This window comes from Aythya marila (genome assembly GCF_965140915.1).
Source record: "Aythya marila genome assembly, chromosome: 7".
In the NCBI taxonomy this organism is placed as follows: Eukaryota; Metazoa; Chordata; class Aves; order Anseriformes; family Anatidae; genus Aythya; species Aythya marila.
The window spans coordinates 12,296,375-12,415,865 of NC_139048.1; the positions used below are offsets into that span (position 1 = coordinate 12,296,375).

Below are 119,491 nucleotides of genomic sequence, written 5' to 3' on the forward strand. Positions count from 1 at the left end.
CAGCATCACAGCGCACGAGCTCAGAGAGAGCACTTTTTGGTAGCGTAAATCCTCCTGCTTCCCAGGAAGCCAATGTATTTACAGCCCCAATTTGAACTGCTGCGAGCACCATCTCACCAGAAACGTATCTGTGTTATTACCAGTGCACCGCATGGGTAATTGCTATACAAATATTTGCCTTGCCCGCATTCATCACCAGGCTGCTGCTGCCTCAGGGTGAACTTGCTCAAAAATCTGATGTGCTCTCCCACCACTGGCAGTCTTAAAGGGAATGTGTCTGCTTCACACACTGAAAAGCTCTGCGCCCTGATCCAAACTCCCAGTGAATCTGCATGAAATCCAAAGCAAGAGGGACCCTTGGCTTCAGAAGGTGTGTGGGGCAAGAAGAAATACGGATTTCCTGGGCTCTTTTTGGACTAAGACGCAAACCTTCGTTTACCTTCCCTCTCATCAGCTTTTTGTGAATTGTTTAGATTTATCACTAGCCTTTTCTGCTCCACTCTCTTGCTCTTTTTTAATTAGACCATTGAGGCCTTGTTTTCAGATACTGCATGGATCCCTACTGAAGCTTTTAAGTCTCTGACATCACATGGCAAGCAGTTTACTATAGTTAATTATGGTAATTTTTGCTTAGTAGTAGCTTCCCTCTGAAGAATCAAGACTACTTAGAAAAAGCCCCAGCCTTGGGCATGAATTTCTAAGAATATTTTTTTTGCTATTTATTATTTTACAAAGCTAAGTAGCAGCAGAAACTTAAAACCCAGAAGGGAAAAAAAAGACAAAAAGAATAAGCTTTCAGGAGCTTCATGACACCACGTGGTACACGATCAGACCACGTTTGCCTTTCACAGACATCAGACACCAGCACAGTGTCTGGGTTGCAGTGTCTGGGTCTCCTGCCACACCATCCCACAGATTTAGAGACCAGCAGGATCACAGAACAACAGGATGCTACTCCCAAGCACTTCTCCAGGAAGAATGTAGAAATAGGGCTTTCAAAATGCCCCAAGCAAGCAGACCCTGCTTCTTCACATGAATTAAGCCATGGACGAGACTATGACACATGTTAAGAAAAGCCGGTCTGTGCCAACTTGCACATCTCCTCTTGGTTACTCCCTTACTGGTGAAACAAGAAAAAAATCCAGATAAATTTCCCCCACGGCCCATGCTTTTGACCTCAGCAGCACTCATACAAGCAGCCGTACTACCCAAAATTTCAACCCAAGCTGGTTTCCAAGCACGAACCAAACTGATTATTTCTGTGAGTACCCCCAGTTGTGTTCAGTTTCAAAGAGGATGGAGTTGATTTACGACAAGAGGCAAGCTTCTCGCACAAGAGGCACAAACATCCTCCAAAACCAGCAGGCCAGGCAGCGAGGAATTAAGACTTGCTTTCCCAATGGCTGAGCAAACCGCCACCCCGCTGCCTGCACCCCGAATGCTCAGCCTTGCCTGAGTTAAATAACTTGTCTTTTTCCACTCGCTTTTACTGCTCTAAATCAAGGTTATTAACCTCTGTTTCCCAGGCTTTCCCTCTAGGTTTCCAATGGGAAAAAAAAGTCCTTATTTGGAGAGAATAAGGAGAATTTTCTCCTGGAAATGAGAGAAAAATGAGGAAAATTGACAGTTTGCCTTTGATTTCTATAGCTATAAAGTCCTCACAGATAATCTGAGGGCTTTAATATATAGATTTTCTTTTACAAAGGTGAAAATTTGACACTTTTATCAATTACAGAAATATGTAATCTTCCAGTCTGCTTTGCTACTGTGGAGTTTGTTTCATCTTCAGGCTCTCCTTTTAGGCAATTTAGCGATTCATCTGGGAATCTAGAAAGCATTTGGAGCAGTTTAAGTCAAACTTTCAAATATTTATCGCAAGGTGGGTTTGAGGTAGGCACAAGAATGTAAAATACGAGTTCAAAGCCTCCTGCGTTCTGTATCTCAGAGCTAGAGGAAAGGGAGGAGAAAGAAAATCTGTATTAACTAATTTAATCAAAGGCAGGCATCTGCAGGCATCTAAGCAATCACCACGGGCCTTTCCAGAAGTTCTCATTCTCTGGATGTTGTAGCTATTTGCCAAGTGGTTTGAACAGCTTAATTGTTCTTTAGTGTAAAAGAAAGTAATTGATTTTTGAAGTTACACAGCATTGAGAAAAGTCACCCGCATTTTCCAGAACATGTTTTTAAATACCGTTTGCCTCTTTCAGCAAGGAAAAATCTGGGTCTGCCTGCTTTCAAACAATGAAATTCTGGATGTCAGCAAGCTTCTTCAGCTGCAGATGAGACTTGTTTTAAGTTCAGATATAGTTGGTGCGTTAGGTCAAACTGATCCTGCACAAGAGAACTTAAATGACCCCCAGGACCCTTCCCAGCCCTATTTCATATTATCCCAGGGTAAACACCTGGGTAAAGCCCCTCCAGGAAAACACAAGGACAATTCCTGCAACAATATCAGCAATAAAAGCAGAGGCAAAATACACATTTCTCCCCACCAAACTGCATAACCCTTTTCACTGCAAGGAGCAATAGCTAAGGATGAGGCAAAAAGGCTCACAGACGTGCCAGAGATAGCTCTGCTTTTCCCACGTCAAGTCTATCTCCTGTCAACCCCACAACTGAAGGTGTCTGGAGTTTTTTGGAGTTTTACCTGTCCCCCCACTCTCCCATCGCAAGGGTGAACAATGATCAACCCCCCGGGAAAACACTCCTCCACTGCATGGCTACTGCGGTGAATGGAGAAGGGATGGGAAAGCCTCTGAGAGCTTGGAGAAGCCAACAGGGCTCAGCAGTCCAGATCCGCTCTTCTCTGTGCATGTGGAGGCTAATCCCTGCAGCACTGCTTCTCTTGTCACAGTACAAATCTTCCTCTTCAGGACTAGATTAGAGAAGGTAAAAGCAGATCACAATAATACCTAGCTCTTAAATAGTGCTTTTTAACCACAGATCAATGCAACTTACACAGAATAGCTCAAAGAGTTATAACAAGGTCCAGGATTGTGCTAATAGTCAACGGACAAACCTCAAAGCCCTGTGTAGAGATGCTTATGCTACGGGGTCAGCATCCACACCAGGGGATTTCAGTTCCCTTTCCCAGTTTTCTTTTCCCAAATTTAGCCACGTGCACTCAGGAGCAGCTGGTGCGACATCAGATGGAAAGCCTCCTCGCAGTCCTCCCCACGACCACCTATGGCTTCAAGAACCAACGCACAAAAGATGACTGAGCTGGCACTTGCCTTCTGGGCTGGCATCAAAAAGCCCTGCTCTCTCATTAACTGGGCCTCTCCCCCATGCCACTGCCAAAGCAGGGCAAAAAATAGCACATGAAAGAGACGCAGAACTTTCTTCTCACAGATCAGCGCCGATTAAAAGCACTGCCTCATGTCCCATGTGGCTGAGACAACACGTAGGGAACTCCTGCCCTGGCTTTTCTGCATCTGTTCAGCAATGCCATTGCACTCTTGCTAGCCAAAACCTGCCCCTATGCACCACAGCAAAGACTTTCCATACATCCCATTTCAGGTTTGGTTGTTTTGCCCCAGAAACACAGAAAGATGCTGTAGGCCAGCAGCTGCCTTGGTGTCACACCACAGCCCTAACCCCAAGAGTGCTGCAAGAGCTGATCAACACCTGTCAGACAACTTGACCTCTCCACATCTCATTTAGCAATCTGCTAAATGAGGCTAATGCCATCTTGCTAGATTGCGGTGACCAGCAAGCAGGCAAGTCCCACAATATCTGTGGACAGAGCAGAGCCCCCACCTTACAGGCACATGGCCTTGGTTTGAGAGCACCCTGCCCCTTCCCAGCCAGGGACCATCCAGCCCCCAAACCACAAAGTCCTCCGTCAAGGCAGCGAGGTGATGCTCCTGCACAGAAGGAATTAAGCAGGAGTGTTGTGCAGCAGCACGTTCCCCTTGATGTGCCTATCAAAATAATTATAGCAGGTGTACGCAAAATGGGCTCTGGGTAAATGGGCTCCCTACTTTGTTTGGGTTTGGCCAGAATGATTGCCTATGAAGGAAATCAGAGAGCTTTAGGCGGTTATTATTGTTAAAGACAGTTTGCAGAGAGGAAAAAAGAAGTCTCATTTGAATAACAAAACAATTTTTGTTGATGCTGTTGTTGTTTATGAGCTACTTAAGCCCTGGGGTAGGTAAAAACGGGGAAAATAAGAGGAATTTGTTTGTCAACCATTTTAAAATGGATGCTATCCATGATAAAAATCTTATTTTGAGTTTGAGCAATGAGCAGCACATCACACACTTTCTAGGAAGGAAATTAAAATAAAAGGGATTTCATGAGCCATGAGAAGTGTTGTAAAAACCAGCGCATATATATTTTAAAATAAACACCAGTAATACTTCATCCCCCTTCAAGCACTCAAGCCTTTTAATTTACTCAGCCAAAAACTTACCACCATCACAGTTGGAACAGCTTGGAAAACAAGGAGCCATTTAGGCTTCTCCCCTTCAAGTCACAGGGAACGGCACTCCCAGTGCAGAGGATGAAGAACGAGGTGCTCCTGACCCCACACTCCTCATCCCCCCTCACCCACTGAGGTTGTGGAGTGGGGTTGTGCTGGAGACAGGGACCCCAGAGCCCACCAGCACCAGAAGAAGCTGTAACCTCCTGCTACAAGCTGGAGAGGGTCACAGAAAAAGGACACAGGATGGAGCAGCCACACCTACGCAGAACAGTTTTGACATCAGCACCATTTCCCTCTTTGGCTCCCTATAAAATATGCAGAATTTAATAGCCCAGCGTCCACTGCAGGGAACGAGATGGGCACCCAAAGGTCATGGGTGATGGACCCGAGCAGCTCCAGTATTAAACCCATTTCTCATAACCAAGCAAGGAAGGGACCAGAGCTGTCTGCATCACTTCTTCGTGCAACCACCCATGGAAGTCAACAGTAAAGAAGTAGAGGCAAAAAAAAAAAAATCCACAGATATTGTGGTATTTACATGGAAATGTGCACGTATGAGGCCTTCGGATTTCAGAAGTTTGGCACTTTTAGGAAAAAAAAACATCCCTCCTACACTCCAGGGAGTTAGCCCTGCTTGCTTTTGCTTTTTCTTTTTTAAGCCTAACAAAAAAGATAGACTTATTGCAGACTTCTCACAGGATATGTTCACAACATTTAAATTACAAAAACCAATCACTCTTGACAGGCATCATTGACATATTTTGATTTAAAAATTAAAAAGGTTCATTCTTTATATAGAAAGAGAAAAAAAAACATATTTCAGGTAATTGCTTTGCAAGTGGTGACTTGTTATAAATGGATCAGCATTTTCTTCCAAAGAAACACCCATAGATATTCTTCATTAGTTCTAAGCTCATTACTACAAAGCCACCTGCACTCCGTGGTGACACAAAGTCACCCTGCCAGCTAGTGCTGGAGCTTTGCAAAAGCCACAAATAGGAAGGAGAAGGAGAGGTTTCACCCTCTGCCTGCCAAGGGACCAGCTGCAGCCCCCACCTAAACCCAGGGAGCTCTCTGTCAGCCCCTCGCCCCGTAATCCCTCCAAACCAGCCCCATCCCAACATCCTCACCTTCCATGCTTCATTTGTGCCATTTATCCACTGCTGTTTCCTTGCCTTGGTTTGATCCATCATCAGCGTGGGAATTCCCAATTGCCTGGGATCACCAGAGCCTTTCTTTGAAGGATTTTCCAGCCTCGGTGAGCACAAGCTTTCCACAACAAGACACCGTCGTTGCTTCTCACACACGGGCATTCATCTCAGCTGGGAGGGGAAAAAAAAAAAAAAAAAAAGAAAAGAAAAATAAGGTATTTGGCATGGAATAGGCAGACTTTTTTTTCCCAAAAATGAACAGAAGACCCCAAAGAAGCAAACAAAAAATAAAATCATTTTGTTTCCCTTTTCAGAAGTTGAGATATTTCAGGATTCCCTTTAGTCTTTATCTCCTTTCCTTAAACCCTATCCCAATTTCTGTATCCCAGAAAAGAGGAAAGGAGGTGGAGAAAGAGGAGGGAAATGGACCTAAACTTAAGAATTCGGGATGTTGGAATTGTCACAGTTGCGACAATTTTGTCATTTAAATAGAAACAAACTGTCTGTTACTTCATTAAAAAAAGCAGCAGAAGAAATGGAAATGGTGGAAATGAGAGCTGCACCATGAAAGCTTCCCTTCTCTGCTTCTGGATGGGGTTTGGGATTTCTCCCTCATGCCTTTGGTCAGTTTTGACCTGCTGAATTTCAGGGGAGGCCCAAACCCCCGACTACTGCAGCCAGCACAGCCCCCGTCCTCCTCCCCACTCAGTCAGGAGGGAGCCAGGGGCAACCGAATGAATTTGGCACTCTTTGCCCCCAGAAGCATGCATGCCCTATGCCCAGGGACGCGTTTTGGGTCCAGGGATGAGCCCCCAGAGGCAGCAGGGACACGCAGTGCTGCCAGGGCAGGGAGCACAGCAGCAAGCTCTGCGCCCATGTGGTTTAAATGCCATAGAGAGTTGGGGCTCACACATCTTGCTGTTTTATATAAGGGATGCTGAGCTATTATTAAATCAGAGGGGAAGTAAGATGGGGGGGAATAAAATGGTTTCCAGGCTCCAGCTATCAGGTCAAACTTTCACATCATGAGTGTTTTCTTGCCAGAAAGGAAAAAAACAGGATAGCAGCTGGGGCATGGGCCTGAGAGCTGCGTTCCCATTTCTCCTGGCAACCTGCTGAGGTTGCTCTTAGGCTGTTAAGCTTTGTGAATGGGATCTGCACATCCACACTGGGCAGTCTGTCCCACTCCTTTCCTTGGATCCTCCATGACTTCTCAAACCTGACAGCCAATTCTAAACAAAACCGATGAAGGAAATGTGCTGTTTTTACCAGAGCCAGGCTGCGTTTGTAGGGTCTGACTCACAGCCGCAGATCCCAGCCCAAGGAACGAGGAACGTGCTAAATTCCTTTCCTTGGAGCCCTCCCCATCCCTTGAGCCCGTGTGCCCTTTGTCAGGCCACGCTGCTGCACACCACAGGCAGCTGCTGCCACCGTGGGAGCGCCACCACCAGAATTAAACAAACCCCATCTAGGAGCCGTGCCGTGCTCTCCACCTCATTACCCGAGAGGATTCTCAGCATCAAATCCTCTTGTTTTTACCAGCTCTGCGACTCGTGGAGGATTGGAAGCACAAAGCAATCAGGAAAAGCGAATGTTTTGCAGATCAGACGCTGCTCATCACAGCACATTACAGCTCCTAAATTATTAACAGTAAAAAATGAGGTGTCCCAGAGCTGCTTGCTTCTGGGTAGGGAGAGTAGGGGAGGGGGTAAGAAGAAAGGATTGTGCTATCACAGGTTATTTTTATCCAACATTTCTATGCTTCTGTCATTAACTAATTGATGACACAGCCTGTTTAATATTATGTCTGCTCGGGTATTTATAGCTCACCAATTACCATAGTATCTAGGTGCTACTAACAAGCTGCTCTCCGATGAATTTGGATGCTCACAGGCAAATCTTTTGGTGCAAGTAAGTGCGACTCCCTTGCAGGCAGCACTTATGGTGTTTTACACCAGCTGGGGATGTACTGGAAGCACTTCACACGTGGTGAGGCCGGGTCCCAGCTCACCCACCTGGGGATGCAGCAACACGAGGAACGAGGCACCAAAAGGCACCTCGCGGCAGCAGCCACCTCGGACAGCTCTGAAGTTTCTGCTGTTCTTGCTGTCGTATCTAAGATCTCTTTGTAGGTGAGTTCACAGCACCCAGCAGCTACAACTCAAGCTGGACGAGGTCTTGCCCCTTGACACAGACATTTAGGCGATGTTGCTCAAAGAGAGGAGCTGCAGCACCCCCAGGAGCTGTTAGGGACCCCAGGCAGCCCCTTGCTGGTGCCAGACGCCTGATCCCAGGAGCCTCCCAAGTGCACAAGCAGGAGCCTTTCCCCACATTAACAGGGCGATTTTCTGCTACTTACAAACAACATCGATGCGCGGGCATTTTGTTCCTGCCTTTACCGAGCAAACCTGAGAAGTAATGAAACCTGGGGAGAACATTTGAACCTTCATTGTGCAGGGTAAATGCTCTCTAACATTAACAAATCAAGAGGCATTGCTTCCCGAATAGCAAAATGCCAGGCCATTTAGATTAGCCATGCTCAGATTCCTGCTGAGATCAGTGTGTAATTGTCCACCAGCAAGGAATAATCTCTCAAAATTAGTGCTTGTCGCCAGGCTCCAGCCTGCCTGCAGCAGCACTTAACAGGGCTTAGAGCCCAATTGCATCGAAATCTGCTTTTGACCCCGAATCAAAGAGCCAGCTTTCTGGTGGCATTCTCCTTGTAGCTGCCCTCTGCCTCCTTTTTAATCCCTCCTTCGCAAGCTGATTTAGCTTGGCCTTAAGGAGCAGCTTTGTTTTATGAACTGGCACAAGGCCCACCCCTGCCTCCCTCCGTGAGACCCACCAGGGCTCCAAGAGCTGCTGCTCTCCCCGCTCGTGTTGTGTTAGGAGGGATGCTGTAGAGGAGACAAGTCATAAAACAAGGCTGAGGCTCCACCAGCCCCGCAGGAGACCTGCTGTGCCTCTCCCACCAGCAAGGCACCCAGATCAACAGTGGCTGGTGTGGCCAGAGCATCCCCCAGCACACAAGAACAGCCCAGCACCAGGGCTTCCCTGCCTGCCCCAGCCAGAAATTGTGCCTCCCATCCAAAAGTACTTCTCATTGGAAGTTTTATGGAAAGAAGCAGAGGTATTTGCAGAGCTTCAGGTTCAAGTTTTAGCATATTCTGCTACAGAACATCAACTGAGAAAGTCCCCAGCCAGCCATAAGACTTCATTCAAGGTTTGAACGCTCGTATTTGTTCATAAAGACTGCCTGGAAAAGTCTGTGCCTCCAAGATCACATTCTTCATTGGCAGAGGGGAAAAACAATAGCCTTAATTTTAAAGGGAAAGGCTGCAGAAACATCAATGGCAAAGATTAGGTGGGCTGGGGAGAAAAGCAGCACAATTAACCTCCGTCTGCACCCAAAGGCTTTCTGCAGGCTCTTCCAGCTCAACCAGCAACGAAGCAGCACAGTCGGGGAAGGAATACTCATCACTGAAGGTTTTGTCCTTCCCCAGACGCCAGCTCACCGTGCTGGGGCAGGACCTCCTCCCCCAGGGCTGCCCACACCCACGCTCCATTTTTGGTGGCTGCCGTTTCACTTCCAGCTTTCCTGGTCTCTGCAAGCACACAGGCATCTGGGGACCGTCCAGAAGCTGACAAGTCCCACACAGGACAAACACCTCTCCAGCAATTACAGGGAAGCTTTCTGCTTCCTTCAGTGCCTTGGGCAGCTGCAGAGGGAACAGACAAGTGGCTCTGCCTTCCCTCCACACTCCTAGCTCAGAAACATCAGGCACAAGAGACCAAAGCAGTGGTCCAAACAGCTGAATAACCTCTCCCAGACATACTTAGGTGGAAAAAAATCAGAGTAAAGAGCAAGGTCCTGTAGAAGTCACGAAATCATTCGCCTCAACATCAGTCATAATCTGTCAACACCTCCCCTACAATGCACACAGGAGAATAAAGTTTTTGGGCTAAGCATGGTGCAAACCAGCTCAGAGCACAGCTGCTTGGCTCAGCCATTGCTGATTGAAAAGGCAAAAGCAGCCCCTGCACAGGGCAGAGCAGTTATTTTTTCTTTCCCACCACATTGCCTTCTTCAGCTGCTCCTTTCTTGCGAGGCTCGCAGCACCCAGGCTCCCCAGGATGAGTCCTGTCCCACCTTCAACTTGGGCAGACCAACAGGGACATGGGACACGCTACCCACCCCTCGTGCCTTTAACTGCTTTGTTCCCTGCACTGAGTGTCCAGCTCTGCCCACAGCCCCCCTGCCCCACATCTCACAAAGTCTGAACAAGCCAACTCAGCAACCAGAGCCCAGCCCTGGAGGTCAGCCCCATCCCTGGGGGAGGCTGGGCATCTCCATGCAGCCTGCACAGCCTGGAGGTGAGAGCAGGGCCAGAGAGCACCCTGCTCCTCAGACGTTTCCAGACCAGAAGTGTTTGATGTAAGCTTCAAACACGCCATCAGCACACCCGCCACCCTGCCTGCATTTCATCCACCAGCAGGAAAAAAAAGTCTTGGCTTCAGAGAGGCCTCCAGCAGCCTCACAAGTAAGAGCTTCAGGCTCATCTCCTTCACCATCTCCCCAGCCAGACCACAAGGACTCCAGAAGGGGGGACTGAAGCCGGCCGTTCCTCCTGCACAGGCTGACAGCCACACTCTGCTCCTGAGCTGCCTCAGCACGTGAGAAAAGGAAGTGTTACTGCCTAAAAGCCATGCAGTGTTTGTTATTAGCACAAATGGGAACTGCTGCAGGCCCCACCGATCCCCCCACGTCAGGTAATGATGGTGCAGCAGCTCCAAGCATCCCCTGGGGCGGTGCCACTCGGACACCTGGCAGCAAGCGTGGCACAAGCCCAGGGCCTGTCCCTGTTCAGTGACCCCACATCCTCTGAGCATCACCCAGCAGCGTTTCTGTCCTTCAGAATAAGCACACACAACCAATGGTGCAGGAGAGGAGCCCAGCAAAAAGCTTCATCTCACCTCATACCCAAGCATCTCCCTTGACCAGCTCCTCCTGCATCCCCAGACCCAGCCAGGCTTCGACTTCTTTGAACCCGTGCCCTGGCTGGCAGCAAGAAGGGGCATAAAGCACCACACACGCAGGCTGCAGAGCACGACAAGCCTCACCAGCCTGTCTTTTAAAGACGTGCTGCGCATACTCTACCCATACGTCCATCACCAACGCGATGATTAGCTTCTAAGCATTTGCCATTTGCTGCAGCTCTCCAAAATAAATCAGGCTGCAGCATCAACATCAGATCATAAGGGAAGATCGTTTTATATAGTAAAGCAGTGCTTTAAAATTGCTTATGGCTGCTGTATTAACAAAATAATAAAAAAAATCTACCCACAGTTCCAAAACAGTAATGAGTTTGCCTTTAAAAATGAATTAGATATTAAATAAAAAATATAGCCCCAAAGGGGATAATGGCAAAAAAAAAAAAAAAAAAAAAAAAAGTAACAAATAAAATTAGGGATGGAGGGAAACATAACCACAGTTGTGTAAGCCAGAGCAGCTTCCCTACCCTGCACACGCAGCAGTGCTGAGGAGCAGTACAGCCACACAGCCCTGTGGTTTGCCTTGCAGCCTTCACACCACCTCTGGGTAAGCTGGAAGCAGTGACATTCAGAGCAAGGGCTGCACCCCAGCCCACACAGAGTCCTGCCAGGCCTAACACAGCATGGTCACAGACACCTCAAAGAGCAGGCTGGGCCCTGGGTGCCCTGAAGTGTCCCAGGGGCCACCGCATGAGGGAAGAGCCTGCCTGGGCAGCTCTCATTTGAGAGCATTTCAGACTTAGACCACCTTGCAACACTTCTTCCTCTAACTGTCCCAAATAACCTTACACACAGGGCCACTCCTGAATGAAACATGCACAGAGGACACCCTAGGAGGGTGTCGCAGCATTTGTGTATGAGTAACAAAGACAAGTGGTGCGAGAAGGCCAGCTTGCTCCTACCTGCAGTGTCCTTCAAGGAGGTGAATCCCTTTGTACCCCTGCCCCGCGATGGGGCCACAGACCCAGGAGGATGCTCCAGCACTCAAAGCCCAGCTGCCCACACAGCCCCTGCATGGCACCAGAGGCCTGCTGGCATAGAAACTGAGCCTGGATACAGCCACAAAAGGGCTGCATGGGATGAAGATATCTAACCCCCACTGAAATCCTGCGTGTCACAGTGAGAGAAGCACGTTGCTATTGCAGCATTTGAAGAAAGAGTTTGTGAAGTTCCCAGGAAGGAGACTTGAGAGATTTGAGCCAAAGGAAGATGTTAAGATTATGCAAATGTTCCTCCTGGGCCTCCCAGGAGTCCCTGGCTTTGCATCCCAAGTTCTTTCCACTCCTCATTAGTCCATCTCTATCCCCTGCTCACCAAGCAAACTAAAATGTCATCAGTGTTGAAAGCAAGTACATATCACACAGGAAACAAGCTTGCTCCCTTTTGCTCACTCTCTGTTCCAGGAAGACTGACAGCACCTGTCCTTCTCATTTGTTATTTTAATTTCCCTGATTGACACCAGCTGGATTTGGGGATTGGTTGCTCTCCATCATTGCTTTGCACATACTCCCTCCACCTGGAAATACATAGGGTTGTAAGAAGCCACTTACAGACCTCTCCCAGCTGGCACTCAAAATGGTGTGGAGGGACCTTAAATCCACTGTGGTGGCTCGTACCCAGCCCTCAGCTGGGCTTGCAGCCCTGTGAGCCAAGCAGCTGCTGATCACCACTGCTGAACTGGGCTCTGGGAGCAGTTCCACTACTTGTACTCCTGGGGTCACTGCATCTCTGACAATTAGGGTTCTTCCCTCCCTGCCTTTGTGATTTTTTTTGTTAATATAGAAATATACTGTTATCAAGTGCTAATATTTGCTTAGACTCCCAGCCCTTCACACTTTCCGTGCTCCTGAATGGGGTCTTTAGCCTGTCCTCCCTCAAAAGCTCAATAGGAGTTACAGAGCAGTCATACTCCATCTCTGGAAACAGTCTTTGTGCTCATATTATTTGCCAGTGACACTCCATCACCACAATTACCGCTGTTATTTTCTCTCTCTCTGCCCATGATGCTGACTAGGGAGCAGCAGACAGTGCTGGTGTTTAAGCTGAGCAAGTTACTTAAATACATTTATACCCCTGGACTGCAGTGTACAGCACAAATCCAACCATCTATCATGCACTGAGTAGATGCAAATACTCACCACGCTATCAGGCAAAGCAATCACAAGAAAACACAGAGTGATTTGAGCTGCAGCTGCCTGCAAGCCTTTGACAAGTGTATTAGATGAAAAGATTAAAAAAAAAAAAAAAAAAAAAAAAGGATGAAGCATCTCACCTAGATGTGGCCTTTGCTACGCTGAATCCACAGAGAAAGCAGACACATGAAAAACTTCTTGGTAGGTTTGCAGCTATGCTTGTAAGATCTGAATCGAGGCAGAGATGGCCTGAGGCTCTGCATTCAAACCGGGTTTGATTCGTGAGCAAGTCAAAAAGGAAAAGTGCCTGGGGCCAGGATGCTCCGTGCAGGACCCAGCTCAGGTGCTGGCTGTGAGGCACCTCTCAGCTCTGCACCCCAAGGCAGGGAGGCCTTTCCTCATGGCTGAAGGCCCAGAAGATTGTCAAAGAGGCACAGGGATCCCACACAGCTTGAACCTGTGTCTGAGTGACCCCACCACGGGCTGGGCAGAAGTCACCTCATGCTTCCTGAGGCGCGCTGCAGGTCCCTCTCCTGAGTAGGGTTACAGGGTCTGTGTGGTGGTGCTGGCCCCCTTCCTTGTCTGGATTTAGAAGGTTCCAGAGCCTTACAGGCCTCCATGGCTGGCGCCACATGTGCTCCCTAACACCCAAAGGATCACTCAGCCAAAGGACAGTGGGTGCACAGGTTTCCCCAGGCACCCTGAAGGGCAGATAAAGCTCAGGTTTTGAAGATGCACCAGGCCAGATGGGACACTAGGAAAGTCCCTGACCCGTGACTGAACACATCACCCTACAGGGCTGCTCAAGTGCTTGGCCATAGCCTGGTGGACAATTTGGTGGCACTGGGATGCTGTGGTCGTAGACAAAAGCCATCTTCTGAGCTGGCAGCGAGGAGCTGGGGGAGAGGAGAGGGGCAACCCCATGTCAGCAGCCCAGGCATGGGACATGGGGTGGCAATGGGGAAACGGAGCTGCCAGAGCAATGAAATAAGTGGGTAAAGAAAGCAAGGCCTCAGCTTCAAAACTTGGTCAAAGTCCAGCAGAAATCCACAAGCTGCCAGCAAAGGAAACAGGCAGGGAGATGTCCCGGGCAGCATGTGGCTTCAGGAGTGTGCTGCTAGCTTGCAATAAAGCAGATAGGGGGAAAAAAAAATCCCTCAGCCTGAAGTAAATTATAAGACACAACCCCCGGGAGCACAAGGTGAAGCTCTTGATCAGACAAGTGATGCTGGCATGTAATTTCCCGTGATAGCGCCTGATCTGAATTTTAGTGCTTGTGAAGGGTGCGTGACTGACAGCTCTGAAACCGCAGGCAGCTGGAGCACAGCGCCTGGCCCTGGGCACGAGCATCCCAAACCAACATCCCACTGTGGGGAGAGGCTGCAGGGCTGGGTGGGAGCACAGTGCTCAGCCCCTGCTGCCCCCAGGCCTCACACCAGAGCCAGGCACACGGGGGCAGCTGGTGCCTTATGGGGACAGCCACCTGCCCCCTTGGAGAGGGGCAGAAGTCAGGTCTGCCACCAGAAATATGAGGTCTCCCCAGGGGTTACAGAATACAGCATCTTGCCCACAGACCCTGGCATTTTAACCAACTGCCCTGTATCACAAGGGTGGAATAGGAGCTGTGGAGATGAAGGGGAATAAGTGTTCAAACACTGCCTCACTAGCAACAAAATAATCACTCGCACAACCATCCTCCCTCAGTGCCTGAACAGGATCCTCCAGGGGTCTCCACAGCTAGGCCAGCCAGAAACCCCACCACAAGAGCCTCCAGACTCCCATAAGACAGAAATGCCTCATTTCTGAGGACAACCCCAATGTATCCATCCAGAGCATCAGGCTGCTCGTCCTGTATGACTGACCAGAGGACAGCAATTGGCATGGGAATGGTTTGTTTGCCATCAAGGTTCAATATTAACACTAAAGATTCAAGAAAAGAAAAAAAAAAAATTAAAAATCAGACTTAGATCCAGTGAGTACACATCAGATTAAAAGCAAAGGAGGAATTGCACCTGATTAGATGCAAATGGAAATACGCTAAATCCTCAGCTAATGTACTCAAGCAGAGATCTGTTGACTTGTGTAACTGAAGTTCACTTAATTGCTCACTCCTTGCAGTTAATACGCATGGCTCTGACACGTCTGCTGCTCTGCATACCAATCGAGACACCCAGTTCTGCAACAAGAACAACAGGATCCACTCCAAAACCAAACTAAAACAGAGGCTGCTTTAAGGAATTTGGAGGAGAACTTTGGCAAGAAAAACTTACTGTTGAAGCCATTCCAAATTTGTGACTGGTGCAAGCACCGGGACTTAGCAAATAGCTCACAACTAAGCAAATAAAGCATCGCAGGGCTAACAAAGAAGGCTGGTCTGAGACATTTCATGTCTTCCTGTCTTTTTCCTCTACAGCTTCTGAATCAGCAAGGGACCTGGTAATTTCTAGAAGACTTTTTGTACACTCTGTTAAAATAAAACTCCAGTGATGAGTTTTCCTAACCTGCCAGGAGGGAATACATCCGAACGATAACACAGAAATCACAAGGGATGAGGCAGCTCAAACAGAGACTCGGAAATGAGAAAGCATATTGCCTGGCCAGCCCCAGCTAGGGCTGCTCACCCTTTGTGTAAGGGGCTGCGAGGGGGCACAGGTTTGCAGTGCAAAAAAAAGCAGTTCTGGGGATGCTCGCAGAGTTGCGAGTTACCACCCTTCAGGATAAATGTGGGAATTGAATGCGTGTTTGCTCCTGGCGTGCCCTGATTGCAAGGCAGAGCAGGTCTGTTTAAACTGCTGCTTCGGGCACCTTTTCATTTATTGTGACAAAGGTGGTTTAAGCAAACATGTTTTACCCTGCAATTGGGGCCAGCGAGGAACGTGCCTGTGGTCAGTTCCTGCTGCTCAGCTGCCACAGGAGAACTTCTGGCATCACTGCTTTTGATGACACAGATGTCAGAGTGGTCCCAGAAAGTTGTGGTTCCCCATGGCAGCTGGGCACAGCACTTGGAAATAAATATAAATTTTTAAAAAAGTTAAATAAACCATGCATTTTTCCTCCAGAAATGCTCTGTACTGGAGATAAAGTTTCAGGGTGTTCCTGAGGAGGCAAGATAGCAGATGCTGACCACTTTTTTCTTTTAAGGTGAGAAATTAGATGTAGGTTAATTGCCTACATTTCAGCACCAATACCGAATACATCTCTCCCCTACTATTTTTGTAGCTATCACCCTGCAGCCCACAGATCTGAGGGAGGCTGAGCTATCCCAATGTTTTGCCACTACACAAACATGCCCTGTTTCTACAGGCACACTCGGAAAATTAAGAGGGAGCAACAAAAGTTGCAAACACATACTTAACTTGAAGTGCATTCAAACCCCATGTAGAGATTCTCATTTCAGATTAAAATGGCTTTAAATTACTGCTACTTAGTCTTCTGCCAAGAAAAAGCCCTGAAAAATGGTGCTTGCTGTGAAGAATTGGAAAGTTTAAATAGTCAGGGCTGACTGAAAGCACAATTGTTGCATCCACCTCACACCTGGGCAGATTAAAGTGCTCACCAAAAGAAAAGGAGGCTCCTCCAGGGTGGCCAGGTGAGCACAGATCCGCCAAGATCCAGCTTGCAAAACTAAGAGTCTTTAAAACCACTCTCCACCTTCTTTTCTCTCTGGATGTCAGGCAAGCTGATGATCTCACAAATACCATATTTGTGAAATCCCATTAGCCCAGCACCTCTCTCAGCTCCCAACACCCCAACACCTCTAATCCCATAGACAGGAGATCACCGCAGGCATGTCCCCAGCCTCAGCCACATACAGCACAGCCTGCAGATCCTGCCCTGAGCCTTCACACCCACACATGCCATGGGCACAGCTTCACCTTTTTGGGAAGAGAAGCTCCTCAAGCAAGCCTATGGGACTGTACCGGGACAGCATTCTGCATGCTGAACAGCAGGAGGAGCCAGGCTGGTCTGCATGGGGCTGCTTAAAAACTAGGCGAGTGGAGAAGAGAAAGAGCATCAGGATCAAAGCTACTGCTTTTAGAAACAAACTAAAAATACACTCTGCTAGTGGGGATAGCACAACAGCTGAACCACCTGCTAGGGAAATAATACTCAACCGCTCAAGTGCCTAAATGCAAACACACATGATTTAGAGACTCTAATTTGGATAAAGATAGTTGGGATGAGCCAGCTTCCAAGAAACACCCGTAATGTTTCCAAAAAAAAGTGGCGGATACTGGTTTTGCTGCCCAACTGGTTTTGCTTTTTAACTCCCCTACAAACTTCATCCTCTCATAACTTTATCTAGGGGATAAGGAGTAAATCCAGGACCTATTTCTCTCTCCTCTTTCCTGCAGCTTACTTGAGGCACAACAGCATCACTTTAACACAAAGATACAATACAGCAGCCTGAGATGAAGGCACGAAGGACTCACACAGTTACTGCCAACCCACCTGCAGACAGACAGGGCTCTGGGACACGCAGCCAAGCAGCTCTGTGGTGGCTCCTCACACACAGGGCAGGCAGCAGGGTTCCCAGCACCTGGAGCCCCCCTTATCGCACAGCCCACCCCTCTCCATCCTGCAGCAGTAGCTCACACTTGTAATCTACTTATAAAGATAGCACTAAAGCTGTTTTTCTGTCCTGCTGCTGGGTGCTCCAGGAGAGCGGCAGGGCTGGGCTCGTTAAATGGAGCCCCTGGGCCCTGGTGAGGCTGGTCAGGGCCATTAAGGCCAATTAGTGCCCCAGGACCTGCTGCTCCACTCAGGGCAATCCCTCTGCCCTGCCGTGTTAGTAAAAGCTCCTGCCTGCAGGTGCCAAGTCCTTACTTTCTCCCAGCCTGCTTTAGACCTGGAGTTTGTGGCTCTCAACACAACGAAGCTGAGCTGTGACCTGTTCTTCACCGCTGTTCACTCAAGGGCTTCCCCAGTTTATAGCAGCAGGGCGTGCTAGTGGGTGTGTGGCGCGTGCTCACGCTGCTCTCAGTCCACAACCTGAGGGTAAAGGAAGGCTTCGTGTGCTGTCAGGCCTAACAGGTGATCCCAGAAGGGTTGTGCGAGCCTTTGAATGGATGGCTCAGTGTACAGCTTATTGGTTTTGTCACGTTTAAATAATATGCTGAAAACACACCTGCTAGAGAAGATCAGTAACATGGGAAGTTACTTAAAATATTGTCTACATATTGCAAATGAACACATAACTTTGCTTACTGAAAAAGGTGCCAGGATAGATTTACTGTGCAAACTACTACAGCTTCAATCCAAACCAATTAAAGTCAAGAAAGATTTCTTTTAACTTAACTGCTACGGATCATAGCCCTTCGTCTTCATCTTTTCACATATCTTTGCAGGAACCTGAAGTTAAAGATACCCTTGCTACTTCTAGACTTCCATCTTGCATGGATGGGAATTCAATTAATATCAATCTGCAACACAACTTTGAGAAGCACTTCAGAGCTGCTGCTCACAATGCAGAAGTGACTGAACAAATGATACTCTCATTAACACTCTGCCTTTCCCTGCTGTGCAAGCCACATCCTTGAACACTAAAAGCGCCGCTGCATCAGCTGGGTTCACAGGCATCCAGAGAGATTTTTCAGGCTCCTGACTTTTATAGACCAGGGGGGTGGATTTGGTGTGCTTTAATCCCTTCTATTACGTGAACTCAGAAATATTTTTTGACTCTCTGGCACTATAAATCAAGCTGGCTGCAGTTATTCTATTCCTGATTATGCTGAAAGTTACTGGCAACAATTTGATGTCTTTATGTTCTTGTCTTTTTCCCCAAACTAACATGTGAATTTAGTTTCCCTGTAGTAAGTAAACAGTACAATAAAAGTGGAGGTAGTAGCCAATGCATTCAAATCTGGATGCCCAGAACTGTGGATGTCCACAAGAAAAGCTCCCCTACTTTGCAGGTGGTATTTCTTGCACTCGCTTCTTAGCTCTCCAGGCAGGAAGACCACGCTGCATAAGAAAAGTATATTTCTTTTCAATCCTTTTTGGTTGTTTTTTGTTTGTTTGTTTGTTTGTTTTATTTTTATTTTTATTTTGGTTTTGTTTGTTTGTTTTTCACCTAGAAGATTAAGCACTTTTTCTTATGAAAAATTATTAGTGTTAATTCTTACAAATTAACTTAAATCTATACGTTAATATACCTTACAAGTTAATTCACCTTTGCAAATCAGTAGGCAGACACTATTCCTCCCATTTTAGAGACTGGACAACTCAGATCAAGACCCAGCTGGGGATGGAGTGTCTGTCTTACTGTAAAAACAGATCACCCAATGTAACACAAGTTACTATTAAATACATCTAAAGATGGAAAAGAACCTGTTTTGTTAGTGTACTCACAAAAATTAGCGAACGTATTCCATCTGCTTGGCTCCCCTTCCTTTGTTCTGACCTCTGCTAGCCACCGTGACGGCTCGTCTTCTAAACCCTGACACCAAACAGAGGGAAAGATGTGCACAGCTGTGTTACCTCTGGCTGAGTTAGGGGCACGCTGCACGTCTCAGTGTGACAAACCAGTTGCTTCTCTGCAGTGTGATGGTGTTCTCGGAGAAAAACTGTCCCTCTCTTATTCATGTGAATTAATTAATGTGAATTTACTGATTTATTGCAGTACAAATTACTTCCCAGTGTCAGTAAGCATAGCAGAGTCCAGCTGTAGGCTGAATACCCAGGACCTTAACAAATACTGACTTTTAAAAGCATCAGTAAAACCTCCTTGGGATCCCATCAAACTCAAGCACCCATCAGTTATTCTCAATTATCCTAACTTTATAGTTAGGACATGTCAGATACACAAAAGACACGATTCAGACAGCATGACTGCCCTAAAATGATAACTTTGGAATAATGCACTTGACAGAGAAAAAGCAATAATAGTTATTTTGGGAACAAAAGAAAAATACAATGGATCTGATGACTAAGTGTTCTGGTCCCCTGTGCAAAAGGAAAGTAGATCCCTGTCGTATTTAACTTGATTCCTTTGAATTAAACACTTCCATTAAAAGTTTCCCACAGTAGCTTTAATATTTAATTATGTATTCCACCAAAGGAAAGAACAAAATCTTTGCAAAGGGTTTTTTGTGCATGTGAAATATTTATCAGCATATCTCTTTGGACAAGTATTTTTATCCCCCAGGCTGAGAAAGAGCTTCCATGTACAAATCAGTTTCAAAACATTTTATTTTACAGCTTGAAAGTTTTCTATACTTCAGCACCTCATGCCGTGACTTTGTTATTTCACTTGTTAATGAATGGTAATTAAATCTCTTTTGGCTGAAAAGGTTGGAGGGCTCCCGCTGTATTACAAAAACAATTTCTGAAAGTTACAAAAATGCCCAAGTGTCTAGAAATTAAAGAGTAAAGTTTGCCATGTTTTGAGTCCAAGTTTAACTCACTAGGAAGGATTTATGTGGGAGAACAGCGTGTCCCAGTCAGTGTGCATAGCCTCCCCAGCCGAACAGACATAATTATGTCACTGCGTCTATCAGAGTAAACAGAATCTCAGTCTTAATAATGCACATTGCAGCCACGAGCTTCCTTGATCTTACAAAAAACTGTAGCAAACACTGAATAAACCAAATTATATACTACCTGCACAAAGAACTGGTACATGTGTACATCTAAGTAAAGAGTTGTTAATTTTGCATTTGCTCAGTAGGGCTTGGAACATCAGCTTATTAATTTTTCTTTTCTGTTTTCTCATTTCTTTCAGGTGCTTTTTACTTAGAGGATAAATGAAGTGAGTGCTTACAACAGAGGTAGATAAAGGGGAAACAGCTCAACATATTAAGGCATTTTGTGGTGTTACTGTGCTTAATAAAGAGAGACAGTGCTGAGAAAAAAAATCAGCATGGTCTCCACTATTCACTTCCACCAGGACAGGATTCAGATGGCACCACATAGGCAGATTTGGTCCACTGTTTCTAAACCAAAAGTAGGTTAATTCTAACATAAAATGCCGTTTTCTGAAAGCAATAGAGTGATTTCAGAATGAAAGTTGATTCTGAATTTCTTTCTCAGTTCTAGTTTGTCAAACAGCCTGGCACAGAGTTTAGCAAGAAACCGGAGAAGGAAATGGGGTGAGTCCATTGCTAAGCTGTGACTCGGGGAAGGGGTCTGCTGAGAGCAAAGCCCCCTCCAGTGAAGCGAGGAACATCAGGCTTGCGGTGTGGAAACTCAGATTCCATTTCAGCCAAGGATCGCTCCTTCTCCCTTGAAACAGAAACAAAGAAAAAGAGAATACATTTTTCATTCTGTTGCCCAGCGATGTTTACAAACGAAGGAAATCTGTGTCCTCCAAAGTTTCTTTGATGCAATCGTGTATCAAGAGATCATTAAAAATTCGTTGATTAAAGCCTGTTAGGCTACACCGACACGACTAGGTGTCTGTTTGGATCTAATTACAAGACTACTGATGATTTTTGGAATTATTTAAAATCAGAAATAAATGAGCTTAGTGCCACTCCCCAAAATGGTCAGAGCACCTCATTAGAGCAAGTTTGTACATGAGCTCTGTGACTTCAGATTTCTAATTATCAACCCATTCTAGCAAGTATACATTTGTTTTCAAACAAACAGCTGCATTCATCAAAGGCTCAACGTGGAGATACTTTTTCTTTCTTGAATTTTAATGAATAAATAGCATTATCTGTCTTTCTGTTTTAACAAAGTTCTAGTGATAATTACCCTGCCTGTGACATTTGCAGAAAAATTAACACTATGCTGTGGGTGCCCCGATGGCCCCAGGAAGTTGCTCTTTCTGAGGATCCAGGAAGGCTTGAATTTGTTGGCCTTAAGAGGAGGGAACAAGGGTTAGCTGGTGCCTCTCTAATGAGGTTTGTGAGGCAAGCACAGCAGAACATATACAAAGGGCAGTATTTCAGGCTCACTGTGATACACCTGGAGGTTTCAGAAACAGGCCCAAAGATATTTAAAATTAACAAAGTGGAGCTTTGCGATGTAGTAGTTTATCACAACAGTAGACGTCTCAAGGCTTTACACAGAAGGCCAGTACCATTACTTTTATTTTACAGTCACCGAGACTGAGACAAAAATGTGAGTGCAACCAGGCTCTCACAAACTCTATCCTTGTCACATTAGCACCCTTACTCAGTCCCCAGTGAGGGAGGAAAAAACACCCCCTGGAATTAATAGTTTGTCTCTAAAAATTACTGTCTGTGCAGGGAGAGGAGGAAGTTCAGAGAAACCCTGTAGGAGGACTAGTTATGCCTCTTTTTCCAAATTTAACTCATATGGAGGTGGGAGAATAGGCAGAAGATGGCTCAGATGAACATAGCCATGAAAACCATTTGTACGTGTTTTTAATTACATCAGTACAGCACTAATGGGCATGCCAGCTGACAGCACTACGAGCTAACATGCTACATTTAGATGGCTCGTCCTATCCCACTGTTGGGCTTCCAACTTTGGTGAGAGAAAATGATCCAGAGTCCATGCTCATTCTGATCTCATTGCTCCCATGGAGACACCCAACAGATGTGCTCATCAATATGGAAAATTCTGTACAGCAGAACACTGTGATATATTATGTAGAATTAATGTGCAAGTAGCCATGTGATAAGCTCCCAGCTACTACTGACATTCTTCAGAGCAGTTATTTACATAGGTAGGATTTCAGGATGAGGTCTCTGATGTGGATTTAAGCTTTGTCTTTTCTCACCAGTCCTTACAAAGATCAAACTGGAACCCTAGTGCTAGAAGCAATTAGAAAAATTAACGAAGCAGAAAGGGTACAAGACGCAGAAGGAGAAAATGGAAAAAATGGAAAGGGTGAGGAAAAGAAAGCCTAAGACATCTAGAAAAGATAATATTTGGAATCCAAAAGAAGAAAAAGATTTTAAATTCACACCCAAAGTCTGAAACAAGGCATTTTCAGCCTGAACACAAAACAAGGCTAAATTCCTGTTGTCACTCATTATATTCCTTTAGCATCCCATGGCAAGCTGCATTAATTCAATATCAAGACTTTAAATCAAAAACCAGAACTGTCTTGTGCAAATCAATAAAAGCTTTAGATGATGCCTTTGAGTGAGGTTATCTGAGAGCATTAATTCTCTTTCATACCAGTGTAGTCAATAATTCTGCTAATGCGATCGTCCCGACAGGATCCTCTTTTTATTAGCAAAAGTAGACACATTTATTTCAGACATGATGTTAACATTAGCCAGCGTGATGGAGATCAAGTCAGTGGTTTTGTCTCAGCTGGGATTCAGAGCAACCTGAGATTGTAAGAATCAACTGCCCCTGACTCTTTAAATAGCATCTGCACGCCCAGCTGTGCCTGGACTGCTCAGTCTGAGGCGGGGATGATGCGGCATGGCTGCGTGTCAGGGGCAAAGCACTCCTTGGGGACGGGTCTGGCTGCAGAACAAGCTCTTTATTGCAGAAAGCAAAAGACATGTCATGCACGATTGGCAGTTTGGCGAAGGAAGGCAGCACAACAAGGTTGTTTCCTTTGTACTGCTGTTGGGCAATGCGAAGAGGAGTCTCGAGGTTACAGAACCACGGCTGGTATGCCCATTTTTGCCTTGGGGAGCACACTGTCTTTCAAAGGAGGTTGTGGCCCAACAGTTTTCTTCTGGGGAACAAAACCGGGAGGGCAGAGGAGAGCACAGACCCAGCACCTAGCGACCTCTCAGCTGCCACAGGCACAAAGAAAAGTGCAAGTCAAGCCTGGCAGCACAGCGCTGGTAGCTTCTGAGCCTCAGGTGGGAGCACTGAGATGTAGTTGCCCTGCAGAAGCACCAACAGCAGCACATGAATGTACTTCCTAAACACAGATATTAGAGAGACACCGTGCTCATAGGACTACAGCCACGTCCACAAGAAAAACAACCTGATGAACTGCACTAACGACAGATATCACTATCCTGAACCTACAAACACTGCAATGAGCATGGCATTAATGGACCTGCATCACAACTTCCCATTCACTGTGTACAATTAACAGGCCGAGGTTCAGTCGCCACCACCTCGCACAATGTTTTTGTTTGCCTGAGAACAGTTATGGCCCTAACAAGTTGTTTTTCAATCGTTACGACAGGAATTAATTCCAGGTGCGATGTAACAACAAAACATGGGTGAATTTCTTCTCGTCTGGTGAACAGAAAGAAACATGATGTCAGGGTCCAAAATGGAAACATTAAAACTATTGTGAAGAGGATACTTAGCTGCTGGAAATGGATTATCAGGCATTATGGCAGCCTCACATATTGATCCTAAAGCTCCAGGAAGGCCATTAGCACTGCACAATTGTTGCTAATTCCAAACATGAAGGTAACATTATGCAATTTGCAGGGGGACAAAAGTCACTGTTTATCACTGGCTATTTCGCTAATTCAGTCATTGAAACTGTTTGCTGCCTGAAATATGACTAAGAAAGAAATAGATACTGTCAGCTTTGAATATATTCAGCAACACAGAGAATTGTTGGCTTTGGTGTGCCAGGAAGGGAGAGGATGGGGAAAGAAAGGGATGGAAAGACAAAAGGCATACACAGAAAAACTCGGTAAAACATCATATCATCTGATTGCACAAATCTAAGCAACTTCCTTTTAAGAGGAAAAGTCCCATAACTCCATTTTCATAAGTGACTAATAGTTTTGGTGTCCCAGACTGGAGATTCATTATCAGAATAGCCTCATCTCCCAGCCTCTGCAAATTAAGTCACTTTAATAGGCCACAAAATAGGCAACTAAGATCCGAGTCATTTTCTTTTCATCAAGAGGAGCAGCTGAATGCTCAGTTGCAGACTGAGGCTGGCAGGGAGGTACCACCAAGAGAGAGACAACTACCTACGAGGAAACTCTCCCCTGAAAAGGGTAAGACATCTGACAAACCCAGATTCAGCATTGCTCACTTTCCTCCATCAGCATGTAGGAAGGAAACAAAGTGGATGGGGAATGTTCTCTACAACCATTGGCAATGATATCTGCTGCCAGAAGGAGATAGTCATCAGGCAAAACTGCCACATTTTGGAAACAACAATGACATTGTTTTTAGTAATCTGTGTCTTCTGGGCACCTCCTCATTGGCATGAATAATTTAACTGGACTGGAGAATACCTCAGCAGTATCACTGCTGGATGTTCTTTACCTGACCACAGATCATGGTAAATCTAGACCAGACTGAAGTAATATAAATATAAACACCAGGAAAGTTAGGCAACAAAACTATACATCACCTCAGTCAAATTTGGATGTGTTCTGATCAAAAGGGTAAACCAGGTTTTTTTTAAAAAAGTCGGTTTATGCAGAAAGTTGTATAGACAAAACTGTTATTCTCCCATACTTGGCCTGTTGTTCCTTGCGTTTCTGAGCCAGATATTTCTTTTTCACATTCAGAAGCTCGTTGGCAAGCCTTTCAATTTCATATTTGTATTCTTGGCTCTGTGACTCATACATATTCAGTTCTGAGGACAAAACCTAACAAACAAAAGACAAAAAAAGCAGAAAAAGGAGATGTCAGTTTTGCTTCAACATAAATTAGTACTTTTATAAGCACTTTTGTCTTTCACATTTGACCACGTATGACATCACCATTTTCTACCACATTTCCATTTTCCATCGCGTTTCACTCAAACACCTCCACCCACTAAGGACAGTTTACAAATTTAAGGCTATGCAATTTAACTACAGTAAAAAATGTCAAATATGCCCCAGGCATTATGGGAATTATATTAATACATACATTAGCTCTTAATGTTCTGGGACACAGATCTAGGTGAAAACCCAAAATGAAGGGCTTAAAAATAATAATAATAATAATAATACAGGACTTTATTTAGTAATAATGGTCTTTATTCATAGGGATCCACTTTGTTACATGAAGTAATTAAATCCACAAGAGCAAAGTAGCACCAGGCAATGCAAATATGAATAAAATGCCACTTCCATTTGAATCAGTAAACTTTAAAGAAAGTAGGAGTACACATAGTATGTTTTCTTTCTTTAAGATGGAGAAAAACTTCACCTGGCACCACAAAATGACAAGCACACCAGTACACTACAGCGTACTATGCCTGAAATAAACAGTAGCAATTGAATGCATGATGGACAAACGGTAACCGTATGGAAAACTTCAAATCACATCCAGTTTAGCTAAACTTTGGCTTCTATTTTACATCTTATACATTGTTTTTCTTCTCCATGGAAAGCTAAGATTTGCATAACAGCCTCTTTGTTTCCTCAGGGCCCATCTGCTCCTGCATTTTTTTCCTCATGGTTAGTATAGACATGATTATGATGCAGTGAACAGGAGATGATGACTGCAACAGAGAAAGGAGCTGCAGAAGCAGATGAACTCCTGGGGAGACTGATCATTCATGCAGGCAAGAACAAGGGAAGATCAACTCGTGCTATCAAAGACTCAATTTTTAATATCATGCTCTCAAAGTTTTCTTCAAGATTCCTTCTGAATCAAGAAATTTTCACTTTTAGTGACAAGGGGTTAGGACAGGTTACTCTGGCCATCACCATAAAGTTTGCAAGTCTAATGTATATGTATGCATTCCAAGAGAAATAACAGTAATTTAAGACTGGATTCTCAATATATTCCCACTATCTTGTTAAAAAGAAAATGAAATGGTTTTGCTTATTAAAGATCTCAACAGTTTAAGGAAAGGGATGGAGAATAGCTTAATGGAAAACTGATGGTGTCACAGAATGTCTGTGCACAAGAAACATTTACAGCTTTGTGCTGTGCACACATTCTAATAAGACTTTTCTTCTGTTTTAATAAAATAAACAAATGTAATGTGGTAAAAAGATATTCTAATGCTATTGCTTCTCCCTTGGGGAGATGCAGAATTAGCTTTCTTTTCCTAATCTAATATACTAAGGCATGCACACTGATCATTGAAAATCTTCCTGAAACCTAGGTCTCCAGAATCACAAGTGAAGTTGTTCTGCAAACCTGGCAGCCCCTCAGCTAAAGAAAGGACATTTCTTACTTTCAGCTGTTTAGTCTTCTCTCGAAGAGTGTGCCGGTAGAGCTGCAACTGTTCTGCGGCTTCAGGTCCAGGCTGACGGGCCAAGACATGCTTCAATTCCACATATAGTTTTTCCTTTTCCTACAAAACAGACAGTTGTATAAGAACTTTCCCTTCTACTATAGCAGCAGCACAACCTGCAATGAAATTAACCGCACTGAAAAATGCAACTCAATCAAGAAGATATTTGCAGAAACAAATCTGCCTGTGTGTCAGTCTTTCCTTGCTAGCCATAAGGTATTTAAAGTTGTTGTGATAGCAGTGGGAGAGCTCATTAAGGGAAACATCCAGCTAGTTCGAACAACAAATGAAATACTCTTAAACACTGTCATCAGTGAGCACGCTTTACCACAGAGAACATAAAACAGGCCCTGGAAAAGTATCCAGGGGTGGGGAATTAATTACTAGTAACTGTGTTTATTCCAATTTTTCTTCTTATGAGCCACATCGCCTTACATTAAGGGTCATAGCTTCACCCAACAGGAAGTGTTTAGCTATAAAAACGTCAGGTAAGGAAGGTACAAAAGAAATAACAACTTCTTCTACACAAAATCCTGCAAAGCACATATACATATACACAATACATATATTCATATATATATAAATCTTAACTGAGGGGAACCTCGGATAGGGAAGGAAAAGATGGATAGGAATAACTACGACTAGCACAACTACCACCAAGTAATTTTTCTTTGTCTTGTGTCTTCTTCATGTTGGATAAGAGAACTTGTTGGAGTGGGATATAACTGTGGCTGAATGGAAACCACACCGTGGATACACTTGCAGCTTTCTGTACTGAAAGGCTGCTTTGAACTGGGTTTTGAGGATGTACTTTTTTCCAGACTGAGGAATAAAGCACTGAAAAAGCCACCCACGTAGCTTTGCAGATTTCAATATTTTTAGTATCTACCGTGTCAGACTAAGATTGTTATTATTTAACATTATTTAGCAAGATCCGATCATTGTCTGGTACCTGGAGAGCTGAAGTGAAAAGGAGGGGTATTTGACTGGAAGTTGGTCTAGCAGACAAAAGATTTAACAGAAGATGACAAAAATGCCATGTTGGAGGTCGGCTATGTGATTATTTATACTGGCTTTGACAAAACCCCTTTTTGCTGGCATTTTATAAGTGCTGACTGCAACTCTTGCCCCAAATTTCTTCTGTTGGCGGGGGGAATTAAGCCATATAATATAGAATTTGACTTTGCTCAGTGAATATGTAAAATTCTGGGTATCCAGCATTCAGGCGCATAAGGTGTCCAGAGTTTTAGACCTTTGCAATTTCTGAAAACCATGCACTAACAGACCTGAAAATGAAAGCACTTCAAATCATAATTTACTTTTGCAAACCTCACCCTTACATTCTGCATGTGACTGAGGAAGAGCTCCTTATAAATTAAGTTGTTCACAGCTCGTCTCTGGAAAAATCAAAACCTCCTGAGACTCAGACTGTAGTTTGCATAGTGGCAAAAATTAAATTGAGAATTCACTCTCAGTGGAGAGTTATTGTGTCACTGCAAGTGGCTGCCACTACCACCTCTTCTTCCTCTAGATGCAAGATTTTACTGCAAGTTAAAAGCAGCAGCAAAAGAAAAATCTGCCTTGTCAAATCTGGCCAGTCAGTATTAACATTCCACCCCTGAATGTATCACAGATTTGTATTTTGGAACACTGTAACGGTAATTTGGATAAATATGGAGCAGTTGATGGATTGAAGGTCTTATGTGCAATTGTTTTCCAATTTATTTCTCTCCTAACCCTCTACAAGGGCCAACCAAGCTCTTCAAACATTGTGCAATGGTGTGTATAATAACCCCATTTAGAGACAAAGTGTGCAATTCTATTATAAGGAGAATCTATCTTATGCAGCAGAGACTCGTTAGCTTTCCGATGTATATTGTCTCCATAATCCAACAGAGGCAGAACCAGCTGTCTTATAATGCAGATCCTGTCCTTCCTTGCTAAGAACTGTCCATCTCTTTTACATCTAGTCAATTAATTCGCTACTGTGTTAAAAGCACCATATGTCAGCAAACATTGACAAAAAATCCTGGGTGCTTCCTTTCCTCATCAGCAAAAGTTTGTATGCACGGGTTGGTATTTCTATACTTTGTCATTTTATCCTAGGATGCAGACAAAAATCAATTAATTTCAATTAATTTTAAAACGGTAACCACCAGAGTATGTTAGTACATAAACTATTAGTTACAAAGTATTTGTGATGCTACCACCAAAAATGTATTCCTCAAAGCAGGTACTTTTATCTCAACCTACAAGAAATCAGAATGCCCAAAGAAAAGAAAAAGCACAAAATAATTTAAAATGTTGGCTTCAATAATACTCTAGCTCTATTGGAATGACAGACAATCTGTGCAATTTGTGTTACATGCAGATAGCTTAAAAATACCCAGATATCAGACATACCACAGGTATAGTAGAAAGACCTGCAGGGTTGTCCAGAGTAAGTGGGATGTATTCAAAAAAGCTTTCAGTTATAGTGTGTGAATTAATACCCCCAGAAGATAGATCTACGTTGCTTTTTGGAATCAAATAAAATGCACGTGTGTTCCTTAACATCTCGGAGAGAGCCCAATGGTTCTCTCCAAGAAAACTGTAAGTCAGCAGTGATGAGTGGGGTGGCAGTAATTCAGTAATTCAAAAGCAATATCGTATTTTGTCCAAAGTAGAAGTCAGTAAATTCCATTTATTTCTGTTGGTGGCTGTGCGAATGAAGCTGGAGCAAAAGCTACCTGAAATCCTGCACTCATTGTGCAGGAATAAATCAATGTGTTAAAGTCTGTGTAAGATACACTTCTTTGGATTGTCCCAGACTGCCTCCCCTCACGTTCTCATCCGTCCTCATCACAGGCTGCAACAACAACGTACATCAGGCCAGAGTTACATGATCCTGAGATGAAAAGTACTTAAGTACAAACACACTTTGAGGTGAAGGAAGATCCACCAGATCTTTCCACAACTCCAGATTGATGCTGTTCATCCTTCATTGGAAAGAGCAAATTTTGTTAAATGAGGTTTAGGCCAGTACCCAAGCTCTTTATGTGATCCTTCCTGTGGCAAAATTCCCACTGAACTCAGCAGGTGCTTGGCTGTTGGACTGAGCCCTTAATTTCAACCAGCTTCATTGCTTTATGACACAAGTGACACCAAGCCTATGGTGGAGAGATGAGGGCACATTCATTTTGTGTACGTAGGGCACACTGGGAGTCTCAGATTAAGGGTTACAGTCAAATTTCAGGCATTCCAAAGAGAATTTCAGCACCTCTGTGAATACCAGCTGAATCAGTTGTGTAAATAAAACTCCACATTATTTTTAGAACAGCCTTTTCTGTCTCAGATTTGTTTTCCAGGGGAGCTCTGAGGAGCCCCCAGATCTGCCTTTAGGCTAGGCCATGACAATATGTTTCTGCTTCTCTAAGTCTCCAGTACAGTAATTCTTGGGGGGGGAGGCAGAGCCGCTGCTTTCCCCTAAATTTAACTAGTTGCTGTGTCAGCCAGAACACACAGTTCTCCCGGCCTGCTTTCTCTACAGAGTCTTGAGAAAAAGCAGTATTCTTCTGCAGAGGACTGGCTGGTGTTTGGCAAATTTCAATTGATTCTTCGGGACTCTGTGGCCACAAATTGGGTCAGTCTGCAGCAAGAAGAATCACTTTTGCAAGCACAATCCTGCTTCAAAAGCAGCTCTTTCTGCCGACCAGCACAGCCCGGTGCTGTTCCATGCCACAGGGACCGTCAGCCCCATCAGACATTCCCGAAGTGACACTGAGGCACTGCACTGCTTCAACAAGGAGTAGGAAGCAGTCAGCAATGCTGGGACAGAACAATGCACCAGGTATTAGCTCTAAAAAAAAAAAAAATGAGCCTCCATTTTATGTCATTTTCTCCCTCAGCAAGACACTAGGAAACTCCTGAAATGACCCTTCTTGTTAGTTAGCCCAGGGTATCACTCTGAGCCAGACACGATGGATGACCCTATGTTTAATGAAGATGTATTCACAGCAGAAATAGGCCACGAAGCCCCAGCTTTCTCATTTTCAACAGCTTGTCTTCCCAAGCAGATAATTCAACAAATTCACCCGGCATGCTGCACACCGACAGCCTTCTCCACCAGGCCCATAAAAATCATATTATTCATCAAAAGCTTTCTATCACACAAATTATTTAAAAAAAAATAAATAAACAAAACCACAAAAGTCCCAAATCCTTTGCATCACAGTAAATTCCATTTGTGTTAGCTCCCGTCTCCAGTAACTGAAGCTTGGCAGCCTTCAGATAAAGAAGAAAATAAATAAAGGAGCAAGATAAAGATGCAGAAAAAAAATGTGCAGTTTTGTGTATGGTGGCAACCTACCTAAAAATCTTTCTTTTAATTAGTAAGGTGGAGGAAGCAACACGGTAACTGTGTAAGCACATCACAGCTCTTCATGGCTTTGCTGAGGAAAACAAGGCAGTCATCGCTGGGGGGGGTTTATTGGCAGTATAACCACAACAGCAGAGCTGTGCTCAGCTCAGGACATCACAAAGCAGCAGAGGACCCTTAAGGGGCTGTGATCCCTATCCCAAAGTCTTAACCAGGACACCGGACTCTGGATTAAATACACCGATAAATACATATCCGATCATAGTTATTTTATCTTTATAAGCTGCATGCTTATTTGGGTGTGTGCATGTAGCTAATACAGTAGCTGTTGGCTGAGGACATCTATGATGAAGAGTTTTATGAGGCATAGAACAAATTAGCATACGGTAACCTTCACGAATTTTGTAACAATAGGAGAAAGTTGCCTCCAGCGCTGTGAGAAATGTGCAGTAAAAACTTTCTCAATAAACACCTTTCAAAAGCTCCTGCTCTTTCTTGTCTATTCCACATCCATCAGCAAACACCTCTGCACGCAAGCAGTTCCCCAGAACAGCATGTGTTTTCATCATCTACACTCTCCTTTAAGTATCCACTGTGAGGGTTTTATTGAGCAAATTAATTTGGGTTTGGGACAGGACAATGAAGTCCTTTCACTGAGCGGCAACGCAAATACTGCATGAGGTGCTTGGGGTTTTCTCGTTGAAGTGCTGCCACCAAAGGAAAGGCTGGGATCATTTCCCCTCCTTTGATGAAATTTGCGCCGCACCAGATGGAGTTAAATTAAACCTGTCTGAGATGACTTATCCCTCCAGTTGATAATAATGCTTCTCCAGAGCAAATCTGTTTCCTTTGGCACAGACTGCACCAAACTGACTGGCATTTTCAAAACAACTTAATGAGAGAGAAAAAATACCTTGGAGCATCTTTTTAGGTCTTCACCCCTGACTCTTTTTTCTTTTTTATAACAATAAGAGCTGAATGCTACATTATTACCATTTTCCAGGAACAACTACGTGCAAACATTTCCAGCCAAAGTGCAATTGCAACTTATTATTTTTTTTATTGTTATTGCTAGGTACTGGTACTATTGCATCTCTCCTCGGAAGTGTGTGGGAAAGCAGGTTTGTTTGTTTTTGTTTTTTTTTCTTCCAGTGGACAAACAAATATGTTATATATCCTCCTCTCCTTTCAAGACTTCTGAACTCTGACACACAAAGATAATAAGCTTTCAGAAGGAGAAAATGGTATGGATGCCTCTTGCAGAAATAATAGCAGCAATTCCCTTTTTACTATCAGCCTTACAGCAGAGTTTATAAAATCATTAATCAGAGTAGCTCGTTTAAACTCAGGGTCTATCCTTTACACTGCAGAAGATGATCAATTAATAATCCGTTTTTCTTCCGTATGTGTGCATAGGAACACACGTGGACTTGTATACACACAAAAGGAGAGGGACGTGGTGAGCTGCTCCTCCAGGCCGAGAATTACTGGTGACGCAGCATGGATTGATGTGAATTTTCCAGCAACATCCCCAGTGCCTGCAGCTTGACAGTTGGGCTGAAGAGAGCACTAAACAAACCTTGGCTTCCCATTCTAGTAGAGGTTTTGTCTTAGAGTGTCCTGAGGGAGACTCAGAGGTTGATATAAATCTTATCAACAAGGAATCTAAATATTCTAAGTGAATATGTCTGCAAGGAAAACGGGGGAAAATATTTTACTGGCCAATAATTATTACATACAGAGCCAAAAGAACCTCTTCTGCCAATGTATACCATCTGACTTAAAAACTCTATTTTAATGTCAGTGTAACAACATGTATTTTAACAACTCAATAGCCAATTTGATTTTAAAAATAACAGGCTTATCAAAAAAGAATTACCAAGGCCGTGCTGCTACTGATTAGCTGCTCCTGCAGGTGGGGTTGGGAACGGGATTCCCAGCAGACCCAGCTCCTGCTCTCTCTTCGGGCTGATCTGACAAATGACCTCAAAGGGTGATCAGAGAAACTGTCGATCTGCTTCTGCAAATACCTATCTGTAAGTTAGGCACCTACATCTCTTTAATCACCCGCTTGACTTAGATCCTTAGACTTCCCTGAAAGATGAGAGCATTTAGCTTCAAGTCCTTTGGTGTTCTAGAACCGCTACCTCTGAGCAGCTGCCTCAAAGTCAAGCCACCACTTAAACCTACAAATACCCTCCTAACAAGGCAGCAAAGCCTACATACATCTTTCTGACAGGATAGCAGTGGCTCCCTACATATGCCAAGGACCGCCGGGAAGAAAGATTGGTCTCCTGTTACACTTTGGAATCTATTAAGAGATAACAGCACATCTAAGAAATACACATGGCAATTCTGAAATCATGAATGCTTTAATATATGGTTTCCCTCAGTCTCACTGTAATTAGAGCTGACCACTTCTATACTTTGAAGAGATCTTTTTCAGCTCCCCATCTGTTTTTAAAATTCAGAGGAACAGGACTAATGGAGGGTGAAAGACAGAGAGAATCCTAATGTTCATGTAAAGACAACTGCTGTGATAATGTGTGCCATCCCCTGCTTAAGATTATAGCTAAGACAGGCATAGGAAGACTTGAGCTCGGAGTCCAGAGGATGTGGATCAGCTGGCCAAGTGAAGAAGCCCAGCTGACAGAGAGTCTCCCTGTGCATGGGTCGTGAATGGAGAAACAGAGTTCTTTCTATACCCATGTCCCCATTTCTCCCCTGCTAATCTACTTTAAAAATATATATATTTTATATCTATATTATTTTTAAAGTGACTCTGTCTGCCTGCTGCTAATTGCCCCCAAACCACCTTAGTGCTGCTGCACCATCCTGCACGTTTTCCCAACACTACTATTCACACTTCAGTAAGAATGAAAATAAATGATCTGAAATAAATTAGTAAAACCTTGTCTGTCCCTGTTTAGTGTATTTTTGGTGTGCGTTTCTGTGTGAATATCACACATGAATGTTGAATGTCTTTCTTGTGTGCGCGTGTGTGTGAATATCATACAAAATAATAATCCACCACTGCATGGGATGCTGCATATTGTCCATATCCTGCTGCCGAGGGAGGAGCAGAACACACTTGCCTCAATGGAAGAACACCTGCCAAAGGGCACATCTGAAAAATACAGATTTGCAGCTGGCTCTGGGCCACAATATATAATATGGGCTTGTGAACGTATTGCTGCACTGCTGTTGCACTCTTCTAGTGTTTTTTCTTGTTTGGCAGCTTCTGGATGGCTAACAGTATCGGCTTGCTAACAGCACTGCTAACTCTGTGCGTAGCAATGTATGCAGTCAGCACAGCGAGTCATTTACTTTCCCTTAACAAGATAACTGTTTGATTAATACACTTTACCCTGAGGTGCACAGCAGATTTATTTCCTTCCCAGATACATGCTGAATACAGGAATGTGGAGTAAACAAGTTTGTTTTCAGTTATTTGTCATTTACTGGAACAATTCCTGAACTTTTTACTCAAGATTTACTCTAGTGAACAATCATTGAAGCTAATGGCAATTCTGTCTGAGTCAGAACTTCAGGAATAGCTCATTTTACAAAATATTTTTAGTTTAATGACACAGGATGTCCACACTTTGGACTTCTAAGTGCAAACCAAATGCAAGGTATTTGAAGAAAATAATTTTGTGATCGCTGTTTTTGCTCTTCCGATGCAGATTACAGATAATAGCGATGTTCTCTACCTTATGGTGTTTGCATGCCCTCCTCATTTCATTGTCTGAATGCTGTTCAACATTTAATGTGCTTGTGCTGTAGCACTGCATCCAGATAGGGCAGTGATCCTCTTATTCTACAAAAGGGTCTGGACACAAAGAGTGGCTACACGAATTGCCAAAGCTCACTAAAACTCCTGGAAGATACACGGAAATGAAACTCAGTCTCCCATGATCCCAAAATTGCCATGCCAGGTAAGCCAATACATCTGCTCTTTGCTGGTCAGAAACAACAGGTCTGGATTACAGCAGCAGCTTAGAAGTGTGGGGGGAAAAAAATCAGAACCACAAACCACTGCATACTTCCAGCCAACAATCTCACCCATGTATGCTAAAATTCATGGGCTGGCAGTACTTGTATTAAAATGCAGGAAACAAATCTATACTTGACATTCATCTATCAAGGATGGTATTTGTGCAATTAAATCAATCTTGTGTGGTGTGGAGGGATGGCATTTGATGACCCACTAAAGCTCTCTTTTTGAACTCAAATTCAAGCAAATATATCAATTCTCCTAAAATCCTTTAAAAAGATATTACATATTCATATCCATTCCCTGCCCATAAACCCTAAGAGATTTTTACTCCACCTGCAACATCCTCATCTTTGTAAATAGCATCTGAAATATTTACTGGTAAAACACCATGAGAGCAGCTAAAATGGCACAGATACCCAGTAGTTATTATTTTGACCTGTTTTCTTCTAATTTCTCAATCAAATTTGCACCTTGTTTCTGTCCAAAACACTTCATCATGGGAAATCTGTTCTGTTTGTGAGGGCAATGCCGTGCCACACAGATTCAATAAGAGTTAAACTCTTCCACTAAGGTAATTCTTCACCAAAATTGTCTTGAGTGCTAAGAAATCTGCTTTGATTCCCATTTCCAGTGCCAGATACATTTGCACTAGCAGATTCATTGGAAAAATACTTTCTTACTGTACAGAGCAGCTGATTATCTTCGCCTGATGCTGTTAAACTGACCATCACCTTTCCTCCCTCGTTTTTTAAAGTCCTCTTTAAACAACAGCCCCTAAACAACAACAATAAAAAATTTCCCTGGGAAAACTTTATTCTCTTCCATTTGAATTGCAGCGTCTGTAGGAGGAGGGAAAGAATGTAAATGTCAGTATGTTTTGAAGAGCAGTTTGTCATGCTGTAAGTTTCTATAGCATTGAACATCTTCTAATTCTAGATGGACTGAGATTAGAAGGGCTAAAATAAACTAATGTGCCAAGGACTATATTCAAAATATTCAGAAATAGAAATCGACTGCCTTCTGAGGAGAGCTAGCACAAGAACTGAATAGCCCTCACATCCCTATTTCATTCTTAAGGCTTACACAAAACTGTCAGGTAGATATGCAGACCCTGAAGAGACTTTCACACAGGTGACCCTGTTATCTGTCCTGTTTACAAAACGTGATTATTTTGTTACATCAGTACAGGATTGCATATGAACTCATGTATGTTGCACAGAGAATTAACACAGTGATCCTACAGTTTGCTCAGTGTGAATGGTTCACAGAACCCTGCTGGATACACAATCAGCATTTAGGGCAAATGAGAAAGCAAATAAATGAATAAATGGAAAAAGAGTATCGGTGACAAAGTAAAAGGCACTAAACAAATTCTATATAGAATTAATATTAGAATATATTCTGTATAGAAAAATCCCCATCAGAATCACTGAAAGACACGTAATCCTCCAAGATAACACCAATACTAAAATACAAAACATTTCCCCTTACAGGCAAAGTTAAAATCCTCAATCAAAACTCTAGCTCATCAATGAACGTTTCAAGTACAACAAAAGGCATATAAAAGAATGGCACAAGGAAAGAACATGAAAATGTAGTCCTGAAGAGTGACTCGACACACAAAGTACCTCCACGTGTCATCTCACACTACCTTGGTCACTCCACTTCAAACCAGATTCAAGGCACTGGACTGAGGTTAATTTGAAGGCACTAACACAGGAGACTGTTGTGCTCAAAATGTTGTACTAATAATTAGACGTTTGTTACTGGTCACTCATTAGAACAGGGTTATAGCCAGAGTTCATGAGAATACTTTATTTTTCATTTGAAAAAAGAACAGATTCTCTTCAGAGTCCAGTTTCTAAATCAAGGCCTTTGACACCCCAGTGCCTAATTCCTACTTGTCCGTGCACAGCACTGCATAAATAATTTATTTTTTTCTCTTTGACTCATACTCAGCTGAAAGCCAAAAAGTAAATCTTGGGCTAGAATCCATGCTGTATTTCTCACTTCTACATTCTAGCATAAATCCCTTGAAATTCTGGTCACCAACTGAAAATTGAATTGTAAAGTTAAAAGCTACACTCAACAAGGTGCTATGCTCTCCTCCTCCTTAAGATACATAACGTCCCTTAGATTATTTATATATATATATATAATGAAAGGACAACTTTTAAGTGTTAGGAACTATCTGATCAATGGTTAAAAGTTTTGCCAGCTTAGTTTTCTCAGTTAGCAGTGTGATTTCTTTGTGCTGACGTGGCTATGCCAGCTGCTAGCTATGCAATTAGATGCAACTGCACTAGCAGGGAAGTCTTCAGTGATTTGAGAGTTGGTACAAGCTAAATCAGAAACGTTAACTTTTTTTTTTTTTGACAGTAGGAATGGTATTTCTAAGCATAGAAAGGGTCTAAAGCTCAATATACTCAACACTTTAATTGAGGGCTGAGAGAACTGCTAGCTTCAGCCTCAAGATAGGGTGTTAATCCTGTGCTTCCAGAGGAATTCAAATCCTCCAGGAAATAGCAAAGAGCCAAGTCCTAGTAAAATACAAAAAGACAAAAAGAAAATTTCCCTTGTCATTTTTACATTGAAAAATCCCTTCAAAAGGCTGACTATATATATGAATGATAAAGGAGTAGTAAAGAAAGGATTGTATTTTGGCAGTGGATTTTGCAGTTCACCTGTAAGTTCCAGTGCATACAAAGCTCTCTCCCAAACTACCTCCACTAAAATCTCTCTGAAGGCACAATGACAGAGAAATAATAACGGGCAGGTCAAAATCCTCTGTAGAATCCTCTTTGGGATTCTACAGTCATTAGTTTCCTGAAGTGGACTGCAGTTATTTTTAAGAAAATAGACAATTCTGCCCAAAAAATCCTCAACTCAGACAATCTACCCCACATGTAACATCCAAGTAAGTTTTGCTCTCAAATTCCAAGCAGAATCTCTACTCAGCACCAGAAGTATATAAATGCCAGTTTTGAGAGGGTAAAGTAAATCTTAGCCATTTGGAAGATGTACAGATAATACCTCAAATAAAACTAAACTGGGCTTTCAGAACACCAAAATAAAGGCAGGTAATAGGAGCATATTCTCCCATTTTCCCTAGCAGGCTGTCTGATGAGAAAATCTCTTACTCAGCATTTGAGCACACTTTGCTGCATTCCATGCTGTATACAGAAAGCTACACGAAGCACTAGGAGACCAATGAAGAACCTAGCAGAAGCACGCTTTATGAAACTGCCAAGCTAGGGAAAGAAATGATTTTCAAGAGGACTTTTTTTTTTTTTCAAGAGGTTTTTATGAGCTGGGCTGAGAAAAAAAAAAAGATCTAAGATTGAAAAAACATTATCTTATATAATAAATGGGCAGAAAAGTTTCTTATGACAAATACATGGAAGCAAATCCTAGAGCTCCTCCTTTAGCTGGAAGAAAACTTCTTTGACTCCAGCAGGTGCCAGCCTGCATAAACTTACATGGCCCCACACTGTTTAACACATATTTCTTTATGACACCACGCTACCAGCTCTGAGAAAAGATGGTTATGTATCTGTTCAGACGCTATAGCAACAAGCACCTCAAATTGGATACAACAGGTCTACTACCAAGTTAGCACAAAAGAAATAAAACATCTGCCTATTTGGAGTGTTTAGCTAGCTATTGTTACTACCGAGTTGAGTCATGTCTTTAATATATTCATTCACACACCGCTACAAGCATAGAAATTATTTTATTCCCGTTTTATTTTACCTGAGGTGAGGCATGGAAAAGCTCGGTAACCTGCCCAAGGTCACAGAGAACATCTCCTCCCTGTATGTTACAGTACCTGAAATGAAACTGCTGATTTATACTGGAGACAGCAGTGCCCCCTCTTCACTTCCCACTCTGTGTCAATGGAACCATCAGTTCTTTGGAGGGTTTGGAGCTTGGCTAAAATTTTGGCTCAGTACAAGGGCACGTGGGTGTTATCTGGGTGCAATCTGAGTCAGATACATGAGCTAATCATGCCTTTTGCCCTCGCACTCTTTGAAACTATGATCTCAAGATGCTAATGGCCTGGAAGCATCACATCCTAACTATTCATTCCTGATCCTTGATTGTTGACAACTTAAGACAACTTAAAATGACAATGATTAACATATATATAAGAACAATACTCTCAGTACTACAGGCTTTAATGAAACACAGGTGGCTGGATTTTATACGTATCACTGGAGTATGTACAGCCGCCTTCTTTCCCTCCTTGCCTTTGTCTCCCTCCCCCCTCCACAGATAATATTGGTTGCACATGTCTCTTTTACATTTATGACCAATCTTCTGAGATGACTGACAACTGAGGTAGCTGACATATAATGCGAATCTTCCCACAGTTATCCATTCTGAGACATGCAGCTGAATAAAATTCCACTCAGTCAGACATAAAATCAAATTAGAGGAGTTCACTCTGAAGAGAAAGAACTAAATTTGAAACAAATAAAGCAATGCATAATTCACTTGCAATGGGATCATTTTGTAAAACTACATTAATCATAATCATAGCAAGGTAATATGGATACACTGTGTACATTGTGTGCTTACCACATATCACTGTTCATTATGCAGCTGTGCTTCAGTCACATAGGGGACTTACCCACATATAACGTGGGTGAGTATCTTTTTTGTTTGTTTGTGTGTGAGTGTGTGTGTGTGTGTGTGTGTGTGTTCAGGATTTGTCAACAGAGCCCTTCTGCTTATTAATAATTAAACCTTATGGCAATACAGCACATTTTGCTCACACCACATGCATTCACAAAGACCTTCACCCATCACTGAAATCCCTGGGTTAACACGCAACATATTTCTCCACGAAGCACTGCAGTATTATTCATTGGTTTAGAAAAGAATCAAAAAATGCTGTACCTTTTAACTGCACAAATTCAGGTAGAAGGCAATGACTCAAATATGGAAGCTGGCTAACCCTGAAGTAGCGTTTTTGATGTTTGGCAAAAATGCTGTCGGGTATTTATTGACCATAAGTATTTAAGACCTCAGTTTGGGATCTGATTTTTAAGACAGCATTTTTCATCTGCACAGCAGCTCACAGCTGTGATAATACCTCAAGTTAAAGGAGAAAGTACAAGCGACTGCTTTGCATCTACTCTGCAAAGTCTCAGGATGTCCCCCCTTATTTGATGTATAAGAGCTGATAGGTTAAAAGCTAATTAATTGAATAATTTCTAAAACATGAGAAATATTTCTACACTTCTATTAAAGTGTTCGACTTGGAAAAGTCATTCTAAAATAAACATTCATCATGCTGCATATTCAATCTCTCTCAGTAAATGTCTGATGAAAGGTTAAGAAAGATATTTTTTATGGGATTTTAGAGTCAAGCTGGCTTCTTCCTGGACTAGAGTACTGTCAGCAATCAGAATTTCCTGACTTAAATGCGGCGAATCATTCTTTTAATCACATAGTATGGATCGTAGCATGATTTTACAGCTACATCATTTTTAAAAGAACTAGCAGGTGAGAAATACTGAAAAAGCTAACTAAAAAGGATATGATCAAACACGTATCAGGAGCAGGTAAGATAAGTAGATTTTTTTTTATATGATTCCATATACTGTGATCCTTCGTTAACAAAAATTTCCATTCTTATTTCCAGCTCATCCTAAAAGATTGTTCCCTGTATAAACCTGCTTTTATTTATGAAAAAAAAAAAAAAGGATCAGTCAGAAGACAGAGGTATAGTGCATACAATACAAATGGAATTATTTTTTCTTACACAAACATTATGGCTTTGCATGAGGATGCAGCAAGGTGAATACCCTACAAATCAAACTGCAGGTTGCTGACACTGGGCTCAGCCATTTGCAGACGTGGGTTATTTCTAGATTCCAAAGGTGTCTTTAACATTCAATATCCGATCCACATAGCTTTTTCCACACCACTTTATTACTACACTTTGATGTAAGGGAATTTAAGTTTCATAATATGCACATGCAGAAATCAAAGACAGAGAAGCTCACAAGCTTCACTTACAGCAAGTATCCTATTTGCCAGCATGATGGCTGCACACACCTCAAAACTATTACAGATAGCAAACAGGAGATTGAGATCATTTTAAAGCAGATACACATAATGGCTATGCCCTTGTACAGGGCAAAATGTGGATGAGGATGACTGGGAGAGAGGAGGTATGACTTATGGAAGCAAAGAGAGCCTCCTAAGTTTGTATCCCTAAGCTCCTACAGTCTCTGACTCTGAATACAGGGAAGAGTATGCTAACTAGGAACAGGTCAAGCCTTCAACAATTTCTCCACCGCTGCACGTAAGAAGAGACTGAACTGAACTGAGCTGACTACCTGGAAAGACTTATAATAGAAATTCTATTCCATTTTGATGCAGAGATTTGGCCCACAACCATTACAGTTCCAGTGCTGTGGTCATTAGATTATGTCACTTGTATATAGGAAAAGCAGTTCAGAGGACAATAAAATGACTTGTCTGAGGTTATCCAGCCACTTAGCAGAAGAAGCTCAGGCAGTACACTCAACTTCAGAGCCCTCCACTACAGACCTGTTAAGCAGGACATGCAGCCCTCTGAGGAAATCTGCTGGGGAATGTCCTCCATCTCTGGTTACCTCTCCTTGCTATGAAAGATCTCTATTTCAGTCTTAGTGTTCGATTCAAAAACACTGTGGCAAACCAGAAAAGAACTAAGAAATGTTTATGGTGAACACCCAATCATAACTCGGAGCATGGCATTTTTGGCCTTTTCTTTGCCATCAGTCTCATGGAAGAAGACCATTTCAGCATTCCTGCACAGGAAATTGATGCCTGAATTAAGGATACAAAGAATCCCATTAACAATTCTAGATATGACACTTAAATATCAGATAGACAAACTCTGACTTAAATCTAGGAAAACAATAAAAAGCAGAGTTTCTGTAGAAGGGACTGCTGCATAGATGGAAAGATTGTGCCAATGGCTGCTATAGTAACATAGGCTCAAATGCCTATTACTTCAAACATTTTCTTGGGCAGACAACTTAGTAACTCTATAACTCAGTTTTTTTACTTTTAACTAGGGATAATAGCTAAATGGGAGCACACTAAGGATAAGGCAGCATAAGCAACAGAGTACATAAAAATCTCACAGAGAGATTTGAGTTTGTGTATGGGTACAGCACAGCAAATTTGAAGCTATTTTACTCCATTTTTTTAAGCTAACAAACTATCTTACTGACACCATTTCAGCACTAGGTAATAAAGATCACATTTTTCAAGCAAAGGCATAACACTATACTTTACCTTAAAATGAAATTGCAGATCTAGTTTTTCTACAAAACAAAGGAGAAAGAGGGAGGCCAAACCCTGTCTTGATAACATCTGCTGAGCTTCTTCTTGAGACAGAAGGACCTTCAGGTTACATTCTACTAGCCAGTGAGTGATGCCCAATATCGGCATCAAGAATGTTAGGTTATTTAAAACCAAGATGTTCAAATCGTATGTACAGATAGCAATATATAGCTATGCCTAAAGCTGCCAGACAGGAGACAAATTTCTCAGTCTGACATCTACAGTCGAAGCCCAAAGACAGTCTTTTTTATTGTATTTGATTGTTTTGACAAGTTCAACACAAAGTCAAACATGGCCCAGAGAAGAACATACCTAAACATGTTCTCTTCCAGAGAAGAGCAATGAAGCTGGAAAAGGGACTAGAAAACAAGGCGTATGAGGAGTGGCTGATGCAACTGGGGTTGTTTAGTCTGCAGAAGAGGAGGCTAAGGGGAGACCTTACTGCTCTCTACAACTTCCTGAAAGAAGGTTGCAGTGAGGTTGGTGTCGGTCTCTTTTCTCAGGTGACAAGTGATGGAATGTGAGGAAATGGCCTCAGGTTGTATCAGGAGATGTTTAGGTTGTTAGAGTTGCCACCCCTGGAGAGACTTAAGGGACGTGTGGATGTGGTGCTTAGGGACGTGTTTTCGTGATGTTATTCAGTAGTTGGACTTGATAATCTTATTGGTCTTTTTCCAACCTAAATGATTCTGTGACTCTAAACCACACAAACTCTGCAGGATTCCTTCTGCTAAACAACAAACTAAGCACAAATGAAATTAAAACAGGAATTTTTCTTCACAAGTCCTGGTCATAACAGACATGGTTAAAAGGACAAAAAAAGCCTTTCAGAAAAGTATAACACTGACTTGAAGACTAATGTACAACATGAATAAACTAAAACAAACCTTTAATTTTATTTTTCAGCATTATCCAGGTATCAGTAACCAGAACATAAAAATTAACTAATCAGATGCTATTTCTTCTCTTTCAGTGAGTCAGTGCTGCCATCTAAAGATATTTAAGGGGCATGCAAAAGAAATTCAAAGCCGTGCATACAAGTAACATTCTGGAAACGTATCTGAGCAGGCAGATAATGCAGGCTAAGTAAATATGTTAATGAGATACAACTACCTATGTATGTTGCAGTACCTGCAGGAGCAATTCTTTCTCTATCACTTCGCCTGTCTTGCTGATAAGCTGCTTCTGTAGCCTCTGTATTTTTTGGATCAGCTCATAGGTACTTGGGTCACTGGCCTAGATGAGAGCAAAGCAGTATCAAAAATTATACATTATAACAAGTTAGTGTTTCTCTCTTGCAAATTAAAACCACAATATTTAAGTGTCCAAAAGTGACAAATACAAAATGAGATGCAGAGGGGAATAAGGGACTGAATTGTTTGTTTTTAAGGACATGTGTTCAAGGAGTCCTGAACCTGGAGTCTCTGCCTCTTGAAAACCTCACGTTTAATAGCATTAACCTTATGAATCCTTCTAAAACATCCAACATACATTGGAGTCCTTCAAAACTTAACACCCAAGACAATGGATTGGCAGAACCATGCAGCAGGGAAGAAAGAGGAGGCTAGTTTAGGTTTTAAGCAGAAGCTGAAACTGACCCCTAAAATAAATAGAGCAGTGCAAATACTTCCCTCTGTTTTAAAAACTTCAAACTGGGATTTTAGGAGCAGAAGACTTTTCTCTTGAGCAAAAGAAAAAATAACTGCAATATAGTCTTTTGAAACAGGTTGAAAAGTTAAAAATAAATTAGGGGGGTATATTGACAAACTACTATGAGGCTTTAAGGTGACTACATTTGTGGCATCTCATTCTTCAATGGAATTAAGCGCTTAAAAAGATGACAGATCGTTGCCAGTACACTGCTGTTTTCTGTCTACATAGCCTGTAAAGACAAGGAGCAAGCATACGTCTCTCTACCCTTCTTCCATTTTCATTCTTTTGTCACAGATTGCATCTGGAAGAATCTCTAAGGAGAAAACAATTCTGTGGGGAGCAGCTAGCCAAGCTTACTTTTCCATTTCTCTGTATCTTATTGGATCCTTTACTGTCTATTGAAGATTAAATTCTGACTGAAGCTTTTCCCCAATTGGGAGATTCACAACACATCTCTCCCACATGGTCCTTCCTTTCTCATGTGGTTTTTCTGGTGGACCATAATGATTAAACACACTGTAGTAAAGGTTCCAATAATTATTCACTCTCTGCATCTTTGCTTGTATTTATAAGGACCTTGATATCTCATGACTCTTTATCCTCTAACAGACTTTTTCTAAATTTACTAATCAATTCAAGTGTAACTGGGACACACTGACACAGATATGCATGCAGCACTCACAACCCCACAACATTTCCTGAGAAACCTGGCTAAAAAGCAGTTTAGTCCCCATGGCCCACTCAGTCCTTGATTCTTCTATAGCGCTGCCCAAACATGGTGCTAATTTGTGACAATTGTAGTGATGCGAGGGTGTTTGTTCATTAGGAACTGAACCAAAACCCCATCAGAATTATTTCATATGGACTTTGCCATCTGGTGGCCTTTCTGTGTTCCAAATACAAACCAGTGACCTAGAATGGAAAGACATCATTTCCCATTATCGGTTTCTTCATAAATTCTTTCCTCCACCACCAGATGTTTCCACTGGCCTGACTTCCCTTTGTTATGTGGAGCTACTAGAGATTGTACCTAGATGTCTTTAACATCCTGCATTTTATCTCCCTTCTATGTGAAAAGCTAATCACACTGTTCAGTTTTAAGCTCTGCATGGAAAGAACAGAAATTAACTATTACACTAGTAAGCACAGCCAAAATATTCAGCTCTGTTTCTGTAGGGACTAGCATGTAACCACTCGTTATTAGAGCAGCTAAGCAACCCAAGGCTGGCATCAGATCAGAGATCCATGCAACAGAGAAATCTCAGCTGGCTCTGACTTACTCTGAAAAAATGAAGTAATGCCAACTGATGTTCATATATTTGGTCTATGCTTGACAGATTTATTATTTTTCCCCTTCATTTGGCAGGTTCAAATAGTGTGAAAATTTAGATTTGCTGTTTACATAACAGCTGACCTGACGCTACCCAGAATGGCTATCTTTGAAACCCCACCACTGTTTATGTGGAGGCCTTTTCCTTTTTTCACAGATGTGATTTACCTTCTGACTTCATGTCTGTCTGTTCCCAGTCCACCTGTTCTATGATCCTTTCTAATCCTGCCTTTCTTTCCACATAAATCTACCTAACTGGTGAGAGTAGGATTATACCTTTCCCCTATCATCCTCTTTCACTTCATCCATGTTAAGGAATCACCTCCTTGTAAATTCACCTTATGCATTCTTATTCCCTTTAGCATTTTACTGGCTCTTTACAAATCCCTCTGCAATTTTTTATTGAGAAAACGACACAAAAATAACACTGATTGCATTGTGCGAGGGAATCATTCAGCAGTTAACTGTTCCATTGGTACTATGGAAATTTCAGCCTGCCTGCCCTTCCACATAATTTGCATAACAGTAAAGTAAATAGGCTTTGTGCTGTGTCACTGATTTGGAAATGCGGGCTTTGGGAACTTGATGCTGAGACATCACCTCTAATTTTCTCCATCTGTGAACATTCAAGGGATTCTCCAGTTCTTCTTCCAGAACTTTGCACCGAGTTTGTTCTCTTAATAGCTCCTTCCGCATGTGATGAACCTCCTGTCTTAAGATGAGAATAAAACAAACAAACAAAAAATCACACCAAGACCCAAACAATATGCCCAAGGTATTAATATGAACATTAACAAACCATTCTTCCACGCACTACAGCCCTGGCAAAGTGTCTCTTGTGAGTAACACCAATAACATCATACAGGTGGTCCCATAAGATAACACAGGTAGAACACTTCATTCATTTTAGTAAGAATGACTCAAAAAAGGGACTTTTCATCAGTTCCTGGGAAATCTAGTTCACAGCCTTATGGATATCATCGCCCAATTTTTTCCGTGTACATTAAGGCTAGAATGGCAGTTAATTCATAATTCATCTGGAGTAACCTACAAATCACAGTTATGGTGTCATACCCAGTTACCTCTGTACTGAATCTGACAGCTGGTATTTGAACGAAGGTTTTAAAACTACATGGCTCACACAATCCAGTAAATAAAGCATAATGTATGGCCTAACTATGATGGACACTGTTCTTTAGAGAACCCAAGTTTGATTTCTCTTTCTACCTCTCGTCAAGGGACTCCAGAGGTGATTTGCTGCTGAATATAAAATTAATTGAGCACTCCAAAGAAGCTTTGACAACTAAGGTCCCCATGCTGGGGTCAGGGAGTGAAGGAGCAGGAAAACCAAGGCACATTCTGCAAGGGTCCAACCCTTATGACTTTGGTGGGTGTATCCTGTGATTTCCTCAAGGGGAAGGGGAATGGAGGATCACCATGTACCTACTCCCTCACTGAGTATTTCTCTGCCAACATCAGTGCTGAATGTAGCTCACTAGACAGAAAAAGACCTGTTTTTTTAAACTGTGGGGTTGGACAAGGTTATTGAAAAGGAAAAAAAAAAATCTCCAATTGGCAAATCAAGGAAGCTAATTAGCAGCACAAGTGATAAATGGACTCTTTCAACAGACAGCTTTCATGATAATTTTGGACTTCATTAAAATATGTGATTGATCCACCTCTCCATCCAAGAACTGATCCAACCATCACAGCATGCATTGCTCTATACTTCAATACCTTTACGGAGTTTCAATACAGTAATAGGCTTTCAGCTGAATGCATTTGGGCAGCAAATTCAAATCCTATCCCTGTCTGCAGAAAGTCAATGAAAACTGCAGTTGTTAGTGTTTTGCGCCCACTTCTTTTTTATCTTACACCAAATCAAACTGGCATAATTAAACTGGAGTCAATGGGACTAACCACAGACTGAAGTTAATTTGCTCCAGTAAAAGCCATGGAGTTATACTGATAAAGGTAAGCTAAAGATCTCACCCAAAACTGTGATAGCTACAGAGAATAGTATAATGGTTATCTGCTGTCTCTCATAGCTGTCTCTCCTTACAAACCATGACAAGTTCTACAGAAAAATCACAATCATTTCCTGTCAGCAAAGAATACACCTCAGGTTTGGGAGGGTTAAAAAAAGAAGGGAAGAATTAAGCCAGAGTAGGGGGAGATAAATCAGACTGGGGCTATTAAACTTCTGTTTTAAAGAAACACAACCTTCAATGAAAATTTAACTAAATCTTTCTCTCAGAGCAAGTCTACATATAAATCTGGAAGGAAAGAGCTCTGAAAATGTGTAGGGGTTTGTTATAAATATGTCAAGTGTTCCCCATCCACTGTGGATTGCCTAATAAAAAGCAGTTCCACTAATTTGGGCCCAAGGTACCACTAAGTAGCTCACTGAACTATGAACACCTTTTCTGCTGCTGTCTGTCAAGTTTATTCTGTAGGTAGTAATTCACAATACAAGGTGAAATGTGGAAGCTATTTCAGCTTTGGCAAAGATGTCTTTTTTCCTCCTTTCCTCCATCTTATACTTTAATTTTCTTCATCACTGATTAGTTGCTTTGTGAATTTAATCCACTGTGTTTGAGGTCAAACCAAATAATCCCGTTCTCCAAGGTATAATGTTTGTTGAAACAAATCTCTACCACACATAAAAGAAATTTTCTGTCTCAAACACAGAATCATGAATGCAGTCGCTATGGAAATGTATTCAACCAGTTTTTCTACCTGAGCTCCTCCACATTAGCCACACTTTTGCCAAGTATTCCTTTCTCACGCCGAATTTTTTTGATCTCCAGCTTGAGAAGCCGGATGTCTTCCGTTCTCTGTCGGTACTGGGCCTCACCCTTGTTTAAGATGGACTGCTGGATTTTGATCTTCTCATAGAGCAGAGCCACCTCATCATTGCGCCGAACAAGCTGGGACCCTAGGATATCTCTCTCATTGATAACCTAAGGACGCAGAGCAAAGCAATAATCTCAATTAAAGTTCCTCAGTACAATCCTAAAGCATTGTGACTACATTTTCATCAGCGAAAATCACTTGCATTAAGAGGTTTCACTATTATTAGTGAAAAAAACAATAGCAAAGCCTAGTAACTTCTGCTATAAGGGTTCAGACTCCTGAAAAATGTAAACTACAATGTAATAATGTAGTATAATGTAAACTACACTCATTTCAGTATCTTAACATTTTTATTTCAATGACACTACGATGCTTTAGTAGTACCACTTTTACCATAGCTGCGAATCATGATCTTAAAAATGCATTGGACAACTAAGGGAACAGAACAAAGTGTGTTTGAAAAGCCAAATGTGAGATTCCTACCTGCTCATACTCCTTCTTCTGCCTCAGCCTCTCAGCATCAGCCTCAGCAATAATTTTTAGGAGTTTTCTCTCTTCTGCCTCCTGATTTTCTATAAAGCGCTTGGTCTCCAGAGCCTGTTTTTTCATCTTAAGAAGTTCAGCCTGGTGGAGTCAAAGAATATAGGTAAACTGTGCTTGGTAACAACTTTCCATTATATACCTGAGATTAAGAGTTAGTATTTGAACAGAATCTCATACATTCACTTCATTTCCTGAGAGGTACGTATTTTGTTAGTTTTTGAGAATAAATCACCAAGACAAGCAAGCATGAAGACTGTAAAGAAAAGTTGTAAACAGCATTTGAATATTGTTACAGACAACAGATATTTAGAAGGATTTTTATCTATAATAATGGCTCAAGTTGTAATTCAGAGCAATTTCACTTTTTTTTTTTTAATAGGTAATATTTGGAGGTGTTTTGTTTTTGTTTTTTTTTTCAATTGAATTGTTATTCTGCTATGAAAATCTAGCAGACCTAAGTTCAAAGTAAGGCTGGGATATAAGAAAGGATAGCTCACCCTGCTAGAAAGGGCAACTATTTACATTACCTAATACAAATCAGCATCTACCTGGGACAGGCTTCAGACTGGAATAACAGAACTGGTGGAGAAGATGGCAATCAGGCATGGAAAAGCAAAATTAAAGAGCCTTAGCATTTTTTAGTGGAAGTGTAGATGAGAAATACTGGGAAGAAGAAGGATTCCCCTAAGCAAAAGAGAAGTAATGCATTGTTACAGTGGCTGCATACCACTAACATAAATACTGAAAATTAACCAATATCCTACTGTCATGAACTCTGTAATTCGAGACATGTACGTAGAGAAAGAGTAATAAGGTCTTCTTGGATTATTAGAAATTTCTAGGATTACTAGGCAATTACATATAGGAAAGTTGGAATCAGCTGACTACAGTCCCTTTTCACAAATATGAAAACTTTCAAGCCTTGACTAAAAGACTTTGCCACAGCTCTGACCCTCATAATGATGACGTTCAAGCTGCCTTTTCAGAAAGAACATCATTGAACGCTGAAAGAATGAGGCTGTGATGAAGGCTGCACCTGCAAAAACATTGATTTAAGACAGAAACAACAGTTCCATCGTCATAATAAAATAGCTTGTTCAATTCTTATTTTCTTTAATAAAATACTCATTTTCCCATATGTGCAACACTCACATCTCTCTTACTTAGTGTTGGATGTTCATCAGAATCCATCAACCGAACAAAAATGCATGCCACTTCATATTGAAATGCAATCAAGAGTGTGCAAAAGCTGTCTACGAATGTAAAACTGCTCATGCATTGCACATTGCTAGATAATATTTTTTTAATATATCAAATTTCTGTGTTCTCCTTATGTCACAAAATATATGAGTTGTAAACAAGGAGTGGCAGTAGATGTTAGCAGCAAACAATTCATAGGAACAAATCTCCTCACTGGAATGCACAAAGCTAAAATAAATCTGAACTACCTTGCACAGTAAAGAACATAAATACTTTAAGTCACAAACAGGCCCCACAAACTAATAGGACTTTCACTGAGATTAAATATGCTGAAGACTACAGAATCAGGGTCTGTGCACATTAGTTAAAAGAAAAAGAAATGAATAAACACAGTACAAGCAGAAAAAGTGGCAGGTCTGAAACTGCTGTAAATGAGCACAGCTCATTTGAGGTTGGTTCGGAGAGTCTGCAAAAACTAAAGAACAGTCAGCAAGAAAGATGAATTTATATGGGACCTGTGCCAACATCTCAAACAAAATTCAAACTAAATCCCTGTTTAGGTTCTGAAACACTACAGTAAGTGAACAGGTTTTTGTATTTGTTCTAGAGGTGGGAGGAAAATACAGATTTTAGAAAAGGTGTAACTGGGGCTGGAGAAAGAATGCTGAAAATAATAATAATAATAATAACTGTGAGCAGAAAGTTTCACGTTCAGATTTCGAGAAAATGCTTAAAAAAAAAGACAAGCGTGATCATGTAAAAAGCATACATAAGCCTCCACCAGCTCAAATCTGGAGGGCCATACTTATTATAGCTTTCAGATACATATTTGTCAACACTTGGATGTTTTGCCAAAACTGTCTGATCTGCAAGCCTGTAGGAATGCCAACTGAAACCAAAGGATGGCGTTGTACTGGCTTTAAGGGAGCTTGGATCAGGTGCCCCGTGTTTCATTTACCATGATTACACATTTTTAAGACCTTTATGACAGCTGAGCTAAGCATAAGTCCAATGTCTGTATAATTTTGTTCCTGTGAATCTCACTACTCCATGCTTTAGTGCATTCTTTAAACTGATTTCTGGGGAACAGCTTGCTTCCTTCACATCAGTACAAACAGGACAAATTGAAGCTGGCTTGCTACACAAATAATTGGGTTCTTTTGTGCCTCTGTCAGTCAGAGCCCTCTTTGAATTCTCCTATGCATCAGTATTCAGCAGAGACAGGCAGGTAGACGACCACAATGCCCTGAAGCTATTCACTAATGTGATGTCAGTCCATAGCCTTGCTAGTGAATAATTGAGGGGGTAAAGCATGTAGCAATTGTGTTTGTCGAATGGACAGCAGACAATTCTGAGGTGATGAGGCAGAATTGGTGACTAGTTAAGGCAGAAAGCTGAACATAGAAAATGAGATACTATTTGACTTCTCCATCACTGATAGACCAACTCTGAGACAGATCGGGTACAAGAACATAAATTCATCATTTTTTACAAAGTTCTATTGGCATCTTGTCATAAATATAATGTGCTGAGAAGGGCTGAAAACCTAAGGAATCATTGTTGCACAGCAATAAACTGCCAAAAGAAAACATTGTGGAAAGTGGTGGAGGACTGCTGAGTTTTGGGGGGTGTTGTTTGTTTGCAGTTTTTGTTTTATTACTGCTTAGTGAAGAGAAATATAAGTTACTGTGGACACTAGCTCCTTAAATCTTTTGAGAGAGCAGCAAATTGTGTTGCGATATCACCACAAATTTAATGGCATATCTAAGAATGGGCTGCAGCCAGGGCTGAGCAGTGTCAGAGCTTCAAGCTCAGAATATAATATAATATAATATAATATAATATAATATAATATAATATAATATAATATAATATAATATAATATAATATAATATAATATAATGGGGCTCACACTTAAAAACAGCAGGGAGAAAGTAGTTTAAAGAAAGAAAAACTTGAATTATAAGGGTCCACATTTAAAAAGTTTACTGCAATCAGGCTATCCCCAAAATCCACATTTCTGAAACAAAAAGTGAATGTTTTAGTAAAAAACTTTAGTCACCAAGTGATGTAAGGGTTCCAACTGGCATTCCAGGATCTTTCTAACTATAGTTACAGGCAGAAATGAAATTTGTCAGTTACGTGGAATATTTGTATAACTAATACCTCTAAATAGTGCCGAGATCTTGTGCTTCAATTGCAGAAGATTTTTTTAAGATACAGCAAGACAACTGCCACAGACCAGGAACATGATGCAGTCTCTGAAACCATGGGAGCCATCCTTTGTAATAAGGTTTATGTGTAGGGGGTCTTACCTTCAATGCATCTTTCTCCCTCTCTGTTTGCTGATGTTCTTGATGAGCTTTCGCAAGGGCTGCTTCTTTGTCTGTGATCTCCTCTGTCAGCTGTTCTGCCTGTTGTGTCACAGCTTTTAGTCTCTTCTTCATTTCTGCTATCTCATCCTATAAGTACAGAAAGTGTGATCCCAAAAAGGGATCAAAAAATAGTAAGTTTCTGCTTGGGTGTTCAGCCTAGTTCAGTTTTGAGAAACGCGTTGTACATACCACTAGACTTTACTTTTTAATGTGATAGAAGTTTCATTATATGACAATTTTTTTAGTTTATGCTACTGTGACATTGCTGTAAAAAGGTCTTTAAAAGTCACATTGGTAACAACAATAATCACTAACGACTCTAATAAGCCATTTCATTTGAAGTGCTGGACACACAATAAGAACTAGCACTCAATCCAAATTCATAACAAGATTCTGATTCTATCCATCTTTTTTCATGCTTCTAGTAGTGCTTTTCAATAAGGTTGGGTATAGTTGTGTATAAATGTTTGGGAAAAAGATGGTTTTATGCAAAGGAATATAGCCATGAGTAGGATACCTGTATGTCTTTAAGGGAGTGTAGCAAATGCTTAGCTCCATTTTGCTTTTTTGCTAGCTTATACAAAGGTGCATGGGGAAAACAGTGTGATCAGAAATAGGGAAACCACTGGTATGGGAATATTTAGCATATATTTTAGGCTCAAGACACAGAGCAATAAGCCTGGAAGCACTGCAGAGAGGTCAGGGCACTAGAACTATTTCTACTCCCAACACAAAGGTGACTGCCTGTGCAACACAAAGAAACTGTTCCACTGACTGCAGTGATGGCACATGCTGTGACACAAATGGAAGCTAGTAAATTCAATCCATGGACAGACATGCTCTTCTGGATCCAGCAAAAACAGCTTTAAAAGCTGTTAGTCCTCTGCTGGAGACTACCAGCTCACAGAGAAGGCATGTGAGTACATTCTATTTCAGTATAAAATCATTTTAAGCTTAGGTTGTCTTTCAGCACCATCCACCATCAGTGTGGATTTGCTTGCTAAATGAGAAACTTTTTCTTTCCTGAAATGCTTAGTGCAGTTAAGGAAGGTCTTGAGTGAAGGCAGTCTTCAAAAACAGTACTGAGAAAGTGCCAATTGCTAGTCTGACAGACCTCAAAAACAAAATCCATGGACTTTAGTTTTATCTAAAATTTTTTTTGTGTGCAAATTTTTTTTACTTCTCAAAAGGAATAACTTAGCATATTTTTTAATACCATCACGAGCCTTTTTCCTTTCATGGCTAGATGGCCTGTTGCTGAACTACAAATGGCTGTTTTTTCACTGCCACACATAATACTGCCTTGACCAAAAGAGCTTTTGGGCTCAGCCATCTTCTCACACAGGACTTGCTAAAAAAGTGTTATGATGAGCTAAGTAATGTATTAAAGTCTAAATAACAGCCTCTAACAACTGGAACCATGAACAGCATTATGTATGCCACCATATAAACATTCAAACCCTGATGAAATTGATGAGTTCACTGCTTCATTTTGTAACCAAGCATATAGTTGCCAGTTCTTTCTAAGTAAGAGAATCGATGCTGTATATTAAAATAATAATAATAAAAATAATTAAAGAATAATAATAGCACTGCATTTTTTCACTCTTATTTCTCCTGAGCAATTGTTTGGGAGCAGCAAGAACCCCAGCACCACTACCACTGACAAGAAGCAGACAGAGGACAAGCAAAGTGTTCTACCTATTTGACAAAACAGCTCATTCCTAAGCAAATCAAGCATACAGTAGGATAGGAACTTGGACAGTTAATTCCCACCTGCTTCTCAAGCAAAACATCTACCTATGCAAAGCAGAGCATAAATTTGTGATCTACTATACTCGTTTATGGTATAGAATCCTGAAATAACCCAATGCCGTAAATCACAGCTATCCAAGGTCCCAGTTTCTGCCAACTGCAATAGGATTTGTGTAGTATTTTAAATCTTTATATCAGAATAACAGGGTATTCTTGAGTGATCTGTTCTCTTCCTCTAGCATCTTAGTGAGATCCCCAAGGCAAAGATAGGAATGGAGAAAATCATTGTCTGAGGAAAATGACACTCCCTGAAAGGAACAAGTGAGGTGGAAGCATTTAGTTCTGTCAGAAAATTCCCCTTCAGGTGAGAAAGTGTTCCCTCTGCTTTCAAAATCACAATATACATTAATGTGCATCTGCATACAGGGTTAAGGAGGCAATCTTATTCCCATTATACCCTATTTTTCATACACACAGACAACTCCTAAAGGGATAGAACCAAGTGCAGCCAAGAGGGAAAGGAAAATGTTTCTTCTCTGATAGAGTTGTATGAATCCATAGCTCCTTTACACTGTGGTTTTATGCATGGCTTTAAACTGGGGTATTGCCACATAATGACTATGAATTCCTATTGCCAGTCCAAATACATACGGTCCATATAAACTCTCAGGAACCAAAAACATTGATTTACCCAAAACACAGAAGAATTCAGAAACCACTTATGCAAGTGACCACTTAAAGAAGTGAACTTTCCTTTGAACAAATTAAAATTAGATCAGAGAATAAAACAAAGAAGGAAACACAAAGAAAAAAAGTACTCTTCTACCTTAGCTTCAACCAGATTTTTACTGTATAGGTTCCTCTCTGTTCTCACAACTTCACAGAGGTTTTGTTGCTGTTTTAGTTTAATCTCAGACTCCTGTATTTTCTTCTCATAGTCACAGATCTGAATTTCCCGTAATTCAATATCCTTCAGGTTCTGGAGGACCTGGAGCAGAAAGAAGGAAATGAACAGTTTAAGCCATTATCACAAGATTATGAGGACGGGGTTTGTCATTTTTATCTAAGATGACAACTTAAAAAAACTGTGATAAGAAGTTGTAGTTACAGATAAAATCACTTCAGTCCATGTCCAAGTTTAACCTTTCTGGATTGCTTATGTGGAAGAACATTTTATTTCAGTCTGATACCTAATAGTTGTTTGTTTGTTTGTTTCTTTTTCCAAGACAAAAACTTACAGATATGCACATCTGTTAATCTACTGAAAATGTTGCCACCAAGCTGGTTCAATAAAATCAACATAAGCAGCTTTCACTGAGAACAGGCTTAGGTTGTTTATAAAGCAAGGCTAGATTATGTACATGGTTTTAGATGTAATCTGTACCATAAAATGGTTAAAAAAGTAATTCTCCAAGAAGGTCTGCATATACTCCACCGGTGTGAAATCCAGTTAGCTTCTAATAATTCAGCTTTTTTTAAAATGAACACCTGATCACAAACTATTGCTCACAAACTTGACCTAAGTCTTCTTTTTATCTTCTTTTCATGAATGGGGAGACACAATTATTCCCTAAAGAGAATGGAGTGGTGTAGACTATAAACTGTAGAGAGAAGATGATCACATACAGCATCAATAAATGAAAATGCAAAATTTTATAGACACCTTCATTAAACAGTTACCACCATAACAATATATAAGAATTACTACATTAAAGAAGCAAAAATACAGTTTCTAATCATTATGATGGGCTTCCCAAAATAAATACACTTTTTTTTTTTTTTCCAGAGTAAGAATCTTCCTTCTGCTGTACAAAGTTGAAAGCCAAGGAGCACAAACAAGTATCATTCAAATGGAATCCAACACTTGTAGCGTTGGATAAAAAGGAAACAAAAGAAATAAAAAGGAAACTGAGGAGTGAACGTCAGGAACAACATTTTTCAAGTTCATTGCCTGAGGGAGAGAAGAATGCCACACTTAAATCCAGGAAAAAGATCAAAAGATTAAACAAAAAGCTGAGGAATCACATGGACAAAATCCAGGAGAGAAGTCCATTACAACTTCATTTCATAGCCAGTTCTCCAGATGCTGTTTTTGAAAGTAGCAATTTGAGCTATGATTTACGTTCATATGTCAAAGCGGAAGAATATAAAAATGTTTACATCAGATAGTCAGTAACTGCAAAGTTTGCAGTCGGCAAAGTTGTCCCTTGCTTAGCAGTAAAGCCTTGTGAGGTCCAACTATGGGGCAGGAGCTTAATTAATTGATTATTCTATCAGGTCCCTCCAAACAACTCTGGAGATAGGGGATAGCTAAATATAGAAAATTTTATTACAGCTGCAGAAATACAATTCTAGCACATTTGAAGCTGACTGCAGAGGATCCCAGGAACTGCTTACAGTGCAATACAAAAACACAGTCCCAGTTTATAACCTACTCCTGCCTTTTCCTTTTCTGCTAAAACAACCTGCCAATAGTAATCGCAGGGAGAAGAAATCAATAAGTGCAGTTTGCACTATGGTGATCACAGGCTGGAGCAAGGCTCAAAAGTAGGTCACTGTATTTGTAAATCTTTTACTTGGTTTTGATGCAATGTAAGTGCAATAAGCTCGTGGACTAAGTTTTTCAGCTTCGTGCTCATAGACTAGATGCTGACTCTGCTTTTTCAGGAATGATTAAACTCAAATAATTCTCCCTTATAAATACAGAAAAGATACATGTTTCCCAACAGAGCAGCCCTGTGAGAGGCCGAGCATCCTCAATTATGATTGAGCTGTTAGCACACTACACCTCTCACATTTGGTAAAGAGGGTTCAAAGCTAGGCAGAAAATCTTAGATATTCACAGTTTTCTTCTGGACCCTCTCACTTTTTCACCTGTATACTTCACTACCAGTTGCTGTTGGTTACCTGCTTAGCTCAATGAACCTACTCAAGAACGCAGTAGTGGTGCCATCCTTACTTGTTTGCCTTGTTCTTAACTCACAGCTATACTGTTAGAAATTCACTACAAGGAAAAGATGCAAACTGGGACTTTGCAACAAAGACAAACCTCACTTCTGCAAAGTATTATTCCTAGGAAATGACAAATGGCAATCCAGACAAGGGAACATGTATCATGCAAAACACTATTTAAAAGTCCCTGGTCACATTTAGATGTAAAGGATAATTTTAAGGTGAGAAGATAGCAAATAACTTGTGAGTTGAAACAGCTTGAAAGTTAATCCCAGTAAATCAATGAGCTTCTTCAAGGGCCCTTCAATGTGATCTTCAGCAATTAATGGAACATGTTACAACCATGTTCCTGAATATACCTTCAGAAACAAAGCCATACATAATAATGGGCACCAGACAGCACAACTTTTATGCAGTGTTTCTCTGCAGCTATTCCTCCAAAATTTCTGTTTTGTAGATGAGATTGAACATCTTCTGATGTTTTACTCATACTGGGACTAATCCTCCAAAACACTGAGTCTTTTACAAAGATGTCAAGCGCTGTCAGCTCTCACTGGCCTCAACAGAATTTGAGGACACCAGTGGCAGGCAAAATAAGGTCCTTTGCAGATAAAATAGAACAACTGAAGAGTAATTTCCAACTGCATACAAGAACTGCAATTGTGGGACTCAGGTGTAAGTCAGAGGCTGGGGTTTAAACTCCTGCCTTGTTTTCATTTCCCAGATGACTGATGAACAAGAGCAATACCCAGCTAAACCCCAAGTTTCTCACTGAATAAACAGCCATGGCTGAGGTTCCCTCAGAGAGACCTGAAACACAATAGCAGGCAATACGCACTGACAATAAGAAATCTTTGTAAGCTGCCTGAAGACTATTGATCTGTTTCCTCCCAATGGCATGTAAAGAAATGTATATATAATCTTTACAGTTTCAAGAGCAAGAGAGCAAAGAACCACTTGCACAAAAAGCTGTTCCTACCTTCTGTTTGAGCTCATTGGCTTCATTGATGAGATTCTCTCTGTCCTTCTCCAACTGGTAAATAATCTTCCTTTGTTTCTGGGCTTCATTCTTATAATTCTGGATTTCTCCTTCTAAATTTTTCCTGGACTGTTCATGGAGCTTCACCAAATTTATCTGCTTCTGAGTGGCATTTGTAGCCTTCATCACTTTCTGAGGGGGGAAACAAAATGACTCTTAAGCTGTAAAAGGCAACACTGCCATCACTATGGCAAAAATATGCCATTACCTAAGTGGTTTATGGACTTCCTGATGTTATTATCCCTTATCTAATTTGCTCAGTAGAAATACTTGAGCCACATATCTAATTTAAAAATAAAAAATAAAAAATTCTAACAGAGCTGCCAAATAGCACTTTTTCTGATTTGAAGTTAAAACACTAATGTCTGCACTAAAAAAAAAATAAAAAAAAAAATGGATAGGATTGTTTACAAGTTGTATAATTAACAACTGGAAAAACCGTACCAGCTTCAAGGCATTTAGATTGTAAAGCATGTCAGTAGCATTTAAAATAACTAATAAACACAAATACCCTTATTTCTCATTTTCTGAACAGCAAGTTCAAACTGAATTAACCAAGCTTAGTTTCAAATTATGCATAGGGATTAAACAGAAAACATCAAGATCTCATCTTTACAAAATCAGCCTTGTAGTCGCCCTTTGAAATTTCTTTCCCTGCTTCAAAACAAATATTTGGAATCTGCAAAATCTGTGCCTCTTGAGTCAAGACACAGAACAGTGAATCCATACCAAGAAAAGCACCTGAGCTAAAGTCATCTTTTAGCATTGAATTTACTAGATTACACTTCAGGAATGCCCATAAACACGAGATGCTGGCTTGTAGTACAAGAACCATGGGCTGATGGAAAATGATCAGCAAGAGAAATGGACTGAAAAACCAAGGAGTTGTATTAACACAGTCTTCCAAGCTGCTACATGGTGTGTCAAAATTTTGGTTTGTTCTTCTACTATCACAGACTTCATTTGTCTATATTAATATTAAACTTCATATGCCAGAGTCTAAAAGCACAGATGTAATCAACTCTTCAGATATCAAATAACACGGGGTTGCAAGGTGAAAGCATATAGCATTTTTTTTAACTCCATGACAGTTTATATTTTAAAGCTTAGAAATATTTAATGTGTTTATGGGTACTAGCACTATTTCAACACACAGAAAAGAAGCGGCATAAGCATCTGCTTAAGGAAAACTGAATGTTTGACTCAACATTATTTATTCTACAACATTTCTGTTTCTCTGTGAGGGTTTAAACTACAGACATTTCAATCTCAAGCCATGAGGTTTGTTTATCAGTATTACCAATGCAAGCTCACCTTACTTAGCATATCCCTTTCCCTCATAAGCTCATTTATAGCTCTCTTGTCAATCTCTGCCTGTTTTTTGGCAGCCTCCAACTCTAGAGAAAAGGAGGAAAGAGTATAAATTCTGGATTCAAACTGAACAGATGTTAAAAATGCAGAAACAACTTAGTGGACTTACTAAACATTACATGAAGAGTTCAATTAGCTGTGACCATGTTTTGCAACCTCAGGTATCAGCTAAGGATGTTAATACTTATTTCAGTACTTAGAAGAACTCAGGCACAGTAATTAACGGTATAAGGACTTGTGTGCTCAAACCAAAATATCACAAAGCAGTTGAACTTTCAGAAATCATGGAGCACAGTGAAAATCAAATGCTTTTAGGGAGCTTCAAAGTGAGCAAATTGAAGCACTTTCAAATACCAGGGCATTCAGTCTCATTCTAATCCCTTTATGTGAAATCCAGTTCTCCTTTAAAGCAGTGAGATCCTATTGACTTCAGTGGAGTTAAAACTACTTGCCATGGGTCAAGATTAATATTGTGCATATACTATTAAAAAGTTAATAACCATTCCATATTTGTTTGCATTTTATTTTAAAAAGTATTATATACAGTTACGCTAAAACTGCAGCTAAGGAAATGAAGTACATTGGAGTGCTAAAATGTGTCCAGTACTGCAAGAAGACATATTATTAGCAGCCATTCTAAGTCATTCCAGTATGGATCTGATTTATTTTTTTTCAAGGTCCCCTCTCTTCTCCAGTACAAAGCATGGCCTCAAGCAGTACAAGCAAAACGTTTGTGGGAAAGCTCTTCCACCCTTGCAGAGACACATGGAAAACAGACATGATTTTCTATAAATACAGCCACACAGAGGAATTCCTATCTTATATATTCAATCTCTTCAGGACATAAGGTAGAAACAAGGGAGAGTAGGAAGCGACCTTTATGGCAGTATGTATCAACTTGAACTAGATGAGGTGTCTAGTAAAGGTTTTTTTTGCCAAAAAAAAAAAAAGGTGAGATCTCATTGCCTCAAATGTTTTTATTTTACATTTCTTTACTTTATTACTTTGCAATATTACTTTTTTTTACTTAATTCACTTATTTAATTATTATTTACAATATTATTTAATCTACAATATTACCTTACCCAAAAAATCTTCACAAAACTTTTTTTTGTGAAAATCACTTTGAAAATATGTCGATTTTTATTTTAATATACATTTTACTTTGCAATTGATTGCATTTAAAAAAAAATGTTACTATACCCAAGAAATTTTCTTCCAAAATGTCCATTTCACAAAAATGTTGAAAGTTCTTTCTTAAAATATTCCAGATCTGCTAGCAAGCTGATATCAATACCTGTACAGCTTTAGTATACCCACTGAACAACTGAATCCATAAAGTACCAGAAGTAAGTTTATCAGCTTACTTGCATACACTCATTTTCATGATGAATGGTTTGGCAGAATCAAAGCAATTAGGAAAAAAGTGTCCTAGCCATGTCTGGTTTCAGTAAGGTCTGAGATCGTTTCTCTCACAGGTTAGAGCAGGAGCAATACATGTACATTGGAGACAACACTCTGTGTGACATGGCACAAACTTGCACACCACGATTTCAGTTATGTCCTTTTTATTTTCACCCCACCTATTCTACACTGTGAGAAATCTGTGACCCTAAGAGGTTTTAGAAAAGGCTGCCATACATTCCAACTGTCATTTATACAGTACCATAACAAGCACTAAAGAGAGTGATCCTGAAAGGAAGATGTACCCTGAATGAACAAACCGTGGATAAGAAGACAGATCCATTCATTAGTTAGCCACCTACCTTTCTCTAGTCCAGATATTTCAATTTTTAGGCTCTCTCTCTCATGTCCTGCATCAACTTTTTGTTCCTCTGCAACACGCAGCTTACCCTGTAGAACATCTCTTAATTTGTTCAGCTTTGAAATTTCGAGGCGCATTTGATGCACTTCCTCCTCTTTGGCCTATAAAACAGCAACAAGGAAGGGGAAGAGAAAGTGCCCATGGAAAGAAAATAGCTCTGTATTTAGTATATAATTACTCTATGAAATTCAGTGCCCTGGTAAGCAAAGGTGTTGTGGATCACCTAGCAGCAGATGATTAGCTCATTGAACCATATGAAAAAAAAAAAAATAAACAAAGGTAGGGCAATGACAATTATCAAACCTTATGCTTTAGGGCTGAAGATGTTCAATAAAGAATCCCCAGCTGCACACCTCATAGAGCACTACACAATTAGTCCTGCAGATTAAACATGGGCAGCTGTGATCTCCTTTGAAGTATTAGGGACAGTGACTGTGATGAGAATGATATCTGTAGCGTGGTTCAATGGCATGTCCCTAACAGCAGGGATCTGTTATCCCCATCTCTTTCATAACCCATGGCTTTAAAGGAAAAACACAAGGTAGAGTTCATCTTATTTTCTGTACAATCAGAAGAGGAAATAATCAATCAAAACACTGCATGGAAATTAAGGAACCAGTTACCTGGAACAGCAACCCATTATCACAACCGAAAATTGTTTCTTTACTTTTAAGAAGTAAATATTACTTCCCCCTATAAGTACTGTTAGCTTTTACAGCCATCACAGACTACAGCGTTCCATTTAGAGCATCAAATATTGGTTCTGTAAGATGATGAATCTTGGTAGGTGAGTATCCCCTGGGAGGATATGAATCTCCTCAGTTCTTCCTGACATCAATCTTCAAAAGTTTACGAATACTTTCACAGTTCAGGTTGCCTAACACCATGCTAGAGGCACTCAGTACACTGCAGGATTAAACTGCTAGCACAGTGCCTACAAAAAGGGCATCTTAGATGACAACTGGGGTTCTTAGAAGCTTTAACAACTAGCTTAATTACTAACTGTGCAGGATGCAGGATCTTCCTTCCCCCAGAAGCTTGTGTGCATGAGTTTACAAGTTCCATCAACTTTTCCAGAAGTTAGAATTAGATGATGGAATCAAAGTCCTCTTTTTGATGCTGTAGAGCCACAAACATAAGTCACATTTGAACATTTTGTAAAGTCTTACACAATGATGGCATTGCTAGAAGTAACGATACAACCAAATAACCTGGGAGACACGGTACTTTGTTTCTTAAATGGGTAAGAAAAATGTCCTCCCATCTGCCTTGCAAAGTACAACAGAAAACAAGCTCCTACCACACAAATCAGGAAGTTCTGCGTTAGATTAGTTATGAACTGAGCTTTTAATCTGTCACAAGTTAGCTTTTATCAGTCTGACTAACAGTTCTCAATTAAAAAAAAAATAATAATTCCCTATTGGAAAACATTGTTGTTAGGTGAATTGGCTAGCCATGACTAAGCCTTGATAAGATAATGATTTTCAACCTGAATATTCTAATATGTTCAGTGTTTTAACCTCAAAAAGGATACAAAAAGCAAGATGTGGTAAACAAAGGAATAACATCTAAAACTTATGCATAAAACTTACACCCTTTATCACAAACGCTCTCAACACAGCCCAAAAATCATATGCAGGAATCATCTCATCCTTCCCCTACTGAAACCCACTGAAACCAGCCTCTGCGTGGTATAAAACAACTGTTTAACAATGCAAAGTCAGGCAAGAAAACAATTTAGATCAGAAAGAAAACACTGCCTTGGTTACTTATATTTCACTTTCCCAATGATTTCCAGTGACTCTGGAGGGCAAGGGGGGGGGTGGATTTTAGTGTAGCAAGCAGCTCCCTTCAGTGGAGCTCTCCAGGACACCGTAGTTATAATTTATTACCATTTATTAATGGGTTTTGACAACATTCAGATTATGTCAATCACTGTAAGAAAGTAAGTCACTGCTTTCTCGTGAAGATCTCACAATTTAAAGAATACCTTATGTTTGTGAGATGTACCAAGCGTCCTTCATGAACCCACTGAGTTGAACATTTTGGTTTGTGCGTTGCATGGAAATGGGGCTCCTCCAGCCAGCTACGTGTTACGCTTGCAGCTGATACAGTTGCAGACTACTTCATCAGCCACCACGGAAAAAATGGCATCAAGCAACAGATTCTATTCCTAGGCATTCCTCAGATTTCCCCCAAAACTACCCATAGGGAACCATCAGTACAGGTACTGAGATCATACAGTCAGAGGGACATGTCTGGTTGGATGGATACACCTTCTGGTACTTACTTTCAGTTCTGTTGTCTTCTGATAGACATCCTTCATCACATTTTCAAACATCGTATTATGCTGCGTACTCTCTTGAACGAGCTGACTATATTTAACCTGAATTTGCTCAAGTTCCTTACCAGCTTTTTCACTCAAGATCTGTTAGATTAAGAAACAATCCTATTAGTTCCTTTTTAATCTGATTACATCTGCAAATCCATGAAGACAGAACCTTCCATCTCCCCGGGAGATAAAAGCTGCTGCAGATTGTTCTCTGCTTAAAACCCACTTTTCATTGCTGATGAAATTACTAATGTGGAATATGACAAATGTTCATATTGACTAGGGGAAATGATAATTTCTAATGAATAACACAGCCGGTGTCTTTTTTTTTTTTTTCCCGTGAGCTTAGCAGGTCTCTCTCACAAGTGGTAGATAAATATTTTAATTCTTATTAGGCATTTGGCAAGCATCATGTAACACAACCACTTGCTACATATAATTACTGAAAATCAGTATGAGATTCAAATGACTTTAATCAGCAGAGGGCAGGGGAACTCTGTTTCTTAGCGAGCTAATCCTACATTAATATGCCAATAACACTCCTCTGGGTACATGGCTTGCTGAGACCAGGACACAACCATTTTCTTCTCTAATTTGTCTTCAGTCATAAGCACAGAACAGCAGTTTCACAGACTGCGTGGGGAACATGCGCTTCAATATTGGAACTGCTGGTGGTTTCTTCTGCTTGATGAGACTTCCTCTAACAACCATTACTCCATAAGTGAGCAAAGAACGATCACCGTATTTTTCACTTCAAGCAGTAATGTGCAATAAACTGATGAAATCAATATGCACTATGCTGTTAGAAAAATTAAAGTAAGAGAAGCAGAATCGCCTTCTTCCAACTGCACGCTGAAGCAAAGAATGTAAAAACAAGGAATATTGCTTCTTTCTTGTGTTGTGAATGCCAGGATTACACTGTGGTTCTGGGTATTCTTTATTGCAACTTCAGCACGGGTAGGATGAAGCCTACAGTTGCTGTAACAAATCAACTTCACTGTTGTGCAAGCAATAACAGATTAGAAATTTGAGTGGAGTAAGAGCAGGCATCACAGGCAACTACAATTCAGTTGATTAACAGTAACCTCATCGCATTGCAACAGCGGAGTCACCTTCCCTTGCAGATCTCTAACTCCTGGACAGTTGAATAGCCTATGTTTTGGACAGACATTTTGTGAAAGACAATGCAATGCCTTCACAGACAACTCAAAGCTACCACAGGCAATGAAACAGGGCAGTAGCCTGGTTAATTACCCCTGGCACTGTACATTATGTAAACTACTGATTTCCAGGATAATTTGGACAACTGAATGCCTCCAAAATAGACACTTAGAAAACTTGAAAGGGACTACTTGAAAGTAGAGGAGGAAGAATACAAGAGAACTAGGAATTGCAGATATACTATTTAAAAATAATGTGATTGTCTTGGCAGATCATGGAGCTGCCCTCAAAAGCTACCTCACATTCAGTGACATTCATAAAATCACTTAGGTTGGAAAAGACCCTTAAGATCATCAAGTCCAACCATCTTCCTGCCCTAGCAAGTCCACCACTAAAACATGTCCTTTAGTGCTACCTAATTAGGTGCTACCTAATTCCATAATTAGGAAATTATTCCTAATATCCAATCTAAACCTCCCCTGGCACGTCTTCAGAATGTTTCCTTGCATCCTATCACTTGTCCCTTGACAAAAGAGACAGACACCCTCCTTGTTGCAGCCTTCTTTATGGTAGTCACAGAAAGCAATAACATCCCCCCTCAGCCTCCTTTTCTCCAGACTAAATAACCCCAGTTTCCTCAGCTGTTCCTCATTACATTTGTTTTCAACTTCCTTCATCAGCTTTGTTGCTCTTCTCTGCACACACTTGAGCATCTCAATATACTCCTTGTAGGGAGGAGAAGTTCAGAAAAATAATTAAGTATTCTCTTTATCTATTTATGTGAAGTATTTTACTAAGAGTCTATGTTGGGAAAAAAAAAAAAAAAAAGTTCACAAATCTCCACCCTCACCAATTCAGGGACCCAAAAGGAAGATAAAGCCATAAAAGTCATAAATTTACAAGATACACACAGCTCCCAAGGAAGTTTCCCTTGAGGTAGGGCTGTTTTACAGTGATGAGATCTCTCCTGCCATTTACTGAAATTGCTTCTCTGAGAGTTTCTCAAAGTCAGGGGAAATGGACTGAAAACCTGAAAATTCAAACACTTGCAGAACACTATGTTAGGACATTTCCAGATAAAGTTTTTGGAAAAAGAATGGGTAAAATCAATCAAAAAGGTTTATGAAGACAGTTCTCTGCCCTTTGACAGAAACACTTTCACAAGCTTGAGAGGTAGCTAAAAATTATTGTGACAGAGAAGGAAAAAGGGATCAGACATAAAATCATTTTACCAATGCCACTATAGTGAATCTGGCAATATATGAAAGAAGTCCAAGTTGGCAAACGCTTGGTTCATCCTTGCTCTTCACAGACTTTGTCTCATTTGCTGTCATCTTCTCAGGATGATCTCTAAGTATATCATTGCAATCCACTACTAATTGCTGTGAGGAATTTTATCTGAAATCTGTCAGATGGCTTTCAATGGTTACTTATTAGTATATATATATGCATATATATTTAAATCTTTAAAAATACTGACTTAAAATAATCTCCCTCCCTCTCCATGAAATTTCATCAATTTTCATATTTTGGAATGTGACCCTAATATTATACATGATGAAAAGTGTGCCATGTATCCTACCTTCTGCTCTTTTAGATGCCGTTCCATTTTTACTTGTTCCTCTTTGTTCTTGTGCATAACTTGCTGTAAATTCTTGATCTCAGATTGCTTGTTGTCCATTTCAGCTTGAAGATTTTTCAGCTCCTTCTCAATTTTTTCCTTCTTTCGAGCTTCTCGTGATGCCTCATTCTGACGCATCTGGATTTCTTGCTGAAGCTGTAACAATTGAGAAGATGAAAGTTTAAGTTCTGCTGCCTTTTATTTAGGAAAGTGAGGCCTTTCACCTCTTATTCTACTATGTTTGATTTTGAAAACAATGACTTCTATACTACTGTACCCATTACTACACAGAATCTTCTCAGAAGTATTTTATCTAGTGGCTGAACTAAAAATCTGGTATGAGGGAACCTACTTATTGATGACAAGGATTTGTTAAACACCAGTCAGTTCATTCAAGCAGAAGGGTCTGATAGAATTCAGACACAAAGCATTCCTCTGGAGACACAGCAGCAAATGTATTTTCTGATGTAAGTTATTTGTGAAGTGGTACTTTCTGAATGCAGGGTTAAAACTAATTTGGACTTGATGTTATATTGCAAGGATTTTTATTTTTATTTTTCTATCTCACCAGCAGAAGCATGTATTACATTGATAATAAAGGAAAGAGGGAGATATCAGAGCAATGTTCATTTTCACAAGTGCTCTCAATCTTTCTGCTCTCAAAGTTCCTCTGCAAGAGCTTTGAAAGAAGAACTTTCCTTCATATTTGATAGAATTTTCTGTGACTTGTGCTCTCTCCCTCCCCAGAAATGTGATGGAGCAGAATCAGCAGAGAAAATCCACAGGGGGCTGATCCACAAGGAAATATCCAGTTCAGACAGGGACCAGCAATTTAAAGATGCTTTTCATTTACAGATTCCTCTCCCTCTCAGCCTGATGAAAAGTTGCCAGAACCGCCAGGGTCTTCAACAGGATCTTCAAAAAACATTGTCATTTAAGCAGTCTGAAGTGCAGAATTTCATACTGAGAGAATGGGAGGTGGTTCCATGAGCTGTAACAATCCTGTAAATCTAAAGGCTGGTGAAGTAGGTATCAGAAGATTGAGGTTGGCAAGATTCAGTAAGTATTGATGGGACTTTCACTCCTCTCTTTTTTCTCCCACGCCCACAATGCTGTCAGAAGAGCCAAGATTTACATTCTCTTGTACTACACTCCCAGCTAAGCCCTTTAGAAACAGAAATTAGTACTGTGTATGGAGCATGGGCTGATCAACCCTTTCCTATTTGGGATTAATAAAAAAACCTGCAAGCTAACTGCTGCTTCCATGTCATCTCTTTTTCTTTGTTTAAGTGTTCTTTTCTGCATTTCCCCTCTCTTGATGTCTTGGTCCAGCCCCTATTTATGTTCTTCTATATATTTTTCTATTCTTCATTATTGCGTTTTTGTATTTTGATGTATCAGAGTTTTGTATCCCATTTTCCATCCTTCTCTGCTTTCTCTCCCTTCAGCGGGTATCCTATTGATCCTCAGTCTTCTGTACCTCCAGCTGCTATATGCATTTAAAGGAAGCTATGCATATTGCTCAGTAAAGAGACATGTCTCCTCAGAATGTCGGAAAAACAGAGAGCCTAACTTAGAGAGAAAACAATTAGGGCAAAGCAAGGGTGGAATATGACTGCTCTGTACAGAAACTGGTGAAGTGAAACATCATTTAAGCTCAAAAACAGTAGGTAGAAATCAGTCTAACAAATAGGAGGTCTCTAAACATTAGAAAAGTGGGATTCTGAAAATCACAGAATTGAAGGGGTTGGAAGGAACCTCAAAAGATCATCGGATCCAACCGCCCTGCCAAAGCAGGTTCCTTAGAGCAGGCCACCCAAGTAGGCGTCCAGACAGGCCTTGAATATCTCCAGAGGAGACTCCACAACCTCCCTGGGCAGCCTGTTCCAGTGCTCCGTCACCCTCACCGTGAAGAAGTTCTTTCTCATGTTGATGCAGAAAAAGCTTCCTAGAAGCAGTGTGGGAGAAAATAGCCTAATTAGCTTAAAGTCAGAATTTTATACATTCTTAAAAATGATCATACGGCATGATATGACAACCACTGTCAACAGCAAGGGATGTAGGTCCTCCACTCAAGCTCTAAGTGGTCCTTTGGAGGCATGCAGATTTACAATGCAGGAAAGAAACAAAGAAAAAAAAAGCATCTCCAGTATGAAAGACAACTGTGACTGAGGCAGAGGCACTCTGGCCTCATTCAGGGTATTAGAAAGCTGTAGAAGCAGCTGGTACATGACAATACGCTTTACAAAGGATGTAGCCAAGAAATAGAGAAAAACCATAAAAATAATTCACAACAGACTTTTTTCTGAGCACTCCTGGAAAGGTATGAGTTGTGGAAGCACAGGTAGTAGCATACTAGTCAATTGTAGAAGGGGGGAATGGTTTGGTACAAAGCCTAAAATCACCACCCTGTGAGCTGTACAGACCTGCATTACAGCTTGTTCTGCCTCGTTTTTTGCCCTCTCTGTATCCTGCTGCTGCTCTGTGGCTTGAGTTAGACTTTGGCGTAACGTCACGACCTCTGACAAGAGTTGGTCTCGCTCCTTTGTTATCTCTTCTTTAAGTTTTAGCAAATCTCTGATACTGGAAGCAAGGAAACAATAGTCAAACAGTGTCACAAGCCCTTTCTGTTCTTCCTCCTATGCCAGAGCAGGATCCTTCATGTGAAACCAGAGTTTAAAAGTCATTTTGTTTCATTTTAAACTCCTCTTGGATTAAGGGTCTTTTGGTCAATCAAATTATATGCTTTACCTACTGTGATCGTTAAGAGTCCCTGTCAATAAACCACTCTTTCTTCTTATATCCCAATCCTCAGGGGACTGAAGAAACTCTCAGTTGCTCAAAAAGGTAATGGAACAAAATTTCTTCTTCCCTGCCCACTGCGAAACCATGTAGGGACCAAACCTCTGTTGCATTATCACAACAAGTCTCTGCAGGTTACCTGACTGGTCACCTAACCAGGTTATGTCTTGCAGTCACCTAATGTAAGAATAAAACAGATTGCCTCTTTGGACACATTTACAATCTGAAAGAAAGTCCAAACATTGCAATGTGGGTTCAAGCTCAACCTTAAAAAACAACCTGATTGCTCTAAAAGAGCTGAAAACACCCTACAGGGCTGGAAACCTGCAGAGGAGTTGCCTGTATGGCCCTGTCACTGGACAGGGCAGCATGGAACTGGAGATCAATACAAAAGGAACTTTAAGAAGAAATCACGGAGTGCCTGAGCAGCTGGAAACTGCAGGACTGAGGTCTTGGCAAAGTCACAGCTCCCAGCCCTTTCAGGAAAATGCAAAAAGCAGCCACAGAGTTGTCTTTAGAGAGACGTATTTTAGTGGAAGGCTGGATGACAAAGCTTTCAAATGAAAGGAAATCTCTTACCCAGGAACAGAATACTTTAGGGCCAAAATGTGAAGGAGTGGATTTCTAATGCATCCAGTTGCTTTAAGTGCTGGCACATTTCCTGGAAGGGAATATCTGAATATACTAAAGGCCTTGCTCAGAGACCAGATCAGGCTTTCCCCCTTTCTCTGGAAAACTTACTTGTATTCCTGACCCAAGGACAGACCAGATTCCCGCTCCGTCATGTTAGTCAGGCGCGCAACTTCCTCTTGCAGTGAATGAATTGTTTCCTTTGCTTTCTGTTCCTTCTCATAGGCTGCATCCACCATTTTCCAGGCCTTTTCAATCTCCTAGGAACAAAATGGAAAAGACTTACAGAAATTAAATTGGGTTGAAAATGAACAACAAATTAAAAATTAATTGCCTTGCATTTTTGTTAATTAAGCAAGTCGATTTTCATGTCTTTTCATGCTCAGATTCACAGCAGTTTTCTTTGCCAGTTGTCTTTCCATTTGAATGAGGGCATAACAAGTATTTTGAGCCATTCAGACAATGTCAATTCACACTCAAAAACTCTCACTTATTTTCTCTAACAGATAGACCTAAATATTATCAAATCTCACTCTATGAGATTTTGGTCATGTAAATCCCGCTAACATCTACTGAAGCTGCAGTGCCTACAGACGTCCCATATACTCAAACAGTTCACTTGTTTCTAAGAATCTTGTTAGCTGTTACAACAAAGAACATCCAAATTACTATTTTTCAGAGAAGGAAAAAAAGATGTTACTCTGTCCTTTGCTCCCTCTTTGTATATTTGCATCTGTGAGGACCTAGTGCACTTTGGTTTTAACTACCTATTTAGAGAAGCTACAAAAAAAAAATAAAAATCAAAAATACGTCCACAATGAACAATATCAGATAACTTAATAATTAATGATTAAATTTAATAATTTATAATTTAATTTATATAAAATTGTTTACAGCAGTTCTTTATTTGAATTAACATCTCTGGATCTAAAAATAAATATATTTAATATTAAATTCAAAATGATGACAAGCTATGTTATGGTATATGGTTAATATATTTATTGGGCTCTTTTAAATCAAATAAATGTAGCGCTAAGCTGTTTACTGCCTAAATTAAAAGCTCAGAGTCATTGAGCTAACAGAAGCAATAGGCTACCAGAACGTACTGAAAAGCTAACAGAATATAACGTTTGTGGCCTCTTCAAGCTGGAGGGGGAATACATTTTCATTTTATTTGTTCAATTAGTTCAGCAGACACAAATTTGAAAAACCAGAGCAACCAGCCAGAGCTCAAAGATCAGGAATGCTTGTTCTCCCTCCCCCACCCCCACCTCCAGCATATTAATAAAAAGTGGGCTTGACTTGTTCTGAAATTCTTATAGAGGTTATAAGCAACTACTACAAAGAACCAGGTACAATTCTCTACCTGGAAACAGTATTTTCATTACTTAATAAATTACTTAGTTCAAAATTCAGTTTGAAAAACATGCTTTTCACTTATGTGTCGAGAACATTTAAAACAGCTCTAAATACTGTAGTGAATTTTTGTTTTATACATTTTGGGTTCTAATTTCCATTCAAATGCAGCAATGATCATACAAAGTATTAAATATCATACAGTAAATAAAACTTTTTCATTCATTATTCTCTTACATAAAAATGTTGTAATATGAAATTTAAATAAATGCATGCTATGCTGAAATAATGGTATAAAGACATAGTGTATCATCTCGGTTGCTAAAAAAAGCATAAAATATAGCTGTAAATACACATTTCAGATTTGCTAACCTGTGTAGGCAACCAATCTTTCTCTAGGAGAAATGCAAATTGAAAATAAGATTAAAGCTGATTATTTAAATCAAAGCTTCCTAATGGCTGATTAGAGTGTGATTAAAATTGGTGAATTAAATCATTACGATTGGGGCTTGGGGTGAATAATATCAGTGTGTCCTGTGAGGGGTCTTACCGGCTTCAGTGAGTCCTCAGGCCCAAAACTGTACTTGGGTGAGTACTCACAAAACTGATCCCCTGAAGTCCATGAGGTCACTCAGGTAAGCAGTGACTGCAGGTAACCAGAAGCTGAGCTTCTTGAACTACATCTCGCTTTTGATGTGTGTCAAAACAATTTTTATCAATAGGGTTAGCATTTATGGATGATGGCCTCATTAACAGGCAACATCTAAATAAAAAACAATGCGTCAGACTCCAGCATCAGCAGAAATGGGCTTCATTGTGATGGCTTTCTTGGTTGTTTTTTATACTTTGAGTAAAGATTCAATAAATTGCTTCCTTTAAATTCAAAAGTAAAGAGGAGGAAATTTCTGAAGGTGGATGCCTTAATTGAAAAAATAATCACATAATTACTCAGGGGAGAAAGGACTGAAAGAACGCAGAATGTGTTGTGTACCCAGGAAGTAGGAACATGCGTTGCAGTTTGTTGTATAATTAACAATGGAACTATACTGGGTGTTTGCATTTAAAACAATTCAAAAAAAATTTGGAGAAGTACTCTGGAAAATGTGAAGCAGAATTCATAAAATGTGACTGCTTTACTTTTTTTTTTTTTTTTTTTTTTTTTTCATTAAATAGCCCTGAAGATCACATTGGTTTTGCTGCAAAGAGACTGAGAATTAATGAATTGCTTTATTAGCATACTGGATTGATTCTCCTGGAAATTGAAAACTTGGTAACTATAAATTCCTGTTCTAGGGTTCTTCCAGTGCAGCTGTATGGATCAGTTTCCCTATCAATGAAAAAGAGAGTTGTATTCTATTCCCCTAGGGGTCAGCTTGGCCCTTAGTTCCCCTGACATGACTGTGAACAGCAGACTATTACGTCCAGTTCATTAAAACCTCAAAACAGAGCACTGAAGTGCCATCAGACAGTAACAGCCATTGATTATTATTGACTTGGGTCCTACCAGCAATTGATTTGCACAGTTAACCCCTGCCCCTATACAAATCCTACCGATTACAACCAGGCTTCACAAGGAGAAAAATATTGCCTCTGCAGCTCAGTTGAAACTTTATTTGTATATGAACCAATGACCCAGAAAAGGAAGGCTGTAAACCTGTTACCCAGATGACCTATCAAGCCACCAGGATTTAGGACCTTAATTTGAAGCAAATATACTGTTTTTCTAGGAACAGCCCACTGGGATTCTTCTAATACTTGTAAATAATGAAACACTAGAGCATTATTTGTCTAATTTAGTGTTGTAGAACATCATATTTGCTATTTGAGCACTTGAACCTTCCTCAACGTTTGCCTTAGGCACCTGTGAAATACCTTTTTTGAATGTTAGTAAAACTGCAGTCTTCAGAAAGGAGAATAACATGAAATATGAAGGGTGTATCTATCAAACCCCCAACACATGACGTGATCATAAATAACATCCAACTAATTCTTGAACATTTAATGGAAAGACTAATTCTCCCAGCCAAAATGAAAAGTATCAGTGCTGTTTACTTGTCCCACATCACACAACTGGAATTTAAATGTCACAGGGTGTGTATTGCACATTGCTTCTAATGGGATCGTATTGTCAAGCAGCTTTTTCACTACAAAATCTCTTAGTTGCTTCAACAGTAGCTGATATTGTTAAGCCATCCCTCACCTTAGCTTCAATTCAGCTGTTGATGTTGGAAAGGCTCTTATTTTTCCTTGCACTCAGTTTTATGACATTACTAAGATGATGTTGCCTCAGCTTGGGAACATCCTGAAGTATTGCCTCTGCTACTGTTCACACTCAGAGTATAGACATGTAATAGCAGAAAGAAAATGGCAAGGATCATCGTGGCTCCTGACAGCCCCCTACTAGGGTTTTGGATTAGTGGCAGAGAAAATCAACAAGATTTTATATGTGGTTTTCCACCTTCCTGAGGATGCTTTGAGCAGTACCATGGGCTGGCAAGCTGCAGCCATAGGGTGACAGCACTGCTAGTTATATTTATTCTGAGTTTATTTTCTTTGGAATTCTATGGACAAGAAACTTCATGTTAAAGAACATCTCTTTCTGCAGTGCTCATATTGTTACACTGAATTTATTTTACTGGAACAAAGTAAGTCTATAGCATAAAAAATGTAAATCACTATTTTGAAGCATTTAAGAACATTGTAGCCTCTTCTACCCTCAGAAATTAACACTTTATTGCAAGGCACGTAGGTTTCTCAACTAAATGCTAAATTAAAGTCTAGCTGGGTAGTACAACCTAAGCGTTTAAACCATGAAGAGGAAAAAAGTTCAAAGTACCATCTTCTGATGATTTTTCAGGTTTAGGTTCATGGTGGTAAAACCTCAGTATGGGGCTAAAAACATTGATTATTCTTTAGCAAGTCAAGCACTTTGACAGAATTCAAATCAATAATGACAAAGAACACACCAGAGTAAATTGATGAAGTAACACTGAAATGCTATATAGGATTCCTTCTCAAAAACACCATAAAACATTTATTTAAGTGAGCTGATGACACTTCCCTGGTCTACAATCCATATTTCAGCATGTAAGTAGATTTTTCATAGTCTGGCAATAATTAACATCCAAGCAGCAATTCAAAAATATTAATGAATGCAGTCTCAAAAACTGTGCAAGCTGGAAATGCAGATATGCTATTTTATAGATATGGGAAAGCTTAAATATAAACTATCATTTAGTACTTGACAACTGATGGAATTGGCTTAGTTTTATCCCTGTGCAAATAAATACACAATTTGATTGGGAGGAGTGACAATATCAGGCTAAGGAAACAAAGCAGTCGGTAGCAAAGCAGAGGTTAAGGAACTGGGGATACCAGCTCTATGCTTAGTTCTCCAGATAGGTCTCTACATAAAATAAAGTGTTCTTGCAGATAGCTTTCTTATTACCATGTTTTTCATTAACTATATCCTATCATATTTAATTCTATTCAAAACTTTACCGCCTTCATTGATGATATAGTTTCCCGATCATCCTTAGTGAGCTTCGTAAGTGCAGCTACTTTAGATGAATTCACCACAAGCTCAGCGTTCAGCTCCCTGCATTTTTCCATGAGACGCTTCTCATTTTCATGGGACTTCTTCAAAACAGCATGGAGCTTTTCATATTCTATTTGGAATTTTTCCAGAGTTTTATCTCCCTTAAGTAGATTGATGACTTCTTGGAAGTCTTTTTCCAGTGCTTCAAATGCACTTTCTTCTAAATACAGTTTGGCAGACTGTTCCTGAATGAAATTAGATAGATAATCAATTAACAGGAGGAATTGAACATCTCACTTATGACCCCCAAGTATAAAAAAAGCAATACACTGAGTACCTAACAGCTCCTAAGACACCATGACAAAAAAATCTGTAATAGCCGTGGTCTTGCTATGGTATAATATGCACATTTCAGGCTATTCTTCAAATTGATTTCTCCTGATTTTACTGAAATAACTTGTGCTTTAACAGTCAGAGCTCCTGCAATTGAGTACCACAACTATTTTAATGATAGGTCTAGAAAATATTGTGGCAGTGTTTAAATAATACATCAGCTATTGAGGTAGGCCAGTATTTTAGCTTTAATTCTTCTCAGTTCTCTACACTGTAAAGTCTGATTAGTTTACTCTTTGCATGCAAATAGTGCCAGCAAATCACTTCCAGATAAGCACATGTGAAAGCATCAGTAATGGCAATGCAAGCAAACCCATTCCCTGCAGAAAGTGCTTCTGTTAAACCTTTCATGGTGGGAATATCCAATTTAGCTCAGTTCTGAAGCCAAATTTTGCCCGCTTAGTTTATGGACACCAAATTCCACTAATGTTTTCCACAACTGCTTAAAATAATTTCCATTATAACCTTCAATGGCATGCAAACACACCAAAGGGAGGTGTACAGCCACTTCTCAACAGTTTGAACTGCTAAGAAGCAAGATAAATCAGCCCACAGGATGCTTCATTCGGTCACAGATGCTTCACTTCCATTACTGAAGTCCATTCACAGCTACCTGGAGCATCTCTGTGCTGCCATCTGAAGCCTAGGTGTTTCCTTAAAATTGCATCTTGGACGGAGGCTGATGTGGATGTGCACAGATCTCCTGCCAGCAGCTCCAGGCAGTGAGACGCGGCTCCCCGAGGCACAGCACCCTCACAGACCTGCCCTCAAAACCAAAGGATTCAAAAATTGTTCGGGTCCCTGCTTGAACACAAACAGCTTTGACAGAAAGGCAAGAATCTTTAAAAATAAAAATCTGACAGCAAAGACTTGTTTCAGTTGGTTTTAAGAGTATGCACATTTAAACCACCAGGAAAAGATGGAATTAAAAGCATAAAACTAGCCTCTTACGGCATGAACACAAGCTCAGGCTATGTAATATACTGAGAACAGGGGCACCAGCCCCAAATCCTCCTTGCCAAGTCTCCAATTTCATTATTTTTTTATATCTGTGTATCAGAAACTTCAATGAAAAAACAACAAAGGGGAGTGAAATGTTAAAAACTGCATTGTCATTAGTGCAGAAGGGCATTCAGTGTGGAAAAGGGAAAGCCTTGGTGCTTCAGTTTTGATCTCGTTACGTTTGTGATCATACAGAGAGCGAAAAAAGCAATAACAACATATGAAATATATACACAGCAGGTATTCCTACAGTCTGTGTTACTACACCCTGCATGTAAATAACCTCTCGACAACCGAGCCAACTGCACTCTGTTCTCAACAGCGCCTCGACCCTTCAACAGGTGTAGGGGCGCAGGCAGAGCTGGAGGGGTCGCCATTACGCCACAGCGGGCGAGTAATGGCGGGGGCTCACCTCAGCCATGGTGCCGGCGGGGCGGGAGGCGCCGGGACAGGGATCGGGGCCGGGATCGGGATCAGGGCCGGGATCGGGGCCGGTGCCGGCCCTGGTGGTGCCGAGGAGGCCGTGCCGTCTCCTAGGAACGGCGGCGGGCGGGTCTGCGCTGTGCAGCCATGGAGATGGCGGGTCTGGAAGGAGGGATTCGTCCCTTAACCGCGTGCCCTGCACAAATCAGAGAATATCCCAAGTTGGAAGGGACCCGCAAGGATCATCGAGTCCAGCTCCTAATAGATCTAATAAAGGACATCAGCTAGCCCGACAGAGCCTGACTGTATTCAAAGACCTTAACAGCTATAACAGACTAGCAGTTTTATTTCAGGGGTATCCAAACAATCAACAGGGCCAACTTGCTGCAGGGAAAGGGAACCTCGAAGAAAATACCTATAACCCTGTTCAGTCACAGCAGCTCCTTCTTCACAGACACAGCTCAGAGACCACAGGCTCCTCAGGAAAGCCTGCAGAGGGGCTGCACCACAGCCTCTAAGCAAAAAGGCTGATCCTTAGCCCACAGCACAGCTCACAGCATCATTGAATCATTTAGGTTGGGAAAGACCTCTAAGATCAGCAAGCCCAGCTGTTAGCCTAGCACTACGTGGGTCAACAAGATGCAGCTGCTCAGCAGAACAAGTCAAATCAAAGCACAGAGGAAGGCAGGGTCCTGTGAAAGGAATTAAGTGGGATTTGGGGGTGCTCAGCCCTGCTGGGGTGCTTTGCTCAGGTCACACTGCTCTCCTGCGTGGCATCTGCCCAGGGGTTGAGGCCTTGTCGCTACCAGGAAAGCTGGCAGGCAGGCACACAGCAGCAGAGATTTGGATCATGGGCACAGGGTGGTCCCCTGGAAATAGAGGGGTGGCTCACCAAGCCCCAGGTGTGGGCACACCTGACACCATAGAGGGGCAATCCCATCCACAGAAAGCTCTCCACATTCAGAGGGACAGCCTGACTTCGGTCTTTTCATTACTTCTGACTAATCACACTGCTTAGTCTGCTTGTGTGCTTTAATGATTTTGTACAAAAGCAGGGTATAGAAGGAGGGAACCCCGGACAACAGCTCTGCACTGTAAGAGCTGCACTGAATTATCAGCTACTGCTGGTCGCTCCGCTACTAGCTAACCCTTGAAATAGTATGTTTACCTTAGTGGGGTCACAAATTGATTCATCTGATAGGTTTTTTGGGCAGAGAATGTAATGTTCCATGTGTACGCTCCCCAGCAGAACGGACATGGTGTATGACCTTAAAGTTCCACTTGAAACTAATAACGACAATGGAAAATTTTCCCAGGTTTAATGAAGCCTGAATTGTAGCACTTCATTTTACTGATTATGTGGCAAAATAGGTAATTTCAAAGGGATGCTTTGAAATGGTCTAATTTGACTATTAAAGCTGGAGAATAAGACACATTTTGTAATATATTCTGTATAAGTATGACTTAATTAAAAAATATCCTGCATGCTGAAACCTAGTTTCAGTCATTTCAAAGCACGCTTCTAATAAATATTTTTTTAAAAAGTACCTTTTCTAGGTTTTACACTTTTTTTTTTCTTCATTTTCCTTTGTACTGATGCTTCCTAATAGAAGTACCAGAAAAATGATAATGGAATTATCAGCAGAATTCCTTGATTCTAGGATTTCAGATTGTCAAGAAATTTCTTAGACCTTTAATCAACAAAACAGCTGCATCTGTAAAGAAATAGCAGAAGATGAGATTTTTACTTTGTCAGCAAAATCCTGCTGAAGGGAGAGATTAAAAAGGGGCAATTACACAATAGAACAAAACAAACAAACAAAAAGCCTTCACGTTTATATCTTAAATATATAATGTAGATGTTTATGACACCCTTTATTATGGCTACAAAAAAAAAAAAAAAAGGAACGGAAACATAAAGTGAGTTATTCATCTTTAGTGTGAATACACCTTTATTACTGTGTACCCACAATGTTTGTGCTTGAGGGTAACAGCAGTAATGTGTCCAAAAATGATATCCATATATTAAGGCATCCCCGTGGTCTTCTGTTTTTCAAACTCACAGTGATTTTTGCCCTGTGAGACCTTCCAGTGGTAACTATATAGGCTTCAGTACAAGTTTGTGACCATTGAAGGAACATCCTATAACTTGGGACCATGTGCTTAAAATTCCCTGTGCTTTATATTCCAATGAATATGAAGTGGAGATAATCACAGCTGCCATCCTGCAATGTGCTGTGACTGTCTTGGCTATAAATGATGTAGTCATGTTGTGAAGTGAACTTCTAGACAAGGTGGAGATCTTGAAGTGGGTTGACTTTAACTCTCCCTTTTAAGCCAAGCCTATGTGAGAACCTTTCTGCTATAGTGAGAGCAAAAAACTCAGCCACAGAAGAAAAAAATCATTTCTAAATATAGTTTCATTAACAGCAGGGACAAGCTGGATCCAGGAAGTTTCAATTCATTGAAAAGATTGTTACTTAGTTCCCTAAATATCTGACTTTGTTCAGGAGACATCAGTATTTTATGGTTTATAAGCAGAATCACCTGTTTCACCAGCTGCATAAAAGAGCGGTTCGCATCAGCGGCATGTATGTGTGGGTGCAGAAAGGGTTACTAGAAAAGATATAGTGATTTATTTGAGGTCAGGCCCCTAGGACAGTTAATTTAATACATGTTTTAAACCACAGTGGCATGAAAACGATAAGCAATCACTTGCTGAGTGTAAGGATTGATGGGTTACTGCAGAGATATAAATAAATAGAGCAAAATATCATCATAACATCACCCAGGAGAATGCACGCAATTTGGGGCAGGGACCATGGCAGCACACGTCTTCTGGGAAGTATAAAATGAATCTTTTGGACACTGGAAGGTAACGATAAGAAGTAGTAATAAGGGAAAACCTGACGGTGAGGGGTTGAAATGTTTCTTTTTACACCATGCTGTAGTAAGGCAGAACATCAGCAGGTGGCACTGCACTACCACGGTGCTTTGATGAGCTGCCCCCTAACAACAGCTCTTTTCTGCTCTGGAAACGTGTTACAAATGTTAATTAATACATGGAGACATAACGGTGGGGTGAACATGTAGTCATGGATGAGGTCCAATATTTGCATGCAGTTTGGTTCTTTTTACTCAGATGATGGGAATCAGTGGGAAATCACCACTAAGGAAAGCAAAATTTGTCTAACCATTTGCTAAAATAAAATATCGCTTTTACATATGTTAGAAATATTAAAAATGTTATATAAATATTAGTTCTCCACATGAAAGTGTTGTAAGTCTCCCTCAGCAATGTGGAAATCCATCGCATTCTCATGGTCTCCAACACTGCAGACGCTATCAGTGGGCTGACGGCCTGGATGTGCCCTAAAATCCATTTTGCCTTCTGAGTTAAATCAGTTTTGCAGTATTAAAAGGAACAAGAATGTACTAAATCATACTGTGACTTCTCCAGTCACAAGGAATTGCTATAAAGTCCTTAATCCAGCTGATACTTTTACTATATTCTTTTTGAAAGCACTTTCCTTCTGTTATTTTAAAGCTAAATGATATTGCTATAATGAGAACACTTGTTCCGAAAAATTGGATTGAGGCTTCCTATGTTGTCCATAAAGATCATACAACAGATCCTAAATAGCAGCAACCTTTGATCATGTTTGGCACTGGAGTTGAGCCAAGCATCTCAAGAGGAAGAAACACACCATGTCTCATTACCATTTTCATGAAAAGTCAAATCATGGAAATGTTTTGATTAATAGAAACACCCTAATAAAGAGCTTGGTTAGCTCTGAGACACAAGTTAAAGCTGACAAGCTGTCTTTGTATAATGTACAATTACATGCTCTACATAAAAAATAAAATGGATGAAAATTATGGGAAGTAATTGAAATTAGGTCGATAATCCTAGAACCAAGCTGAATTTGCCATTCCACAGCACGGTTTGAAACCACAAAACAGTTTCATGTCAAAGCTTTTGTTCACAGTTCTTCAACAAGGATTACAATGGCCTGTGACACTTGTTTGAAGTTTTCTGCCTCTCTCTGAGCCAAGCGCAGGGATCCTCCCAGCACCCTGGAGGAAAGCAATGCTCTGCTGATGCCATCACCTTCGCTGCCCACTGTGGGCTCGTAGCACCACCAGGGTTATGGTTTATGCTACCAATCTGAGCTACAGCTTTAGAGTGACATGGGGAGGATGCTTCCTCCTACATATTCGGAAGAACAGTCTAGTAGAAGTGACCCTCTCCCACTGCCCAGCATCATTAATCCTTAGTGAGGCTATGAAGGAAAGCCTACAAATACATAAGCACACTCGGCCCTACGCATGGCTCAGGTTTCTTCAGTGGATGATTTCCATTACCAACTTGCCAGTCCTGATCCATGACTGTCATCCCAACCATGAACATTTGCTTGTGTTTAAAACTGAGTTTCAAATGTATCTAGGTTCATAATGTGCTCATTAGCAGAAACAACTTCCCCCCGTACCTTCCAACAGCCTTTCTGTTCCACCAGCAGAATCCATTCCCTAATCTCTGATTCCTTTCCCTCATTCATATTTTATTATTAAGCCCTTTAATTTTCAACCACCAAATCTTTTTCTAGCTTTAAATTTGTCTGGCATCTTTCACTGCTTGACACTCGTGTCCATTGGGAGGAAAAGGCTATTGAAAAAAATATCCCTCCCCTCATAATACCTAAGGAAGGCTATGGAAGTCACAGAGATTAAAGATGTTTATAAGGTCAGGTGTAGGGGAGTAGGTGAGGACACCTGTGAGCAAGTGACCCTGTCTGCCTGGACTTTTCCTTGAATCCGTCCGTGTGCTCCTGGTTGGCAGCCCGTTGTCCTCTGTTCCTGCGAAGGTGAAGCTGGACTGTACTAAAACCCATTTCACTGCTGCCTACTCATGGCCTATCATATCCCTATTCACTCTTTTCAGATCTTGTAAGATTTTATTTTTAATTTACTGCTTGCAATAGTCTAAGGAAATATTGTTAGTTTTGTAAGAAATAAGAAGCACTACTGGAAAGAACAAAATAATCCCTCAGTCTTCTAACATATCTGAAAGCAACTGAGGAAGTTACCTGTAACTTAACTCTCTGCCCAAATCTTGCTCTTGTTCTACTCCTGCGGATAGGATGTTAGAGTCCACTTTAGAAATAATATTATTATGCCTAATTTCTGCTGCAGCAGCATCCATGTGACAGAGCCACAGGCTATGTCCCAGTGTGCTGCGGTACTGTTACTCCACTGCTCACAGCTTCGGGTCCTGCCCAACGTCTGAGTAATGTTAGCAAAGTTTGGCTCATTATCAAATAAATTACTACCTTTAGCAAGATAATGATCTTAAGTCTTCTGCAGTGCAGCAATATTCAAACAATGAATCACGTACCGGAGTTGTCAGGATATGTGTTTCTAGCTTTCTCTCCTCTTTCAAACTGCTGAGCTGCATCGGAAGATATAGAAATATAAATCAAACGAACGTGTCTTGGTTTGACTTTTCCATTTATATGTATTGTGTTGGTATCATAACTTCATACCATCTTGGGGGCACAAAAAGTGGATCCTGAATGGTGCTGTGGATATGTAATATCATCTGTTGGGATGTGAGCCTTCCTTTCGAAAAAATTGTTCTGACTTTTCCCCTGTTGCATTGCTCATTTACCTGTATCCCAGGAAGATTTAACAGGTGAATGGGAGTCACAGGCTCTCAAACCTATAGCAATTTGTATTGTTCAATGGATACGTATATACACATACGGCCAGAATCAGTAATGACTGCCTTGTCAGGCTTTCTGCAGGTGATATTTAATAGATATTTTCCTTTGGTTTAGGTGACGGACCTCTGTGATCTTGGAGAAGGATCGTTTTCACTCCTGCCGGTGCTGCAAAGCTCCCAGGGGAAGCTCCGAGACAGGCCGAGTCCTGCAGCGCGGCGCGGGGAGATTCCAGCGCTGCTGTGCTTGAGATGCTTTCCTTAGGTTGTGGCATAATGGGAAAGGAATGCACTAACACCCAGGCTGCCGGTAAACCTGAATAAACTCGATTCAGACACTTAGGAAATCATACCCATACCACACTTTTAAAAACTCAGCCCTTTAAATAACATCAAAACTGTTACTTGGTGAGCACTTGAGGAAATTCGAAGAGCGGGCTGCCATGCCAGCCCCACTTGGCACCTCCAAGCAGTTGTGCAGAGCTGTGCCCCCACGTTTGCCCGGTGATATTTTGGTATTTTGGATCCTGAGGAGCCTCAGCAGTGCGGGTCCTGCCATGTAGAGCACATCTACCACCCGAACCTGGGGAAGCCAAGCGGTGAAGTGCACAACGCGCGACTCGCCAAGGCGGTGTTGGCGGAGAGCTGCGATGCTGAGGAGGGAGGAGGAAGGCTGCAGCGAAGGGCTGGGGCCCCAAATCAGGCAGATGTCCCCGTGCTGCTGCTCCGAGCTGGTTCCTTGAGCATTTCGGTGGAAGTGCTGGCTGTGGAGCCAACTTTCCCCGGCCCGATCCGTAAGGAGCCATTTCACCACGCCGGAGCCCCCCTTCCCGTGCCCCCGGCGGGGTTTAGCGGGGGGCTGGCGGGCCCCTGACCCCACAGCTCCCCGGCTGGAGACCCCCGGGAGGTCAGCAGGCATCCGAGAGGCAAAATGGGCGCTTTCCCTCTGCGTCCCCGCTGCAAAACCAGCCGGGAAGCTCATGGGGGAGCCGGCGGCGAGCTGGGGCTGCGAACCGCGGCGTGCCGGCCCCTGGGGCTGGCGGGGGTGGTTTAAAGGAGGGGAAGGAGAAAAAAAAAAAAAAAAAAAAAAAAGCAAAAGCAAGCAAAACTCCGCTCCGGACAGGCTGGGCGGGCCCTCCTGCAGCTCACCGAGCCTCACCGAGCCGCCTGCGGGACGCGCCGGGGTCGGCCCGGAGCCCGGTGAGTGCCGGGGGTCGGGAAGGGAAAGGACGGGCTGCTGGGGGGGAAGGGGTTCCTGGCAGGGTGTTGCCGGGGTTTTTTGGGGAGAAAAGGTGCGGGAGGAGGTGGGAGGCTTGGTCCCGGGGACGGTGAGGGCTGGGTGCCCCCAGCTCGCTGCCTCCGTCCTGGGGTAGCGTGGTTTGGGCGCAGTTGGTTGCAAAGCTCTTGGCTTTCTTCTCTGCTCCGCGTCCCGCTCAGGAGCACAAAGAGAGGGAGCTGGGCTCGGGGCCGAGCTGCTGGGCTCGGCTGTGTGTGCCTGGTTTGGAAGGTGGTGGTGGTACAGGGCTGCGATGCTGCAAGTCCTGGGCTGTACGACTGCCACAGAGCCGGGGTTTCGGTGGCCTTTCCATCGTCAGATCAGAGCGAAGTCAGGGAGCAGCCTCCCGCTGAAGCAGCTCTGTTGGGAGCTGCCGTGCTCAAGTCCTCCAGGAGGACTGGAGGTGTTGCTATCGGGGGCTGCTACGTGGCCAGGCAAGGTGAGCACCAGCAGTGTCCCTAAGAGAACATAACTAACAGGGAATGCTACGACTGGTGCACTTTTACCGAGTGCCAGCAGCCTAAACCATGCCCAGGGCACTGCTGTGGGCTGCCAAGCAAGGCCCCGAGGTGCCGGGCAGGCAGCGCTGGGGTTGGTTTGCTGAGGATCCCAATGCTCTTTGCAGCTCTGACTGCTGCTTCCCTTCACAGACATCTTTTTTTAAACCCTACTGCTCCCAGTTTGCCTTAATGTACTTCAAAGGGGTTCTTCAGTCCTTAAGGAAAAGCAGAGCCTGGAAATTAGGAATGGAAACTTAAAGCCTTCTCTTCTGCCTTGTTTTCAGCACAATAGATGCTTCTTGCTGCTTGTATGGGAAATACACACATTAAGTGTGACGGCCACTGGAGTGGAAAGAGGTGAATCAATTTGCCAAAGGTCAGAGAGCCCATGTCAGTACTGGTGAAGCCCCAAGGGCTTCTTGGCTCCCTGCTGGTAGATGACATTTTATTTTTGCATGAGCAGGGTGCACAGAAACCAGCGATCGGTGTGTGCAAGGGAGAGCCGGGTACTTGCACACACCCAGGGAGCTGTACCTGTTTGTCAGGAGCTCGCTGGCCCCTCCCCACCTAACTGTCTTCCTCTCTTTGTTGCTTGGGCACTGCGGTATTTCAAGCCCAGCCTTTTATCCCCAGTCCCTACAAGTCAGACTGAAGAGCCCAGCTCAGGGGCTGGAGGAGTTTGCTCTCTGTGAGTGATGGTTGCAGGCCAGGTGATGGCTGGGGCCACCAGAGCTGTGCCTCACGCTCCCATTTCACATTTTGTTGGTTCCCTCCCTGATGAGAAGGGCTCCTGCGTGCCTCTGAGGTCTGCCTGTGCTTGCAGCCCTCCTTACATGGCAGTGAGCAATAGAGAGAGGAAACCTGACCCACAGAAATGCGACGCTCTGGGGTTCAGTGTGCTGATCTAACTCATTTCTGAGTTTGTTTTTCATGCAAAAACCGCATGGCTTTCCTAAAGACAATCTTAGTCTGGCTTTAGCAACGGGTTACTTGTTGACTGTTGATTCAGTATCTTGGGGCTTCCCTGCAAATAAATTCATGCAAATGAAGTGATATCAGAAAGCACACTTACTGGGTTATGCTGTGGCTTTTTTTCTTCCCCCTTTTTTTTTTTCTTTAAAACTCAGTTCCCTGAGTGCAATGAGTGCACCAGCGAAAGGGGTGGTTTATTTTTTGGTTTACACGTCTGTATCTCACCTAAAGCAAATTTACTCATTGCAAAATTCAAGCTAAATTCAGCCTCTGTCAACAAGGTGAGTGTTAAGAAGCAGCTCTTCTGGGACACACTGATAAACTGCGTGAACTCCATAAGGAGTCTGCCCAAGTCTCCCTGCAGTTCTGTGCTGTCCTACCCTGCACTCCCTGCTCTGTGGAATTGCAATTACAATCCAGAGCAATGGTTCAGTGGAGAAAGGAGCTGGAAAAAAAAAAAAAAAAAACATTTCCTGGCTTGTTCCCTCAGCCCCCCTTTAAAATAGGCTGTTGGGTGGGCCAGCTCTTTCTCTCCCAAGTGTTCTTATAATCCACTTACCCTGATAAAAAGCAGCTCTGCTGCCAGGCAGTGTACTTTCCATCCCGACATATAATTGCCGGGTGGTGGAGGGAAGGAGAGACTCTGGCTGTCAGGCTGGAGGGAGGGAGGGAGCCAGGCCAGGGCGCGTGCTGGGCAGCATCATCGCGTGCCCAGCCATGGAGCCCAGGATTCAGGCTCAGCTGAAAACCTTCTCCCTGCTCACCCTCAGCACGGGGAGCTGGAAGAGAGGAAGGTAGCCAAGATCTGAGTGAGCGGAGGGATGGAGAGAGCCAGCCCAGGGGTGCAGCTGCGGCAGGGCTCTTTTTTTAGCTTGTTTTGGTTTCCACACGTGTGGGCCGTGCCAAGGTGGCTGAGCCGCCTTGGTTCTCTGCTGAACGCGAGCCTGCCTCAGGGCTGGGCTCTTCTGGCCAGGGATTCAGCAAAACAAACAGGATTTACCGCCGTGTCCTGAAGGCCGGATGAGCTGCTGAGCTTCGCTGGAGCAGGGGCGTTTGGGATCTCTGATGTGGAGAGGAAGCTCTGGTGTAGGGCTGCCCCAGAGCAAACACCATGGAGGGAGCCAGAGGAGGTCTGTGCCAGCGCGAGAGGATGCAGAGCCACTACTGACAGGGACCTGCTTGTGACCTACACCTCAGCCAGGGTTTCTCCAACATCTGTAAACGTATAGCAGAGGGAGATCCTGACTGCAGGTTTATGACTTAATATTTTTTTAAGAAGTGAGAACGTGCAGGTCCCTTAGCAGCAGCTCCCTGCTCCTCTCCCCGCCTGGCAGCACAGCGCTCCTCGCTCCTCTCCTCCAGCACAACCTCCTGCTGTACCTTGCTGGCCTCCAGCCACCACGGGAGCAGACTTTGCAGGCCCTGAGGGCTAGCAAACATCCACTAGGATATTAGATCCTGCCCTTGTGGGGTTGGAGAGCCTGGCTGCCGTGCTGGCACAGCGTGCTGCTGGTGGTGCAGAGGTATCAGGACGTCGGGGCTCCATCTGGTTGTTCAGTTTGGGCTCCGAGTTGCAGAGGGAAGCAGAGAAGTGAAACTACACGCGGTCTGCTCAGAGCAGGTAGGTGGGAGGAGGGAGGGTTGATCAACCCCATCCCCAGCAGCTGCCGACGTGAAGCAATTCAGGAGAGCAAAGGCACATCGGCTTCACACCGGGCCCTCAAAGGACCTGGCTCCAAAGCTCATCTCAGCCCGGGGAGGGGCTGCTCCAGCTTGCGTCAGGCGTTGGATCAAGGCACGCACAGGGTTTGAAGTGGCTGGGAGGGAGGCGGCTGCTGGGTGACCCCATCTGCTCATCGCACCACTCGACTGCTTCTGCTCAGAGGGCTTCGCTCCGTTTCCTGTTTCATCTGAAATTTCATAAGCTCTCCTTCTAAAGTACAGTAGTTTATCTTGTGGTTCTGCGTTTCACGTCTTCCTGCCTGCTCTCAGACTTGTTTCCTGCCTCTTCTCCTGCGCTTTCTGTTTCTCACATCAGCTCTCCTAGCAAGTCTTCCTACCTCGCAAGCTGCTTACAGCAGCTAGTGCCTTTTCTGAGACAAACCAATCCCAGGCAAAACCATCCCAGCCTTTACGCAGCTGCTAATTTGACCCTAATCCATTTGAAAAAGAAAGGGCTGGTGGGTTAGGATGGAGTCGAGGAGGGAGGTCCTGGCTTGCTGGTACTTAAGAAGGACCCAGGGCACGATTCACACACTTCCTCGTGGGAGCAGCCGAGGTTTAACTCTTCCCTGATCACTTCAAAGCTGATTATTTCAGGTCTCTTGAGCTTCCGCGATCAGTGTGCTAGGTAAGGAGGAGGGGGGGGAGTTAATCTCTATTTTAATCAATGCCTGATTTAGATAACTGTGTTACGGACCCATCTCCTGCCTGAACTTCCTCATTCATTCTCGCTGCGCTTTGCAGACTTCCTGGCTGGGCGTCAGTGGTGGGTGACTGCGCGGAGCCTGCTCAGCAGTGCAGCGATGGGAGGAATGTGAAGCTTAATGAGCACCTGCAAAGCTGCACAGCGGGTAAGTGCTCCAGGGGTCATTCTTCCTTCTAGTTTTGGCGTGATTTGATCTCGATCGGCTCTCGCTAGGAGATCTTGAGCCTTGCAGAAGTGCTGGAAGGGAAGTGGTGTGGCTCATGTTTTAGGAACCGGTGTTGTTTCCCGCAGCGAGGGGCTGACAGCATTGCAAAGATCTAGCAATACTGAGAAGATTTAACTGGGAAATGTCTTCAGTTTGGAGGTTCAGTGTTAAAAGCCTCTTGCTTCCATCATTCAGTCTAGAATTGCCCTCATCTGGCTGCTTGGTACCTTGGGCTCTAGTCAGAAGGCAGATGGGAACCAAAAGGTCCAAGCTTTGCTGACAGCAGCTACTGCCGCATTTGCTGCCACACAGGAGAAGTGGCTGGAGTTCCCTTTCCCAGATCCACGGAGCGCTACATCCCCCCTCTTCCAGCTCTCAGAGGAGAGGCCAAGGCCTGAAAGTGCCTGGACAGCCTCCTGATGAGCAGAGCTGACGGTAGAGGTGGTTGGATCAAAGTGAAGCAGCGGCTTTTACAAACCAGCAGCGTGCAGAGTTTTAATTGCCCAGATGATGTTTGTCTGAGGATCCCTGAGAAACCTGGGGAAACTCTGAACGTGTGGCTGCAGACAGTGGTGGGAAGGGAAGAAATGTGGCTGGTGGCAGAGGCAGCTGCCAGAGCAGCAATCCTGGCTGCCGCCGTGTCCTGCTGCAGCTCCCAGTACCTGCTCTTTCACGTAGTCCATGTGATTTTGCTTTTTTCCTTATTTTTTCTGGATCCGTGTCTGCGTCGGGTGGTGTCTGTCCCCCTTTTTCCCATCCCAGTTCGTTCAGACGGCCGCTCTGCTCCACCAGAGCTCAGCTCGCTGCATTCCCTGGCATGTTCCTCCACCAGCCTGGATCAAAGCTGTGAGAGCTGGCCCGCTGCCATCGCCCGTGTGTAAATGAGGATCTCTCTCTTCTTCCTTTCCCCCCACCACCTCTCATTAGTATTCCTCTTCCAGAGGCAGGTTTTTCTGGCTGATCCGGCACATTATTTATATCAGTGATGTTTGCCTCAAGGCAGAGATGCTTTTTCAGCATTTGCAGGGCAAACATCTGATGCACCCCACTGCCATGCATGCGGCTTGGAAAAACCGAGTGTGGTATTGGCAAGGACGAGGGCTGCTGAGGCCAACTGTTGCAGAATTTAAGTGCTGTTAGGCACAGCCTGATTCATACGGTTACTTCAGCTGCCTGGCGAGAGAAAATGTCCTGTTCCTTCGCTTTCAGAACCAGGGGGAAGAGCACGCAGAGAAGGTTGTTGCACCTGAGCAGAGAAGTGATGCGTTTAGCTCCGAGGTGTCAGCTGAGCCACCTCGGTGTGGCCTTCTCTGGGTTCCCCAAGGGATGGTGGGTGCTGTCAGTTGAACAGATGCAGTCTGTAGCCAAAAAAAATCGAATGAAAATGATGAAACTCAGCTCAAATGCCTTGTTTTCAGTTCTGAATTGCAGAGGATTTGGTGATGCCGGAGAGCACCTGATGGGGAGTGGGAGCAAAAGGTTCCCACGCTGCCTGCAGGGGGGGAGGTATCTCTCATCTGTGTGAGCCAGAACCCCACTGGGGCTTACACCTTCCTTTGCAGAAAGTACACACAGCGATGAGGGGAAATTCCTACAGGTCATGGTAGTTAGGCACTAGTCTAGACTGTCTTGTGATGCAGAGATGGAGATTTGCTGGAAGCTTTTCAGAGCAAAGCAGGGATTTGCCAGAAACCATCCAGGCAGCTTAGGCTCTGCGTGTAGGCAGGAGAAAACATATTGCTCTGTCAGGGCAATGCAAGATATGCCTATTTTTAAGCTCTGGGAGAATGTTAATGTATACAAGAGGTGGAGCTTAAGAGATGTTCTCAAGCCTAAACTGTGACACTTCATGCTCACAGTACAGGCTTGTGGTTGTGTGTATCTGGATCCAAGATGCTTATCCCCTAAATCATTTACCCCTGAATGTTCAGGCACCTGACTGCCACTGGTTTCAGAGAAGTCTGATTTCTAGATTTCTTGATTTTTCGGTCGTATGGCTGCTTCTAGGCTGCTTCTAAGCTGCTGATGGCAATCCACTGGTGATAAACAGAGAAAACCTTTTTCTCCCACGGTAGGAGGGGCAAGGATGAGATAGGGCTCTGTATTCTGGGAGGCTGGAATTACTCAGCTGGCTCTCCCCTGCTGTAACACACGGTGACAGGAGTTACCTTGACTCTTCAGGTGACTTTTGACACAGAGCTGTGCTGCAGTCTGACCTCGAGAGCTAGCCATGCCCCATCTAATTATCAAGGCCACGCTCCTCTGCAACCAAAGACAAAAGGTGGTCAGGAGGTGCTTGGCTGACATCCATCCCAGCTCCTCATTGAGCTGAGGCTGCTTCGTGCTGTTGGAACGGGTGTTGGTTGTGATCCCAGGACCTTAAAGAGTTACAGGAGGAAATGCCAACCGAGAGGGACGTGCCTGCGCTGTAGGTCACCCACAGCACGTGTTTTAGCTCAGCCTTGCAGTCGTTGCTGGTCCTGGATGCTTTCGGTCTTCCACGCAGAGCTGGGAGCTCTTTGCTTCCAAGCTAAGCTCCTTGACTGCTGCTGCAGAGGGGATTTCTGTGCCCATGAGCAGGGGCCCCACAACCATGACTCACAGTTCCCATTACATCCTAGGGCAGCCTGTAAGCGTGCAGAGCCTGCCCCTTGGCTCTCAAACAAAGCCTTCCTTTGTGGTGCTTATGTTATAAAGGAAGCAAGCGTTTGGGTTCACCCCACACATCCCAAATAAGAACCACGTGTCCTCACAGCCCTCACATGCGCGTCTGGGTCTTTTGCTGCAGTGCTGTGAGTTGCATCACTCTTACCCCATTAAACACTTCCAGAGTTTTGCTTCCCAGCAATCAGTTTACAAACAGTTCGGGGAAAGGAAGAGCGTGAAGATCTTTTCCTGTGTTGGTGAGCAGAGGGGGCTGAACGAAGAGCACATGGAAATGATTATGTCCGGGTGCGTGCAGCAATCGGCTGCTCTGAGTCACTCGTTTGGGTGAAAATGGCCCCGAGCTGGTGACCACTGAAGGATGAGCTTCGTGGAAATACCACACAGAAGGGGGACGGTTTGTTTTCCTGTATGGCTTTGCTTCTCTCCTCTGGTTTTTATTCATCCGAACTAGTTTTGAGAAGCGGGGAGAGCCAGCAGTGCTCTGCAGCCAAGATATTTGTGTGCGTGCGTGTCTCTTGGCAGTCCATGGGTTTATGAGGAGTGAGCCAAGAACGGGCTTACTGCTTCTCAGAGCGTTTGTGTTGTTTCCCCTGCTCACTTCTAGAGCCACTACGCGATGAAGGAAGAGGGCCTGACGCTTCCTGCCCGTGCTGGTGTGCTGCGAGCAGGGAGTGTCCTAGTGAAAGCAGAGGAAAGGCTGTGCGAGCAGTGAGTTTGCTTGTGAGAACAGAGGAAGTGTTGCAGCGAAATCGCTCTTTGTTGCTCTCTTCTCCTTCCACGCCCTCCGCCCAGCCCTTCAGGGGTTCCACGGTCTGGTGTTTTTGCTTTATTTAAGGAACTATATTTGTATTTTATAAAAAAGCCGGGGTTTTAGGCAATGGAATAAAGCGTTGCTTTTCATTTCTGTGGTGACGTTTTTGCTACCACAGCCAGCTTTTTAATACTGTTCCTCCCCAACTGTTTGAATACAAGCAGCTGCAACCAGTTATCAAAACAATGCTCCAATATCACACAGACCACCAGGCTCACCCAGTGCTTCTGAGCCCTGTTAAAGCAGACGCTTGGGGGCCTGCAGGGCTCCTGACACAGCTGCATTGCTTTGCCACTGAGTCAGGACTGGGATGGAGTGGGAGAGCTCAGACCAAGCAAATTTCTAGCCCACAATGACAATTTTTTTGCTGCTTTTGCTTCTCAATGTGGAAGCATCTGGCAATTCGAGGCATGTGCTGTCTACTGTCTGTAGCGTATAAAAGCTCCTCGTTACTTGACTGCCATGGGACCTCGTTGTCACACGTAAACCACAATCATTCTGCAAGTCACGTCTGAGCCGTGCCAGTATCTACGTGTGCTCTTCTTGGATGAGCTGGGATGGTGTATCCCTGCTGGGAAATCAGCTTTTTAGTAATGTTTCCTCCAGCCCCGATCATACTGAAGCACCCGGATCAATGTACGTACAACACGCGGTGAAGTTGGGTGCTGAGGGATGCAGGGAATATGCTGAAGGGTGAAGAGAGTCGGAGTACCTGCTGGCTGATTTAACACTGCTTTCATTTTCTTCACCTTGCTGAGAATTAACCGGGAAAAGGAGGGCAGGTGTGAACAAAGATCTTGGCAATTTATCCCTTTTTGTGTTCACACACCCTTCCACGAGGTGACTGTCCCGTCCTGACTGATGAGCCGCCGTGTGTCTGAGGGGGTGACGGCCAGAGCCCCTGGGATGACCCCATTGGGGTCCCATCGTGAGGCAGCCAGCACATGTGCAGTGGCATCGCTCCTTACGTTGTCGCTGACATTACAGCCCTTCAGTGAGGCAGAGGGGGGTTGTTGTTTTATTTTTGGCCATCTGTGCTGATGAAAGATTGTGCAAGGGAAAAGTACCTGGCTCCCATCGCGCTTGGTTTGAGGGGGAGGGAGCTGCCGAGGTTGGTAAGCCAACTTTTCTTTTCTTTTTCAGTCCTGGCGTGTGTTTTTTCTTTTCCTAAAACCATAAAAGTTCGGTCTACTCCAATTGTTCTCCTCTCAATTAACAGATAAAATTTATTCAGCTTAAAAAGCCAAGCTGTTCCTGGCCGGGATCCTACCACAACAGCCCAGTACGTGGGTGGGAGCCACAGACACACTTCCTACCTTTCCCCTCCTGCATCCCTCACAGCCAGCAGCCTGTTACAATTTGTAATAAACCCTTCCTGGCCATAGAGGGGGGAACCCGAGGCACTGCACAGGCTGCCACGTGCTGCTTGCTGGCAAGAGCTGAGCTGGCTTGCACAGTTGAAAAGCAGAGAGACATTCAGGCAACAGGCAGGATGCTGAGAAACATCCTCCTCACACTGGTTTATCTCCTGGTCTCTGTGGGTATCACCTCTTGTGTCCAGCCTTACAGACAGCGAGTGCTTTGAGGGCATGGCGTGGCTCTGGGTTTATTTAGCAGCTTTTACAGGTGTCCTTTATGGTGGCTGACTGCTCCTGGTGGCAGGAGGAGAGGGCCAGAGTTACATTCTTTCTGTGCACACAGATATGGCATGCCACTAATGAAATGGTGACTCAGAAATACCCAGAAAAATCCCCCACGCGCTGATGAAACTGCAAATCTAACAAGTCCTGTATCTCTGTAGGTTTTGGAAAAGAGCGCTAGATGGTAAATAACTCTGTATGTGCCAGAAAGGGAGCTCTTTGTACTGTCCAGGTTTTGGGGACGGAGGAAGAGGAGCCATGGGATATTATGGCAACATCTCACAAATACATCCGTGTACAGAGAAAGATGAAGCAGGAGGGGAGAGAAGAGCCTCTAAATATTTTTAAGTCCTGCAAAATGAAAAGAAACAGCCTGTCCTGCTTTTACTCACAACGGTCACTGGAAAGTTAGGGGCTCAAACTGCATCAAGAGTTAATGAAGTGTGAGGAAAGGCTTCCTGATGGCAAAGACAGTGAATGAGTGGACATGAGATATGAGAAGATATGAGAACGAATCCTCGTCCTCCCTAGAGCAAGCTGGGCACTCCCCTACTTGCAGTGGTGCTGGCACGATCGGTGCTCACCCGGAGCTTCGTGTGGAGCCCACGATGTGCAGGTCCTGTGGGAGCTGGGCTGCCCCCAGAGTGATGCCTCTCAGGTGCTTGTCCAGCCGAGTCCACCGGCCGGTGGGAAGGGAGGGCTCCCCGGCCCCGTACACAGGATGAGCATCAGCATTTCCTTGGAAATAGCTGACCTGCTGTCCCAGGAGGAAGGTACGGCTTCCGAGAGCCCACTGCTGGGCAGGATGTCCGACTGGGGCTGGGCGACCGACCCCGCTGGCACGGGATATTCACGGGTGGTGCGAAGGGCTGACGTGTTCTCGGACAGCAAAACAAAGGCCAGCGGGCACATGGCCTGAGTAGGAAGTGCAGGATACTCTGAGCACATCTGGGGACGTTTTCTCATTGCAACAGTGGGGTCTGGGCGGTGGAAACCAGCTGAGGATCCTCATCTGAGCCCCTGGGCTCTTGCTGTCTGTGCCAGGAGACATCCCCGGGTGGAAACCAGACGTGGTCATACATGCTAACACGTATGCTGCAGGTGGGAAGAGCAGACTGGTGCAATAAACCCTCTGTCACCCTGGGGCTTGTCCCAGTACGTGGGCTGTGTGTGTTTGCCCCAGCCACAAGGGCCCTGCAGCCTCCCCCAGGGTCCAGCGCCTCGGCAGCCCCACCTGGCTGACTCCTGTGAACCTGGAAACTCCTGTCTGGAGACGCGGTGCAGTTTCTCCTCTTGGGTGCAGTTTCTCCTCTGCTGGCAGCATCCGTCCTGCCGCGACACCGGGTAACCCACAGCCTCCCAGTTCTGGCCCTGGGAGGAAACCTCATTCGATCCTGGGCTTAAATTCTTCACCAAAAATAGTACTCGGATCCTGCCCACCCCAGAAAGTGCTTCTTTAGTAAAAAATAGTCTCAAGAACCAGACAGGTTTGACTGATGTCTTGCCAATGCCAATTCCTCGATTCCTGTGGAAGCCCAGGTCCAAACAGGCGAGCAGAGTATTGACCTGGAGGCAGCCAAGTGATGAGGGCAGCAGCTTCAGGGGCTGGGAAGGAGACCAAAACTTCAATTACTGCCAGCCCCTCCTGAATTCGGAGGAGAGCCTTCAACAGAAGTTCTTGTCATCCCAAGTAAGTGATCAGACCACAAGGGTAGAGATGTGTGCTCTGTTGTTGAGTGTGTGCATGTAAAATTAAAATCTTTTTTCTTGTTCTTAGTGTAAAACAGGCAAAATTTGAGCAAACGTCCAGCAGCTAATGGCAGAGACCCCACTGATACTTTTACCAGTGTGTTGCCCCCTCTAGTAGTACCCTTGTCTTTTTTCCATGAGCATCTATCCAGCACATCCATTTCTGAAGCTTTATACATAAACTCAAAGGAAAACCGCCCTCACTCTCCACCCTGAGCCAGCAAAGGCCTTTTGATTGCTCTGTGAGCAGTGATGAGGAGATCATAGAAAACCAGCAGTGTCAGTGGTGTGAGGTTGACTAATTAAGTGCACTAATTAAGTTTGGGATTTGCGTCTTCCCAGCAAAAAAGCCCAAGTGCAGGTCAGTGGCTGCTCTGGACGATCCATCTCTCTAGTACAACAGGCTGCAGAGTCCTTTACAGACCTCAGGGACCTTCTCAAACATTATATTTGTTCCCCTGAAAGCTCTGCTTTTGAAAACTTGGCAGCTTTCAATGAAAAACGCTCCCAACCAGCTGCAGTTACTATCATCTCTTCAAATCCCTGCTTTTCTTGCAGCCTACCGAAGTGAAGCACACTGTGGCAGTCACCTATGCGCTGCCTTTTGTGTCAGCCGAATCGCAGGAAGTAATCAAGCGTGTCCTTAATGACGTCTCGGTGTATTTCAGTGTACGACTGGACCACAGTCAGTCCCTTCACTTGGGTTTTTCTAATTTAAGAATCAGAGCTTCAGCTCGCTCCTGCCTGGGCTACTGCTGAACACCAGCCAGAGCGGGCTTTGCTTCCCATGGCTCAGAATAGAAGAGGCGGGGGGGAAGGGGGAGAAATTGAGCGGTATGAGAATCTCCTGGGGAGGGAGAAGGGCGATTAATGAAAGGAAAATATTCTCCTGTGTCCTCGGAGAAGATGGAGGGTTATCGGGCTCAGGGCACATGGAGGCTGCAGTTTCAGGAGAGGCTACTTCAGGCTTGAAAGGATGGGTGTAATTTGCCTGGGAACCAAGCACGGAGGGCTGCAGGTGCTCCTGGGGAAGCCTTTGAACGTACAGCCTGCTGGAGGATGCCACTGATGGTTGTTTCTAATCAGGCAACAGGGCTATCAGCTGCTTTTATCTCCCCGAGCTGGAGCGGGGACGGTGCCTGCCCCCTCACTTCTCAGGCCTGTTTGGAGCCATCGTAACCATAACATCTGCAAAGTGCCCAGCCACTGAAGCAGTGAATGCCACAGAAAAGCCCAGGAGGAAACCAATTCCTCTGGTGTGGAGGCAGGTTTGAACAGCCAGCACCCACCGCTGCTCGGCGGTGAGCTGGCACCGAGCTTGGCACAGCCGTCTTCATCGGGCTGGTGGGGCCATGTGCTGCTCACCCCAGCCTTCCTCCTGCCCACGCTGCTTCGTTCTCCACCTTGCACACAGGAGGGCGAGATGAAAGCTTATTGCCACGTCTGGGCATTGTCCGTGCTTTGAATGGAAAAAAAAACCAACAAACTGGCGGGGCTAGAAAAGGCTGAAGACTGCTTTGGGAATTTGCTGCTTAAAACCTCCTGAATACATACATATATATATATATTTTAAGACTGAAACGTCACTACATGTGATGATGTGTAGATGAAACAATAGTGTTTCTTTTTGGTCGTCTCCAGCTGGGAAGCATTTGGGCTCCCTCCCTCCTCCCCACACCAAAGCTGTCTCAGCCGGCGCAAGCATAAATATTTTTATCAGGCTTAAATGGCTTGGGCTGAAGTTGAAAGCGAGTGAAGAGAGCAGCCTTTGTTACGGGCCGCCCCAGCAGGCAGTGCTACTGGTTTCACCTGTATTATTCGGTCTTTCCATGTTGGCCAGGAAAGCTGGCTGTGATGAGATGTGGGAACGCTCTGCCCCTGCCACCCTTGCAGCTGACCTTGCCCACTGAGCATCCCCGACCTCCAGGGCTTCGTGTGTGCATTCATCTTCTGCTGGGAATAGCTACAGCAGTGAAAGGGCAGTTTTGACCTGAGCTTCTTCTGTTAAGGCTGAAAACAGATGTGCCTCTTGCAAATCCGTGCTACCTGGAGATGTTCTCACTTCCAGTTTCCATCCTGACCCTCTTCCAGAGGTCGATGGCAGCTGGCTGGGGGAAAAGGAGGCGTACGCGCTCCCTACCCTCCACCTGCTAAACCAGGGGGGATATCCCAGACTGCCAGTGCAAATGAGAATGAATTCAGCTGAGCCTGGGGATTTCTGGGCTGCCGCTGTCTGCTGGCAGAGCCTTGGGGCAGGCAGCCTCTGGAAGCAGGACAGCCACAGGCCTTGAGGTATGGAAGACTCCTGAAGGGTGCAAGAAGGTCCTAAGGCTTCTTTCAGGGCCCAGCAGGGCACAGGAGCGATGTTGTCCCAGTCAGGACTGCAGCAGGACACCCCTGGCCTCTGGCCATGTTATTTTGAAGCTTGGAAAGCGCCCGCAGCCTGAAGGAGCACAGCACGAAGCAGCGGAAATCACCAGCGCTTCCTGCCCTGCCCCGGCAAGCTGATAAAAGCCCTTGGCAATGGGGAGTGAGCCCAGGTTAGTTTTAAAGTGTGGCCAAGCACGGAGCTCACAGAATAACTGCAACGCCCAGCTTTGGGCATTAATTCTGCTTTAATCCATTGCTCGATGAATTAACGAGTTAATGTGAGTGCAGAAGGCACAAGAAAGGCCAGCAAACCATCTCCAGAGCAGTGTGTAAGGGCGAGCATCTGTGCATGGGCTCTAAAAAAAGGATTGTTAGCGAATGTTACGCAGGGAGGGGCACTCAGCCTTGTGCTGAGCACCGTGTGAATGTTTTTTGTGCAAGCCCTGGAGGAACCCAGGTGCCATGGGGGCTGCCTGCGCTGCACATTGCTCTGATCCAAGCTGCCTGCGGCCAGGACAGCCCTGCCTCTGCCACTGCTACATCTGCCTTACTGCACCTCCAGCCTTGTGCTGGGGCAAGTGGTGCTCATCTCCAGCCTTCTCTTTTTTTGTCGGGGGAGGTCCCACCTGTTTCTCTTCCTTTCTGTCCTGTGAGCTTTGAAGGAGGGGAGAAGGATGTAACCTCCCTCGCTGCCCCGCAGAGCTGTGGTGGGATGAGGGTAGCAAATGCTGTCACAGTTGTGTCCTTCAAAGCTTATTCAATGAGAAAGATCCTTCCATCCTCACCAGCCACCAATAAAGTTTTATAAAGTCTCCTTGGGAAGCTTAGTTGGTAACTTGTAGGAACAGGCATTGGCTTAGGAACTCAAGCAGCTTTTTCAGGGTTAGAAAATATGCCAAAGCTTTTATTCAAGCGGGAATTGTTTTATTTTTTCTTCTTAAGGGAATACGCTCTAAATCATGTGTCACTGCCTTTCTTTCTCTTTCAGGGAAGGAACTGCCATGCCCGTGGGAATCTTCCGAGTGTGCCTAGTGGTGATTACGGCGATCATCAACCACCCGTTCCTCTTCCCTAAAGAGAATGGCACTGTCCCCGAGAACACGGAAGAAATCATCCAGAAGATGAAGGAGCGGGAGGAGAGCCTTCGGCTGCAGAAGCTGCGCTTGGAGCAGGAAATCGCAGACCAGGAAGCTGCACAGCAGGCTCTGGAGAAGGCTGCAAAGGTAGTGGAGGAAATCAAAGAGGAAAAGGTCCCGTGGGACATGTGGACAGCTCTTTCCATGGTCATCTTCCTGCTGATCGAGCTCTGGAGGCAGGATTTCCAGGAGGGGAACTGGCAGGACACAGGAGCAGAAGAGGATGACATGGCTGTCCTGGGGAAGGCATTTAAGGGGGTGGCCTTCCCCGACAAGGCCACCTTGGCCAGCTTCTACGAGAAGCGAATCCTGGGCACCACCGGCGACATGGCCAGGATGCGGGAGATGGTGGAGGGCTTTGCAGACGACCTGCTGGAGGCCTTGAGGAGCGTCTGCAACCGGGACGCTGACATGGAAGTGGAGGACTGCATGGGTGTGGGGAGCATGTACGAGAACTGGAGGGTGCGGAAACCTTTTGTCTGCGACCTGATAGTGCCTTTCGCGCCCCCAGAGCCGTATTGCTTCCGCTCCCAGATCTGGTGCTCCGGGGACAATTTTCCCCCTGATGAACAAGGTTACGGCACTATCAAGGTATGCAGGGCAGACGAGGATGTGGCGGGTTGCATCTGCGACAAGACTAAACTAGGAGAAGATATGCTGTGCCTTCTCCACAGCCAAGGCAATACCTCCAGGCCCAGCAGCGAGATGGAAGACCTCCTGTGCTTCAAGAATACTCAGTATCTTGATGCTGACCAGGTCATGAAGTGGTTCCAGATCGCAGTCACCAAGGCCTGGAACAAAATCTCCCACAAGTATGAATTCGACCTGTCTTTTAGCCTCTTGGACTCCCCGGGAGCCCTGAAGATAAAATTCAGGTCAGGGAAATCTGTCGCCTTCAACCTCACTCCTGTGGTGCAGTACGAGAACTCGGACGTTTACTTCATCTCCCATTTCCCTCGCAACGAGCTGGCAGCAGAGCTCCCCTCCAGCACTCGCTGGTTCCTCACCTTCGCGGTGTACGAGAGGAGGTTCATCCAGCTCATCTCCAAAACGCTGCCGGCCGGTGCCTGCCACATCAGCTGCCTCCAGATCCTCTCCTTCCTGCACGGGAAGCAGTGCAGCCTCACGGGCCCGAGCGGGCTCACCAACTACCACCTGAAGACAGTGCTGCTGCATCTGCTGCAGGCGCGTCCCGGTCAGGACTGGGCCCCGGAGAAGCTGGAGGCCCGGCTCCAGGACATGCTGAAATTCCTGGAGAAATGTTTGCACGAAAAGAAGCTCTACCACTTCTTCATTGGCAACGGGAAGGTACCGGCGGAGCTGGGCTTCCCCATCACATTCCAGAGGGCCGAGCCTCTCAACCTCTTCCGTCCCTTCGTGCTGCACAGGGAGGTTTACAGAAAGACAGTTGACACGTTCCACGAGATGCTCAGGAACACGTCTGCACTGATCAACGAGTACACGGTGCACATTCCCCTTGCACACACCAATGGGATCCATAAGGAGTCCATTTAACCAAAGCCAGCAGGAAAAACACTTGGTCCTCTAAGCACACGTCCAGAGGGCAGCTTTTCAAAGCCTCCTGGAGACAACCGACCTTGCCAGCGCAGCTTCTTGGCTGCAGCTGAGCCTGTCCTGGTCGTGGTGTCTGCAGGAAGGGAGGAGGGATGGGGGGAGAATAGGGAGAAACTGGAAGGCGCGGTAGAAAAGTAAGTTTCTGCTCCACTGGTGTGCTGGCTGGGTTTTACGCAGCTAAGGATATATTTTTATATTGTGCCTCAGTCACACTACGGTGGTGATGAGCAACAACTCTGAGTAATTAATTTATTCAGATGCCTGCAATGCAATGGTGGTGGCGGCCAAATACTTCATTTCCTTTGGAAGGGGAAGATAAGAAAAGGGTGGAGGAGTCAAAGACGGGATCCTGGGGCTGCAGGAGCCTGGCTGCTTGCAGGCAGCAGGAGCTCTGTGACGATGCGAAGTGAGACTCGGTGCCAGTGGGAGAAGGAGGCATCACTGCTGAGGTCACACACAATCCTGATTGCACGCAGAAATCTCTAAATCCAGCACTGCTCCTTAATTGAAGGGGAACTGCTGTTTTTTAAAAAGGCATTTTGATAGGGCTTGCAGCACTATTTTAAACAGCTCATCCTGTCCATCAAAAACACTCCTGGACACGACATGTGTTTTCTCAGTGGGGAGAATGTAGCAGAGCAAGCAGCAGGACCTGTGTCTTGAGACCATTTCATTTATGTCTTCCATTTTCTTCGTGGTAACACAGCTAGCAGGTTTTATTCTTAGCCATTTTCCACAGATAAACGACCAGGAACCTTTTTTACATTAGATAAGAGAGAAATGCTGTTACTGGGTTCTGGCTTTTTGGTTTATTTGTTTGCTTTCCTTATCTCCAGGCAGCAAGTCTGAGAACCAGCAAAGAGACAAACGACTGCTGCAGGTTTTGCTTTTATTAAAGAGGAAACTCCTCAAAATTACCCTGTAATGAGCCCAATGTCAGGAGTTTGGTACCAGGAGTAAACGATCACCCTCCAAATGGGAGTGCAGCTCTCCCAGCATGGTTTTACTGAGTGCAGGATGGCCCCAAATTAGGAGGAGGGATGCAGGAGGTGCACACACAGCAGAGATTGGCAGTGCAATCTCTGCAGCTGCTTACATGTGTCTCCTTATCCCTTCCGTGCCAGGTCGAAGCTAGCTGGTTGACTCCTTACAGGGCTTCCTCGATCCTTCTGAAGACTGCTGCTTTGATGGGGTTCACTCTTGGGAACTGCAGCTAGCAAACCATCTTTTTTCTGATGGCATTCCTCTTCGTCAATCCCGTCTATCCCATGCAGCAGACAGAAGACTGAACCTCATATCACTACTAGGGACAGGGTCTGGCACACGGCTCCTTATCCAGTCTGCTGCTAAACTCCCCAAAGACACGGTCTCTCCTGTCTTTTCCTTGTACGAACCATTTCACCACCTCCTTGATGTCTGCTCACGTCTGTCCCCGCACCACTGAGGGACATTTTCTGCACCGTTTCCACTCCTGGTTCCCCAGTGGTGGGGACAGGGAGCTCTTTGCTCAAATTGCTTTCCCCTTGGCTTTTACCATCGCAGCTGCGGGGTGCTTAAGTAATAAGTCTGAGCAGAAAACAAGGGGCAGGAATCAAAATGGGAGAGAAGAGGCTGGTAGCTACTGCCATTAGGACAGTCTTGGCTCATCTGTGCTTGGGAGACTGCCAGGGCTGGCAGAGCATCAGGACAGGACTAATTGCTAACGCTAACGAGCTGTAAGCCCCTGGCTTTCATCAGCATAACCAAGCAAGCCTTCCCTAGTGGGAAAGAGTGCAGGAGCACTCGCAGGGGACACAACGAACAGGTAGCGACAGGCAGAGGTGCAGGGAGGGTGGCTGAACACTGGAGGCTACGTTGGAAGCTGCGGCAGTTGTTTGCAAACCCAAGCAATTTGCTGTTTCTTCCTGCTCAGGTTGACGGTCTGCATGGGCTGCCTGCAGGCAGGTCGTACCAGAGCAGTTGTGGTCTGAGCTGCTTCTAAATGTGTTCCTAGCCCAACCGGAGAGAAATGAAAAATTCTCTGCTGCTTCCTGTCAGGCATCTAAATTTAGCCTGTCCAAAGAACAGAAACAAATTTGTGACCCCCGTCTCTCAGGAAATGACACACAGGGTTGAAAAATAACTTTGTTATAAGGTCGAGCAGGGGGAGGATGAGAAGAAAAGGCTGTTTAACAGAATAATCTAACTTCTCTCTTAAAATGGCAGAGCAAAGCTGCGTAACACCAGTCCTACAGTCATGTACACAGGCCTAAACTTGCCTTTACACACCTCAGTGCACTGCTGCTTAGGCTCAAAGGGAACCTACACTGATAAGTGCGTCGAATCTTTTGTTCTTCATTTTCTCTATTTGTGTGCACATTTGCTTTTAAACCCAGACTCACCCCAACGTGTTCCCATGGGGTTTAGCTGAACCCAAGCCGGAGCCGAGCCAAGGTATTTATGGATTTGCCTTCCCTGAAAGCAAATTGCTTGTCATAATTTGCCTACATGAATGCCATGTGCTCCTTTCACCCCGAGCACCTTTTACAAGATTTGGTCTGTGCGTTCAGGCTAGGAGCAAACCCACTCATGCCTATCCAGGGGCTGAAGCGTTGATCAGCTGTGCCTCAGGACACGGGACTCCTTTATAAGCCATCACTGCTGTGGCTGAGAGCTGCCACGTGAAGAACATCACGTTCTGGCATTTTCTCTCCTCTTTTCTCCCTGGCTCGTCTCTCCTGTGATAAATCTGCCCACCAGGTACTGCCCCTCTCAGTAAAAGGCCACGCTCACATCTCATTAGACAGGTTTGTAAGGCAAGACAGCTTCATCAGCTGTCTGCTGCTAAAAATGTCCAAAGACTTCTTAGTGCCCCCATGTTTAGTGCTGCCCTGATTGACACCTTGCTGGGCATCCATGGGAAGCAGCTTGACACGGGTAACAAATGCACATCCCTGGTAATGCCTACGGAGATCCTAAGGAAAGGTAAACTGCCCGTCCCAGCCCCCTTTTGGTGCTGCTCTTGTTATTTGCTAACCAGAATTACCCAGCTGAACTCCCAGTGCCTTCTGCTGCTTTCCAGCCACTCCCTCCGCCCTCAACTTGTGGTTTTAATACTTTATTACAGGTTTTCTCAAAGCCATGGAATTAGTGGTGGTGATAACACCCACTGATCTGCGACATAGCCTCAGGAACTATTCACCTTTAGGAAATGCCTCGGTCTAAGTTATTATTGCTGTTCAGGAGCTGAACGTCTTCTAAGGGGAGCTGCTGGGAGTTCACTCCTCACTTTGTGCCAACCACAAACCAAACCTTATCTATCATCCAAGCAGCAGGATTTGGTGTTTATTCACCGTACTTTTTTAATGCCAAGCCTTTGCAACATTTTCTCAGTGGTGAAGAAATAAGAATTCACCTTTAACAGCTTAGCTGCTGGTCACTGAGGGGTTAGTTCTTCTCATAGGATTTTATGTCATAAATCGCTTTATTTATTACCTGTCTTTTTTTTTAGGATTTTTTTTTTTCTGGGGGGTAATATGTTAGTTCAGAAGTAAAACTGTAATACGAAGAGCTACCTTGGCAGTGAACTGCAATGGGGAATAACATCAAAACCCTCCAAACTCAGCTCTTCCTTGATTCATGATGCTGTATTCAAACTGCTGCTTTTATAGCAGGACACTGTTGAATTTGTATAGATTTTCTCATGCAGCTTTATTTATAATAAAGAAAGTCTTGTACAAAATCTAAAGAAGTGTAGTCTGTTTTATTTCTAGCTTCCCAAGAAAGGTTTCTGAGGCAGCAGAAGGATGGAGCTAGAATATGCCTGGTGCAATCCTAGCACATTAAGCCTGATAACAAGACTCCCAGGTAGAAGTTATTCCCGAGTAAGATGTAATGTGAACAAGGAAGCCATGAATATTGGTGGTAGACGCTGACCTTACTGGTTGAACCGAAAAGCTCCTGAATTTCCAGCTCAGCTAGAGGAATCCTCTTTACCAGTCAGTTTGCAGAGGTGCTGCCTTTAGTAAGACACCGACTATGAATCTGGCTGAAACTAGAGTGTGGCCAAAGTGTTAGAGAAAAAATGATCAGCGATTTCTGTCTTGAAAGTGGGTGTCACAGCTTTACTGATCTGCTTTGAGGCAGAAATGTAGAAAATGCAGAGGTGAAACATTTAAATATAGCCCTTGCTGTTTAGGCACTTAGGAGCTTGTGAAAATGTCAAATTGACACTGGTTTTAAAAATTGTGCACAGAATAAAGATTAAAACCCCAATGGGCCAGCAGGCAGAGTGAAGCAGAACCGGTACCAGCCTGCCTCATCCCCAGGGCCATCAAGGCAGAAACCCATTACCTTGCTCCTGCCCTTCAGTACTGCCTAGTCCTGTGCTAGGAACCAGACAGCAGAGAGGGATTTCTCCAGTCCTCATGATGGCACTTTGCCTGCTAAAACCTTCCAGCTCTCCTCCCTGCCAGCTCGCACCAGGCAGGGCCGGGCAGGACAGGGCAGCCCCAGGATGGTTCTTGTGCCTGTGAGCACAAGTGATGCACAGCAAGTGATGCACAGCAGCTCTGCCTGGCTGCCACCACACAGGCGCTCCCATGGGCACAGGTTCTGCACTGTCAGCACCGTGCTCCTGATGGAGCAGCTCACCTCCAGGGCTGTGGGTGGGTTATTTTATCACCTCCGTGACACGAAGCTCCTGTAGGCAAAGCTAGAGAAAAGCAAGGCTTGTCCACACACAGGTTTCTACCCACGCTGTCTCCTGCCAGAGCCACACCTGACTCAGCTCTGAAGGTGAAAAATTTGACCCAGAGCATGGACACACAAGCACAACACAGCCAAGGTCCATAAAGTGTACAAAAAGGAACTGAGAGGCACCTCCTGGGTTTGAAGGCATGGGCTATATAATCTGAGTTGCCTTCCCACAAGGAGAACGGGTTGACTAATCCTGCTTTAGCTACTGTGAGCGGAGATAACCTCTACTTCCAAGCTTAAACAGACATGGAAAAAGGCTGTGATGAGTGTAGAGGAAAAACCTGCCACACTCCAACTTGGGGATTGGCCCAGCGCGTGTTCCTGTTGAGAGCTGCCTTCTGATAATGAAGTGGCAGGAGAAAAGGCACGAAGGCATCCTTTGGGAAAAGAGAAACATAGAAAGCTGCATGAAGAACAGCGTTAAGCCATAATCTCTCACTGCTGGTTTCTGTTGGTTCTTCAGGTGGTCTCAAGTAGGTAGCTTTTTAATCCTTTATTCCCAGCTTCCTACGCCTTTGCTGCATGACCACATAGGTGACTCATGCACACAGCTTGCAGGAAACTGTCTCCTCCCTATGCAGCTTGAGGCTGTTTGGTGCCCCCTTGTCAGCTCCATTTCCCCTCGAGAGAAGGCTTTTTCCACCAGCTTTGCCAAGACTGCTGCCTCAGACCACGTCCTGGGCTCAGATGGCCATGATCAGCACAGAAAAGGTTCCGTACATCAGCCCCTTACTGCAAGCTGCATTAAGCATCCTCCTAGGCTCAAAATAGAGCATTACTGCACACTGCTAAACAACGTGCACATTCCACCCCAGACACAGCTGAACCTCACTGCTGCATTTTATCATCTTGGCAAATCAGCAAAATTTGCTCTAGGAGGGAAAAATCCTAACAACATCACATGGCATTTATGATTTACTCAGCTAAATAACAAAAAAACTGCCTCTGTTGGCTTTAGACAGGCATGTAGAGGTGACTGCTTCCACTATATTACAGAAATTGGGGATAGTCTAGTAAAGTGACACCTGTTGTCATGAGCACAAAGAGACTGCATTTTCATCAACCCTTCCCAAGTGAAACAAATGTCCAAGGAACAGAGTGGTGAAATAATCAGGCTACTAACAGAGAAAGGAGAGAGAGAGGGTAAGAAACAGCCAGTTCTCAAATCTTAACACCACAGAGGAATGTTACAGATGCCACGACAGTGGAAAACTGGGGAGAGCTGGCCCAGGAGACATACCAGTGTGCCAACACATGCTTAACACACGCCCTCACACACAGCCAGGCACTCCTGATGAGCATGACAGACAGCTCTCACATGAAGCATGGCAAGAAGTTGAGATTTACTTTTCTCTTCCTTTTTCTGTCCTTTTTTGCCTGGTCCTGAACTTTTTTTTTTTTTTTTAACTAGTGCTGTACACATTTGGTGGCACAACAATGGGGAATGATGAAAAAAAATCACCGTGGTTTTGGAAAAGAAAAGCATCAACAACCACCTTCAAAGGCAAACCGTGGAGCAGAACGTGGGCACATACATCCCATTCCATACAGTCTGATCCACAGAAGATTTTAAGGGGAGATCTGATTAAAGGGCAGAGCTACTAATCCGCTTGATCCTTGTTTATTGACTTCATCTTCTTCCTCTGTTCACCAGAGCTGGGAGTATGCATTTTCTTCTTGGCCTCTTTGAACTAATATGTTGTATCCTTTACACCCATCCACAGGGAAGGGAGAGAGCCCATCCACTCCACATTAACTTCTCCTTTCCTTTTAAGGCTGAGCCCAAGTGTTGCATATTCATTACCACATCAAAAACACTTTGCCTGAGGTCTGTCTTGGTGTGCTGTAATGGGTTCAGGACCCCAGCTGTCTGCCCGAGGATTTAGAGCACTGATATTTAATAGTAAATTATACAGCAGAATATTTCATTTTACCCTTTCTTGCTGAAGCAGCATATTTATAATGGTACACTCTAGAGCCACTAAACAAAGATGGGGAGAGCACAACTTTTCTGTTCACACAGTACAGTCTCCTGGTTACTGTGGTCTGGACTCTGGCACTTGAATGTTTGGATGCCAGTCTCTGTTCTTAACCCGTTGTTGGACCTTCCATAAGTCACATCTCCCACTATCTCCCAGTAATACAGCGGAGCAAACTGCAATGTATTCCCAGCATGCTTATGGAAGCCAATTTCCAGCCCACTTTACTAACAGCTTTAACAACCAGAGCACCTAATAAAACCAAAACGCTCTACAGTTAGTCATTCTTGGAATTTTGCTGCTGACATCTCACTAACACCATTTCAAGGCTTGTGGCACAAGTTCAAACCCTTCTTTCATGTACTGAAGCAGCCTAGATCTGAGTTCTGACACCTTGCAGCTGTAAGATTCCTCTGGGTTCTCTAATCACAATCTAGTAATCATACACAACATCAGATCTGAACTGCAAAACTTTTAAAAGAACATCAGCATTCTGGAAGGAAACAGCAGAGTAATTAGTTTTTCTCTAAGTAGTGCCAGATGTGTTTAAAAGTCACAAACATGAGTGCAAAACCTGCATAGTTTGAATTAAAACTAGTAAGAGCATAAACAATCCCCTCCAATAGCTGCAAGCTCACAGATTGCCAGGCTCTGTAAGCTGGTAGGAAGCATGTTTATCAGAGGAGCTCCTGCTAACTCATTTTATTCACCAAATCCATCATTCCTGCTTGAAGTTGAAGCTACACAAGCATGCACCTCCTCAGAGTTCCTGCGTTGGGGCAGTAGATGCTGAAACAGAGGAAAGTTCTATTTTTCTCCAGAAAAGCTCCAAGGCACTTAGAGCCTCAGCTTCCATGAAAACCGTGAATCACCACCTTCTGCTGTGCTACCTTCCCTCACTGCAATGAGAGAAATAGCAAGGAACAGTTCCATTCATCTCATAACTGCCTCAGCACCACTGGAACGGCAGCCCTGTCCTTGAACCTGAGTAAACTGCTCTGCTTTATTCTTAATGCATGCTTATTTCCTTGAATTCTGGCCAGATTGGGTCGTTAGTGGCCTTTAGAGAAAGACACGGACAGCTGAGCTACATCAGAGTGGGTCATAGTTCTTTTAGTCACTTATGTTGGTGGGGGAAGAGTGAAAGATTTCTTTCCTCTGACTAGTTTTTATTCAAATAATTTTGTCTCCACGCTCAAAGTGCTTTTTCTGCTCTATTAGAACCTAAGACAGTTTCAAAAGGCGCCCAAGTGCAAAGCTATTTCCACATTATTGTTTATCTTTGACAGTGCCTCACTCCCCTCCATGCAACCAGTCCAGTGACTAAGAAATGCCTATAAAGAAGAAAAAAAAAAAAAACCGTGCTTAAAGAAAACATCTTTTGCTTTTATTTTCAAGACATCAGTATTACAATTTTTAAAGCCAGTAGTAGGTCAGTTCGGGGACTGACCGACAGCAATGCTTGCAGAGAGGCCTGAGATGACAGACGGTCACCCCGAGTAAAGGCACCACTTTCCTTGATGCAATCAATACCCACGGTCAGCAATGACGTCCTGCCTCCTGTCTAAAGCCAGCGCATCCTCTCCTGAACAGTAAGGAGGAGAGTTCACAACCATCTCGATCTTTTCAGCACAGATTGATCACCCCATTAGTAAAGAGAAGAGCCCGCACCACATTACACCAGATCCTCAGAGCACACACTGAAAAGAAGCACTGACACTTCAGCAGGCACGTGCCCAGTGACACCTCAGAGCCCATAATCGCACGCCTCCGGGCTGTTCTTCAGATAGAGCTGGAGGAAGTTTTTGAATGTCTGCGTGTCAGTCATCGTAGCCTGGACAGCAGGGTCCTGCTTCATGGCCTCCATCCAGCGCTGGAGCTTTGGAGCATGGCTCAAGGTGCTACGGGAAAAGGAAAGAGTCTGAATAACGCCAGCGGGACATCAGGAGGGCATCAAGGAAGCTAAACAGCTTTAGAGGTTCTGTTTAACTGCTTGTTTTGCTTTATCCCTCCCAGTGTACCATTTGGCTCAGAGTGGGTGACATTAATACATATCAAATGGTAGGAGAGAGACTGGCATCTGGAAAGTAAGAGTTCTTACAGAGGGTGTGCGCTCTGCAGAGCTGAGCTAAAGAAACAAACAAAGAGCACTTATTGTGCAAGACATCAGCATGTTTCTGCTTGCGTTATTCCTGCTACAAAAGAGACTTTACTCATTTCTCATCTGCTCCGAGTTGAAAGTAGAGGCTTGTGCACCACTGCCTCCCTCTGGAACGCTTTGTTAGTAGTGATTCTTCAACAGATTGTGTGCAGCGGTTGAGTCCTTCTCCACAGCTCACAAATCCCTTCTGTCACAAACCAAGGTAAGCTTCTACTAGCCTGCAACCCAGCAGCTCAAAATGCAGACCGTCTACTGAGGAAACTGAGGATTTGATGAGGAAACTGAGCATGCAACTAACTGACAAAATCCACAGATCCACTCTGACACACCCTTGAGAAAAACTGTGTGGCAAATTGAAAGTTTAACAGCATCCACAGTTCTTTTCCCTCTCCTCTGGCACACTACCTAGCGTACTTCGCATTCCAGTTTCCAAATCCCAAGGTTAGTTAAAGTATAACTTGTCTAGATAGCTCCCAACCTTTACCCAGGAAGCATCTTTTCTTAACATCCAGTGGCTGAGCTCTTCAATCACTCAAGTACCTCGATATTTCTAGGCCCACAGTTCTGTATTGTTCATAATATTTCCCCTTCCCATCAAGGGCCACGCAGAAGACAAAGCACGTCAGAGGTCCACCGGTGAAGTCCTCATCTTACAGTGCCAGAAGTTTCAATTCATGCTGGATTCCCTGCATCTTCCTCATTCTTCATGAATACTTTAGGCAACAGGGTACCTCTAACTGTACCACACTCCTTGTCCTAGTTTGGGCTGGGATAGAGTTAATTTTCTTCCTAGTAGCTGGTATGGTGCTGTGTTTTGGATTGAGGATGACAATAACGTTGATAACACACCAATGTTTTACTGTAAACACTGCTCAGCAACAACTAAGTCAAAGATTTTATAACTTCTCATTACCACCCTGCCAGTGAGGAGGCTGGGGGTGTGCCAGGAGCTGGAAGGGGACACAGCCAGGACAGCTGGTCCAGACTGGCCAAAGGGATGCCCTGTACCTTATGGCATCATGCTCAGCAATAAAACTGGGGGGAGCTGGCCAGGGGGGCTGCTGCTGCTCAGGGAGTGGCTGCACACTGGTCAGCAGGTGGTTAGCAATTGTATTGTATGTTCCTTGTTACTTTTTTGCTGTTCTTTTTTTTTTTTCCCCTCCCCCTTCTCTCATTAAACAGTCCTGATCTCAGCCCATGAATTCTTGCACTTTTCATTTTTCTCTGCCATCCCACTGTAAGAGGGGATGAGTGAGCAAACAGCTGTGTGGTGTTTAGCTGTCTGCCAGGTTAAACCACAGCATTCATCTTCTCATTTCATCACCCACATCCTCATACAAGCTGACTCTTCAGCCCTGTGCTAAACCAGCTATAAATCAGTTCTCCTTTGACACCATTTCCTTATGTTAACCCAATACCATGGTAACTGGAGCTGTTTAAGGATGTACCAGATCAAGACATTTATGTATAAAAAAATCCATTCCAACAGGGACAGATGACCTACAGCAAGGCAAGATATGATTTACCTACCTCAAAACAAAATGAGCCTCCTTTATCAGCCCAGAACTTCCAAAGAGGATCAGAAGATTTGATCCCAAGCTTGAGGTTTTAGACCAAGAAATTTGAACCTAGGTGTCCATACCTCTACCCACCTCCCCCCCTTCAAATAAGGGCCATTTTCATCTACGATGTAGGAACAGAAAGAAAATCCTGCATTTTGATCACTACTTCTGGATCTGACAAAAATTATTTGTTAGGAAAACAAATCTGACAAAAGGCCTGTTTAAAACCTTTTGTTTTAGTTTTACAGAAGATTCCTTAGCAACTCCCCTCTGGTTTAAGATGCTTTCCCCACCCCAAAACTGTAACAATGCACTCACTCTCTTCAGCAGCCCCTAAAAGTGGCCCACTGCTGCAGCATGTATGTAAAGAATATTTATACTGAGGCATTTCAGAGCATGCTAAAAGCCAGGCAAAGTACTCACTCCGTCAGCTCGAATGCTTCTAGGCGTTCAAACCAGGGCCAGATCATGTAGTCAATCATGGAGACTGAGTCCCCACCATAAAACGTAGTGTTGCGTTTGGCCAGAATCTGTGAGGGGCGAGAGAGGACAACTACCCTCAGAAGCAAAATTAGCACATCGGGACCCTACAGTAACAAAAAGCCCAGCTCATAGTGGAATGCAGGCATACTGAAGGAATCAGATGGGAAATAACGCAGATACAGCACACTTCTCCTATGCATGCAGTATCTGGGGAGTCAGAGCTGGTCAGTAACGCAGTTGTGATATCAAGTTTTAACTGTTTCATACACTGTCAGTCCAGCTCTTCTCCAGTGCTTGTTCAAAAATTGCCAATTATCATTAATCACTAGTGATCTGCAACTTGTGTGCAAACAAAAAGGAATTCAGCTCTTAGAATCTATCAGTTACTGATTTGTTATCTGTAAAAAAAGGAATAATGGCAGAGACTAGTCAAACAATGCACACGCACTTCTAGAGCAATGAAGTCAACCAAATGTAATGTTGTTTTGGCAAAGACTCTGTTCCCACAACACTTGAGTGCAGTTGGTGCCAGGACAGCATTTCTGACATTACACGTGGAACTGGATTTGATTCCAGGTGCAAAGGAACAGGAAGTATGACGTTTACATACACCAGAAAGACACCCACAGCTCAGCACAAAAAGCAGAGCCACAAGGAATGCATGAGCCCTTGCAGGAAGTTCTTGAAATATGTCAGAAGCCTAAGTGTAACAAACATCAAGCTCAGTATGCTTTAACAAACTTCCAGATCCTGGTCTCTTCTTTTAGGAGTTTGGTCCCCCTTCTTCCAGGCACTTCAGCATTTTTAAGATGGAACTCCAATGGAACTTACAGTGCGTCCCTCAGCCCCCATGATCTAATGAGCTTTAGAGCAGTCCTTTAACACCTCATGCTGTTTGAATTACCAGAAGTCTGGTAGAAAATAACCTGACAGTTACGTTATCTGTAGGTTCCACAGTCCCAGAGACAGGAACACAGCTCCCTCTATTGGACAGCAGCAAACTAAATACAGCAATGTTTGCAAACATTTCCCTCTTGGATTTGTCTTGCAAAAGGCTGAGTAATGTTTGCATGGCTTTGTCCCTTCTTCCCATCCTTAGCCAACCTTTTGCTGCAAAATCCTTCAGAGTATAGTAAAATAGAGACACTGAAAGAGCAGCAAGTATTTCACGGCATTAATAAAGCAGGAAGAAGGTTAATTTTGCCTTAAGGCTGAATAGATTTGTATTTCAGGGAAGTGAAATACTTGAGCTCTTGGGGGAACCTAAGTGTATCAGCAGCAGCAGCACTCTAGCAGCAGCCTAATCAGATGAGACTACCCTGAAAACAGTTTTAGTTCAGCAATTCAGTGGGCAAGGAAACAGAAAGCACAGGACTGTTAGGAGAATTAGGGCAGTACCAGAAAGCTATTGGAAGCTTCACACAGGAAGCAAAACACGCTGGGGGAGGATTGCTTCTTACCTAAGCTACACACGCATTAGTTGCAGCTGCTAAAAACACAGAAGGAATGGGTTTGTGATGCAGAAAAGTCTGACAGTTGTTCAGGCTAGCCAAGAACCACTGCTGACACTGAAGCAGGATTGTGAAGCTCCTCATACAGCAAAGTCACCTGGCACTTCTGGAGCTCTGCTGCAGTTGCCTACACGGCTGAAGCAGAACACAGCCCATGGCTGGATTTCTGCAAGGGACAGATTACACTCTGCTCCCTCAGCCCACTTTTCCCCTGCCACCAGAAGATAGCAGGCAGAACAAGGATGAACTCTTAGCAGCCAGAACTCCTCAGCCTTTGCTGCTATAACATGCTGCAAGGCCTCCTTACATTTAAGGAGGAACAAAGACGTAAGTGGTCAGCTACAACTCAGAAATCTCCCCATATCCAACAAAGATTTCATCATACAGATGAGTATCAGTTTAGCTACTTGGAATTTGCTGTAATGGTGCTGTTATGCATTCTAGGCTGGGGGGAGTAAATTGAAAGACCATTGATTGCTATAGCTACCAACCGAACGGGAAGAGATCTAGCTCCAAATACCAAAGCACGGGGAGAGGGATGTAAGGGGAAACTACGTAACTACCAACCTGCTCACTACTATGAAACGTTCTTACCTCTTCAAGTTTGCCTAACTTTTCAGTAATCTCCGCTTTCTGAGCTGTGGTATCCTGTCCATCTTTGAGAGCCATAGCACACTTGAAAAATAGAGGTGTTATCTGTATAAAGGAAAGGAGAAAGTTTTTAGTATCACTATTACAATAATACAAGCAAGTCATTCAGAGCTTAGGACACTGAGTTAGATGTTAAGATGTTTTTAAACAGTTAAAGTCCATTAACAAAAATCTTTTATACTTCACAAAAGGTAAAGGCTTAAAGGAAGACAAAATAAAATACTAATGGATTTTAGTCCTGTAGTGACAGAACAAGAAGAGGAGCGTGTTTCTAGCTTGCATGTACTATCAACAAAGTGGCAAGGTACAAAGCAGTATTTTTTTTCCCAGGTACACACTCTTGAAAACCAAATGCACTTTAATTATCAACAGTTAAGGTACTTTTACAAAAAGAGATATGCAGCCCAAAATATGCAGGCTTCTAGAGACCTGTACATTTTTTAATACAGTAATTGCCAGTTAAGAGTATACAGTACAGAAAGTTGCCCAGCAATTAAGCTTAACTATATTTTTAGAAGTTCATATACAAGCATTTTTCTAAGATCTTGTCATTGACACAACCAACATTCACAGCACAATTCGTTTCTTGCAAGATTGCTCCCTGTAACTCCTTTACAACAGGCCTTTCTGAATAGAAATAATAGGAAACATTCTTCCCCTGCCCTTTTATCCCCCTTTCTTTGTCCACATCTTTTCTTCTTTGCATCTTGCATTCCTTCCTCTTCTCTATTGCTTTATATCCAAGACTTCTTTCACTTCCTAGATCCTCCAAAGCACGTGCTTGCACTATCTACATTTAGGGTACAGAGAAGTTATCTGCAGCCAGCCACAGAGCCCGCCTCCACCCCATACTGAGAGCCAAAACCAGGGTGCTTATACAGGTCCCATGTCTATGGCCACCTGCAAGCTCTTGGCCTTGGTTGTAGGCTCTCTCAGTCAGGCACTCGTCACATTCCACAGTCATACAGTGTCCTAAAGCAATGCTCAGATTAAAATAAAGTAACTGTCACTGCCTATGTCTCAGGTTAAATTTAAATGCCGTTTATTTGGCTTTCCTATACACAAGACCCCTCAAGAGATAAAAGCAGCATTAGTAATACAGCTGGAGATTTGGAAGCTCTAGTGAGGTAAGGAACACCCCCTACCCTGATCACACAGTACCTTTGAGAAGTGTTCCAGGAGCATCTTCTGGAAGGCTCGCTCATGCGGGTCTGAAGGCATCAGCTTCTTCCCTGGAAATGCTTCATCCAAATAGTCGCAAGTGATCGGGGACTCATAGATAAGCTGGCCTTTGCAGGTCTCCAGAATAGGAACCACCCCAAAGGGGTTCTTCTCAAATAACCAGTCAGGTTTGTTCTTTAGATTGATGTTAATTACTTCATAGCTAGAAGAGTAAAGGAAACAAAATCCAAGCATGTTCAGCCCCACTGCAGTTGACTCCATACCATGGTGAAATGCAGTCATTAAACCTCAACAGCTACAGTCCTTGAGAGGCTGAATGCTCATTCTCCTGCTCTCCCTGGTCTTCCCTGGGATCCTCTCCAGGACTAACCATTTGACACTCAGAACTACTGCCAGGGAGCACTTCCCTTCACCAGAGAAAACCAGAACTGACTTACAGTGATGTGTTTATTAAGTTAATAAGACACACAAACCTTCTGTGAGCACAGAGCAGCAGGCCTTCCAGTCATGCTAAAAACAAAGGTCAAGCTTGGCATACAGCACACTTACCACATGTAAGTTCAGGAACATTCTGAGAAGGAAGCACTTAATTGCATTTAAGCCACACTACAATTAAGAGCTGCCCCAGAACTTTAATCTGACTTTGCACAAAACTGCAAGTCTTCCCTGCCTGTGATAAGCCTTCTTCTACCTTACATAGAATAGATATGCAGGGCAAAGGCAAAATAAATATTGATTTTAAAAAAAAAAAAAAAGACAAATTTCCTGTATGTTTGTTGTTAACGAAGCATAAGTTACACTCATGCATGACCCCAGAAAACCCATACAAGGCTTGCTAAACACTGCTGAACCTTCAAAACAATCAAAAGTTACCAGAAGGTGGCTACTAGATTTTTTTTTTTTTAGCAATAAAAACCCTCCAAATCACTACACTAAAACACACCTCTCAGCCCCCCATATCAGTCCAAAGACACTAAATAAAGACAGAATTAGACTGACCTGCACATTTTAATGCATCTACTTTTATTTTGGGGGAGGGTGAGAGACACAGACACCACCAACACACACCGCCCTGGCATCAGAGAACTGGGGGCTTAGCACTTGCTTTGCTCCCAGCACAGTGCTGGTTATCGAACTTGGGACAGGCTTGGGACTTGCTGGGAAGCAGCAGGTGAAGAACCCCGTTACGCTGAAGCTGTGAGCTGAGGGAAGCATTACTCAGCATTTGGAAACGTGTAAATGACTTGGCTGTCTTGAAATAAGAAACACCATAACTTCTGGCTTCTATAAACTTATTACAACACAAGAATACTTTATAAGATGGTACTTTTTCTTTGTTAAAGATGTCATTCACTTACTCCCACGTTTCACTAAGTGGCAGTATGAAGTTACACTGAAGACTCGCATCTCCTTGAGTTTTTGCTGCACCTTACACTAAAAATAAACAAACACAGGCCGAGGCTCTCTTTGCACTTACTCAGAACACGGCTAAGTGCTATTACTGCAAACTTTTAGGAAAAAAGCAACACAACTTCTGCATTTGTTTGCTTGTTTTCCTTCGGCTTTACTTCATGCCGACCTCCCACCCAGCGTTAAGTACCCCCCACTCCAGCACAGCCTCCCCCTCCCCACCAAACCCACACACGCACCAAAAAACGCGTGTTTTATCACAAAACCACCCCCCTTTTCCCTCAGTTCCCGCGGGGATGTTCAGCCAGGAGCTCTTTAGGACACCCAGGCAGGACGGGGGGAGCCTCACCTGATGCCCTTGGCTCGGAGGACGAGGCGAGTCCGCTGGGCGAAGGGGCAGAAGCGCATGCTGTACAGCCGGATCAGCCCCTCGGGCACCGCTCCGGGGGCCGTGCTACCTGAGGAGGAGAGAAGAAAAACAGCCCCACCATCACACCACCCCTCGGTCCCCCTCCGGTGCTCGCAGCCCCGGCTCCCGAGCCCGCCGCTTACCCTTGCCCAGGCTCCGCGAGTGCTCGCCCGCCATGCTGAGCGCCTCACGGAGTACCAAAGCCTGCCTCCTGGGGCGGTCCCTGCCTCAGTTCGCTGCCTTCGTCCCCTTTTTATAGCGACTGAGCGCCGCTTTGTAACCTCCGGCCGCCAATCGCCCGTGGAAATGAAAAATCGAAGGGAAATGCGGCGGTGGGAAGGGCAAGGGTGTTGCAGGCAGCCCTCACGCCCTCCTCCTCCTCCTCCTCCTCTACCTCAGGGGCCTCCTGCAGCTGCGCTGCCCTTCGCACCAAATCCCAGACTACCTGGGAAATAATGATTTATATAATAATAATAATTTCCACCCTGCCTTCAAGTCAGAGCTCTAAGTGGTGTGGATGCCGTGTGCTTGTGGGCACATGTCCCGGCCATGGATATCTCTGCCAAACCTGTCAGTGCTGATAGAGATCTGGAGCTTTCTGAGAGCCACCAGGGGATCCATGCTTATACAACAGGGGAAGTTTTGCCTGCTGTTGACTTTTAGTTTGGTTTTGTTACTGTAGCTAGGGCTCAGGCATCCTGTCACAAAGACCAGTATTTTTCTGGGGAGATCCTTCCTGCTGGCAAACACTAAGATGGCCACCAGTAAAGTCACCACAAACCTGACACCATAACACACTCAAATACAACATGAATTTTTGTCAAGTCATTAATTACATAATCAAACACCAATAAGCAACTTAACAGTAAAAGGGAGTGGTAATTTGTTGCACAAGCCTGCCATGCCCTGGGCAAACAGAACCCATATGTAAGACATCCTTTCCAACAAGATAATTCCTCCCACCCTTAGAACTGTGCCAGAGGACATTCCTTGTTTTGCTGACAGCCTCCTGTTAGGACAGTTTCAGCAATATTTGGGTCAAAAAAAAATCAAAATTTATTTTGAGACAGGCACGCAAATCCAAGGTACAGTTGTAACATTACAGACCTGGGTGCTGTAAGAGCCTCTTGGGGACACAACAGAGGCAGTGCCTGAGAACAGCAAGATCTCACCACAGGGGAACAAATTCCTCATCGTGTTTTGGTTTTGTGCAGCATGGATCACAGAGAATAGTGATAAGAGGCAGGGCAGATGCTCCTGTAGCAGCCAGTAATGCTGCCAGTGAGTAGCACTGTCTGGGAGCTGCACACTGCTACAGCACACCGATAAAGACTACAGTAAGAAACTGTGAGCAATTATAATAACCCTTTTTTTGTTTGTTTTTTTTGTTTGTTTTTTAGAAGTAGTAATGTATATGTATCAGCCTAGGAGCATAAAAATCAGCTACTTGATGTAACTGGTGTGCGTCTAGGTGGAGCGGAGACTCCTGACGCACCCAGCGCTGTTTCCTTACCTCTACTCTTTTAATAAATTGTAAACTTTGATTATAACCCTATTTTGGGACTGAGCGATTTTTAACGGGGATTCTTACAGTGCTAGTACCAAAAGCCATGAATGTGCAAATCCTGGAAATCGTTAAGGTTGGAAGAGACCTCCAAATTATCTGGTCCAACCATCCCCTACTGCTAACGCTACCAACTAACTCATGTCCCTAAGCACCATGTCCAACCTTTCCCTTTCCAGGGGCGGTGCCTCCACCACCTCCCTGGACAACCCATCCCAACGCTGACCCCCCCCCCCCCCCCCCAAAAAAAAAGCAGGACCGCAGCCATACACCCCCCCCCCCCTCCATATGGGACCACATCTCTCCAGCTGCCTCTGAGGCTTCACCCCCAGAACTGCCTGGGCTGCAGGGCCTCCAGAACAGAGGAACAAGGTGACAGAGCACAGGCAGAGCCGTGCCACCAAGGGAAACCCCAAACACCACTGAAACAGAAGGGAAACCCCCCCCCCCAAAAATCCCCGAGCAACCCCCACGCTACTCCCCTAACACCAGCAGGCAGCCCGCAGCCTGCTGGCCCTTTAAATACCGAGCGCCAATACATTGGCCCAATCAGCCGCCTGCTTACATCCTGCGGGCAGCCCGCCTCAGCCAATCGCAGCGTCCCTTCTGGTCGCTAGGAGACGGCGTCCCGGGGCGGCATGGCGGCGGGCGAGGAGCAGGCCCCGGGGGGCGGCCGCTGCCCCTCGCCTCAGGAGGCGGCGCTGGACGTGAGGTGGGGGCGGCCGGGCCGGCCTCTCACAGCACTCTCGGCTCTTTAAATCCAATGTTTCTTCCGTGTAATGGGAGAAATGCTTAAGCTTTCTAATCCAATGCAAGTGTTTGAGTTGTTTCATCGACCCCCGTGGTGTGTAAGGGGCAGCTCCCCAGCTAGGAGTGCACAGTTCTTTAGTGGGCAGAAATCTACTTTCAATTTTATTAATTTATTAAAAGGAGGATCAAGCATCGACCAGAGTATATATATATATAAAAAAAAAAAAGGCACCGTCTGAAGCATTCATTGCAACGTGAAGCAGGTCCCTTGTGCAAACTGCTTTTACGTGGCAGAGCCGTGACCCAGTTTATTTTTGCTTTGGGGAAAAAAAAAAAAAAAAAAAAAAAAAGCATTATTCAATGCAACAGGGAAAAAAAAAAAAAAAGTGACCTTTTAAGTGTAGAAGCACAGCCCGTTTCCATAAAACAGAAGCATTTAAAGTTTGCCTTTCTTTTATGCATTCTAGATCACTGTCAGCAGTACAGGTATGTATATCAACATTAGAAGGAAGTGACAATGTTATTTTGCAGTGGGAAGGGGGAATACTATGTTCTGTGTCTTCAGAAAACACAGAACCTTGACAAAACTAAGTTACATATAAAGCCCTGTTTTGAATGAACTATAGCGAGCATTTTTCAGTGACAAAGTACATTTTGAATGCTCAGTAATTCCGAGTACTTTGTTCCACCTACATTTCACCAGCCAGAAAAGTTTGTCACTGAAGTGCTTCTGACACTCTGTGTTTATAGGGGGCTGGAGACAAAGCGTGGAGAACGTGTGGGGGAACCCCAGCTAGTTCCATGACCCATCGGTCATAGCTGATGTCAGATCAGTCTGGATCCTTTTCCTCATAAACCTTTATTGATTGCATAAGGATAAATTGTGCAGTCAGCCCGTTAATTTATCCCTACATATATATTTTCTAGAATCTGTTTGCAGGAGTAAAACAAAAGTTGAAACTATTTCCACGGACTCAGATCTAGTGCTGGAGGAAAGCATCGAGCTGGTCCTGTGACCCTATTCATAAAGGTCTGCTTGTGTGCCAAGGCAGGTCATACGGTTAGTGCTCATGTGAAAGGGCTGGAAGAGCACTCCTCAGCTGACATGTCTGGGCTCTGTTCCCACAACAGTCAGTATATTTGCAACAACACACGGTCAGTGCATGCTCACTCCTCTCTGGCTGTGCTTATTCCTCTGGTGTGTAGCAGAAGAGGCTGAGTAAAAACTGCTGAGAAAGGATGACAGAAGTTATTGCTGGGCATAACTACCTTAAGACTAATCATTAAAGAATGTCCCTAATTACGGCAGCCCTGAGGCTATAATATAATTTACTAGAGTACAGAAGATCAGCAGCTGAACCGCTCTTAAGACTGAGTTATG

The 119,491-nt window shown here is 43.6% G+C and overlaps 3 protein-coding genes across 5 annotated transcripts; 1 reads left to right on the forward strand and 2 right to left on the reverse strand.

Moving 5' to 3' along the window:
- Positions 1-20,717: 20,717 nt before the first annotated feature.
- On the reverse strand, positions 20,718-76,661 carry CFAP58 (cilia and flagella associated protein 58; the record flags this gene model as incomplete). The annotated part of the gene is made up of 18 exons (XM_082764643.1): positions 20,718-20,984; positions 25,083-25,216; positions 26,743-26,862; positions 43,638-43,742; positions 46,090-46,201; positions 48,229-48,452; positions 48,829-48,969; positions 52,404-52,550; positions 55,045-55,206; positions 58,150-58,341; positions 59,524-59,606; positions 61,347-61,506; positions 63,696-63,833; positions 66,481-66,675; positions 68,946-69,102; positions 70,063-70,211; positions 74,809-75,090; positions 76,653-76,661. The coding sequence occupies 18 exons, from the start codon at positions 76,659-76,661 to the stop codon at positions 20,864-20,866; spliced, it is 2,631 nt and encodes an 876-aa protein (XP_082620769.1). The 3' UTR covers positions 20,718-20,863.
- A 6,389-nt stretch (positions 76,662-83,050) lies between these two features.
- ITPRIP (inositol 1,4,5-trisphosphate receptor interacting protein) lies at positions 83,051-106,402 on the forward strand. 3 transcript variants are annotated; one of them, XM_082764994.1, is made up of 4 exons: positions 83,051-83,582; positions 84,443-84,534; positions 87,597-87,703; positions 97,989-106,402. In XM_082764994.1, the coding sequence occupies exon 4, from the start codon at positions 98,002-98,004 to the stop codon at positions 99,649-99,651; it is 1,650 nt and encodes a 549-aa protein (XP_082621120.1). In that variant the 5' UTR covers positions 83,051-83,582; positions 84,443-84,534; positions 87,597-87,703; positions 97,989-98,001; the 3' UTR covers positions 99,652-106,402. The 3 variants fall into 3 exon arrangements, with proteins under 3 accessions (XP_082621120.1, XP_082621118.1, XP_082621119.1); XM_082764992.1 differs by lacking the exon at positions 84,443-84,534; XM_082764993.1 differs by lacking the exons at positions 83,051-83,582; positions 84,443-84,534 and adding an exon at positions 86,000-87,480.
- A 1,390-nt stretch (positions 106,403-107,792) lies between these two features.
- Positions 107,793-116,164, reverse strand: GSTO1 (glutathione S-transferase omega 1). The gene is made up of 6 exons (XM_082764995.1): positions 115,940-116,164; positions 115,737-115,845; positions 113,957-114,179; positions 112,739-112,840; positions 110,574-110,680; positions 107,793-108,328 (listed from the first exon to the last, which is right to left on the reverse strand). Exons 1-6 carry the CDS (start codon positions 115,971-115,973, stop codon positions 108,175-108,177), a joined length of 729 nt encoding a protein of 242 aa, XP_082621121.1. The 5' UTR covers positions 115,974-116,164; the 3' UTR covers positions 107,793-108,174.
- Between the last annotated feature and the right edge of the window lie 3,327 nt (positions 116,165-119,491).

What these genes read in the sequence shown, in the direction of transcription:
- ITPRIP (XM_082764994.1), top strand. Translation starts at nt 98,002, where the DNA reads ATGCCCGTGGGAATCTTCCGAGTGTGCCTAGTGGTGATTACGGCGATC.
- GSTO1 (XM_082764995.1), bottom strand. Translation starts at nt 115,973, where the DNA reads ATGGCGGGCGAGCACTCGCGGAGCCTGGGCAAGG. An exon ending in CTCGCGGAGCCTGGGCAAGG is followed by an intron (nt 115,846 to 115,939) that starts GTAAGCGGCGGG and finishes TCTCCTCCTCAG; the next exon opens with GTAGCACGGCCCCCGGAGCG. An exon ending in GAAGCATTCGAGCTGACGGA is followed by an intron (nt 108,329 to 110,573) that starts GTGAGTACTTTG and finishes CTTTTCCCGTAG; the next exon opens with CACCTTGAGCCATGCTCCAA.